The sequence below is a fragment of the Hemitrygon akajei genome, chromosome 14, assembly GCF_048418815.1.
Source record: "Hemitrygon akajei chromosome 14, sHemAka1.3, whole genome shotgun sequence".
Lineage (NCBI taxonomy): Eukaryota > Metazoa > Chordata > Chondrichthyes > Myliobatiformes > Dasyatidae > Hemitrygon > Hemitrygon akajei.
In genome coordinates this window covers 37081944-37224443 of record NC_133137.1, presented here as the reverse complement: position 1 = coordinate 37224443, position 142500 = coordinate 37081944, and the positions used below count along the sequence as shown (strand labels likewise).

At 42.2% G+C, this 142500-nt stretch overlaps 2 protein-coding genes across 6 annotated transcripts; one reads left to right on the top strand and one right to left on the bottom strand.

Moving 5' to 3' along the window:
* Positions 1–30873: 30873 nt before the first annotated feature.
* On the bottom strand, positions 30874–70914 carry gltpa (glycolipid transfer protein a). Its single transcript, XM_073065859.1, has 5 exons — positions 70689–70914; positions 45157–45215; positions 42293–42426; positions 37032–37182; positions 30874–35220 (listed from the first exon to the last, which is right to left on the bottom strand). Exons 1-5 carry the CDS (start codon positions 70789–70791, stop codon positions 35038–35040), a joined length of 630 nt encoding a protein of 209 aa, XP_072921960.1. The 5' UTR covers positions 70792–70914; the 3' UTR covers positions 30874–35037.
* Positions 70915–70960: 46 nt separating this feature from the next.
* Positions 70961–118296, top strand: tchp (trichoplein, keratin filament binding). Of its 5 annotated transcripts, none has more exons than XM_073065858.1 (13): positions 70961–71079; positions 79771–79970; positions 82023–82233; positions 84048–84104; positions 86257–86325; positions 88112–88285; positions 104241–104353; positions 108742–108808; positions 110309–110481; positions 111693–111774; positions 113220–113405; positions 115056–115199; positions 115557–118296. In XM_073065858.1, the coding sequence occupies exons 2-13, from the start codon at positions 79780–79782 to the stop codon at positions 115587–115589; spliced, it is 1500 nt and encodes a 499-aa protein (XP_072921959.1). In that variant the 5' UTR covers positions 70961–71079; positions 79771–79779; the 3' UTR covers positions 115590–118296. The 5 variants fall into 5 exon arrangements, with proteins under 5 accessions (XP_072921959.1, XP_072921955.1, XP_072921956.1 ...); XM_073065854.1 differs by lacking the exon at positions 70961–71079 and adding an exon at positions 78332–78458 and having other exon boundaries at positions 79796–79970; XM_073065855.1 differs by lacking the exon at positions 70961–71079 and adding an exon at positions 78335–78458.
* The last annotated feature ends 24204 nt before the right edge of the window (positions 118297–142500 follow it).

Sequence of the window (142500 nt, the reverse complement as noted above, 5' to 3'; positions counted from 1 at the left end):
GTGCACCAGTGCTAATAGAAATCATGAAGCAGATGTTGTAGACAATCCAAACTGACTGGGTTCTGCAAGTGAAGAAATCGCAGATCCAGTTGGAAAAGGAAGTATTGAGGCCAAGGTCTTGAAGCTTGCTGATTAGTTTTAAGGGGATTATGGTATTGAATGCTGAGCTGTAGTCGATGAAGAACACCGTGATGTATGAATCTTCACTGTCCAGATGTTCCAGTGTTGAGTGAAGAGCCAATGAAATAGAATCTGCTGTTGACCTGCTGTGATGGTAGGCAAATTGGAGCTTCTCAGGCAGGAGATGATATGTTTCATCATCAATCTTTCAAAAAACTTCATCATAGTGGGTTTATCTGGAAATGGTCATCGAGGCAGGTTACCACGTTTTTCTAAGGCATCAGTAAAATTGAAGCCTGTTTGAAGCAGGTCGGTAACTCAGACTACTGAAATGAGAGGTTAAAGACATCAGTGAACACTCCGTCCAGTTGATCAGCACAGGTCTTCAGTACCTGGCCGGATACCCATCTGGGCCAGATGCTTTCTGTACATTCACCCTCGTGAAGGACGCTCTCATGTCAGCATCAGAGACTGAAAGCACAGGGTCATTGGGGGAGTTTGTGAAGGTGCTCCATGTTTTGTCAGTCAACGTGAGCATGAAAGGCATTGAGTGTTACAAGGGGCGATGGAGGAGAACCCCAGTGCAGGACACTGGCCCGTTGACTCCGTTGGAGAGGCTGTCGTAGACTTGAACATAGAGCAGAAAACCAGGAGGATTTTGACAAGGAGACGGGATTCACAGGGATTCTCTAGAACTAGGACGGAACTTAGAATTGCAGATTCCAATCGGAATAGAGAACGAAGTATCACACAAGGATTGACCATAGCCTCGACCCAAGCCTCCAGACCCCGTCCCTAGCCAAGCCTCGTCACGTCCTCGCCTGGGTTTGGTGGTCCGAGCCCGAGGCAAGACCCAGGTTCTGGGTGCTTGTCCAGTCTCGGGCTCGGAGTCCACCCCAGGCTCCTTGTTCCCAGTCCCTCGTCCTGGTCCTGCTCCCCTTGCCTTGACTGCATCCCATCCCGTCCTTGGGTTCCGTCTCATCCTGTTTCTGGGACTCCAGTGTCTGTGTCCTGCAGTTGGGTCCTGATTCAACACCCGACTTATGACAGAATGACCCCCCCCCCCATTCAGGGACCCAGCAACACAGACAGTGGTGTCTAACTCTCGTCACCCTGGAGTCCCCCTCCTGATTGAACACCCGACTTATGACAGAATGACCCCCCCCCCATTCAGGGACCCAGCAACACAGACAGTGGTGTCTATCTCTCGTCACCCTGGAGTCCCCCTCCTGATTGAACACCCGCCCGAGTCTCCCGTAGTCCTGGAGAGCCTCTATGGTCACCTGGAGGCTCCCATAGAGGAGGGGGGTACAGACCAAAGTCCGTGGTCTGGTCCGCGGACTCTGGGTTTTCCGGCGGTCCCTTGCTGCGGTTGGACTTAACCAGAAACAGCTGAGGCTCATATTGGAACTGGGGATATAAGTGGCCCTGGCATTGAGTGGAGGTTGTCTTGTCAGGAGACTCATGGCACAGGTGGCTGGTGGAAGGTTAGAATGGACTCTTGTCATCCTTGGGGCCGCGTTGGAGGACCATGGCTTCTGGGAGCCTTGCTGTCAGTAGTCGGAGTGGTCATTGCGGTATGGATTCAGCTGTTTCCTGGGCCAGCTGGGTGGCCGTCAGCCACTCCGAGCTAGGTAGGGATCCGGTTACTTCCGTAGCCAGCCAAGACTGCCGGCCGTAACGGCTACTCGGAGCTACCCCAATGCAGAGGCGGAACTGTCTGTCGTTCCTTGGTGTTTGTCTCTTCCTGTCCTCGCCTCCATGGGGTAAGTCAGGTTGTTCTGCTGTTGCCCTGTGGGGGGATATGTCTTGTCTTATCCTTGCCTCTGTGGGGTAAGTCAGGCTGTTCTGCTGTTGCCCTGCAGGGGGAATCTGTCTTGTCTTTGCCCCTGTTGGGTAGGTCAGGCTGTTCTGCTGTTACCCAATGGATGGCCCTGCCCCACCTTGGTGTGGAGTTATAGATGAGTCCCGGCTTGTCGGAGGATAAGTCCCAGCTCTATGTCTGTGTACTGTCCTGTCTCATGTCAGTGTCCTGTTAAAGATGAGTCCCGGCTTGTCGGAGGATAAGTCCCAGCTCTATGTCTGTGTACTGTCCTGTCTCATGTCAGTGTCCTGTTAAAGATGAGTCCCGGCTTGTCGGAGGATAAGTCCCAGCTCTATGTCTGTGTACTGTCCTGTCTCATGTCAGTGTCCTGTTAAAGATGAGTCCCGGCTTGTCGGAGGATAAGTCCCAGCTCTATGTTTGTGTACTGTCCTGTCTCATGTCAGTGTCCTGTTAAAGATGAGTCCCGGCTTGTTGGAGGATAAGTCCCAGCTCTATGTCTGTGTACTGTCCTGTCTCATGTCAGTGTCCTGTTAAAGATGAGTCCCGGCTTGTTGGAGGATAAGTCCCAGCTCTATGTCTGTGTACTGTCCTGTCTCATGTCAGTGTCCTGTTAAAGATGAGTCCCGGCTTGTCGGAGGATAAGTCCCAGCTCTATGTCTGTGTACTGTCCTGTCTCATGTCAGTGTCCTGTTAAAGATGAGTCCCGGATTGTCGGAGGATAAGTCCCAGCTCTATGTTTGTGTACTGTCCTGTCTCATGTCAGTGTCCTGTTAAAGATGAGTCCCGGCTTGTCGGAGGATAAGTCCCAGCTCTATGTCTGTGTACTGTCCTGTCTCATGTCAGTGTCCTGTTAAAGATGAGTCCCGGCTTGTCGGAGGATAAGTCCTGGCTCCATGTTGATGTAAAGTTCCTAGACTGCCCCTAGCTCCAGCCTCTGAGTTCCCCAAGCTCCAGGACTGCAGCCTCCAGCCAAGCCCCAAGACCCAAGCCTGCAGCCTCGTGCCTCGACCCAAGCCTACAGCCTCCAGCCTCGTCACATCCTCGCCTGGGTTTGGGGGTCTGAGCCTGAGGCAAGACCCAGGTTCTGAGTGCTTGTCCAGTCTTGGGCTCGGAGTCCACCCCAGGCTCCTTGTTCCCAGTCCCTCGTCCTGGTCCTGCTTCCCTTGGCTCGTTTGCATCCCATCCCGTCCTTGGGTTCTGTCTAGTCCTATTTCTGGGACTCCAGTGTCTGTGTCCTGCAGTTGGGTCCTGATTCAACACCCGACTTATGACATTGAGCTCATCTGAGAGCAAAACCTTGTCACGCAAGTCGCTTGGTCTTGCTTTGTGGGAGCTGATGGCATTCAAGCCCACCACATCTGTTGAGCATCCTTTTCTAATTCCAATTTGGTCCAAAATGACCACTTTGCATGTGAGATGGCTTTCTAGAAGTCATATCTGGACCTCTTGAATTTTACTTACTTGCCAGACCTGAATGCCCCTGATCTGGCCTTCAGCACATTGCCGATCTCTTGGTTCATCCTTGGATGGGTGAAGACTCAAAATACTTTGAGGACACAGTCATCCAAGTCTGTGACAACCGTGACATGATAGAGGTGTACACGATGGTAAGAGGCCCGAGACTTGTTCCTCAGCGCAGAAAAGGTCATCTTAAGGTAATTGGAGAGGGATGTCAGACAAGTTTTTTACACAAAGAGTGGTGGGTGTGTGGAGTGCCCTGCCAGGGGTGGTGGTAGAGGAAGATATATTAGGGGCATTAAGAAACCTTGAGATTGGCACACGAATGATGAAAAAATGGAGGGATACGTAGGAGGGAAGGGTTAGAAATATTGAGACGAATGCGGAAGGTGAGCACTGACTGCCTGCCTTTTGATCACTGGTGGGATTGTTCTGCTACAGAGAGGGGAGATTGCCTTTTGATTGCTAGTAAGATCGCTCTGTTGCTGGAGAGGGGAGACTGACTTTTTATTACTGGGGTATTGTTCTGTGCCAGAGAGGGGAGACTGCCTTTTGATCACCAGTGGGATCACTCTGCTATCGGAGAGGGGAGACTGCCTTTTGATCGCTGGTGGGATCACTCTGCTATTGGAGAGGGGAGACTGCCTTTTGATCGCTGGTGGGATCACTCCGCTATTGGAGAGGGGAGACTGCCTTTTGATTGCTAGTAGGGTTGCTGAGCTGTTGGGGAGGGGAGACTGCCTTTTGGTCACTGGTGATACTGCTCTGCTACAGAGAGGGGAGACTGACTTCTGATTGCTGGTGGGGTCACTCAGCTACTGGAGAGGAGAGACATCTTTTCAACGCTGGTGAGATCGCGTCGCTACAGAGAGGGGAGACTGCCTTTTGATCGTTGGTGGGATCACTCTGCTATCGGAGAGGGGAGACTGCATTTTGATTACCGGTGGGATCACTCTGCTATCGGAGAGGGGTGACTCCCTTTGATTACAGGTGGGATCACTCTGCTATCGGAGAGGGGAGACTGCCTTTTGATCGTTGGTGGGATCACTCTGCCTTTTAATCACAGATGGGATCACTCTGCTATCGGAGAGGGGAGACTGCCTTTTGATCACCGGTGGGATCACTCTGCTATCGGAGAGGGGAGACTGCCATTTGAACACTTGTGGGATCACTCTGCTATTGGAGAGGGGAGACTGCCTTTTGATCACCGGTGGGATCACTCTGCTATCGGAGAGGGGAGACTGCCATTTGAACACTTGTGGGATCACTCTGCTATCGGAGAGGGGAACTGCCTTTTGATCACCGGTGGGATCACTCTGCTATCGGAGAGGGGAGCTGGCCGCACCCCCCCACTCTCGTTGACCCCCTCCTGCTGCCAAAACCTCTCACCGCCCCCTCTTGCCTCCCCCCGCCGCACTCCTCCTTTCTCTTCCCACCTCGCCACACCCCCTCTGCCCTCCCCTCACCCTATTTTGCTTTCTCACCTCCACCCCCTCTCCCTTCTACTACACCCTCTACCCCTCCCTTCCCTCTCAAATCTTTCTTCCTCCCTCCCCTTCTCTCCATCTACCCTCTCCACCTCTCTTTCTCTACCCACACACTCAGTCTGTGTTCCTTCCTCTCCCTTTGACATTGCATTTCTCTCTCTCACTCACACACTCACTCTTTCTCTCTCACACTCACTCCCCCTCCCCCTCTCTGCCCAATTTCACTTCCCCTCTTTTACCTCTTCCTCTGTCCCTCCTCCCGCCCTCCCCCTCACCTACGGCTCTGTGTTGCTGTCTGCAGACTGACAGCTTTGACTTCACTGGCCTTCCTCTGGGCAGCCCGCTCTCCCGTGTTCCCGTCGGAGCTTCCTTGCGATCCTGAGCTGGTTGTGGAATTTGATCACTGAGGGGAGTCTGCCTTTTGATCACCGGTGGGATCACTCTGCTATTGGAGAGGGGAGACTGCCTTTTGATCGTTGGTGGGATCTCTCTGCTATCGGAGAGAGGTGACTCCTTTTGATCACCGGTGGGATCACTCTGCTATCGGTGAGGGGAGACTGCCATTTGAACACTTGTGGGATCACTCTGCTATCGAAGAGGGGAGACTGCCTTTTGATCACCGGTGGGTTCTATGTTATTCACCCAATCTTTCTCATTTTTGTGTGTGGGGGTGGGGGGTTTGGAGGTTGATGAGCCTGTTCCATTTTTGTTTGTTATTTTGGGCAGAGAGGAGGGATTTGCGGGTTGATAATCATGCTGATGTTCTTTTCTTGGTTTCATGGCTATCTGGAGAAGTAGAATTTCAGATCTATTCATTGATAATAAATGAACCTTTGAAATTCCATTTCATTCTCTTCTCCCATCACCTCTCCCCAGATTCTACCACTTAGCCACACACTGGTGACAATTACGGTGCCCAATTAATTTCACAACCCCCTGCACAGTACAGAGGTATGGGAAGGAATGGGGGCACATGGAGAAAAACATGTGGTCAAAGGTCATCAGCATTATCATAATGTGCACTGTATAGTTATGACATAGGCAATCATTGTCTTTGTGACCACAATTATGCTTAGCAAATTTTTCTATGGAAGTGGCTTGCCATTCCCTTCTTTACAAGACAAGTGACCCCATATGCACCAGCTGCTCATACAGCCATCCACCACCTGATCCTGATCGGGGGGACTAAGCGGGTGCTACACCTTGCCCAAGGGTGACTACAGCACTAGCTGAGTGAAGGAATGCCTTTACACCTAATTTGTGAGATGAGGCTCCACCCCGCCACCTAGTGGTGAAAGGTAGAATGTGCAAACTCCACACAGTACAATAGGTCAAGGATGCTGGAGCTGTGAGACAACTCCTCTTGTTGTTCGCTGTGCCAAATGCAGTAGCAGCCTGAGGAAGTGCAAGAACACTAACAATAGGTGCATGGAGAGAAAAGCTCGAAAGCAATATGGCCAAATGCTTAGATGGCCGGCTTGGTCAGCATGGGCAAATTGGCCTGAGCTCTGCTTTTTTATTTATTAAGATACAGCGCGGAATATGTCCTTCCGGCCCTTTGAGCCAAGCCGCCCAGAAATCCCTAATTTCACCCTAGCCTAATCATGGGATGACTTACAATTTACAATTAACCTACCACCGGTATATCTTTGGACTGTGGGAGGAAACTGGAGGACCCAGAGGAATCCCACACAGTCATGGGGAGAACGTACAAACTCCTTACAGGCAGTGGCAGGAATTGAACCTGCTATAATGATAAGCCTGTACCGTAAAGCATTATGTCAACCACTACAATACTGTGCCACCCTCATGCCTGTATTACTGCATGGCCCTACTCAACAATCAATCTGCAGGAGGAACTGAGCTGGTACAGCAGCATCTGTCGGAGAGGGAAGTAATTGTCATTGCAGCATTTATCTATCTGTCTATCTATTTATCCATCTGTCTATTTATCTGTTTGTTTGCTTGTTTGTTTAGTTATTTATTGAGATACAGCACAGAATAGGCCCTCTGGCACTGCCCAGCAATCCCCCAATTTAATCTGAGCCTAATCATAGGACAATTTACAATGACCAATTAACCTACCAATTGCTATGGATGTGGGAGGAACCAGAGCACCCAGAGGAAACACACACCGTCATGGGAGAATGTACAAACTCCTGACAGGCAGTGGGGGGAATTGAACCCATCTCACTGGTAGTGCAATGTGTTGTGCTAACCCCTGCGCTACTGTGCAGCCCTAAAGCAGAAACCTTTCCCTCCACAGATACTGTTTGATCTGCTGAGCTCCTCCAGCAGTTTGTTAGTTGCTCTGATTGTCTGGATGAGAGTGGTGTTGCAGAGTGAACACGGGGATAAAATTACGATGCTGATTCAATATTTCTCAGATTTAGTGTTGCATCACTGGTTTAGGATTTACAAACTCTGCTAAAGTCTTTGGCACATACAGTATATATAGCTAGGGACAGCACTGTAGTAATTTTATGTATTGCATTGTACTGCTGCCACAAAAAAAAACAAATTTCATGGTATATGTGAGTGATGATAAACCTGATCCTGATATGGGTCTTTATTGTGGACTGAGAGTGGGAAGGGGACAGGGAGAGGGGAATCATGGTGGGGAAAAGGGGAAGGGAGAGGAGAGGAGGGAGCGGGAAAGATCAGAGGGAAGTTCTGTAATGATCAATAAACCAGTTGTTTGGAATCAAATGACCTTTGCTGGTGTCTCAGGGCTGGGTGTGTCTGCATCCATGCCACCTCCCACCCCTGGCACTCATTTTCTGCCACCTGTCCCACAGCTGCTCCCCCCCCACCCCCCATGGCACACCACCCTCACCATTCCCAACATCCTTTGTTCCCACCAGATTTCTACAGATGTACCATGCAGAGCATTCTACCTGGCTGCATCACCGTCCGGTATGGGAGGGCGGGCGGGGTCTGTCGCTACTGCACAGGATCGAAGTAAGCTGCAGAGAGTTGTAAACTTACTCCTTCCATCATGAGCACTCGCCTTCAATGTATCCAGGACAACAACAAGGAGCATTGCCTCAGAAAAGTAGTGTCCATCACTATCAGCCAGATCGTGCCCTGTTCTCACTGCTATCATCAGGGAGGAGGTACAGGCATAAACTCAACGCTTCTTTCCCTCTGCCACCTGATTTCTGAATGGACATTGAACCCATGAACACTACTTTTTTATTTGTATATTTGCACTATTTATTTAATTGAACTATTTAATATGTATATTATACTGTAATTCACAGATTTTTTCCTATATTACATATTGCAATGTACTGCTGCTGCATGACAACAAATTTCATGATATACACTGAAGATTCTGATTTACAAACTCTCTCTCCACTCCCCGTTGACAAACACAGTACTGTGCAATAGTCTCAGGCACCCTAGCTATATATATATATATATATGTGCCTAAGACATGGCATAGTAACGTATTTCCTCTTTTTTTCAAAAAATTAACCTGGGTCAGGTAAAAGTAGAGACATGGAGGTTCTGTTGAAGGCTCCTGCGATGTACTAAAAATAAACCTCATGATTGGAAATCACAAGGGATAAATTTTCTGCCACACTCTTTGGTTTAAAGCTTTCATTAATCTGATTTTGTAGATGTCTTAAATTACAGGCAAGCCATTATCATTCTACAATCTCTAATTGTCATGCATAATAAATGGTCTAAGAGTAATGATTTAAATCAATGATAATGATAGATCATAAAGAGGATACGGCACACAAGTCCTCTCTTTGGCCCCCAATGCACATACTGGCTCTTTGTCTCTCTTGATCCTGTCATCCCTATTGGGGCATAGGCCAGTGAATGCAGCTCGCCGGAGTACTCTGTCCTAGGCCTGCCTTTCATATTGTCTCCCATTTTCTTGGTAGCCTTCCTCTCCCAGGGGTGAGGTCTTTTCAACTTCTGTTGGTGTTCCTGTAGCCCAGGATGGGGTTACTAGTCCCATTTTTACACACACCCCACTTCTGCAGCCATGCTTGGGACCATCCATGGTGGAGTTCTGTCTTTGTGTGCTGGTATCCAATTACTTCCGGTGTATTCCAAAGAGCATCACACCATGGAAAGATAGTTCAAACCACAAGGCAAAGTGCTGGAAATCTGAAATTAAATATAAAATACACAGTAAATCAGGCAGCATCTGTGGAGACAAATCATTAACCTTTAGGCTTAATGAGTTCACATCAGAAATTTTATCAAAGTACTTCTTAAAAATTATTTAGTTATTTTCGTAATGTCAAAACAATACAGAAAATTACACATCATGTTTTTTTTTGTGGAATCGGTATTGACCAGACTGCTTTTCCTCTTCAAAGAAGTGCCACAAACCCTTGTATGTTAACTTGAAATGGGATCATGAACTTACGTTTTACAAATTACAGCAGGAGATAGAAAAGGTGAATCAGAGGGGCAATGTCATTATGATCGCTGGGGATTTTAGCATGAAAGTGGACTGGGATAGCCAGACCAGTACTGGACCTCAGGAGAGAGAATTTGTAGAACGTCTAAGGGATGGACCTTTAGAATAGCTTGCTGTTGAGCCCATTAGGGGATCGGTTGTGCTGGATTGGGTGTTGTGCAATGATTTGGAGGTGATAAAAGAGCTTAAAATTAATTAAGATTAATCTTAAGAACCCTTAGGGAACACTGATCACATTATGATCGAGTTCATTTTGAAATTTGAAAAGGTGAAACTAAATTCCAATGTGTTGGTATTTCAGTGGAATAAAGGAAATTACAATGGCATGAGAGGGGATCTGGCCAAGATTGACTGGAATGGGACACTGGCAGGAAGGACAGCAGAGCAGCAATGGCTGGAGTTTCTGTGAAAAATGAGGGAAGTGCAAAGCAGATATATTCCAAATGAGAAGAAATTTTTGAATGGAAGAAGGATACCACCATGGCTGACAAGTGAAGTCAGAGCCAAAGTAAAATCAAAAGAGAGGACATACAAGGAAGCCAAAGCCAGAGTGAAGACAGAGTATTTGGAAGCTTTAAAAACTTGCAGAAGGGAAAAAAGGTCATCAGGAAGGAAAAGATGAATTATGAAAGGAAGCCGGTGACTAATATCAAAGAAGATACTAAAAGCTTTTCTAAGTATATAAAGGGTAAAAGACAAAGGAGATGTAGTAGATGTGATGTACTTGGATTTTGAGACGTGAGAGAATAGGACCAATCAAGTGTGATAGTGGAAAAGTGTGTATGGAACTGGAGAAGATAGCAGAGGTACTTAATGAATACTTTGCTTCAATATTCACTATGGAAAAGGATCTTGGCAATTGTAGGGATGACTTGCAGCAGACTGAAAAGCTTCAGCATGTAGATATTAAGGAAGAGGATGTCCTGGAGCATTTGGAAATCATCAAGTTGGATAAGTCACCAGGATCGGATGGGGTGCACTCAGGCTACTATGGGAAGCAAGCAAGGAGATTGTGGAGGCTCTGACAATGATCTTTGCATCATCAATGGGGATGGGAGAGGTTCCGGAGGATTGGATGGTTGCAGATGTTGTTCCCTTATTCAAGAAAGGGAGTAGGGATAGTCCAGTAAATTATAGACCAGTGAGTCTTACTTCAGTGTTTGGTAAGTTGATGGAGAAGATCCTGAGAAGCAGGATTTATGAACATTTGGAGAGGTATAATATGATTAGGAGTAGTCAGCATGGCTTTGTCAAAGGTAGGTCGTGTCTTACGAGCCTGATTGAATTTTTTGAGGATGTGACTTGTTACGTATTCAGGCAACAATAAATATATATGAGTTAGGCAAGGGTTTTTATAACAAATAACACGTTTATTAAACACTGAAAACAAACCCCCCAAAAGTAAACAAACACTAGCTTAGCCGGAATTCAGCTGCTGTGCGGCAGATTCACAGTTCTTAATAGCGTTGCAGCATAACAGTTCTTAAAGCAGTATTGAAAAAAAAGTTCTTTAAAGCGGTATGCCGAAAGTTCAAAAGCTCACAGTCCATTTAAAAGGAGAGACTTTTTTAAAGCGATTTAAATTCTCTTCCACGTCGTTGTCCTTCGATTCCCCGGCGTCGAACTTTCCCACGAAGAATTTTATGGAATATAACAGCTTAAAGGCACTGACCTTTCTTCCACACTATTCTCAATCTCCTGCTATCCCAGCGGAGATTAACACGAGAACAGTCAACGAAATCCTTCCGAATGAGGATCAAATAAGGTCGAAAACAATCCACCTCGAAAATCGATTCTCCTCGATCTTTATCTTCCAAATTCTTATCTTCACCCTCCACCAGCAAAGAAACCGCTGGCAATGACCTTTTAAACTTTAGGCATTATATAAAACTTCATTTTTCAACTAAACTGCGTCATCACATTAAATCACGCAGTGACATGAAGTCATCTTGGCAAATCTAGCCACGAACTGCCCCACCTGACAGGATGGGTCTTCCTTTTATACCCTGTAAAAAAAAAACTGTCACATGACCTCTACTGGTGGGAAAATGACATCACTCCACCATCACAAGACCATTACCTCAAGTCCAGTATAACTTCAACCCCAGTCACGTGACAAGGGTACCACTGTCACGTGTCACGGGTACGTAACAGACTAAACACATTGATGAAGGTAGAGCGGTAGATGTAGTGTATATGGATTTTAGCAAAGCATTTGATAAGGTACCCTATGCAAGGCTTATTGAGAAAGTAAGGAGACATGGGATCCAAGGGGATATTGCTTTGTGGATCCAGAACTGGTTTGCCCACAGAAGGCAAAGAGTGACTGCAGATGGGTCATAATCTGCATGGAGGCCGGTGACCAGTGGTGTGCCTCAGGGATCTGTTCTGGGAACCTTACTCTTTGTGATTTTTTTAAATGACCTGGATGAGCAAGTGGAGGGATGGGTTAGTAAATTTGCTGATGACACAAAGGTTGGGGGTGTTGTGGATAGTGTGGCGGGCTGTCAGAGATTACAAAGGGACATTGATAGGCTGCAAAACTGGGCTGAGAAGTGGCAGATGGAGTTCAACCCAAATAAGTGTGAAGTGGTTCATTTTGGTAGGTCAAATATGATGACAGAATATAGTATTAATGGTAAGACTCTTAGCAGTGTGGAGGATCAGAGGGATCTTGGGGTCCAAGTCCATAGGACACTCAAAGCTGCTACACAGGTTGACTCTGTGGTTAAGAAGGCATATGAAGGCCAATGCACCATAAATCGTGGGATTGAGTTTAAGAGCCTGGTCAGACCCCACCTGGAGCACTGTGCTCAATTCTGGTCACCTCACTACAGGAAGGACGTTGAAACTATAGAAAGGGTGCAGAGGAGATTTATAAAGATGTTGCTTGGGTTGGGGAGCATTCCTTTTGAGAATAGGTTGAGTGAACTTGGCCTTTTCTCCTTGGAGCAACAGAGGATGAGAGGTGACCTGATAGAGGTGTACAAGATGATGAGAGGCATTGATCATGTGGATAGTCAGAGGCTTTTTCCCAGGCCTGAAATGGCTAGCACGAGAGGGCATAGTTTTAAGGTGTTTGGAAGTAGGTACAAAGGGGATGTCAGGGGTAAGTTTTTTATGCAGAGAGTGGTGAGTGTGTGGAATGGGCTGCCGGCAGTAGTGGTGGACATGGAAACAATAGAGTCTTTTAAGGGACTCCTTGATGGCTACATGGAGCTTAGAAAAATAGAGGCCTATGGGTAAAGCCTAGGGTGTTCTAAGGCAAGGACATGTTCAGCACAGCTTTGTGGGCGGAAGTGCCTGTGTTGTGCTGTAGGTTTTTTATGTTCCTATGTTTTAGGGGAATGTGCAAAGAAGTAGCAAATGAAATACAATGTTGAAAAGTGTATGGTCATACACTTCGTTGGAAGAAATAAATGGGAAAACTATTACTTAGATGGGGAGAGAATTCAAAATGCAGAGATGCAAAGGGACTTGCGAGTCCTTGTGCAGGATTCCTTAAAGGTTAACCTCCAGGTTGAGTTGATGGTGAAGAAGGCGAATACAATATTGTCATTCATTTCTAGAGGGATATAAGAACAGGGATGGTTTCCGGTGATGTCATCGTCAAGAATGGCAGTTTAAGTCACTAGCTCCTCCGGAAAAACGCATATTAAGCCCCATTAACTCATCAAATATAATATTTTTTGAAAAATATTTGAACTGAAAAGAGGGGGAAGAATGTGGAGAAGAAATGGAAATTAAAAAAGCAACACTGCAGCTCTACTCACAAGAGAGCAGCGAGCAGCTCTCCGACCCGACCACGTGCGAGCGAGGCGGTTGCCGGGCCTCGTTCAGTCAAAGCGGTGAATATCTTTGAAATCCTGAAAGAAATAATGGAGTTCCAGAAAGATATAAAGCAGCAGCTCCGTGATATTAAGGCAGAGCTCGCCAGCGTTAATCAAAAAATAGCGGTGGCAAAGACTCGAATTGAGAAGGTGGAAGATCGCATTCAAAACATGGAACGGATACTGAGCAAGACAATAAAAATAATACATCACCAAGAAGATAAACTGCTTGACCTGGAGGGAAGATCACGGCGGAAAAATATCAGAATCTACAACATTCCTGAAGGAGTGGAGGGCTCGTCTATGACGGAGTTTGTCGGAAAGTTACTGCGGGACGCGCTGGAGCTTCCCCCAGCTATGAAGCTGGAAGTCGAAAGAGCGCACCACGCGTTAGTCCCAAAACCTACCCAGGATAGAAAGCCACACTCAATAATAATTAAATTCCTTCAGTACAGCACCAAGGCGGAGATTCTACGAAGGGCCCGGGGTAAGAAGAGAGTGTTTTTAGAGGATAAATTAATATATTTCGACCAAGATTACCCCCCCCCCGCGGTCCTCCAGAAACGCAAAGAATACTCAAAAGTAAAGCGAGTATTAAAGCAAAATAAGATTAGATTTCAAACTTCGTACCCTGCTAAACTTCAAGTGTTATATGACAACGGGACGCGGTTGAACCAGACAGTGGAAGAGGTGACTACAGACATGAAGGCCAGAGGGTTGCCCGTCAGCGTGACCAAAACGAAGGAAAGCCTGGCTGAGGAATTGTCCCGCTCAGCTTGGGAAATAGTGCGAGAAACGAGAAGGCAGGAGACGGGAGGAGGCCGAGAGAAATATATCAGGAAGAGACTGGGAGTTTCCCAAAGACAGTCCTCACCCCCTTCAGAAGAGCCATAAGGTTTGGCTAACTTTAAAAATGTTGAGAAGCTAAACAGAAGCAAAAGTACACGGTGATATACCTATCTCGAGAAATACTTATTATAATGTGGATTTTATATTACTTAGTTGTTATTCTTTATTCGCTCACTTACTCCTTTTCCCCCACCAAAATGAGAATGTATATATATGTGTGCGTACGTGTGTAATGTGTGTGTGTGTGTGTGTGTATGTATATATGTATGTGTATGTGTATATATATGTATATATAGGAGTACACAGGGAAATCTTTTCTGTGTAATGGATTTGTTCACTGACTTTTATGAATACTGCAATGGGGGCCTTCAACTCACAAGTAGGAGGGGTTATCCCCCACAGCTAGACATTTCCTCTAGCTCAGCGCAGGGTCATTTACTAGAGACCTCAGCCTTGGAATCACACGTTCGTTGCCATTTTTGTTATTATTTGTGTTTCTTGGTTCTTATTTGTTCAGGGAGTAGATCGATTAAGTTTTATTCTAATTTCAATGATACATTGACAAATAAATACAGATGGCTAAGGACAAGGTAAAATTCATTTCTTTTAATGTAAATGGGCTATTAAATCCAATCAAACATAAGAGAATTTTATCCAAAATGAAAAAAGAACAAGCCCATGTAGTATATTTACAGGAAACTCATTTAAGTGATGAGCATAAAAAAACTAAAAAAAATGGGCTTCACTAATCTGTTTTTCTCCTCATATAAATCAGGACATAGAAGAGGAGTTGCTATTCTTATCTCAAGTAAGCTAAATTTTGAAAAAGTATTCGAAATGGGAGATAAAGAAGGCAGATATATTCTGGTAAGGGGGAATATAGATGGCAATTCAGTTACTCTATTGAATATATACGCACCCCCGGGAAGTGATATTGGTTTCTTTCAGAAAATTACTGATATTATGGTAACAGAAACAGAAGGTCTCCTGACATGTGGGGGAGACTTAAATTTACAATTACAGCCAAACTTAGACTCTTCCAATAGAAAAACCTATGAAACAAAATCTTTACATAAGAAAGTTAATACACTTTTTGAGGATGTTGGTTTAATTGATATATGGAGGGACCTTTTCCTTGACAGAAGGGATTACACTCATTATTCTGCTCCCCATTCTGTATATACAAGAATAGACTACTTCATAACATTTGAAAAGACAAAGACAAAGTAAACACCTGTGGAATTGGGACAATAGATGTAAGTGACCATGCACCTATATATTTATCTGTTGATTTTGACCTACAACCAAAGAATACTATTTGGAAACTAAATTCAAGTCTATTCAATGATCCGTACTTTAAGGAACAAATTAAAAAAGAAATTGGTCTCTACTTAGAATTTAATGATAATGGAGAGGTTTCACCTCCCATTTTATGGGATACTCTGAAGGCGAACTTAAGAGGGAAAATTATAGCGATATCTTCATATAAGAAAAAAATAAGGAATAAAACATTAGAGGAATTGCAAAATAGGCTGAAGGAACTAGAGAAAAAACACAAATTGAATTTGGCACAGGATACATTAGGGGAAATTAAAAGAATTAGGAATGAAATAAATAATTTGGCTATGCAAGAAATCAGGAAAAACTTAATGTTTCTGAAACAGAGACATTATGAAAGTGGATTGAAATCTATGAAAATACTGGAGTGGAAACTGAAAAAAAAGATAGCAGAAAACACAATTCATAGAATTAGGGCCCAAGAATGAAAATAATAAAAAATAAGCTAAGTGAAATTCAAGAAACTTTGGAAGTGTTTTACAAAACTCTATATTCCAATAAGTTCCAGGGGGAAGCATAACCCAGATTGACACCTTCTTGAATTCTCTAGAGTTACCACTTTAAGCGAAGAACAAAATAGAACGATGACTGCTGAATTAACTGAAGTTGAATTAAAAGCTGCAATTAGTAGGCTTAAATTAAGCAAGTCACCAGGATCAGATGGGTATACGGCAGAGTGGTACAAAGAATTTTTAAATGAGATATTGAGGCTCCCTAGCCCTTGTGAGACCACACTTGGAGTATTGTCTTCAGTTTTGGGCTCCTTATTTTAGAAAGGACAGATTGACATTGGAGAGGGTTCAGAGAGGATTCACGGGAATAATTCCAGGAATGAAAGGGTTACCGTATGAGGAACATCTGGCAGCTCTTGGGCTGTATTCCCTGAAGTTCAGGAGAATGAGGGACTATCTCATAGAAACATTCCAAATGTTAAAAGGCCTGAACAGATTAGATATGGCAATGTTATTTCCCATGGTAGGGGAGTCTAGGACAAGAGGGCATGACTTCAGGATTGAAGGACGTCCATTTAGAACATAGATGCGGAGAAATTACTTTAGTCAGAGGATGGTAAATCTGTGGAATTTGTTGCTGTGGAGGCCAAGTCATTGGGTGCATTTTAGGTAGCGATAAATGGGTTCTTGATTAGACAGGGCATCAAAGGGTTTGAGGAGAAGGCAGGGGAATGGGGATGACTGGAAGAATTGGATCAGCCCATGGTTGAATGGTGCAGCAGACTCGATGGGCTGAATGGCCTACTTCTGCTATTGTATCCTATGGTCTTACATTTCATCCCAAAGGACACCACCACAACAGTGTAGCAATGATACTCCAGTGCAGATTTTATCCACAGATTTGTAGAACAGAAGTTTAATCTATAACCTCCGACTCACAGAACGGGTGCTTTGGGATCAAATTGTTAAGTACATTAATTGAACCACAAGTGTAGAGTTCATAATGGGCTGGATTCTGGTTTCAGAATCAGAATCAGATGTATCATATAAATGATAGAAAATCTGTTGATTTGCAGTGACAATCAACGTATAGCCAAAACAATAACATAATTTATGAAGGTAAACCAGAAAAAGCAAAAAGGAGGAATAATGGGGGTGTTTTTTCCCTCCAAGAAAACTACAACCTTGTTGTAGGATTTGGAGGCTTGCGTGACTCAATGACCTGGAGAGCTATGCTGGCTAGGGTCAGGAATTTATGCTGTGGCTCTTGGTAAACTGGTCAAGGGGTAGAGGCCAGACTAAGAGTGGTCCACCAATCCTCCAGGTTCGGGCGTTCAGCTCAGGGCAAACAACCTTGACTGGTCAAACAAAACTGTTACAGAAACAGCAATAAAGAATCCTCTACATTGGTATTCTTGAGTCTCCACCCAGGACCTGCCTGACTGACAGAAGTGAAAACCGAGCCATTGACACGTTGAAGGAAGCCCTGAAAACTGCCAGAGATGGAGGACCTTCATCGCTGCCCCAAACACCAGCAGCTTAACGTCATGGGTTTATGGACCATTCACCTCAATCCTGTCCACAAATCATAATTTTATCTCCAAAGGATAATTCACAGTTCCGGCCAGCTGTATGATAAAAATGAAATTTGATAAATATCTGACAGATTACTTGCCATTCACCATCATTATGTGCTACATTGTATGATGTGGGCGATCATGGTCTTAGCTAATGTTTCTACAGAATTGGTTTGCCACTGCCCTCTTCTAGGCAGTGTCTTTGCAAGACGGGTGACCCCGGACATTATCAATACTCTTCAGAGACTGTCTGCCTGATGTCAGTGGTTGCATAACCAGAACTTGTGATATGCACCAGCTGCTCATACAACCATACACCACCTGCTCCCATGACTTCACGTGACCCTGATCCAGGTGGGGTGGGCGCTAAGCAGATGCTACACCTTGCCCAAGGGGTGACCCAAGGAAGGAGAGCCTTCCTCCTTTGATAGACATGTATCTCCACCACATCACCCATTCTTGCACTTTAGCTTTGAAATTGCAGTTAAAATTACTTTCTCCATTCACTGAAAGAGACAAGAGACTGTAGGTGCTGGAATCTGGAGTTAAAAACAGACTAACTGCTGGAGGAACTCAGAGAGTCATGCAGTATTTGAGGAGGGAAGAACATAGCATCAGAATATAAGACATAAGAGCAGGAGGAGGCCATCTGGCCCATCGAGCCTGCTCCGCCATTCAATAAGATCATGGCTGATCTGACCATGGACTCATCTCCACCTACCTGCCTTTTCCCAAAACCCTTAATTCCCCTACCTTGCAAAAATCTATCCGACCTTGTCTTAAATATATTTACTGAGATAGCTTCCACTGCTTTATTGGGCAGAGAATTCCACAGATACTCCACTCTTTGGGAAAAGCAGGTTCTTCTTATTTCCATCCTAAGTTTACTCTCTCCAAATCTAGAGACTATGTCCTCTGGTTCTAGTCTCACCTACCAGTGGAAACAATTTTTCTTCCTCTATCTTATCTATCCCTTTCATAATTTTATATGCTTGTATACTATTTCCTCTCATTCTTCAGATTTCCATTGAGTACAGTTCCAGGTTACCCAATCTCTCTTTATAGTCTAACCCCTCATCTCTGGAATCAACCTGGTGAACCTCATCTGCACCACCTCCAAAGCCAGTATATCCTTCCTCAATAAGGAGACCAGAACTGCAAGCAGTACTCCAGGTGCAGCCTCACCAGTTCCCTGTACAGTTGCAGCATAACCTCCCTGCTCTTAAATTCAATCCCTCTAGCAATGAAGGCCAACATTCCATTTGCCTTCTCGATAGCCTGCTGCACCTGCAAACCAACCCTTTGTGACTCATACACAAGCACTCCCAAGTCCCTCTGCACAGCAGCCTGCTGCAGTCTCTTACCATTTAAATAATAATCTGATCTTCCATTTTTCCTTCCAAAGTGGATGACCTCACATTTACTAACACTGTACTCCATCTGCCAGATCCTTGCCCACTCACCTAACCTATCTATATCTCTCTGCAGACTCTCCATATCCTCCGCACAATTTGCTTTTCCACACAATTTGTTATCATCGGCAAACTTAGATACACTACACTGAGTCCCCTCTTCCAGATCATTAATGTATATTGTGAACAGTTGTGGGCCCAGCACCAACCCCTGCGGCACACCACTCACCACTGATTGCCAACCAGAGTAACACCCAATGTATCCCAACTCTCTGCTTTCTATTGGTTAACCAATCCTTTATCCCTGCTCATGTATCACCCCCAACTCTATGCATCCTTATCCTATGAATAAGTCTTTTCTGTGGCACCTTATCAAATGCCTTCTGGAAATCCAAGTAAATAACGCCCATCTATTCCCCTCTATCCACTGCACTTGTTATATCCTCAAAGAACTCCAGTAAGTTTGTCAAACAGGACCTGCCTTTGCTGAATCCATGCAAAGGATCAACCTGATGGATCCATTTCTTACCAGATGCCTCACTATTTCTTCTTTTATGATAGCTCCAAGCATTTTCCCAACTACAGATGTTAAACTAACTGACCTATAGTTACCTGCCTTTTGCCTATATCCTTTATTGAACAGTGGCATGACATTGACCTTCTTCCAGTCTGCCAGAACCTGCCCAGAGTCCAGAGAATTTTGGTAAATTACCACCAAAGCCTCTACTATAACTTCTGCCATTTCTTTCAGTACCCTGGGATGCATTCCATCTGGACCAGGGGACTTATCTATCTTCAGGCCCACAAGTTTGCTCAGCACTACCTCTTTAGTGATCACTATTGTATCAAGGTCCTCACCTCCCATCACATCCATAACATCTCTCTTTGGCATGCTAGATGTGTCCTCCACTGTGAAGACCAACACAAAATAGTCAGTCAAAGCCTCGGCCATTTCATCATTTCCCCTTCTCGTCCTCCAAGGGACCTACATTCACTTTAGCCACACTTTTTCGCTTTATATAATTATAAAAACTTTTACTATCAGTTGTTATATTTTGTGCTAGTTTATTTTAGTCTTCCCTTTCTTCATTGCTCTTTGTTGCCTTTTCCCAAGCTTCCAGTTTCCCACTACTCTTGGCGACTTTGTACAAGAGATTTTAGTTTCATGCCTTACTTTATTTCCTTGGTTATCAGTGGCTGACTCCCCCACCCTTACTGTCCTTGCTTTTAACTGGAATATACTTTTGTTGAGCACTGTGAAAAATCTCTTTGAAAGTCTTTCACTGTTCCTCAACCATCTCACCAGACTGCCTGTGATCGCAGTCTACCCTATCCAAATCCTCCCGCATCGATTTGTAGTCTCCATTGTTTATGCATAATACACTAGTTTTAGATTGAACTATTACACCTTCCATTTGTATGAGAAACTCAGTCATACTGTGATCACTCTTTCCAAGAAGATCCCTAACAACAAGATCACTAATTTTACATGTCTCATTGCACAGGACCAGATCTAAGATAGCATCTTCCCTTGTTCGTTCAGTAACAAGCTGTTTAAGAAAGCCATCACTGATGCATTCCATGAAGTCCTCCTCAAGACCTCCTTGATCAACTTGATTCACCCAATCTACGTGCAAGCTAATGCCCCCACGTTCCATTCTTACATGCCTCAGATATTTCTCAGTTTATTGCCTGTGCCACTGTAATATTATTATTAGGTGGCTGATAGACAACTCCCACCAGTGAGTTTCCCCCTTACTATTTCTAATCTTTACCCAGATTGATTCCACATTCTGCTCCTCAGATCTTATATCATCTCTCACTATTGTCCTGATCTCATCTTTAATTAAGAGTGCTACTCCACCTCCCTTACCTTCCTCGCTATCCTTCTGTGTTATCCAATATCCTTGGATATTTAATTCCCAATCCTCTCCACCCTGCAACCATGTTTCTATAATGGCCACTAAATCATACCCCTTTATACTGATTTGTGCCACAAGTTCACTGACTTTGTTTCGAATACTACGGGCATTCATATAAAGTGCCCTTACACTCATTGTACTTTTAAAATCTAGTAATCTTTGTCTCTTTTGCACTTGACTTCTCTGCATTCCACCCTTACTTTTCTCTATTTTAACTTTTGCTTTTTCTTTAACCACACTTTTCTCTTTTACTTTGTCCATACTTGTCCATCCAATCTGTTGAAGCCTCCCCCCTGCTATTTAGTTTAAAGCCCAATCCACAGCCCTACTGATGTGATTTGTCAGTGGACAATTGAAGCAGGTTTCCTCACATCCAAAAGACGTGTGAGTCAGGAGGTTAAGAGGTCACTGTAAGTCAATTTATTTATTGAGATACAATGCGAAACAGGCCCTTCTGGCCCTTCACCCACACCCACCCAGCAATCCCCCGAATTTAACCCCAGCCAAATCACGGGACAATTTACAACACCCAATTTACCTACCAACTCTGGACTGTGGGAGGAAACTGGAGCACCCAGAGGAAACTCACATGGTCACAGGGAGAACGTATGAAAAGTGGCAGGAATTGAACCCAGGTTGCTGGTACTGTACAGTGTTGTGCTAACCATGACATTACCATGCCGATCCATAAGGACTGTACTCGTTCTCATTCTTCTTGTGTGAAGGTGAGTAGCTGAATTTGGTGGAAAACGATGAAGAGAATAAAAAGGAAATTGAATTAGTGCTGGATAGTCAATGGGTATTTACTCGGCCCGGTTTTTAGAATCTACATCAATTCAAAATGTAGTCAAGCGTCTCATAAAAAATGGACACTGCACTTAAACATGAAAACAATGAGTCTTATTTATTATCACTCTTACATGATGTGAAATTTGTTTTTGTTTGCAGCTGCAGTGCAGTACAAAGACATTAAATTATATTGTTTGTTTATTATGTGTCGTGTCATATGACGTGGGTGATCATAGTCTTTCCATGGCCATCATTGTTCTTGGCAAATTTTTCTACAGAAGTCATTTGCCATTGCCTTCTTCTGGACAGTGTCTTTACAAGATGGGTGACCCTGGCCATTATCAATACCCTTCAGAGATTGTCAGGTGTCAGTGGTCGCATAACCAGGACTTGTGATATGCACCAGCAGCTCATACAACCGTCCACCACCTGCTCCCATGGTTTCACATGACCCTGATTCTGGGGTGGAGGGGGTGGGGGATGTTAAGCAGGTTCTACACCCTGCCCAAGGGGTGACCTGCAGGCTAGTGGAGGAAAAGAGCACCTTACACCTCCTTTGGTAGAGATTAACTGTATCTCCCTACTGCCCAAAAGAATTACTACAACTTCCAAAATAAATGAATAGAACAAAAAAGGATCTTTGAGGCAGTGTTCATGTACCATTCAGGAATCTGATAGCAGAGGGGAAGCTGTTCCTGAATTGCTGAATGTGGAGTCTCAAGCTCCTTATCTCCTCCCAATGTTAGGAATATCCTGGATGATGAGACTCCTTAAAGGCAGATGCTGCATTCTTGAGGCAGCACCTTCTGAAGATGCCTGCCCGTGATGGAGCTGGCCATGTCTGCAACACCCCCATAGTAGGGTTCCCAACCTTTTTTTATGCCCGGACCCCTGAAATTAACCGAGGGGTTTGTGTCCCCAAGGTAGGAACTCCGGCTCTGAAGCCTCTTGCAATCTTGTGCATTGAAGCCTCCATATCAGGCCATCACATTTATAGAAATTTGCAAGGGTTTTTGGTGACATACGAAATCTCCTCCAACTTCTAACAAAGTAGAGGCACTGGTGTGCACTCTTCACGATTGCATCAATGTGTTGGGTTCCGAACAGATCCTCCAAGATGCCGAAACCTAGGAATTTAAAGCTGCTGACGTTTTCCACCACCTCCCCTCACTGAGGACTGGTGGATGTTCTCCTGACTTCCTCTTTCTTAAATTCCCCCATCATTGCCTTGGAACACACACAAAATGCTGGAGGAATTCAGCAGGCCAGGCAGCATCTATGGAAATAGTACAGTTGACATTTCAGCCAAGACCATTCGGCAGGACTGGAGAAAAAAGCTGAAGAGTAGATTTGAAAGGTGGGGGGAGGGGAGCAGCTCTGATCAACCTCTTCTCCCCCCACCTTTAAGTCTACACCTCAGCCTTTTCTCTCCTGTCCTGCCGAAAGGTCTTGGCCCAAAATATCGACCGTACTCTTTTCCGACAGATGCTGCCTGGACTGCTGAGTTCCTCCAGCATTTTGTGTGTGTTACTTGGATTTCCAACATCTGCAGACTTTCCTGTGTTTCTGATCATTCCTTGGTGTGGCTGATGTTGAGTGAGAGGCTATCACATCAGAACTCAATGAGCCGATCTATCTTACCTCCTCGTTACTATCTGAGTTGTGTAGAGAGAGTAAAGGAGTGGGCTAAGCACACATCCCCAATTGTTGGTTGTGAGTGAGGAATTATCACCAATCTGTTCTGACTATATCACAGCTCTTTGTGATACAAAAGGGAATTGAAAGTAAACACTTGCAGCAGTCTGACTTTGGCAATGCAACTCCTTCTCCAGCATTTGCCTGGAATATTAATCCAAAAATAAAATAATCTCAGACACCAGAAATATGAAAACAAAACAGGAAGTGCTGGAAATAGTCAGGTCAGGGTTAACACTTAGGGTTAATGATGTGAAAATCAGCACCTCTTTCTCTCCACCTCCCTTAAGATAACCATTTAAAGCCTTTCTCTGACTCTCTAACCATCACCACACAGCCTGGCGTCAGTTTTGTTTGTTAATGGTCTTGACCTTAACTGCCAGTATCAATCGGCTGAATTACTAACTTGAATATAGTTGAAATAAACCAGAATATACGTTAGTCTATAATTATTTCATGTTTTCAAAGGAGGGTTATGGAGAATAGCACGGTTTAGCACAGAGGGTAAGTAGAGGTACTGAAAACAGGAAATTAAATGAAATTAAATGAGCTGTGAGTGAGAAATTCCACATGCCAATCCTGTTCCTGCCAATTAAGTGGCTGAAATGAAGAGTTTAAATATTTACTCAATAAATGAACACGCTGATGAAATTTTAAGTGACTGATACAGTTGATCCATTATGGTGCACGTTAAGCTGCTTTGCTGAGGTTTTAGACCAATAGCGTGCATTGTGCAATTCATATAGAGGTTTCTCAGAATGAGAGCAAGTGTTCCCTTTGGAGCCTGTAGTGTTTTAAGCCATAAGACATAGGAGCAGAATTAGGCCACTTGGCCCATTGAGTCTGCTCCGCCATTTCATCGTGTCTGATCCATTTCCCCCTCAGCCCCCATCTCCTGCCTTCTCCCCATATCCCTTCATGCCCTGACTAATCAAGAATCTACCAGCTTCAGCCTTAAATATACCCAACGACTTGGACACCTCAGTCACCTGTGGCAACTGATTGCACAGATTCACCACTCTCTCTGGCTAAAGAAACTCCTCATCTGTTCTGAATGGACATCCCTCTTTTCTGAGGCTCTGTCCTCTGGTCTTAGACACCCCACCATAGGAAACATCCTCTCTACATTCACTCTATCGAGGTTTTGGCTAGGATATCCAACACACTTGCCCTTTCTTTAACAGCAGAAAACTGGCCACTAAACCAGCACAGTGTAGAATGTTGTAGCACCAAAATATCAAATGGGTGCAGCTAGATACGGCAGTGAATACCCCTAGTGAGCTTCAAATCTCTCAACAGGACATAGGACCTGTGTAGTGAAATAATAGAATATAAAACAAAACTGTAGGTACCAGAAGTGTTTCTCCTCTTCCAGATGCTATTTGACCTGCTGAGTACTTCCAACATTTCTATTTTTATTCCTATACAAAGTTCAAAGTAAATTTTATTATCAAAGTACATATATGTCACCCTATACAACTCTGAGGTTCGTTTTCTTGTGGGCAAACTCAGCAAATCTATAGGATAACAGAATCGATGAAAAACCAGCCAACTAGGTTGTTTAACCAGAGTGCAATAGACACCATACTATTCAAATACAAAAAAGAAGAAATAATAATAGTAAATAAATAAGCAATGAATATCAAGAACATGAGATGAAGAGTCTTTGGAAGTTGAGTCCATTGGTTGTGGGAACATTTCACTGATGGGCAAGTGAGGTTGAAACAATTTTTTTGTAATTGCACTTGTGTGCTGAGCCCAGCACAGGTCCTCTGAAATATTAACACCTAGGAATTTAAAGTTGCTGACCCTCTCCATGTCTGACCTTCCAATGCAGATTGGCTCATCTCCTGAAGTCTATGATCAAGCTCCTTGGTCAATACAGGTCAATCAATTAAAAAATAAAGGTTAGCTTTATTGTTACATGCACATTGAAACATATTGTTTGCATTAAAGACTATCATAGTCCCAGGGTATGCTGGGAGCAGCCAACAAATGTCCCCATGCTTCTGGCGCCAACATGTTATGCCCACAACCTATTAACCTGAACCTGTAGGCCTTTGGAAAGTCGTAGGAAATTGAAGCACCACGAAGAAAGCTGCACAGTCATGGGGGGGAACATACAAACTCCTTTCAGACAACAGCGGGAATTTAACCCCTATCATGATCATTTGCACTGCAAACCGTTACACTAACCACTACACTACAGTGCCAGTCATTCTACACAAGAATTAAATATTGGTAGCCCAAATTAAATTCATGAACTTAAATGACACCAAATCATAAATGAAGAAATCAGGTCCCAATCCAGAACAGTAGAAGGTACAAGAGCTTCAGGACTCGCACCACCAGGTTTAGGAACAGTTACTAGCCCTCAACCATCAGGCTCTTGAACAAAGGGGGTAATTTCACTTGCTTCATTAAAATGTTCCCACAACCAATGGACTCACTTTCAAGGACTCTTTGTCTCATGTTCTCAATATTTATTGTTTATTTAATTAATTATTATTTCTTCTTTTTGCATTTGCACAATTTGTTGCCTTCTGCATTCTGGTTGAATGACCTAGTTTGATGGTGTTTCATTGATTCTGTTATAGTTAATATTCAAAAGATTTAAGTACATCCACGGGAAAATTAATCTCAGGGTTGTATATGGTGACACGTATACTTTAATAATAAGATTTACTTTGAACTTCAGAAGGTTTCACATTAACTGTTAAAGATGACAAGCATGGCCTTATAGCAAAGCATCCCTCAGTTATCTGCAAATCAGATTTTCTCTACCCAAGAGGACTGTAGATGCTGGGTCACTGGAGATACAGTATTTAAAGAGGATGTAGGCAAAATGTTGAATTGTCTGGCAGAGTATTTATTCAAGTTATTTGTTTAGTGATGAGCCGATTAAGTCTGGATCACATTTTACAATGGGGCACATTTGAGGAGCCAGGTAGACTATTGTGTTCTCTCCCCTCCCACTTGCAGTATGATAGTTATGTTGCCATTCCTTAAACCAAGTGGTGGAGGGGAGGGGGAGGAATAAGGGTTTGGTTCTTGGGTTGGAAAAGTCACTATTTAATTGGTTATAAATTTGGAACATTTATTAAATGATTTCAAGACAGAATCTAGCCTTAATATTGACATGTGCTCAATAATGTAGCACGGTGGATAGCAGGATAGAGTTACATCTCCACCAAAGGAGGTGTAAGGTGCTTCTTCCCTCCACTAGCCTGCAGGTCACCCTTGGGCAAGGTGTAGTACCTGCTTAGCCTCCCTCTGCCCCCCGCCCCCCCCCACCGCTCCCCAACTGATCAGTGTCATGTGAAGCCATCTGAGCAGGAGGTGGATGCACATCATAAGTGGTTATGTGACCACTGAGGCCAGGCAGACAACATCTGAAGAATAATGATAATGGCTGGGATCACCTGTCTTGTAAAGACACTGCCCAGAAGGCAGCAATGGCAAAGCACTTCTGTAGAAAAACTTGCCAAGAACAAGCATGGGATCATGGGAAAGATCATGATCGCATACGTCATACAACACGGCACGTAATGAACGAACAAGTGGTTAGCACAATACTTTACAGTGCCAACAGCCTGGAGTCAGTTCTGCCACAGTCTGTAAGGAGTTTGCATGTTATCCGCATGACATTGTGGGTTTCCTCCTGCATTCCAAAGACACTTGGGTTTGGGTTAGTAAGTTGTGTGCATGCTATATTGGCGCTGGAAGCATGGTAGCACTTATGGGCTGTCCCAGCTCATCCTCAGACTGTGTTGAATCACTGATGCAGAACAATGCATTTCACTGTGTTTCGATGCACATGTGAGAAATAAAACTAATCTCTTTAAATGAAGCTGAGAATAGAACTTCTCCTTCTCCCTCCCATATTGACCTCATCTAATTATCTAGTATAGCACAGATGTATAGAGAAATGTTGAGCTTCTCGGATGCTCTTTGTACCTGATCAATGTCCTCAACATCCAGTTACATTTTCATTCACCATATCACACTGAAATTTTCAAAACCTTTGTTTTAACCTTACCTAGTACATGGAATCAGTAATACGGCACAAACAGGCCATTCAGCCCAACTGGCCCATGCTGTGCACAGCATTCTCCCTGCTAGCCCCAATTACCATATACCTCCAACCCCCTATCCAAATGGATGTTAAATGTTGCATTTAAACCCAATACGACCAGATCTGTGGCAGTGTATTACAGGTGCTCACCTCCCTCCATGTGCAGTTACCGCAGTTCCCTTTTAAATCTTTCCCAATTTAATTTGTATCTGTGCCCTTTAGCTTTGGACTCCCCAACCCAGCGGAAAGAACAATGACCATCTTATCTATTCCCCTCATGAACTTGTAAACTTCTTTGAGGCCGCCTCTCATTCTCCTACACTCCAAGAAATAAAGATCCATAGAACCAACTTTTCCCTACAACCAAGGCCTTCTGGTTCGGGCAACTTCCTCTAACTCTCACCGAATGAGGTCTTTCCTGTAGCCGAGTGTCCAAAACTACACAAGTCCAAGTGCAGTCTCAGCAGTGAGATCCTGTAAATAACTGCAAATATAATATAATAACCTAAGCTCAGTGCCCTGGCTGAAGGCCAGCATGCTAAACACCTTCACAACCAGCTACTTGAGCAGCCACTTTCAGCAAATTTTGCAATTGTACTCCCTCTCAGGTCCTCCACTTGTCAATGCCCTGCCGTTCACTGGATAGGTCCTACCCCAGCTTGAATGTCTCTTTGCAATTCATTACAACCTTGTTCACCATCAACAAGAATCCCTAACTTTAGTAATGGCAAACTTGCTAATTATTCCATGCACGTTCACATCTAAGACTTTTATATAAATGATTCATTTAACGTGGGACGCCATGGTAGCCTAGCAGTTGGCGAAATGCTACCACAGCTTGGTGTGTTGGAGTTAGGAGTTCAAGCCTGGCATCGTCTGTAAGGAGTTTGTACATTCTCCCCATGGACTGTGTGGCTTTTCTCCAGGTACTTCGGTTTCTTCCCCCAGTCCAAAGATGTACTGTTAGTAGGTTATTTGGTCATTGTAAATTGCCCTGTGATTGAGCTGGGGTTAAATTGGGGTCGCTGGACGGTGTGGTTCGAAGGGCTGATTCCACACTCTATCTCAATAAATAAAATGATGAGCAACAGTCCCAACACTGACCCGAAGTACCCCACTAGTTGCAGGCCACAAGTCCGAGAATTGACCTTCAAACATTACCCTCTGCGTAATCGAGCCAGTTCTGAATACATTTTTGAATACAATGTTTGAACCCCTCAGTTTTAATTTCAGGCTGTTCAATGAGTAACGAAAGCAAATGCTTTTTTGGTATCTGGTGCCCTCTACTGCCCAAATATGGTTAAAAAAAATACACCCCACCACAAAAATAAGTGGTGTTTTGATCTCTTTCCACTGTTGGTCTGAAATTTTAATTTTGCATTTTAAAAATTACTAGTGTAAAAAATGTGCAATGGATAATATAAACAATTAGTTTGATAGCATCTCCTGGTCTTAAGTTTTAATCTGGGATAAACCTGCTTGTTGCATTCAATACACTTCCCTGTAGCAAAAGGGAAGATGATTGTGATGGTTGGAGGCCAATTATCTCAGTCATAGGTTGCAGGATTTCCCTAGGGTTATGGCCTAGGCCCAACCATCACACATTTAAATGGGGTTGCTTCCTCAATAACTTTTCTTCAATCACAAGATCAGGCCAGATGTTCACTGATGCGTGCACAGATAATTAAGCAGTCAGCTTCGAAATGCAGCCAGACCTGGACTATGGCAAGTAGCAATGTCAAGGTGGAAGGTAATGACAATATCCAAAAGAGAAAAGCCACCTGTCCTCCCTTGACATTCAATGGCACTGCCATTACTGAATACCCCACTATCAAAGTCATGGCAGTTGATGACTACTGAGAAATTGAAATAGCCATAGACACCATGTTGCTATTCACCATAAAGTTATAGAGCATGCAAGCTGGCAAATGGACTTAGATGGGATTCTTGTTTAGTATGGACCAGCTAAAGTCTAGACCGGGGGTTCCTAACCTGGGCCCACAGACCTCTGGGTTAATAGCAGGGATCCATGGCATAAAAAAGGTTTGGAACCCCTGGTCCAGACCAACGAATCTGCTTCCATGACTATGATCATTGAACCATTCATCATGGTTGAGGAAACTAATTACAAGTAGCAATTGCCTCCTCGCATGGAACATTCAAGTTACATTCCCGTCCCTGGTGGAAAAGTATCTGAAACTTGGATTCCAGCTAAATACCAGACTGGAATCTGAAGGTGCTTGTGGAGGAAGAACTTTCTTCAGATCATATAGCTGGGAAACATACCAGGGTAAAATAGTTCCACATGACTTGAGGACAGGCCATATTGAATCTGTCCTAGGCAATGAACAGGGTCAGATAATGCACCTCCAGATGAGTGAGCAGTGCAAGAACTCTCTAACCTTTACCATAGCTTTGAACAGAAATAGGAGCAGACAGTATGGAAAGTATTTAATTGGGGGAGGGGGATAATTATGATGCTTTTAGACAGGAACTGGAGAGCAAAAATTGGGAACAGATGTTGTCAGGGAAACATGGAGTTCGTTAAGGGAGCACTTGCATGGAGTTCTGGATGGGTTTGTCCCATTAAGGCAGGGGAAGAATGTGAGGATGGAGGAATAAGATGTGGACTATCTAGTCAAGAGGAAAAAAGAAGCATATTTAAGGTTTTGGAAGCAAGGCTCATATAGGTCTCTCTCTAGAGAGTTATGAGGTTGTCAGGAAGGAGCTTAAGAATGGGATTGAGAGAGCTAGAAGGCTATGAAAAGGTCTTGGTGAGTAGGGTTTCTACACATAGGTGAAGAATAGGATAACAAGAGAAGGCAGGACTGACTAGAAATAGAAGAGGAAACATGTACCTGAAGTTGAAGCAAGTACGGGAGATTCTTAATGAATACTTTTACTTCAGTATTCACCACTGGTGGGACTATGACAGTTCTTCGGGGCTTACTCCCAAAGCATTCCGCATGAGTGGGTACAACCACAAAGCAGCAGAGGTTTGAGATCAGAGTTTTCCTTCTTCTAGATGAGCTGCAACCACAGCTGACAAGCCCCAACTGCCTGGAATTGGCCTCCTCACCAGCCCCCCCCCCCCCCCCCCAAATGTAATTTCTTGACAGAATGGTTTTATTTTGAAAATCAAAACAGAAGGGGAGATAGGGTCACAGGAAGACAAATGTGAAAGGAAGATAAAAGCACCTTGGCAAGCAAGCTTTCCCACTCAAGTCGAGCATGATGTTGTCTATTGGTGACTGCAAAGGGTGTTCCAGGATCCACATATTCTTGTACAGTGTGGGCAAGAGTTAATGGTGGTTCTGTCTATGAACTAAAACTTACTTCAGACATCCTCTTGTACTTTCCTCCAAATCACCTGAAAATTGTGGCCTCTTGTATTAGCCATTACCATCCTGGGGAAGAGTCTCTGGCTGTCAACTTGACCCATGCCTCAACATCTTGTACATCTGTTAACAACAGGCTGAGTGCTTGCACATATTGTACCCACTCCACACCGCATTTCTGCACAAAACAAACTTGGACTTGAAAAGTCTATAGTGTTAAAAATTATAAAACAATTAAATCATGACACAATACACAACATTATGACAAAATAGTTTCAAAGTTTTATTATAGTTAAAATACTTGTACCAATCTGACTGGAGATAATTTTTAAAACAGAAATTTTACATTTAAAGATTCAGCTGAGGAAGTCACCTCATTAGCATTCCTTCAAAAAGATTAATTACAATCCAGGTTAAAACAAAGGCAACTCAAACCGTAAACGTACAGTAAACACAGATCTGGTTCTCAAACCTGTCTGCACATAGAACAGTAATAAATAAAATGGAATGAATGAGTTACTTGCAACATTAGCAGGACTTTCCTTCCCAGGCTGCTGGGAAAGAAGAGAGTTGCAAGCCCTGACAAGCTGGTTCTGCTGGCAAAGATCTGACAAGTGACTAGTGAGAAAAGGATTAGATTAGACTGTACTTCCCTTCATTGACTGGCAGTTATTACAGACAAAACGTTAGTCCCCTTGGGCATGCTACTGAAGGTAAAAATTTGGATAAAATTAGGAAATATTAGAAAACACCTGGCCAGGAATGGAGAAAGTGAAAAGTACATAATTCAACAGCTGGATCCTGATGTGGAGACTGACAACTTTGCTGTAAACTCTCCAAAACAAGAAGGATTCTGCATTCAAGAAGACCAATTTATAAATGTCTACAAGAGATAACAAAAATTTACTCAATCTTGTTCATAAAGGCAACTTATTTAAATGAGTTCAAAGAAATTAATTTAAAGAAAAACTTTAAAATAAAGGGGTTCCCAACCTGGGGTCCACAAATCCCTTGCTTAATGGTATTGATCCATGGCATAAAAAAGGTTGGGAACCTCTGCATAATGGAAGTCAAATAATGTGAGAGTCACAAGCAAAGATGTATTTCAAATACAGCAGTCATCTTATTGCTACAGTATTCTAGCTTCTCAATAGCAGTTACTTTAGTAAAACAACAGGTATAGTACATATAGTAAATGGAATCTATGGGAATTTTACAAAAAATAGAGGAAGAAGGGTTGATAACTTATCTGGGTGGCATGAAGAATTCCAAGTTCAAGCAGTTTATAATAATGATCCGAATCCTTCAAGTGACATGAGAGGCTCTGAAATCATTTGCTGTCTTTGTTCGTAAAAGAGAGATGTGGATCTCCAGAAAAAGAATTTCTGTCTGGAACTGCTCAGTGCTAACACCAAACATCCATGCCCCAATGATCAATAGGTCTGCATTTTTCATGCACAATAATATTTCAATATGACTGCTGCACATTTACCTGGATATAAAATAAGATCATTTACAGAACCTGGAGAATATCTGGTTTAAAGACATTCCAAATATAACATTACAATGCAGTCATTCAAAAAGCATTTCAGAAGTCCCATGAATTTTGGGAAAGCTCCCTTCAACCAAAAAATTCTATGGAATTTTTTCTTGGACAAGACTTTGCATAGGACAAGATTGTATCGGAAGGCACAAGCGGGTTGACAGAACATCAGAGAAAAAGGTTTCTAGATTGAAAGGAAAGCTAAAGATCTTTTAAAAGATCTGAAGAAAATGTTGTACAAGTACAGCGGCTTCATCAATTTCCAAAATGAGAGAATGGAGTCAAAGTCCAAATGCTCTCTTCCTTCTAGGACAGGGGTTCCCAACCCGAGCTGACCCCTCAGTTAAAGGTAAGGCTCTATGGCATTAAAGAGGTTAAGAATCCCTGTTCGAGGACAAAAACACCCAGAACTTCAAGTTTTCATCATCCCAAATTGCAATGAAGGATTAATCAAAGTTTGATCCAAGAGACTATCTGTAGCATGACAAAGTTCTAAAGAATGAACCATCTAAAATAGCAACTCTCCCATCAGACGTTTTTCTACCTGTCATGCTCCAAAGAAGTATTGCCAGCCTGTCATACCTTATAGGTGTTACTCCATAGAATCTAACATCATTTATGATCATTAGATTTCCACGGGCTGCTGAAAAGTCATGGCAGATGACCATAGTGGAGTGGCCATTCTAAAAATCCCAATGACATGACATCCCCAGCTTAATGGCATCCTGGTCAGTTTAGGCCTCTTTATTTTATGTAAGAAAAATGGTCAAAATATTGCACATTTCAGGTTAATGGTATTAGCCAATATTTACTTACAGTGTAACTACCAATGCTGCCTCACTGTTTAACTTCATCAGTCCACAGGACTTGTTTCCAAAATGCAGCAGGCTTGTTTAGATTTTAACTGATGAACTTAAAATAGAACTTCCTGGCCGCAATGAGCAAAGGCATGTTTGGAGAAAAAAGGGTGCAGAATTTCATGAAAAGAACACCTCTCCAACTGTTAAGCACAGGAGTGGATTGATCATGCATTGGGCTTGTGTTGCAGCCAGTGGCATGGGAACATGGCATGGGTAGAGGGATGAATGAATTCAATTAAATACCAGCAAATTCTGGAAGCAAACATCACACCGTCTGTAAAAAAGCTGAAAATGAAAAGAGGATGGGTTCTACAACAGGATAATGATCCTAAACACACCTCAAAATCCACAATGGACTACCTCAAGAGGCACAAGCTGAAGGTTTTGCCATAGCCCTCACAGTCCCGTCCTAAATATCATCGAGAATCTGTGGATGGATCTCAAAAGAGCAGTGCATGCAAGATGGCACAAGAATCTCATAGAACTAGAAGCCTTTTGCAAGAAAAAATGGGCAAAAATCCTCCAAACAAGAATTGAAAGACTCTTAGCTGGCTACAGAAAGCGTTTACAAGCTCTGATACTTGCCAAAGGGGGTATTACTAAGTACTGACCATGCAGGGTGCCCAAACTTTTGTTTCCGGTCCTTTTCCTTTGTTATTTTGAAACTATAAAAGATGAAAATAAATAAGTACTCTTGCTTAAAATATTGAAGAAATGTGTCATCTTTAACCTTATGCCTTTTGGAAATCAGGTCATCTTTTACTCACTTAACTAGTCACAGTAACAGACATTTTGACCAGGGGTGCCCAAACTTTTGCATGCCACTGTATATTCTGTATTTTTCTGATACTGTACAGCAATGAGATCTCTTCCAATTTTGTGTTCAATCTTTCTTGTCATCTTCAAGAACCATTTAACATTTACAATCAGCGGCAGCTTTTAGGTGAGTGTACTGATCGGAATTGTGCTTTGTGAAACTGCTTCGACATATGACAGTAAACTTAGGCAGGAACTTCTCAAAGTAGGATTAGAAAAAGACTGCAAAGAAATCCCTCAAACTCAAATTCCTACCAGATCCATTTCAACAAGGCAAAGAAATGCTTTGCATTTTGATACTTAGCAAGCTTTAAACTGCCTCTTTTTAAACAGCCCTAATCTGTCCCAAATTAGTTAACATTTGTTGGACAATTTGATAAGACTACAGCAGGCATGAACCCCCATGACTCTAATGAGGAAAAGCAAGTGAGAATTACTGAGCTATGCCATCCTTTCAGCAACCTGTGTATAGTGCATGGGCTCATGTGAAAGGCCTCAGAGGCAGTCAAAATTGGGCGCTTTCAACCCAAACATCAGCATGATTACAGGCTTATTGAAATGGGATTGGGGGAGGGGTGGATGGAGGGGGGGAAAAGAGAAAAATCAATGATTCACATTAATTCAGTGCAAAATTTAACCTCAAAATTGTCAGTTTATCTAGAATCAACTTTAGCATACACAGATCATCCATTATGCTTCAAAATAGATCAAGGATGTAGATTCAATTACTTTATACAGCAGAAATTATTTACCTAAAACCTTACAAAGACTGCATTACCTACTTAATGAAAAGATTAACACGCCTGCACATTTACTTCAATGTTTTATAAATGATCAAAGGATGTGCTGTGGTAAAGTGTCGTAAAGGGGTAACCATTGAAAACCCCCACTTTGCTTGCATTAACTAGTAAAATAAATTTAGAAAATATACACAGCATTATTCTGTCAAATAGGTCAAAAGGACAAATGGGATAAAACTGTTTTGTCGATTTAATTCACCGCTATTGTAGCACTAGTGAAAAGGTGGACGTAGCAACTTGCACATGGATCAACGCCACGTGATCAGTGTCATCAACACACTGATTACTGCAGGTTAACGATCACCACCCTGCAAACAGCAACTTAAATCACACTGATTACAGGGTATACCCTTGAGAGAAAGAGTAAAATTGGGAAAAAGGAGTAAAGATTGTCAGTGCAAGTCTTAAACTTGGTAATCCAGCTCTGCATTCATCTTTGTGTACATCTCATAGATAGCATCAACAGTCACTGTAAAGTTGACCAAAAACTGTCTTATTTTTTCTATGCATTCTTCTTCTTTAACCTCTCTGCCCTTTGACAGCGCTTTTAGAAAGTCTGATTTATACGGAGCAGCATAAACTGCGACCTGGAAAACAAAGGTGAAGGTTAAGTTATTGCAGTCATGGATCACTTTACCCCATCACATACATATCACAGTACCAACCTAGATGACAGGTAGTCCTCAGAGTGCTGAGGGTTAAAGGTGAAGGAGGAATCATCTATAGTGTTAGATTAACAGTCAAAGTTTCAAGCAGAGACCCTTTCCTTTATAAAGGGTCTAAGCCTGAAACGACAAATGCTTCTTCTCCTCCACAGACCTTGCCTGACTTGAGTTCCACAAGAGTTGCTCAAGATTTTCAGCATCTGCAGAATCTCACGTTTCTAATGTTAGATTACGCTTTAAAAATACACACAGTGGTCACTTTATTAGGTTAATGCAATACCTAGTCAGCCAAACATGTGGCAGCAACTCAGTGCATAAAAGCATCCAAACATGATCAAGAGGTTCAGTTATTGTTTGGACCAAATATCAGAATGGGGAAAAAATGTGATCCAAGTGACTTTGACTGTGGAATGATTGTTGGTGCCACACAGGGTGGTTTGAGTATCTCAGAAACTGCTGATTTCTTGTGATTTTCATGCACAACATTCTCGGGAGTCTAGAGAGTGGTGCAAAAACAAAAACCATACAATGACAAAAATGAGAAACTCTGCAGATACTGTAAATCCAGGACAATACATACAAAATGTTGGAGGAACTCAGCAGGTCAGGCAGCATCTATGGAAATGAATAAACAGTCAATGTTTTGGGCCAAGACCCTTCTTCATTCTAAATGGGAATTCAAAAATCCAAGGTGCAAAGGGACCTGGAGGTCCTCCTGCATGCTGAGTAAGTGGTGAGGAATGCAAATGCAATGTTAACATGCATTTTAAGAGGACTAGAAATCAAGATGTAATGCTGAGATTATAAGCCAGTGATCAGACTGCACTTGCAGTAATGTGAGCAGTTTGGGCTCCTTATCTAAGATGTGTTAGCATTGGAGAGAATCCAGGGTGGGTTACGTACGAGGAGTTCTGGGCCTGTACTCATTGGAGTTTAGAAGAATGAAGGGAAAAAAAAACCCACTGAAACCTACTGAATATTGAAAGGCCGAGACAGAGTGGATGTGGAGAGGATGCTTCCTATAGTGGGTGAGTCTAGGATCAGAAATCACAACCTCAGAATAGAGGAATGTCAGTATGAATGGAGATGAGGAGGAATTTCTTTAGCTAGAGAGTGGAAAATCTGTGGAATTCATTGCCACAGCTGGCTGTGGAAGCCAAGCCATTGAGTATATTTAAAGTGGAGGTTGATAGGTTCTTGGTTAGTCAGGGCGTCAAAGGTTATGGAGAGAAAGCAGGAGAATGGTTGTTCGCTGACCCTGGACAAGGTGACATCATCAGTGCACAATTGGCTGTCGTTTCTGCTGAGTGCTCACATTTATATTGTTTCAACCTGCTCTGATTGGTTGGCTGTTGCGTTGGCCACTAGCCTCAGCTGGGTCCCAGCCAACGGATGGCTGTGACCTCCTCTGGCCCGTATTCCTGGTTATCGGTTGTTGTGAGCTTTGGTTTATCGGGTGTCCCTCAGCCCCAATCCTGCAGAACCAGGGATATGGGCCAACAGAGACCAGAAGGCAAACAACCTTGCAGACAAGCTGAGCTACTAGTCTTCTCGTTTCATTTCATTTCATTTCCATTTATTTTAATTACAACAGGACACAAAGGTAGTCAAGACTGACACTGAAACCAAACAGGAGTCATTTCCACAGGAAAATCTGCCCAAATATAACCAGGACAATGGAGCCAAACACATCAAGATTGAGGGAATGTAATATACTATAAATAAATACTCACAGAAAAAATCTTCTGTACAATCCAGCCATGGTACTTCTTTAAAGCCAGCTCATACGCCTTTGTTGCATTGACTCGAATGAGATTTGGATGTGCATCATCACGCTCCCCATCTGCAATACTCTGCAGCATTACCTGTATGAATTTCAATCCCCTGCAAACATAAGAACAAAGCTCTCAAATACAAAGGCTGAAAATTTTAATATGGCAAATCTAGAAGTCACTGATTCTGTCTATTTAAACATCACACCAACACCAATTAGTTTTAATCAATTCATTCTCAAAACACTGTCAGAGTTATCAGCACTAACTGCTCTTCCCAATTCAGCAGTAGCAGTGCAAAGTAAATTTATTATCAAAGTTTATACAGTGCCTATAAAACGTGTTCACCCCCCCCCCTAGAAGTTTTCATGTTTTATTGTTTTACAACATTGAATCACAGTGGATTTAATTTGGCTGTTTTTGACTCTGATCAATTGAAAAAAATTCTTTTGTGTCAAAGTGACAACAGATCTCTACAAAGAAATCTAAATTAATTACAAATATAAAACACAAAATAACTGATTGCATAAGTATTCAACCCCTTCAAGCCAGAATTTAGTAGATGCAACTTTGGCAGCAATTACAGCCTTGAGTCTGTGTGGATAGATCTCCATCAGCTGAATTTGTCTTGCTGGAAAAAAAATCTTCTCCCAAATTGCAGTTCTTTTGCAGGCTGCATCAGTTTTATCTCCCACCTTCACAAGTCTTCCAGGGCCTGCTGCAGTGAAGCATCCCCACAGCATGATGGTAAGGATGATGTGCAGTGTTTGGCTCATGCCAAACACAGCTTTTAGTTTGATGGCCAAAAAGCTAAATTTTTGTTTCATCAGACTACAGTACCTTCTTCCAGCTGACTTCAGAGACTCCCACATGCCTTCTGGTAAACTCTAGCCGAGATTTCATGCGAGTTCCCCAACAGTGGCTAACTTTTTGCCTCTCTGGTGAAGCACCCGGCCAACAGCTGTTGTATGCACAGTCTCTCACTCTCAGCAGCTGAAGCTTGTAACTCCTCCACAGCTGCCATAGGAAGAATGGGGAAAAAAAGTGGCAGATGGAATAGTGTTGGGAAATGTATGATAATGCATTTTGGTAAAAGGAACAATAGTGCAGACTATTATATAAATGGGGAGAAGGTTCAAATATCAGAAGTGCATTTGTGAGTCCCTCTGCAAGACTCCCAGAAGGTTAATTTACATGTCGAGTCTGTGGTAAAGAAGGCAAATGCAATGTTGGCATTTATTTCAAGGGGAATAGAATTTAAAAGCAAGGAGATAATGCTGAGACTTTAAAAGACACTAGTCAGGCCTTACTTACAACAGTTTTGGGCCCCATGTCTCAGAAAGGATGTGTTTTTATTGGAAAGAGGAAGTTCATGAGGATGATTCTGGAAATGAAGGGGATGGTTAACATATGAGGAATGTCTGGCAGCTTTGGGCCTGTACACTGGAATTTAGAAGAATGCGGTGGGGGGGGGGGGGGGGGGGGGATCTCATTGAAACCTACCAAAAGTTGAAAGGACTGGATAGGGTGGATGTGGAGAGGATGTTTCCTATGGTGGGGTTATCCAGAACTAGAGGGCACAGCCTCAAATTTGAGAGGCAACCCTTTAGCACAGAGGTAAGGAGTAATTTTTTTAGCCTGAAAGCAGTGAAGCTGTGGAATGTTCTGCCACAGACTGTGATGGAGGCCAAGTCTGTGGGTACATTTAAGGTGGAAGTTGATAGATTCCTGATTGGTCAAGGCATCAAAGTATATGGTGAGAGGGCAGGTGTATGGGATTCAGTGGGATCTGGAATGGTCTCGATGAGCTAATTCTACTCCTATGTCTTATGGTCTCTTGTTGACCTCCCTCACCAATCCCCTTCTTGCACGGTCACTCAGTGTTTGAGGATGGCCTGCTCTAGGCAGATTTACAGCCATGCCATATTCTTTCCATTTCTTGATGATTGACTTCACTGTACTCCAATGATATTCAGTGATTTGGAAATTTTCTTGTATCCATCTCCTGACTTGTGCTTTTCAATTACCTTTATGCAGAGCTACTTGGAGTGTTCTTTTGTCTTCATGGTGTAGTTTTTCCAGGATACATCACCAGCCCTTGGACCTTCCAGATCCAGGTGTATTTTACTCCATCAATTGAAACACCTCGACTGCACACAGGTGATCTCCATTAACTAATTACATGACTTCTAAAACCAATTGGCTGCACCAGTGATGATTTGGTGTGTCATATTAAAGGGGTGAATACTTCTGCGATCAATTATTTTGTGTTTTATATTTGTAATTAATTTAGATCAATTTGTAGAGATCTGTTTTCACTTTGACACAAGAGTCTTTTTCTGTTGATCAGTGTCAAAAAAGCTAAATTAAATCCACCGTGATTCAATGTTGTAAAAAAAAACATGAAAACTTTTGGGGGGGGGTGGTGAATGCTTTTTATAGGCACTGTAAATGTCACCATATACTGCCCTGAGACTCATTCTCTTGCAGGCATTCACAGTTAAACAAAAAAAAAACAATAAAATCAATTACGCACAAAGACTGACAAACAACCAATGTGCAAATATAATAATTCTGAGAACGAGCTACCCAAAATCCACAATCCCGACTGTCAGGGTAAGACCACTGTCTCTGCCTGCTCCTGCCCCACTGAACTCATGTCCTCGTACTTCAACTCCATTCTATCCCCCTTGATTCAGTCCCTTCCCACCTACATCTGTAACCAATTTCTGCCCTGCCCTTAAATTCACAGCCAATTTCTGAAACCTCTCTCGATCAGTTTCCATCTCTGGAGACAAACTGTCAACAAACATCTTTTATAAACCTACCAATTGCCACAGCTATCTTGGCCATTCTCTTCCCACTCTGTCCCCTGTAAATATGGTAATCCTTTTCCTCAGTGCCTTCAGCTCCACTCTACCCATTCCCAGGATGCAGCTTTTCTTTCATTCCTTCAAAGAATGGGATTTCCTTCCTCCACCATTGAAACTGCCCGGACCCACCTCTCCTCCATTTTCTGGACATCTTAACAGGGATCGAGTTTCTCCTGTCCTCATCTACCACCACAAGCCTCCGCATCCAATGCATCATCCTCTGCAAAGTCTGCCATCTTTAACTGGACCCTACCACCAAACACATTGTTATCTCCCTACCACTCTCTGCTTTCCACAAGGATTACTCCCTCCGCAATCCCCTTTTCCATTTGTCCTTCTCCACTAATCTCCTTCCTGGCACATGCCCCAGCAAATGACCAAAATGCTACTCCTGCCCTTTTGCCCCCTTCCTCACCTCAATTCAGGGCTACAAACAGTCCTTCCTGGTGAGGCAACACTTCACCTGCAAGTCTGTTGGGACTGTCTACTGAATTGGGTGCTCCTCATGCAGCCTCCCCTACATTTGTGAAATCAATCCAAAGTAAATCGCTTTGTCAAGCATCTCAGCCCCATCCACCAAGAGTGGAATTTCCCTGTAGCCAAATATTTTAATTCCTATCCCCATTCCCTTATGTCGATCTATTGTCTCCGCTTTTGCCACAAAAAGGTCACTAAGAATAGAGGAGCAACACCTCATAGTCCAAACACAGGAAAATCTGTAGATGCAGGAAATTCAGAGCAACACACACAAAATGCTGGAGGAACTCTGCAGGCCAGGCAGCATCTATGGAAAAGAGTAAACAGTCGATGTTTCGGGCTGAGACCTTTCATCAGAATTGGAAAGAAGGATGAAAAGTAAGAGTAAGAAGGTGACTTACTCTAACTTCTCATCTTTCTTTCCAGTTGTGAAGGGTCTCTCTCTGCCTGAAATGCTGATTATCTATTTCATTTCCATGGATGCTGACTGACCTGCTAAGTTCCTCCAGCAGTTTGTGTGTGTTGCTCTGAATTTCCAGCAGAATCTCTTGTCTATAATGTGCACAAACGGAATTTGGTACCCACTGACAAAGTGAAAACCAGTTCCACTAATTCCAATTTCTGCAGTTACCATCAGGAAAACTAGATATTGCTAGAGGCAAGAGATAGCTTGTAATAAGGTATCCAGGTTATAATGGGGCTTCTTTTAAGTGTTAAGAGGTATAACTGAAATGTTAAATTTGTGGTTGCATTTTGAATGGCTGCCCAATAGTTCAATGTCAAACAAGATTTCCATTCCCAAGGGTTGTCAATGCCTGGCAGAAGAGTGGGTGCTTTCCAGAATACACTCAGTCCCCGCATAACACTTACCCCACACAGCACTGATTCCTTACAATGCCATTATCTAATTCTTTAGTGAAATTTCTTTAAATGACAAAAATTCATTCTAATCAACACTTAAAACTTCTCAAGAATGGCCGCCTTTACAGTAAACATTCAATCAGCCAATGAGAGAGCCTTACATATGCTCTGAGCCGCTCACATCATTAGTTCACATTCTGCCTCCCCTGCGTGTGTAAATGTTCTTCCTCCCTCTGAAATTTATTCAATTTTTATTTACCCAAACAGCCTGCTACTTCCAGTGAGAGTAGTACATCTCAGATGTTTTGGAAAAACATCAACATGGATGTGAAGCTGCAAATGACACGGCGTGGGAAAGCTGGTGAGCGTCAGGATGATGTTTATGCCTCTTTGAAATTGGTGACATTGATGATCAGAATGACCCTGACTGGTGGTGAAGCAATAAAGCAAAGAGAGGTGTTCTCCACACAATTTCCTGACACAGAGAACTGCTTCATGATAGGAAACTTAAAAGGCAGTCAGTCAAATCTCGATGCCGACTTGAAGCCAAAGTTAGAGGACCCGCAGCCTGGTCCTTCCTCTAAAATGTAACCAACACCCACTTCCTTCCACCGCTGCTGCTGTGATATGTTGCTGCTCCACTGATGTGCAGATTAGGCCCATTTGTGTGTTTGTTACTCCAGGAATTACTGTGCATACATAAAATATGATATCTCGGGTTTGATTTTTTTAAATCAGGCACACATTTCCACTTAGGCAATGTTATAATGACCCTGCATAGCGCTGATTTACATAGCACTCCACCTCCGAGGAACACATCTGCAGCGATACGTTGAGTGCAGAGTGTAATGCTTTCCACAGTCAGACACCAATTAATGGCACCTCAGATGATGCTGCCAAAGTCTTTGTACTCCAAATCACCCCGGTTGAGAATTTTTAAAAAGGGGAGTATAGTACAGATTACAGTAGGAACACGAGGTTACAGTTTAGAACGTAAAAGAGAAACTGTACCTTTTTAGCCACATTAGTGCCAGCGTAGCTCCAACCTTTGGCCAGCTTGAGCCATGCAACTCCTTCTCGCCTTCAAGAATCATTTGTAATGTCTTGAATTTTATGGGATTTGACTCAAACACAGTCTTAATTTTCTATTTAAAACAAAAAAATGACAAACCATAATGAATCTTCAGCAAGATCAAAGGTCAAATTCTTTAAGCAAACACTGTTGGCCAGGTGACACCATATTGATGTAGTAAACATACACTAAGGGCCACTGTTATTACAATCCAAAAACACATACTCAAATCCATACCCATTTTCATGAGTGCCTGGATGAGAATTTCTAAGACAGGAGTTCCCAACCTGGGGTCCATGGACCCAATGGTTAATGGCAAGGCCCCATGGCATAAAATAGATTGGGAAGTCCAGACCCAAGAGGATATATTGGACATTCCAAACAAATGAAAAATCTACCTCCTTTCCAAGTGTATGGAATCTCCTATATAACTCATAGATACAAGTGTAGTCAGTACATACAGACAAAAGTATCAGCTAGCTTGCACACGGCATAGTTCACAGAGAGCAGTAAGATAGATGAAGTTGATCAATTTCTGATCATGGTTGATCATCAATTGTTTGCCAGAAAAGAACGAAGTTTAAAATAAATTCATGCGATGTGGCCTTGGAAAATCATACATGAAAGATCTGCTAATACTATATCACCCTTGTCACTATACCAAATCACCAGTATAGATGAACCGCTCAATCCCTGAAATGACACATACACCCACAGCCTTTCAGAATCAGGTTTAATATCACCAACATATGTTGTGAAATTTGGTGTTTTGTGGACTGGTGGGTGTGTGCGCCTTTTGAATCAGTAGTGGAAGCAGATTTTGAGTTTGTGTATACAAGATGATCCTTGTGTTCAGAATGGTTCCTTTGCTTTTCTGATGTGTATATTGGTTCACTCCTGAATTTATACATAACTCTTTTAAAAAATCATCTTTCAGATAATGAGGCTGTGTATGTGTGCCTGCATATCATCTGGGTTCTCCAGGCTACAATCGGTTTATGATATGGAACAAGGAAAGAGGAAATAATCAAATTAGTCAGCAATTTACTGAGGAGGAGAGGACTTAACAGAAGGCCAACTATTGTTACAGTTTAAGGTAGCAAACTGTTTGCAGAGTAACAAGCAGGGTGGACAAAGGAGAGGCAGTGGATGTCATTTACTTGGATTTTCAGAGGGCATTTGATAAGGTGCCTCACATGAGGCTGCTTAACAAGATAAAATCCTATGGTGTTACAGGAAAGATACTGACATGGCTGACAGGCAGGAGGCAGCAAGTGGGGCCTTTCCTGGTTGGCTGCCAGTGACGTTCCTCAGGACCACTACCTTTCACACTGCTTGCCAATGATTTAGATAGTAGAATTGATGGCTTTGTGGCAAAGTTTGCAGATGATATGAAGATAGGTAGAGGGGTAGGTGATGCTGAGGAAGCAATGTGATTGCAGCAGGACTTAAACAAATTGGAAGGATGGGCAAAAAAGTGGCAAATGGAATGCAGTGTTGTGAAAGGCATGATAAGGTAAAAGGAACAATAGTGCAGACTATCATCTAAATGGGGAGAAAATTCAAACAGAGGTGCAGAGGGACTTTGGAGTCCTCGTGCAAAGACTTCCAGAAGGTTAATTTCCAGGTTGAGTCTGTGGTAAAGGCAGCAAACATAATGGTGGCATTTACTTCAAGGGGATTAGAATATAAAAACAAGGAGATAATGCTGAAGCTTTATAAGACACTAGTCAGGCTGCACTTGGAGTATTGTCAGCAGTTCTGGTGCCCTTACCTCAGAAAGGATGTGTTGTCATTGGAGAGAGCCCAGAGAGATTCACAAGGATGATTCTGGGAATGAAGGGGGTAATAGACGAAGAGCACCAGCAGATTTGGGCCTGTACCCACTGGAGTTTAGAAGAATGCATGAGGATCTTATTGGAACCTACCAAATGTTGAAAGGACTAGATAAGGTGGATGTGGAAAGGATGTTTCCTGTGGTGGGGGTATCCAGAACTAGAGGATACAGCCTCAACAATAAGGAGTGACCTTTAGAACAGAAGTAAGGAGGAGTTTTTTTTTGTTTTTTTTTAGGCAAAGAGTGGTGTATCTCTGGAATGCTCTGCCACAGACTATGGTGGAGGCCAAGACCGTGGGTATTCCTGATAGGTCAGGGCATCCATCAAAGGACATGGTGAAGGGCAGGTGTATGGGGTTGAGTGGGATCTGGGATCAGCCATGATGGAATGGCGGAGTGGACTGAATGGCCTTTACCTGTACAAAACAAAATGATCTCCCTCATTTGATGACTGCAACATTTCAAAGCACAAACTGAGCTTGTCCTCGAAGCAAATTTCTTTCACAACTAGAATCTCCCACTCCATGGGGTTAAATGTAGCCAAGATACTGTTCTAATCCTATTATTAACTTACTCCCAATAAATGCAGTTTTTCTTGAAAGCGCCAATCTTGACAGGCCAGACTTCAATGATAAAAGCCATCATTTCACTGACATGAAGATGATATCGACTCAGGCCTGCGAGGCCAGCGTCCGGCAGTTTCATGCCTTACAAGGTGCGGAATGAAAGAATGCGTGGCGCGCCACTCCTCAAGTTTACTGACAAGTCATTTCTTACACATGAAGTTCGGCAAATATGAAGATCACATCAGAACGGTATGTGAACCAACAGCAATGATTACTGAATAATGATTGGTAAATTCCCATGGGTGGCAGCCATTATGTGCAACAACCTCAGCAAATATCACAATCCACCAGAAGAATAAAACAAAAAGCATTACATAATCAGAAGATTGCCACAACTTACATTGATGTTGCCCATTATATCTGCTTTGATCGGTGAAAACACTGTGGCGCCAAGGCAATCTAAAAACAAATTTTAAACAGGAAACTGATTATCAAACACTAAATTCTAAATCAGGCAATTCTGCTTCTCGATCAAATCTGACAAAGATTATGAATTGCAAACCCCTGACTACAAATGCTAGCAGTCTAAATGCTAATATTTAGAACAGAAGAGAAAATAAAGATTTGAGAATAACTACTTATTGGTTCCTTGGACACTCTGTGTCCGCTTTTTAAGTACACCTGCACTTTTGCTTGGCAATGCAAATATCCAATCAGCCAATCATGCGGCAGCAACTCAGTGCATAGAAGCATAGATTTAGCATTATTACGGATCAGAACACTTGGGAGCACAGCTTACAAAAGCACAGGTTTACGAGAGTGAAGTTGAGGATGCAAGTTGGAAAATGCATGGCCATGCACTTTGGTAGTAGAAATAATTGTGCGGACTATTTTCTCAACGGGAAGAAAATCCAAAAATCTGCAATGCAAAAAGTGACTTGGGAGTCCTTGTGCAGAACACCCTGAGATTAACTTGCAGGTAGAGTCAGTGGTGAGGAAGGCAAATGCCATGTTAGCATTCATTTCAAGAGGTCCAGAATACAAGAGCAAGGATATGATGCTGAGGCTTTATAAGGCACTGGTGAGAACTCACCTTGAGTATTGTGAACAGATTTGTGCCCCTCATCTTAAAAAAGATGTGCTGGCATTGGACAGGGTCCAGAGGAGGTTCACAAGGATGACTTCAGGAATGAAAGGGTTATCATATGAGGAACGTTTGAAGGCTCTGGGTCTGTACTCGCTAGAATTCAAAAAAGAATGAGGGGGGATCTCATTGAAACCTTTCAAATGTTGAAAGGCCTAGACAGAATAGTTGTGGAAAGGACGTTTCCCATGGTGGGAGAGTCTAAGACAAGAGGGAACAGCCTCAGGATAGAGGGGCACCTTTTCAAAACAGAGATGCAGAGAAATTTCTTTAGCCAAAGGGTGGTGAATTTGTGGAATCTGTTGCCACATGCAACTGTGGAGGCCAGGTCGTTGGGTGCATTTAAGGCAGAGATTGATATTTTCTTGATTGGATGTGGCATCAAAGGTCATGGGGAGCAGGTCAGTAATGGGGGTTGAGGTGGAGGAAATAAAAAGGATCAGCCATGATTGAATAGCGGAGCAGACTTGATGGGCCAGATGGCCTAATTCTGCTCCTATGTCTTATGGTTATTGAAACAATTTATTGCAGATCAATTTTTGCAGAAATTTACCTAGTTCTTAGATCAAAATATATTGAGAGATCAAGTGGTTAGTTACTAATTGCATCAATAAAAATTAAACACCAAAAATGGAATAGAAATTTCAGCACACATAGAAATCATCAATAATAGAAACTAATTATATCTAACTCAAGTTGCTATGCTTGAATTACTGGAACTGAATAATTCATTTTCTGGAGATTGTACAAAGTTTTAATGAACTGTACATGAGGCAACATTAATAAAGTGTACAGAGCTTGATTTGGATATTCATGTCCATATAGTTTTCCAAGACCAAAATTAGGAAGCTCAAACAAAAGCAAAAAGTGCAGGAAACAGCAGCTCAAGCAGAATCTACGGATTGAAAAAATAAAATTAGCAGATTGTACAGCATTGGAATTGGTAAAAAAAAAAGATAGGGTGGAAGAGGGGAAAGAAGCTATCCATAAACAGACTAAGCCACGGTTGTCATGGGGATAGGTTATAGTGGTCACCAGGTCAAACAGAGAAATGGGGCAATTAGCCCTGGAATACAGACCACAGATGCTGGAACCTGGATCAAACTAAACTTCCGAAGGAACTCAGCGGTGAAGCAGCTTCTGCGGGGGAGAGGAATTGTCACCGGACTGACGCATCAGATCCAGATGCAGGTTCTTGACCTGACACCCCAACAATTCCTCTCCCAGTGCCCAAAAGACAAAGCATAATGTGCTGCAAGATGGGGAGGTGTTGGACAATCAGATCAGACGATGCTAACAGAGAGAAGATCTGAGCTGATATTTTAAATGAATGGTCTACAGCACAAACGGCCAATTCCAATGTAGACAAATAAAACAGTTAAACCGAAAATAAAAAGTGCAAATGTTGGAAATCCAATGTTACATAAAGTTGGAAAGTTTGACATAGTCTGAAATGTTTTAATGTTCTCAGACTAGGTGCTACTATGAAGAATGATGACACTTCAGACTTCCACATCAGCATATAAAGTTAAACAAGGACATGTTTATTTTTTCCTATTCATTTAATCATTTCACGAATCTTCAATGAAACATTTCCCTGCCACAATTGGTGAGCTCTAATGCACAAGGTGTTCACAGACTCCAGCAGCATTTATCATCTGCAAACACGCAGCTGCCTTGACAATCATCATTATGTACATGTCGTACGATACAGGTGATCATGGTCCTTCCATGACCATAATTGGTCTTGGCAAATTTTTCAACATAAGTGGTCTGCCATTGCCTTCTTCTGGGCAGTATCTTTACAAGGTGGCTGACCCCAGCTATTATCAATACTCTTCAGAGACTGTCTGCCTGGTGTCAGTGGTTACATAACCAGGATTTGTGATCTGCACCAGCTGCTCATACGACCATCCACCACCTGCTCCCATGGCTTCACATGACCCTGATCAGGGGGTTAAGCAGGTGCTACACCTTGCCCAAGGAACACCTGCAGGCTAGCGCAGGGAAGGAATACTTTACAACCCCTTTGGTAGGGACGCATCTCCACCTTGTCACCCGAAACCTTGACAATACATTGAAGATACTGCCTTCATCTACCCAACTCCACTATAGAAATTGCTCCTCAATGTCTATCCTTGCATGAAGTGCAAAGTTCATCCAGATAAACAGAAAGCTGGAGATAATGACAGTTTCCAATCACCAATTCCCTAACGCCATCAACACTTGCAACCAACTTCCTGGCAAGCATTTCAGACTGAACTTGCACTCTCTTCCTACTTGTATTCTAACCAATCAGATATTCACTCAAACTACAACAGTTGCTAAACTTACATCTACACAAGTTTCAATCTTGGCATCATACTCAACTCAGAAACTGACAAGGATATTTCCGTAAACACAAGGTTCAGCAGACACTGGAAATCCAGTGGGGAAAAAAAATAACAAAATGTTGGAGGAACTTCCCATTACAAGATATTGGAAAAGGATGTTTATGTTAAAACCACAATTACCCACCTCCATCATACAGTCCAGCTCTAATACTAGCATGATTTATCTCTAAAAGGAACAGAAGGCTAAAAGGCCTCTGTAGCCTAGATTTGATATTCTCCTTCTCTGACTTGAATATATTTGAAGTTCCAAAGACTCTAGAGTGTACCAGGTTCTCAAACAGTTGCCCTTTCATTTTAAGAACATAACCTCTAGCCCTAGACTCTCCCTTCAGAAGTATTTATTTTGCCCAACCCTTTGAAGAACCTCAATTTCATTTTCCTAAAGCGCCACATATTCAATCTTCCCTAAAGGCAATCCCTCCACACTAGAGAGCGACCTTGGGAAACCTCCCTGATTTGTTTATAGTATACCATTTTACATGCCAACCACTTAGAAATAAAAACATACTATTCCATTAGCCATCCAACTACCTGATGCAGTTCTACATGAAATGCAGATAGCTAAAGATTAGCTTTATTTGTCACCTGTCCCTGCACCATTTGTTTCAAATCAGCAAGGATTGTGCTGGCAGCCTGCAGATGTCGCCACGTAGCATGCCGACAACTCACTAACCCTAACCGTACGTCTTTGGAACTTGGAAGGAAACTGGAGGAAATCCATGCATCATGGTGGAGAACATACAATCTCCTTACGGAAGCTGTGGGAATGAAATCCCAATCTTATAGTTGGTGCTGTAGTGTTGTGCTAAACACTGTGCTACTGTGCCGCTCCAAACAACATCCATTGCACTCGTTTTCTGAAATCTGTTATTAAAAATTTCTTAGCCTTAACCCCCACCCTGCGCACAACATCCTTTACGCATATTATAGCCTATTTGCCAACTTTTCATTCATTGACTCAACCAGTCAAAATTTTAACTCTGCCTTCCTCATATTGTTGCATCATTCACAGATCTGGCTGTAATCTATAAATCTATCTTTGTTATAATAAGCAGCAAACAAGAAACAGCCTACCCAACACCTTTCAGATCATTGTCAGGGATTGCAGTCAGGTTTGTCTGCCCAATTATCATCAACATATCAGCTGCAGCACCGGGGAACAACCACGGGACCATCACCAACCCCCCCCCCCGCCCCCCCATTCCATGCCAAGACCGCATTTCGGGAAGTCTGATCACCTGGCTGTCCTCCTCCTACCTTCACGAGTTTTATCACCAACCTCCCAAAGTAATTCATCACAGTACTATTGGTTGATAGTCATTGAGGCACATTACCACATTCTTCTTAGGCACCTGTATAATTGAAGCCTGCTTGAAGCAGGTAGGCACCTTGTTCTGCTGAAGTGAGAGGTTAAAGATATCAGTGAATACTCCAGCCAGTTGTTCAGCACAGGCTAGATACCCCACCTGGGCCAGATGCTTTCTGTGGGTTCACCCTACTGAAGAAGGCTCTTGTGTCGGCCTCAGAGTCATTGGTGGCAGTGGGAGTTCATGAAGATGCCTTTACAGTTTGATGGTCAAAGCGAGCATAAAAGGCATTGAGGTCATCTGGGAGCATAGCCTTGCTGTCTCATGCTTTGCTTGGTTTCACTTTGTAGGAGGTGAAAGCATTCAAGCCAGGCCACAGCTGTCGAGCATCCTTCAGCAATTCAAGTTTAGTCTAGAATTGCCACTTCGCATGCGAGATATCTTTCTAGAGATCGTACCTGGACATCCTGTATTTTACATGGTCGCCAGAATGTCTCTTATCTGGCCCTCAACAGACTGTGGGTCTCATGGTTCATCCAGGGCTTTTGGCTGGGGAAGACTGAATGATTTTGTGGAGACACACTTATCTACGACTGTTTTTATAAAGTCCGTGGCAACTCTGGTAGATTAGTTCAGATCCTCTGATGAGTCCTTGAACATGACCCAGTCCATTGACTCCAAGCAATCCCGTACCAGATCCTCTGAACATGTTTTTGTTGCCCTCATCTCTGGAGCCTTGCTCTTTAGCCTCAGCCTGTATGCAGGTAGGAGATGATCAGATTTCCCAAAATACAGTCCAGGCACGGAACAGTTGGCATTCCTAATCGTAGTATAGCAGTAGTTGAGTGTGTTGGTATGCTGATAATAAGCCTGATTGAAATCCCCAACAATGATTTGAAAGATGTCAGTGTAGGCTGCTTCTTGTTTGCTGATGGAGGCACTCAGTACCTCCAGTGCCTGCTTAACTTCAGCCTTTAGCGATATGTAAACTGCCGTCAGGATCACGAGAGAGAACTTGCTTGGCAAGTGGAATGGTCAGCACTTAATCATTAGGCGTTCCAGGTTAGGGGAGCAAGGTATTATCAGCCCGCTGTGTCCAAGCACCATGAGGAGCTTATAATGAAACAGAGAGTCCCAACTTCTGCCTTCTCCAAATCAGTAGTCTGGTCCATTTGGTGTATCAAGAAGCTTCGGATCTTACCGACGTATCTGGCATGTACAGAATGAGCTGTGTCTCTATAAACACAGACCTCATTTCCCTCCAATACAGCAATCTTGCCCCAAGGTCCCCAGTCTTGTTCTCCAGCGTCTGTACATTTACTAACAAGGTGCTGGGTAGAGGAACTTTCACGCTGCGGTGTTTTAGCCTGGCTTGGAATTGTCCCTCCTCCCTCTTTCGATGTGGCGATATACCTTCGCCCACTACATGCATGAGAGTTAAGCCCATCCAGTCCTTCAGAAGATCGTGAAAACACTATTCATTAAGACAGTTCAAAAGTATGTTACTTAAAAGGAAATTACAGGCTGCAGGTCGCAGTGAGAGTAGATCAGAAGTATATTTATTAAGCTGCCCACAATACGTCGCTGTTTTACCAGCGCCATCTTAAATCTTTCTACAAAGACCACAGAAATTCACTACCATGCAACATTCACATCAAAGCAGTAGCTCAAGTGCACACTTTTGTAACTTCTGCTTTAACGGGCACCATGGTAGTATTTCACAATTACAGCATAGGGTAGGGTGTAGAGTTCAATTCTGACACTCTATAAGGAGTTTGTACATCCAGCCTGTGAACGCGTGGGTTTTCCCCTGGGGCTCTGGTTTCCTCCCACAGTCCAAACACATACCGGTTATTAAGTTAATTGGTCATTGTAAATTTTCCTGTGACTAGGCTGGCATTCAATAGGTGGTTACTGGACCGTGGTTATCATTTTGCTCCATGAGCCTGTTCTGTGTCGCTAATTTAAATAAATAAATATCCAGGCAGCTTAAAGGGCAGAAGTTAAGGAGTGATATAACAGAGCTATAAATCAGCAATTTACAGATATTAAATTAATGTATCATTTAATAATCACAGTAGGGGGAGAATGATTCTTTGCCAGGTATTATTAGTACTATAACTTGTTTGTTGTTTTAAATTTAAGAGCTACAATGGCATCAATTTCAAAAATCTGGCAACTGCATTCGTCCTCAGGTCAAGTAATCCCAATACAGGTCATGGCTGAAGTATGTCAAATGGCTTTAAAGCAGGGATTCCCAAACTTTGTGCCATGGACCACCTACCATTATCCAAGGGGTCTGTAGACCCAGGTTGGGAACTCCTTCTTTAAAGCAATTTTTAAAGAGCTGGGCATGAGATTTATAAAAAAATTTTCTTGTTGGGAAGCAAAAATAATAAAAGCTTAGGCAGGCAAAAACAAACAGCTGAAGAGGACAGCGAACACATTACTGACAGCAGCACAGTGACTAACAGAACACCACAATTAAAACTGCAATTTTGGATTATATAATGAGTTTTTGCAGTTATCAATAGAGATCTCTTACTCCATTTTGCTGGGGAGAACAGAAAATTGGGAATTATTAGCATAATCACAGGCAGGAAACCAGAAAAAAAATGAGAATGATAGAAAAAGCTAGCCTTACATTGCAGAGAAGATGAGAGGAATGGGTAAGACATGGGAAACACGTGCCAAAGCAAGCCAGGGCTGATAAGAGGATGAACTGTAGATGTCTTCCAGTCGAACTAGAAATTTTAAAAATGCAAAGGAGAATAAAACTACAAAATGCAGGGCTACAGGGCATATCTTGCAGATCAAGCTATGCAAATGGAGAAAGAAAAACTGACAATATCTCAAATAAGTGGCATGCTACATAAATACAAAGAAAGCAAGCTACTCGAAGTTGCAAAATAACTATCCCCAAGACCTGCAACATAGCCAGATAGAAGACCAGTGTCATACCACATACTCTTGCTGAGCAAAAAGTCAAAACCAAATTGGTAAAAATAGAAGATGGATGGAGTATTAAAGTGGTAGGCAACAGGAATATCATCTCCCATCCCAGTTATTACCTCTCAACCATCAGACTCTTGAACCTAAGGGAATAACTTCACTTGCCCCATCACTGAACTGTTCCCACAACCTATGGCCTCACTTTCAAGGACTCTATCTCATGTAGTTAATATTTATTGCTTCTTTTCAGTTGTATTTGCAGTTTGTCTTTGCATATTGGTTGTTTGTTTGTCCTGTTGGGTGTGGTCTTTCATTGATTCTATCGTTTTTCTTGGATTCACAGTGCATGTCCACAAGAAAATGAATCTCAGGGTTTTATATGTTGACATACATGTCCTTTGATAATAAATACTTTGAATCTTTTCCCTACCCACCATCCTGATACCCAAGCAGCAATTTGTTTGCATTTCTTGCAATCCCACATACAGTACTCGACTAACTGATCATAGCAAAGGGGTTTCCATGGGTATTTCCCCCACCCCACCCCCACACAGCTGAGGAAGAGGAGACAAAAAATAAGACAGGGACTCCCAAAACTCATTACCATATCAAAACTGTTGGAGAGATTCGGTCATTGAGAACAGGATAAAGCTCTGGCACCAAATCCTCACAGATGACAAAATGCTTGACCCATGACTAGCACATTGAATGGCTTCCTGGATGCCAGTTCAGGATCTTAAGAATTCCCCATTGCACCAGAGCATCATTTCCTGAAGAGGTCCAAATGGATTGAAAAAAAAGTCAAGCCAAGTTTATTGTCATTTAACTATATACAGGTATACCATCAAACCAAACGATGTTTCTCTGCACCAGGGTTTAAAGCAAAGTAGCACACGTAACATATACAAACACATAATAACCAAGAAAAATAATTAAATCTACAAATGAATTACACATAGATAAACAAAGTGCATAAATTAAATATTGTAAGGTACAGCACAGATTAACCGGTGACAGTTCAAATGTGATGTGGCAGGGAGTTCAGAAGCCTAATGGCCTGGGGAAAGAAACTGTTTCCTTTCCTAACCATTCTTGTCTTGTCTTTATGCATCAAAGACTCCTCTCTAATGGTAGAAAGTCAAAGATTATGCTGGATGAATGGGTAATCAACCACCCAGCTGCTGATAAAAAGACTCATTTCTCACATGCAAGATGTTCAAACATGGGGCTAACCTGAAAAATCGCAATAAAAAGCATCCTTCCAATACAGGCAGTCCCTGGGCTACATACGAGTTCCGTTCCTGAGTCAGTCAGTAAGTCGGATTTGTATGTAAGTCGGAACAAGTACATCTGGTATTATTTAGCGTCAGTAAGTCAACATTTGTTTTAGTATATAGTAAAAATTTTACCTTCCTACGCATATAAAACACTTAAGAAACGTATGTATTCCAATAATTAAACCACTGCATTGTTTAGTAATAACTGCAGCTTTCATCGGGGCAGGGCCTTTCACATGCTCCATTATTCTCACTTTATCCGTTTTCCTTTAAAATTGTTCTGATCGTTGACCGACTGTAACCTAACTCTTTTCCAATGACCGATGGCGTTTCACCTCTTTCCAAACGCTTTATTATTTCCACTTTATTTTCAATCGCGATCACTTCCCATCAATGGAACAGAAGCACTGCGGGCGGTGGGACTCAAGGTCCGCTGGGTCCTAAGGACCACCGCACTGAATTCCCCAGGTCCTAAAGCACTGAGACAGGTTAAATGGGACAAGTGGGGGCTGTGCTGGGTTTGGGTATTTGATCCTCCACAATATTCCGCATGGGAATTTAAACTGGAGGTGGCAGTGGTTTTTTTTAAACGAGGTCGAGTTGTGAGCTCGAAATCAACCTGGCATGGATGGTACAGGCGTCACTGGATCGACATCAACCCGGCACGGGAGCAGTCTGTCACTAAATCGAACTCGGGAACCTCCTTTCTCCAGCCCGGTGCTGATCTCACTGTGCCACCAGCCGACCGGAACGGGGGAGGGCGGGGTGGTGCGGGGTCAGGGTGAATCTAAGAAAAATTTAAGCCAAATACAAAGTTAAACACTCAACAATGTCAATGGCAACAACTTAAAATGGCGGACGGCATTCTCCTTCCTCGGTTCGTAAGTACGAGTTGTCCGCAAGTCAAACGTTTGTAACTTGGGGATTACCTGTACAACACAAAATAGTCCGGGCGCGGCCCTGCGACCCCGCACAGAAGAGTCCAGATTCAGTCTCACCCTTGCTCCAAATAACAGAGCATATAACCTCTCTCCTTTTGCACTCAATTTTCCTAATACAGTAAAACTGACAATGTGCTCTTCTGACCATTTGGAAATCGCAATAAATCAAAAACTGCTGCAAGTACACAAATCACTCAGCATCTTTGGAGAGAAAAGGAAAAAAAAGATTTTAACAATGCTAAGTTACAATTAGGAAAAGTTAGAGAACAAGCATGTTTTAAGTTGGAGGGGGAGTTCAGTAGAGTGAATGTAATCTTTTATCTTTTATCTCCACAAATGGCAGTATTTCTGTCCTAGAAATTGTGAAGGAAAAGGTGGAAATAGAAGTGGATGAGAACAGAAAAAACAGTATATATGTTTGGATGCTGCATTCGCAAGCAATCTGAAAAAAAAAGCAAAGATAAAGATTAGATTTAACATTGAAATATACAGTGAAATGCATCGTTTGCGTCAAAGCAAATCAGATCAGCGAGTATTTTGCTGGCCTGCAAGTGTCACCATGCTCCCAGAGTCAACATAGCACACCCACAAGTCACAAACCCTTACCCATACATACAACTTCAGAATGTGGGGGGAACTGGAGCACCCAGAGGAAACCCATGTAGACACAAATCAGAATCAGGTGTAATATCACAGGGATATGCTGTGAAATTTGTTGTTTTGCAGCAGCAGAACAGCTAAAAACTATGAATTACAATAAGAAATAAATATCAGAACATTTAAATATAGTGCAAAAAAAGAGAGGTAGTGTACATGGATTGATTGTCCAATCAGGAATCTGATGGCGGGGGAAGAAGCTAAAACATTGTGTGTGTCTTAAGGCTCCTGTACTTCCTCCTTGATGGTAGCAAGGAGAAGACAGCATGTCTTGGCTGATTTGGTGGGGGGAGTCCCTAATGATGGAAGCCAGCTTTTTGAGGCATCGCCTTGTGAAGCTGTCCTCAATGCTGGGGAGGCTAGTGCCCATGTTGGAGCTGTCTGAGTTTACTACTTCATGCAGCTTTTTCCAGTCCTGAACCACTCCATATAGACAGTGATGCAACCAGTTACAATGCTCTCCATACTAATCTATAGAAACTTGCTAGTCTTTGGTGACATACAATTCTCCTCAAACTTCTAGTGAAATATAGCTGCTGTCGTGTCTGCTTTGTAATTGCTTTAATATGTTAGACCCAGACAGATACGTTGACACGTAGGAACCTGAAACTGCTCACCCTTCCCACTGCTGATCCGTCGATGAGCTCTGGTGTGTGTTTGCTCAACTTCCCCTCCCCGAAGTCTACAATCAATTCCTTGGTCTCACTGGTGTTAAGTGCAAGGTTGTTGCTGAAACACCACCCAACCAGCTGATCTATCTTTCTCCTGTATGCCTTGTCATCACCAGCTGTAATTCTGCCAACAATTAGTCACGTCATTGGCAAATTTACAGATGGCATTTGAGCTGTGCCTAGCCACGCAGTCGTGAAGTGTAGAGACAGTAGAGCAGTGGGCTAAGCACGCATCCTTGAGGTATGTTTGAGGGGATTTTTTCCTATCCACACTGTGTGGTCTCTGCATGAGGAAGTCAAGGATCCAGTTGCACAGGACCAGATTCTGGTGCTTGTTGGTTTTACTGCGTGTATGATGGTGTTGAAAGCTGAGCAGTAACCAAGCGGACTGACAGTAAGTATTGACATTGTCCAGGTGACCCCAGACCAAGTGGAGACCCAGTGAGTTTGCATCCACCATAGATCTATTACGGCGAAAGGCAAATTGCAGCGGTATAGGTCCTTACAAAGGCAGGAGTTGATTCTGGCCATGACCAACCTCTTAAAGCACTTCATCACAGCAGATGTGAGAGCAACTGGGAGATGCTCATTCAGGCAGCCCACGCTGCTCTTCTTGGGCATGGAAGTTGATTGCCGTCCTTTTGAAGCAGGTGGGAAGTACCAACTGCAGCAGTGAGAGATTGGAGATGTCCTTGAACACTCCCGCCAACCGGTTGGCACTGGTTTTCAATGCCCTACCAGGTACACTATTAGAGCTGGATGCCATGTGAGGGTTCACCCCTTTGAAAAATGTTCTGATATCAGCCTCCAAGACCGAGATCGGTGGATCACGAGATGCTGCAGGGATCTGGACAGGTGTAGTTTTATTCTCCCTTTCAAAGTGTGCATAAAAGGCATTGAGCTCATCTGGGAGTGAATCATCACAGCCATTCGTGATGTTAGGTTTCACCTTGAAGTAACGAACGGCCTGAAAATCCTGCCCAAGCTGACATACAAATTCATTGTTTGACAGCAATCACTGGCACCGTAAAGCAATTGCACAACTAACCACAACACTACCACAAATGCTGGAAATAACCGGATAACTGGCAGCATTGATGGAAAGAGAACAAAAATAAGCTCATGTTGCAGGGCGACGATCTGTGTTCAGCCAGACAAACTAGAAAGACTAGCAATCAGAAACTGGTGAAATCAAAGTTAAAACCCTGAGGGCATTAAGAAACTACCAAATATTGTTCTGAAAACTTACAATCACTTTGTTCAGACAATACAAGAAACGAGGCAGGACAGAATGGGATTGGGTCACCTTGATGCATTGAACAAAGTGATTGCATAATCTGTGTTTGGCTTCTACAATGTGGACTACACTCAGCATAGAATGCAATGCACAACCTATCTATAATCTCTCCGCCGACTTGACAACCAAGTGGGCAAGGCTCTGGCAGATGAGAAACAATGCTGGCCATTGCACATTCATCCACTTTGGAAAGCAAAACCAAAGAAATCAGGTTATTTAAATGGAAGATTGCAGCATGCTGTTGGGCAGATGGATTTGGGGCTTGCGTAGAAATTGCAAAAGAAGGGTTGCAGAGGTTGTCAAGGTGACAAATAGAATGTTGGCCTTCATTGCTAGAAGGATTGAATTTAAGAGCAGGGAGGTTATGCTGCAACTGTACAAGGTATTAATGGGGATGCACGTGCAGTACTGTCTCCTTATTTGAGAGGAGATACTGGCTTTGGAGGCAGAGCAGAGGAGGTTCACTCACCAGGTTTATTCCAGAGATGAGAGAGTTAGCCTATGAGGAGAGATCGTGAACTATATTCACTGGAATTCGGAAGGATCTTATAGAAACCAAATCATGTAAGGGGTAAATAAGATGGAGGCAGAAAGTGATAAGTGATAAGTGAGACTAGAACTAGGGAGACATAGCCTCAAGATTTGGGAGTAGATTTAGAACAGATGAGGAGAAATTGCTTTTCCCAGAACACAGCAAACTTATGGAATTCTCTGCCCATGGAGGTACCTCATTGAATATATTTCAGACAAAAGATTTTTGCATTGTAAAGGAATTAAAGGTTGAGGAAAGGAGGAGCTGAGTCTACAGACCGATCAGCCATTGCATTATTGAATGATAGTCCATCATTCAATAATGCAATGGCTGATCTGTGTTCTTTACTAAGCTTAACAGGCCAAATGGCCTACTTATGGTCATATTCCTTATGTACATAATTTAGCACCAGGAAAACAATCAACTGTCTCACCATCCAAGAATAACAAGTCTGCCAAATGTGAACAATTACCGGTAGCTCAATTGTCTAACTTGTGATACTACAGTTTCTGAAAAAATGATCGCTGTGCTGATCAGACTTTCATTTGGCACCTAATCTACAGCCAAACCAACTAGAATATTACCTTAATGTGCTAGTGTGACAAACCACAGGCTGCAGCACCAATACTTCCAAAGTTACCTTTCTGGCACCTTAAAGATTTGCGACTCAATGCACACCAAGTAACAGTTCCCCATTTCCTCCACCCCAATTTTGTTTCTTTAAATATATTTCTAAGCCTCAAGAATATTTATCATTTGATAGGACCATTTAAAAATTGCATCGACTCAATGAGACTGATTAATAAATAAAACATCAATTTTTATTTGTTGGTATGGCTCAACATGAAGGACACACATAAAGGCTTTCAACCAGCTCCTGTTTCACCCTCCCAACTACTCTTAAAATTAAAAAAAAGGTGGTCAGTGCAATTTTAAATGTTCTGCCAGCATAATTATGGAAAATTACACTCCTTCCTCTACATGCTGACAAAGACAAATTCCTGAAGAATGGAGTTTAAAACAAAATGCACACTAACCAGTGTAGTTAATAATGTAGCCCTTATTTATATCAACAAAAGGGCTATTCTCCTTTTTAAAGTATAGTGCTGCTGCTGACAGATATACAACAATAGTGCATTGTACGAAACGAGGTCTCGCGTTTCTAGAAAGTCAATAGCATGTAACCCCAGCTGCTGAGCGGGATGGAAAGGTCCACCTGAATACTCTCTGGCATCTCTTACTGATACACGGGACAGAATAATTGATTGATGTGGAAAGTTTTATCCTTCATGCCATGATCAGCTAGCCAGCAGCTTCTGTTGGCTGACTCAACATTTTACTTGGGTGAATTCAAACCCTACTGCAATCGGCATGGATAAGGGGAAAATCAATTTAGACAGCCCCGAATATCCAAACAGAACATGATTCCTATTCCAGCAAGGCGGTAGAATCTTAAATGATACTGATGTAAAATTTGTATTTCATGTTCTGGCCATCTTCCCTCTTTGAGCTGAGGCAGGGTCTCCCAAAGTATAATCAATTCTTCCAATACCCGAACAGGTCATGCCCACTTCTCAATGCTACCATCTGGAAGGAGGTACCGGAGCCTGAAGACACACACACACATACTCAGCGATTCAGGAACAGCTCCTTCCCCTCTGCCGTCCAAATTCTGAATGGACAATCAGCCCATGAACACTACTTTTTCATTTCCAGTTTTCTTCTCTTGTTGCACCACTTACTTAATTTAACTTAAATATACACACACACATATTATATATACACACATACATATATTTACAGGTTTTATTATTCTGTTTTGCAATGTACTGTTAGCAAATTTCACGACATATGCAGGTGACGTTAAGTCCGATTCAGATTCTGATGATGCTTGGCCTGAATTTGAGTAGTTTGTTATTTCTTGCTCCAGATTGCAGCATCTGCACTCTCTCGTGTCTCCTGTTTGCAATCTATGTGATGGACTTCCATGGAGAACCTGCCCTCCCAACAAGTCTGGAAGGACTAGCTAGTTAAAGTTGGAGACTAGTTTAGTACATAAAAAGCACTCGTATATAGCATCTAACATCATCACCATATACCAGAATGGAGAATACTCTACATTTAAATCAGACTGTGATTAGCAGATATTGAAGTTTCTCTTCTCCAAGTGCTGGGTTTCCACTTCACCACACCCTCCCAATTTGTCCACTTGTTCTTGTGCCTGACCCAATATCTGAGACTCGATTTACTTGGAGTCTTTTATCACATACTAACTTCTACAGAAGTGATAAGCCCAATCCTGACCCCAGTGTTGTTCATATTACACATGGTCCTTACAAATTGGGAGAGGCATCTTTCTTCAGAGTCAAATAGTATTGAGACCAGGAACCCAGGCAGGATCAGGTATCTAAGGCAAAAACTATGAAAACTGCCCCATGTGGCTCAAAACATTCACTAATGAACTCATCGTGGCTGGAGATGGAACCCACACACATTACAATAACACCTATCAGAGATACCTCCTGCCTCATCCCTTGCAGAGGGAAAGATGTTATTCACCAGTAAGTCATGTTCTCCTAATGTATGAATAGAAAACAGGCCTCAAAGTAGCAGTTTTATTTATTAATATAGCTCAGAGTAGCCCCTCAACAAAACTGAATAACCCTAACCTAATCACAGGATAACTTACAATGACCAATTCAGTCCTGAAGGAGGGTCAAGGCTTGGAACATTGACTGTTTATTCATCTCCACAGATGCTGCCTGATCAGCTGAGTTCCTCCAGCATCTTGTGTGCTGCTTGGGATTTTCAGATTCTATAGACTCTCGTGCCAACTCTGGTTAGTCTAGCCAACTAACCTAGCCAGTACGTCTTCGGACTGTGGGAGGAAACTGGAGCACCCAAGGGAAACCTACACATTCCACGGGGAGTATGTATAGCCAGTCCTTACAGAATGGTGCCAGAATTAGATTCCGAACTGCAGAACACCCGGAATTGTAAAATGCCATGTTAGCCACTACATTATGGTGGCATTTATTGGGTAGTAACATGTTACAAATTATTAAACAATATTACTGTAAAATTCTCTTCAATCAGATCATTCTTCCAGTCTAATTTACCTTGTTTAATTTCAGCTAGTGCATGATCTGCTAATGTACTGTGTTAATAAGGACATGTCAATAGGTGTACTAAAAAAGTACAGCTCTACATTTTAAACAAACTGCAATTAAAGCTTCTGATCTAGTCATTATTAAGCATCTCCTACACCTGACTACTCAAAGTAAATTTATTACCAAAGTACATACATAAATGTTACCATATATTACATAAATACTCGTTTTCCTACAGGCATTTACAGGAGAAAAGCTTAACAGAATTTTACAAAGAAACTATACACAGAGACTGAAACAACCAAAGACAAACTGCAAATAAAAACAAAACTGAGAATACAGCTGTGAAGAGCCCTTGAAAGTGAGTCTGAAGGTCATAGAATCAGTTCAGAGTTGTGGTGAGTGAAGTTATCTGCATGGATTCAGGAGCCTGATAGTTGTAGGATAAAAACTACTGAACCTGGTGGTGTGGGACCCAAGCTTCTGAACCTCATGTCTGATGGTAGCAGTGAGCAGAGGGCATAGCTGGATGGTGAGGATCTTTGACATTGTCACAGACAACATTCAGGGGACACCAGGAGCTATCCATTAGATAATGCCCAAGCACATTACTCCTCCAGGAGGACCACAACCTTGATGTGGTTTGGAGACTTGCATACCTCAATGGGGATTGTAAATGGGATGGTGTGAAAGCAAGTTTAAAAACTGACAAAACTGTACAGCAGCTTCATTGTTTTTGACTTTTTCATTTATCACTTGCTAACCAAATGTTGATGTCTGTAGCTTGGTGGCATCTCTACAGTAAGTAAACTGAGCTATGCACATTTGGAATTGAGCTGTTAATGGTTGATTTAATAACATATGGAAATACCAGAAGCAGGAGTGCAAACCTCCAAGAGGACCACAACCTTGTCGTGGTTTGGAGATTTGCCTGTCTCAATGACCTGGAGAGCTACGCTGGCTAGTTTTTGCTCTTGGTTTGGTCACCCATATTGAACAGGTCAAAGTGTGGAGGCCAGACTAAGAGTGGTCCTCCAGTCCTCCAAGCTCAGGGGTTCAGCTTAGGGCCAACAACCATGACTGGTAAAACAAAATTGTTATGGAAACAGCATACATAACAGCATTCCTGAGTCTCCACCCAGGACTTGCATGACTGACAGTAGTGAAACAAAGGAAGCTACTGACATGAAGGAAGCCTTGAACACCAGAGATGGAGGGCCTTCATTGCTGCCCTAAACACCAGCAGTTTAACATGCAGTACGTACACTACTGTTTACAATTACTGCTAGTAGGCAAACACACAGAAGTAAAGCTGGACCTGAGCTTAAATTCTTAGTTTGTTTTTGCAAGCCAGAGCCAAGCACACCTTTACATGTATTGGTCTAAAAATACATGAATGTTAGAAGATTTTTTTAAAAAAATCAATATGAAGTGCAAAATACATGTCAGTAGCAGCTGCATACAATCTTCCCAACACTGATTGTCCTCTGGAGCAGGATTTGAGCTCACCACTACCTAAATCAGAAGTGAACCTGTTACCAACTGAACCACAGTCAGATGAAGAGATAAATCAGGAAACAATAAAGTCATACTAAGCTCAATCTTCGAAACCTCACGGAGTGGGGGAAGAAACATGACAATGCAAAATATTCAATTGACAGAGGCATATATTTAGACTGTGAGCACAATTATGAATACCACGTGAGCATAAGAAAAACCAAAAGTTCAAAGGACACATTATGTATGGTTAACTGAACATGCAAGATTGCACTGAAATCATTCATCATTACTGATTATGCAAACAGTTTGATATTGTATACAAAGATCTTTTCATTTCTCTGCAATCCTGCCATTTACTAATTTTCCCTTGTACTACCCTGATAAACACATTTTGAAATTATCTGTACGGACAGCATGCAAAACTAAGTTTTCCCACTGTAGCGCTGCGTATACAATCATAAAATCAGAAATGAAATCTTTTGAGGAGATACCGATTATCATATGATACGCAATCCAACAACTACAATCTCTTTCTTTAAAGCAGTGTTTTGCAGCCTTTTTTATGCCATGGACCAATAATACCATTAAGCAAGGGGATCACAGACCCTAGGTTGGGACCCCCTGGATTAAGGAGACGAGGAATTTCTGAGCCGAAGGCCTGTTCCTGTGCTGTACTGTGTTCCATTACAGGCATCAAAGGTGCAAAATTCAGTCCATGCCAGGGCAGTGAAAACACCTCCCTGACCAAGTAACTCTCGTAAAATGCACATGTGAATATCAACTGGAAAAGGCTTTTTTACATGCATTACAGCAGCAACAAACGGCTTCACAACTAATGCACGCAATGCAGAGGAGCTGACATTGGTGAAATCAGATCAAAACGAATTGCCTTCTCAGTGCTCTGGCAGCTCAGACCCAAACAACTAGCAGCCCAATTCATCAAGACCACCCACACAGAGCTTAGTCCAAGACTTAACTAGCTTTTCCCAAATGGCTTGTGGGGCACAATAACAATAACCCTACAAGATACTGCACCAATTTGCGAAGTCCACCCAAACATGACCAAAGGAGAATTCAAGGCCGTTGTCATCTCAGTGGCACCATTCCACATGACATTTGTAGCTATTTTGTCTTAATCTCAAGATATTACTTACAGTATTGCCAAAATCTACAGCATATCTAGGCTATTACCAATGCTGCAATTCCATTTAGCAAAAATAAAAGACTTCTCCAGTAAATTCCAATATTGACCCAGGTTCAACACTAACATTAATACCAATCTGTCAATGTCGACAGACAGAACCCAGGTTCAAGTCCAACTTTCCCTGCTGGATACTGAAATTCTCTCAGGTATACATTTAGCTAATCTATGAAACATACAAGATAAATTTATAGGCCTTCCCCAGGCTACAAGCACCCAACTTACAGACAACCTGTGGATGTGAATGTGTTTGAGAAACAGGCAGGATGATTCATCACTGCTGTAGGGCAGACATCTTCTACTAAGTGGGAAGAGGATAATTTCATGCATCTTCTCCACACCCATCCCTCCCCAATAAGACAATGGGGGGCTGTGCTGAGCTGAGCATGGTCGGGAACATGAAGCAGACTGAGTCAGCTGACTGCCACTCCCCCCGCGCCCCGCTCTGCGCAGCCCTCCACTCCCCCCGCGCCCGCTCTCCGCAGCCCTCCACTCCCCCCGCGCCCGCTCTCCGCAGCCCTCCACTCCCCCCGCGCCCGCTCTCCGCAGCCCTCCACTCCCCCCGCGCCCGCTCTCCGCAGCCCTCCACTCCCCCCGCGCCCGCTCTCCGCAGCCCTCCACTCCCCCCGCGCCCGCTCTCCGCAGCCCTCCACTCCCCCCGCGCCCGCTCTCCGCAGCCCTCCACTCCCCCCCGCGCTCGCTCTCCGCAGCCCTCCACTCCCCCCGCGCTCGCTCTCCGCAGCCCTCCACTCCCCCCCGCGCCCACTCTCCGCAGCCCTCCACTCCCCCCGCGCCCACTCTCCGCAGCCCCTCCACTCCCCCCGCGCTCGCTCTCCGCAGCCCTCCACTCCCCCCGCGCCCACTCTCCGCAGCCCTCCACTCCCCCCGCGCTCGCTCTCCACAGCCCTCCACTCCCCCCGCGCTCACTCTCCACAGCCCTCCACTCCCCCCACGCCTGTTTCTGTTCATCTCTGACTTACAGTTCTGCTTATGAAGAGTTATCAGGAACTGTTTCCTTTCGTAATCTGTGTTGCAGAACTAAAATGTGGCATGAAATAAACAAAAGTTACCATTTAGTTCAGCATCTGCCTTTTCAAACTAGTTAGAAATATCTGCAGAGATGCTGGACAAATTTCATGATTTAAGATTGTTTAATGTCATTTCTAGTTTACAAATGTAAAGGAGAACAAAATAATTCTTACTCCAGATCTGATGCAGTATATTTTTAAAAAGCTGTAAGATAAAAAGCAAATTTAAAAACTCAATAAATATAAACACGTAAGATAGCTTATATACATAGATTGATTGTATATCTATAAAGTGATAATAAGCCCAGGAGTGTCTGTACATAAGGTAACTGACAGGAAACAATAAAGCAGTGTAGTTGGCGTGTGAAGGGGTAAGGGCTGGGTTAGTGGGTGGAAGTGTTGCTCCAGCCTTACTCCTTGGGGAAAGTAACTGTTTTTGAGTCTGGCGGCCCTGGCATGGATGCTATGTAGCCTCCTCCCTGATGGGAGTGGGGCAAAGTCCATGAGCAGGGTGGGTGGGATCCTTCATGATGTTACTGGCCCTTTCCCAGCACCTTTCTGCATATACTGTACACCCATGATGGCGGGTAGTCTGGTGCCAGCCTGGACTGGACTGTCTTGACTACCATTGGACTTCTGGCCATTGGATCCGGAGGATTTTTCTCAGACAGATATTAATAATGGTCTGGACCTTCCTGATGACAGTTTTTGTTGTCCTCCAAGCCTCTATCCCATACAGAAGAAATTACCTCTATCATCCAGGACCACCATTGGCACAGGAAATATAAAGACCATGTGTGAAAGTGGAAAGGGCAGTGCAAGTGGTGGCTGAAATGAAGGACAACGCTGAGCCTGCTGAGCGTCAGGATTGGAACAGGGATCAGTTTATTATTGTCGCATAAACTGAGACACAGTGAGAAGCTTGTCTTGCACACTTTTCATAATGATCAAATCATTATGCAGCACAACACAAAACATAATAATGCAGAATACTGTAAACAGTAAGGGCTACCTAGAAAGTGCAGTCCAGGCAAACAATAAGATGCAAATCATAAACACAAGATATTCTGTAAAAGCTGGAAATCCAGAGTAACACACACTAAATGCTGGAGCAACTCAGCAGGTCAGGCAGCATCTACAAAAAGGAATAAACAGTTGACATTTTGGGCCAAGAGCAAAAAAGACTGGAAAGAAAGGGGGGAGAAGCCAGAATAAGGTGGTGGGGGGGGGGGGGGGAAGAGAAGGGAAAGGAGTACAAGCTAGCAAGTGACAGGTTAAACCAGAAAAGGGGGAAGATAGGTGGAGGGGAGAATGAGGCAAGAAGCCAGGACCCACCTTCCTATTCTGGCTTCTCCCCCCTTTCTTTCCAGTCTTTTTTGCTCTTGGCCCAAAATGTCAACTGTTTATTCCTTTTCGTAGATGCTGCCTGACCTGCTGAGTTCCTACACCGTTTTGTGTGTGTTACCAAACAATAACCTCGTCATACCAGCAAACCATTTACTGGTTTTATCAAAGCAGGGTAAAAACTGTACTTCAGCCTGGTGGTACGTGCTTTCAGGCTTTTGTATCTTCTGCCCAATGGAAGAGGAGAGAAGAGAGAATGTCCGGAACGGGTAGGTTCTTTGATTATGCTGGCTGCTTAACTAAGACAGTGAGAAGGACAGACAGATATTACAAGCGATGTACTTTATTTCACTTTTCCCAATAGTTACAGTGCTCTACACTTGTCACTTCTAGCACTTTGCCCCATCTCTCCTGTTTTGATTCACCTTCTTTTGTTTACACCTCATAACAACAACTGCGATTAACAATCCCTGAAAATCCGAGAGAGAAAAAGCTCCTAAATGAACAGCTTTCTCTCGCAGGTCTCATTAGGCAGTTGTCTGACTCCTTCCCTAACCGTCCATTGGGAATAAATGCTTTGTGCTTTGTGAACCAGCTGACATGCAATCTTTACTCAACGTACACAACTTCCCAGTGGGGAATCACTCAAAATTAGCACGATCAGCAACCCTAAAATAGTGCTGGAGGCACCACCACTGTTTGCGAGCCCTCTGGTCTATATGGCTCCCGTTAACAAATTCACTAACGAGAATCACTGGGCTTTAACAGGCTTCTGAAAACTGAAGACTTCTGGAAACAGACAGCATTTTGACCGTTTCTCACACTTCTTGCTGTTAACTAAAATATAACCAACACAGAAAGGGAGTTGGCAATGCAACAATGCAGACTTGTCAACTCCGCAGTCACTGGCTTGCAACGTACATTGAATAATTGATAGACAATAATTGTTGGGTTTGAGTGATGCCTGGTAGCAATTCAAATCAAATAACTCCAATGGGCAGGAAAGCCAAGAATGTTAAGCTCAAGCAGTTTACAGATCAGCAGGGTTACTGATCAACTTACTTTCCAGACACCCATTTCATGTTAAATATAAAACTGCAAGAGAACCTCTCCTCTCCAAGTTCCACCTTAAAATCATGAGGTTGTTTTTTTATTTTAAAATCACAAAGTGTTAGCTAAAATCACCAAACCAGTGGGCAGAATTCACTAACAGTGAACAGCTGCAGACTGAAGGACATAGAAAGACACCACAAACACAAGAAAGTCTGCAGATGCTGAGAAACCAATGTCAACACACACAAAATGCTGGAGGAACTCAGCAGGCCAGGCACCATCTCTGGAAAAGAGTAAACAGTCGACGCTTCAAGATGAGACCCTTCTTTTGGACTGATTTTCTTCAACTGGTTTCAATAAGTACATTTAATGTCAGAGAAATCTATACATTAAACATCCTGAAATTCTTTCTTCGCAAACATCCACGAAAACAAAGCAGTGCACCAAGGAATGAATGAGCTAAATGTTAGAACCCAAAAGTCCCCCTGAACTCACCCCCCCACACACACAAGGAGCAGCAAAAGCAACAATCCCGTCCTCCCCCATCAGCAAAAAAGCAACGGCACCTCCCACCAAGTACTCAAGCGAACAGCAAAGCATCAATAAAGACAGGCTTGCAGTCCCCCAAAGACTACTTGTTCACCTGGTATTCTACATACTGCAAGCTCTCTCCCTCCCAAATAAGGGAAAAAGAGGTGCCCGTTTCACAGCGAGAGGGGAGACATAACAAACGACTCGCTGACTCAAGCACCATTTTTGGTGGAGCTAGAAGTCAAACTTTTTCTTCTTTCTCACAAAATCAATTCTCGTTGCAGCACAGACAGCAATTGTACGTGGACTATTCTTGTGCACTCTACGCAGTTGCTTTTGTTTACTGTGGCAGCCCATTGTGTCCAACGATGACAAGAAACCTGTGCGCAAGGTTGAAAAGCTATTGCACTACCAGAATCCTTTTAACTGCAGGAGGCCAACATGGGCAGCACAGCACCTCCACCACAATACAGCAACACCAACTCTTGATGGATAGGTCACATCATCTGGATACCTAACTCACATCTCCCCAAGTACACCCTTTACTCCCAGTTGAAGGAAGATCAGTGAGCCCCTGGTGGGCAAAGGAAACACTTCAAAGATAACATCAAAAATCAGCCTGAAAAAAAATTCAACATTACATCTAAAAACTGGGAAGCAACTGTACTTGATAGATGCAACTGGAGGAAATTTGTTCAAGGGGGAGCTGTGCTACATGAGATTGACCTCCGCTGGGTCGCAGAGAAGCAATAGCCTCAAAAGGAGTGAAAAGACAACCAAATGACCTAACAACCTTCACTTCCACTTGCCCACACCGCACCAGAATATGTGGATCCAAGATCAGCTTCTATAGTCACCTGAGGACCCACCTTAAGAGAATATCTTACCAAACTCGAATGATTGCACTACAACTACTCTTTTAGAGATAAAGTACAGTCGTGGAACATCGTAAGACAGAAATGATAGAATTTTCTTATTTAACAGAACCCATTGTTCCATTGAAGCCTGAATTGTTGAGGATACCAGTTGTCATCTGAAAACAAATGTTAACTTTAACTCTTGAACCAATGGGGATAACTTCATTCAACATGTAAACACTAAATGCTGACAGACTGAAGGAAAAAACACTAAAAGCAAGAAGGCATTTCAGAAGTGTTTAATGCAAAAGAAAATACTGGAAATTAGAATTAAAAACAGAAAATACTAGATGTGCACGTTGATTGTTTTTCCATGCAAGTACTGATGATAACCAGTCTCTGGTAACAACTGCTGTGCAACATTACTGTCCTGATAATAAACACACACTCAGCGGCCACTTTGTTACGTGCACTTGCTCATTGAAGCAAAAATCTCAGAGACTAGTCTCTAGGGTTTACAGAGAAAGGTGCCAGAAAAGAAATTCTGCTGAGCTACGGCTGTGTGGATGAAAACACCTTGATAATGAGAGGTCAGAGGTGAACAGCCAGACTGGTTGCAGCTGACAAAAGGTGACAGTAACTGAAGTAACCACACGTTACAACAGTGGTGAGCAAAAGACCATGAACGTACACCCAATTCCCACTATATTAGGTGCAGGAGAGACCTAATAAAGTGGCCACTGAGTGTACATTATGTGACCACGGAAATTAGGATACTACTCAAGCATTTCGTCATTCCATGCCTGTCTTGCAAATCCATGTATTTTCACGTGTTAAGTGCTCATTATTTATCATAACTGAGTACTCCTATTCCCAAGCCCCACCAATTTTCCCCATGGCCTAATTGCCCCACATCCCCATAACTCCATCTTGATTTGGCCACTCACCTGTATTTTTCTCATACATTTATTTATTTATTCAGATACAGCGCGGAATAGGCCCTCCTGGCTCTGTGAGCTTCACCACCCAGCAATCCTAGTGGTCAGGTCTTTGGGAGGAAACCAGAGCACGTTGTGCAAACACACGTGGTCAACAGGGAGAACGTGCAAACTCCATACAGGCAGTGGTGGGAATTGAACCCGAGTTCCCTGTACTGTAAAGGGTTGTGCTAACCACTACCCTACCGTGCGTCGTTGCCCACTTCAAAAAAAAACGTCAGTGAGTTGCAATAAAGGCTTTCATCAACTTGGCTCATAAGCAAAAGTAAACTGTTAACTTGGACACTTCACTTCCCATCTACTCCTGATGAAGGGTCTCGGCCCAAAATGTCAACTCTTCATAGATGGTATGCCTGACCTGCTGAGTTCCTCCAGTATTGTGTGTGTGGTGTCACTTTCCATCTGTCTACCATTCTGCACTACTGAAGACGCGTTGGATTACAATTTATGTTATTTAGGGTCTGAACAAAGTGATCCTAACAATTTATTCACAATGTATTCACAAACAATTTAATCATTGGCCACACTGCAGCCAATGTCACCTGTAGCAGCTTTCCAACAGAGATCACTGCCTAGCAACGGAATGCAGGACACATGCGGCTGACTTTCACTCCGTTCTGAACTGTTGACTTCGCTCCTCAAAGTGGAAGTGAAACCGGGACATCTTTACATGAAAGGTCCTTGAAAGTAGTCACAACTGAGAATGCGTTGACAAAAATCCAAGACCTGAAGCAGCTACTCTGGTTTTAATTGCAAAGTAGGTGAAAGGATGTAGAAAGTGCCGCAATAAACAATACATTAAAAAGATACTGTAACATGAACACGAGGAAGTTTACCGACGCTGGAAATCCAAAACAACACACACAAAATTTTGGAGGAATTCAGCAGGTCAGGCAGCGTCCATGGAAATGAAAAAACAGTCAACGCTTCGGGCTGGCACAAGAATTTTAACATTACCCTGGTTGTGAGTTTACTTCCACGTTCGGACCTGCCACACTGCAGTCAAACACCCCCCACTACCATTAACCCACCGTCTCACCCCAACAGCGCACGACTGAGGCTCCCCAGGCGGGGTAAGTCTATGTTAGAGTACCCCCTTCGCCCGCAGCGACGGCCCGGCCCACGACTCCACAACTCACCAAAGAAGGTCGGCAGGTAGGAGACACTGTCCAGGAAAGCTCGGGTGTCGATCTGCTTGTCCGCCGGCAGCTGTTTGAACTGGTGCTCCATTAACAGCGCCATGACGGCGGACCTGAACCAAGACGCCGTCCGGCTAAGTACAAGGGCGACAGGCGCTTCCGGAGCTCAGCACTCCACAACACAATTCACTCGACTGGCAAGCCGGATCTAACAGGGAACATCCATCCGCGACATGACAACAGACACTGTCCAATCGCAGCGAAGACTCATGACAAACCAACCAATCCACCTGTAATGATAATTCGTTGACAGTGAAATATATCCAATCAGAAACTACTCTGCAGAAGGATTAGCCAATCACCAACAGGGAAAATACCGCCCTTTTACCAGGTATTACCAATAGGATGTAGCTTAACAAATACGTTCAGATTTCAATTTTACTTAGTTTGAGAGCTTAAATAATGTTTTATGTACATAAAGAAATAAAATGAAATTTATATTAGATTAAAAGACATGCTTAGTCATCTCAGTGAAAGAATTCTAAGATTGTAGGATACCAAGTGCTAACTCCAAACAACACACACAAAATGCTGGTGGAACGCAGCAGGCCAGACAGCATCTATAGGGAGAAGTACTGTCGACGTTTCGGGCCGAGACCCTTCGTCAGGACTAACTGAAAGGAAAGATAGCAAGAGATTTGAAAGTAGTGAGGGAGGGGGAAATGTGAAATGATAGGAGAAGACCGGAGGGGGTGGGATGAAGCTAAGAGCTGGAAAGGTGATTGGCGAAAGTGATACCGAGCTGGAGAAGGGAAAGGATCATGGGACGGGAGGCCTCGGGAGAAAGAAAAGGGGAGGGAGCACCAAAGGGAGATGGAGTACAGGCAGAGTGATGGGCAGAGAGAGAAAAAAAACCGAATAACTAAATATGTCAGGGATGGGGTAAGAAGGGGAGGAGGGGCATTAACGGAAGTTAGAGAAGTCAATGTTCATGCCATCAGGTTGGAGGCTACCCAGCCGGTATATAAGGTGTTGTTCCTCCAACCTGAGTTTGGATTCATTTTGACAGTAGAGGAGGCTGGTGTGGTATACTGCATCCGGTGCTCCCAGTGTGGCCTTTTATATATTGGTGAGACCTGACGCAGACTGGGAGACGCTCGGTCCGCCAGAGAAAGCAGGATCTCCCAGTGGCCACACATTTTAATTCCACGTCCAATTCCCATTCTGATATGTCTATCCATGGCCTAACCACTACCCTACCGTGCGTCATTGCCCACTTCAAAAAAACGTCAGTGAGTTGCAATAAAGGCTTTCATCAACTTGGTTCATAAGCAAAAGTAAACTGTTAACTTGGACACTTCACTTCCCATCTAGTCCTGATGAAGGGTCTCGGCCCAAAATGTCAACTCTTTATTCCTCTCCATAGATGGTGTGCCTGACCTGCTGAGTTCCTCCAGTATTGTGTGTGTGGTGTCACTTTCCAGTAAGCAACTATGCAGAATCAGATTTATTATCACTGGTTTTTGATGTGATATTTGTTGTTTTGTGGCAGCGTAGAATTCTAATTATTTATTGAGATATATCACAGAACAGGCCCTTCCTGCCCTTTGAGCCGAGCCACCCAACAACCCTCTGATTTACAGTGTCTATGAAAAGATTCACCCCCACCGAAGATTTAGTATCTTATTGTTTTATAACATTGAATCACAGAGGAGTTAATTTTGATTTTTTGACACTGATCAAGAGAAAAAGAATATTTCATGTCAAAGTGAAATGAGATCTCTACAAAGTGATCTAAATTAATCACAAATATAAAACACAAAGTAATTGATTACATAAGTATTCATTCCCTTCAAGTCAGTACAGTATTTAGTAGATGCACCTTTGGCAGTAATTACAGCTTTGAGTCTGTGGGGGTTGGCCTTTATCAGCTTTGCACATCTGGACACTGCAATTTTTCCCCGTTCTTCTTTACTAGACTGCACAATCTCTATCAGATTTCATGGGGATGGTGAGTGAACAGCCCTCTTCAAGTCCAGCCACAAATTCTCAATTGGAGTGAGGACTGAAGCTTGACTTGGCCACTCCAGGACATTACTTTTGTTGTTTTTAAGCCATTCCTGTGTAGCTTTAGCTTTATGCTTGGGGTCACTGTCTTGCTGGGAAACAAATCTTCTCCCAAGTCGCAGTTCTCTTGCAGACAGCATCAGGTTTTCCTCCAAGATTTCCATGATATTTTTTGCATTCATTTCACCCTCTACCTTCACAAGCCTTCCAGGACCTGCTGCAGTGAAGCATCCCCACAGCATGATGCAGTCACCACCATGCTTCATGGTAGGGATGGTGAGTTTTCGATGATGTGCAGTTAACACTTAGTCTGATGGCCTAAAAATTTAATTTTACTTTCATTAGACTATAGAACCTTCCAGCTGACTTCAGAATCTCCCACATGCCTTCTAGTAAATGCTAGCTGAGATTTCATGTGAGTTTTTTTTCAACAGTGGCTTTCTGTCCGTCACTCTCCCATAAAGCTGCAACTGGTGAAGCACCTGGACAACAGTGTTATGCACATCTTCCTATCCCAACCACTGAAGCTTTTAACTCCTCCAGAGTTGTCATGGGTCTCTTGGTTACCTCCCTCACTAATCCCCTTCTTGCACAGTCACTCAGTTTTTGAGGATGGCCTGCTCTAGACAGATTTACAGCTGTGCCATATTCTTTCCATTTCTTGATGATCGATTTAACTACTCCAAAGGATATTCAGTGATTTGGAAATGTTCTTGTACCCATCTCCTGACTTGTGCTTTTCAGTAACCTTTTTTGCGGAGTTGCTTGGAGTGTTCTTTTATCTTCATGGTGTAGTTTTTGCCAGGATACTGACTCACCAGCAGTTAGATACAGGTGTATTTTTACTACAATCACTTGAAGCACCTTGACTGCACGTGGATCTCTAAAACTAAATCTCCATTTAACTAATTATGTGACTTCTAAAACAAATTTACTGCACCAATGATGATCTGGTGTGTCATATAAAAGGGGTGAACACTTATCAATTGTATTGCGCTTTATATTTGTAATTAATTTAGATCACTTTGTGGAGATCTATTTTTACTTTGACATGAAAGAGTCTTTTTCTGCTGATCAGTGTAAAAAAAAAAGCCAAATTAAATCCACTGTGATTTAATGTTTTAAAACAATAAAACATGAAAACTTCCAGGCGGCTGAATACTTTTTTTAGGCACTGTAACCCTAGCCTAATGACAGGACAATTTACAATGAGCAATTAACCTACGAACCAGTAAATCTTCGGACAATCAGAGTGATGCACCATCAATAACTTTCGGAGACGGGAGGTGAACAATAGGCTTTTATTAGCTACAAGACACCACGATTAGCATCAAGAGACCACCACACAACATCCTGGAGACTGAGGGAGGAGCAGTGCCTCCAATCGCCTTTATACAGGGGTCTGTGGGAGGAGCCACAGGAGCAGTCAGCAGAGGGGCGTGTCCAGACAGGTATATGTAGTTCACCACACGGAAGAAACCTGAGCACCCGGAGGAAACCCACGCAGTCATGGGGCGAACGTACAAGCTCCTAACAGGCAGTGGCGGGAATTGAACCCAGTTGCTGGTACTATAAACCATTGTGCTAATCACATTGCTACCATGCTGCCATCCATAAACTATGTAAAAAATAAGTAGTGTCAAAACAAAAGAATAACGAACTAGTGTTCATGGGTTTATGGAACATTCAGAGATCTGATAGCAGAGGGAAGCAGCGATTCCTAAAGCATTGATATAGATCTTCAGGCTCCTGTACCTCATCCTCGATGGTAGCAATGAGAAGAGGGCTTGTCCCAGATTGCACTGACCCTTGAAGATTTGCTCAATGTAGGAAGATTTGTGTCTGTTTTGGAACTGACTTAGTTTTTGTTAATGCAAATTAGGTCTTTGGAATCTGACTGAGACGTTCATTTGAGACGATGATGAAGGTAGTTCAGCTGGCATTGTGTGCACATGTTTTCAAAAGAATGAAATTCTCTCTACACATCAAGGATCAACTTTATTTGCCATGTACATCTACATGCATTAGGAATTTGCTTTGCGCTTCAGAGTTGCAAGCTTAGTCAGCTCCAGAGTAGCCTCCAGGACTTCAAGCAGCGATGCCTCAAAAAGGCAGCATCCCCGTCACCCAGGACATGCCTTGTTCCCATTGCCAGCATCAGTGGGGAGGCACAGAAGCCTGAAGGAATAAACTCAACGATTCAGGAACAGCTTCTTCCCCTCTGCCATCCGATTCCTAAATGGACATTGAACCCATGAACACTACTTTTTTTATTTCTATTTTTGCACTACTTATTTAATTTAACTAAAATATACACTTACTGTACTTCACAGTTTTTCTGTTATTGTATATTGCATTGTAGTGCAGCTGCAAAGACAAGAAATTTCACGGTATTTGCCGGTGATATTAAACCCAATTCTGATTCTGATTTTGGCACGACCTGCAGCAAGAAAACAACAACAGTCAATAATTATAAACATATGACTCGCACAGAATCTCTGGATAAGATCACAAATAAACATTTTTGTTCCAGCAAACTCAAATACAATAGTTAACTATTCCAAATTTCTTAATGGAGACATTAATTTATAATTTAAAAGCTAATTTTGCAAGGTGTCCAGTTTATTCACTCTAATTTCCATCACAGATCTGCCAATGTCCACAGCTCTCTTCTACTTTTATTAAATGAAAACTCTGTTATATCAATGTCCTCATCGTGAATATTTTATTTAATGTCAGCACAAACAATATCAAGTGAAGCAGGAAACAAAAAGAGTAACAAAAATGTATTATTTGATATGATTTTTAGTATTCTTCAGTATGCTTATTATTATTTTTCATTGTTTGTCCCTATCACTGGGTAGATGAAGAAAAAGTCCTAAATTATCACCAATGAAGCATCCACTTAATGCGTGATGATGCTGAATCCTAGTTTAACAGAATCATCAAATATTAAAGGACACAAATACTATATAATTGAAATCAGGACAAGCAATTATGTTTACTTACCCAGGAAGACCATCATTTGCTCAGTAGAGTGAATATAAGTATGACTTAGCAAAGATCTTCTTTACATATGCTGTAATTAGCACATATTATTTACTTGCATTAAATATTTACATGCGTTCAATAATTTAAATGGGGCAAACACTGACAATGAATACGGACAGAAAGGTACACTTTATCTCTGCGTAATACTGATCTGGAAAAATCTCATCAAGTTTGCAAAGTTCTGATGAACATTATGAAAGAATATATTTAGTAACAATTGGAAGAAAAATGACGCTACACACAATGCAGACGTTTTAGAGTGCTTTAAAGAGAATAAGGAGAAAAACAGATGAAGCAAATGCAACAGAGGATTTTGTAAAAGACTAAATAAAAGATTTATTAATATTCCAATAATATTAAGAATAATATATAGCTTTGACAAGACCCCTGCTGGTAGTAATCATTTTATCAAAGTGACAGTTAACAAAATCATTCACATTTTTCAGAACAAACATCATGGTAGTTACTCCAGGTGGAACATAAAATCACTGCAATTTTTTATCTGTCTCATTCCCTTATTTATTTACTCATTTGTAGAAGAAACTAATTTGCAGTTTTTATTTTTAATTTTACAGAGTCAGAAAACTTTTCATTTTTTAATTGGCTCAATATTAGCATATTATACATGGATTATAATTGCTTTAATTGTGTAGCATCCGAATTGATTTATCTTTAAGGAATTTCTATTAACTCAAGTATAAAAGCGATAGATTTTTCAAAAGCACCGTATTGAATCTCTTTAATCTCTGCTTTGCTTCTCAGCTCCTCACTTACTTTCAAACTCTCTGTATCTTTATTAAACATTAAAATAAATGTTCATGAAGAATCAAAGTCTTTTGCTCCTTCCTGAACTCCTAAAAGAACAAAGGGATGGAAAATTACAGAGATCTGACAATTTTTGAAACATTCAATAAACATTATATAAAATCAGAGTCAATTTTTGTTTATTTTTTTCATAGGACATTGATTAGCATTTAAGTGTTAACTGGTACATCACGCACCTGGAGTCACATAGAGGCCAAACCAACTACAGACTGCAAATTTCCTTCCTCGACAATTCTCAAACCATTCTCACGATCAGAGTTATTGATGATAGCCTCCGTGTTGTAAATATATTAAATTAGTTAAATTTAATTGCACCAATGGCTATAGTAGGATTTGAACTTTGATCACAACGCTGTAGGAAGAGTACTGCAATAGAAAAAGCAGAAGAGATCATCATCAGGCTGTTGCCTGGGAAGGAGGGTTTCATATGTAAGGAAAGGTTGGACATACTAGGTATATTCTCACTGAAACATAGGAGGCTGAGTGTGGGGTGGCAGTGGAGAAACCCTGTAAAATTTTGAAGAGTTTGGACTGGATAGGCAGAATTTTTTTTTCCAGGTCGGAGGACCCTTAAACTAGAGGGAACAGCTTTATGGTGGTTGGTGGGGGAGCAGAGAAAGAAGGCCGGAGGTGAATGCTTTTCACACAGAAGTTGGTGAATACCAGGAATGAGCTGCTAGAGTACCTGGTGGGTGCAGATACCATTACAATGTTTAAAAAGCATTTGGACAGGTACTTGGGTAGAAAAGGCACAGAGGGAGACAGGCCTAATGTGGCAATTGGGATTTGCTGAGAGAAGCATTGTGGTCAGCATGGACGATGTGGGTGAAAAGGCCTGTTCTTGTGCTGTACAAGTTCTATACGTCTATATCCATACCCAGACATATACTGGTGCCCCCCACTTTACAAAAGTAGAGCGTTCCTATGAAACCTGTCTTAAGCCAAAATGGTGTAAAGCGAAGAACCATTAACTTATATGGGAAAATTTTTCACAAAAGTGATGCAAAAACAGGTTACTAATGTAGGTCTTTTGTAAAAGCGAAGTGACGTAAAGCAAACATTCATAAAGCGGGGGACACCTGTAATGTGCCTAACAAAAAGGGATCTCAACACCTAATCAACACAGGTCACAAGCTTCTGGTCACAAAAGCAGCCATTGATTATCCCCTTCAGTCTGCTATCACCAAGCCAGTTTCAGAGTAAGTTTGCCAAATTATCCTGTATCCATGTGTTCCTTCTCACCTTTTGGGCCAGTTTCCCATGTGGCAACATGACAAATGCCTAGCTGCAGTTCATGTGGAGCACCTCAGCTACACCAGCCTTGCCACCACACTTAGCTGTTTGTAAAATTCAATCATGTCAGTCAGGTAGAACATGGTTACAGAATCAGGAAGTGGTCACTTAAAACCAACATAGGCATACTTTCCTTGCTTAATCTCTGGAATTCTCAGCAGGTTGTTGGAGGCAGAATCACTATTCACTGATGGTATTGAACGAGGGAGTAGATTAATTTTTGAAATATCGGGGACTGTGGGCTATGTGGAGCTGGGATAGGAGAAGAACCGAGACCTAGGGCAGATTAGTCATAGTGGTACAGAGGAGCTGGGTGGCCAACTCCTGGTGTTCTTGTGTTTCGAAAGCGCGTTTCCCGAACGGGGAGGACTGACTATGGTCGCGGGCAGGCTCCGTACATCTTGCGGAAGTGGCTCTTGGTTGCTATGAGCTACGCGGCCAGCGCGGAGCAAACGGTTGCATTTAATGGAGTTAGACGGCAACAAGTTAAACTAAAGGTCGTTTGTGTTTTGGAGGCCGTGTTCAGGACCCTGGGTATAGCATTTTACTTCTCCATTGAATCGGGATCCTGTAGGGTCCGCAGGCATTGACGGGGCCTGAAGTACTGCCTGCCAGCCTGGGGTATTTATTGGTTATACAGGGGAATTAAATCAAAAGCCGTGCAGATAAAGTGTACAATGTAGGTATGATCATCGCGGTAATTCGGCGAGGGGATTGTGCGAGTTTTTCTGTCCTGTTGTCACGGTTCCAGTAGTCTAACTGCCGGGACGTGCCAACGTCTGCTCATTGTGATCATCCAAACTAACGGTCCAATTTGCTCTTCTATGGGTTGAAGCCTGTAACTATGTTTCAACGGGTTTGGGGAAAATAATGCCATTGCAAATTCACACAACAATTGCCCGGGAATGGTGGGGAGAAATACAGCAGTTGTTAACCATTTCAACAGTTACCTTTAGATGCAGCCAATACTAAAATAACGTCAGTAACACACACAAAACGCTGGAGGAACCTAGCAGGCCGGGCTGCATCTATGGAAATGAATAAACAGTCGACATTCCGGGCCGAGACCCTTCATCAGGTCTTGAAACGGGCCTCGGCCCAAAGCGTCGACTGTTTATTAATTTCCATGGACGCTGCCTGGCCTGCTGAGTTCCTCCAGCGTTTTGTGTGTGTTGCTTTTGATCTGCAGATTTTCTTGTGTTTCAAACATACTGTGAGTCTGTCAAGGTTAGTGGATTGATAGATATTTTGGTCAGAATCTTTACCCAGTGTAGTTAGGTTGTGTAAAATGAGGTGTGAAATTACGACAAAGCTTTTCAGCTGTCGGATTGCATTGAAGATTTTGGAGGCCTGTATTTGTACACTGCCACTAATGCTAATAACGGGTTCTCAGACACTCATTTCATTTAGCATTTCAAGTAATTCTTACACAAAAACCAGAAATACAAGTGATTTTACAGATGCTGGAAGTCCAAAGCAACACACATAAAATGCTGGAGGAACTCGGGCAGCATCTAGGGAGAGGAGTAACAGTCAACGTTTCAGGTCTAGTCCCTTCATCAGAAAAAGCCAGAGTTATCCTGCATGTTGACTGTTCTGTCAGTACTGCTCGAAATGAGCTTTTGCAACCATAAGTATGGTTTTATGATCAATAACTCCCTGAGAATGTGTCTCAATGAAAACACATCAAATGATTTGGGCGTGGGTCTTGTTGCATGTGAAATCAAGAGACAACGTTTGCAGGACAGATTAAAGGAACCAACTGGAGGAAATAGCTTTATGGATAACTTGGCAGTTAAGATATGCAGCATGTATATGTCACGTGAACTTTGGTGTGATCACATAGGTTACACGGATGGCTTTACCTACAGTCCCATCCAGATGGAGCACCAGGAGTCGAGGGCTGGAACAGCAAATTGTTCGCCAGCGGGAGCAGGAAGAGCGCCTTCGCACACAGTGGGAGCTGCATCATCGATACTTCAAAATGCACGATGTCCGGAGTAGTAAACAGGCGCAGTGGAGCTCAAGACAATCTTACCAGCAAAGGTAGAAACTACAAGTCAAGTGATTTACATTAAGGAGCTACCAATGAGACCCTAGAACTGTGCATCTCTTTGAATTGGGTGTACCAAAGGTGCTTATTTCAATTAGCCAGTATTGTTCTGAGCCTCCCCTGTGAAAGCGCTGATTTTCAGTGGGGTATGATTCTCGTGGAGGTAGATGACTGCATACCCAGAAATGAGAGGGCAATACTAACCTGGAGGTCTCACAATCAAACTCAATCTTTTTCACACTTGGTGATGATAAATCTGGCTTCTTTAAATAAAGAATTTAATTGATTAGCTATCCTGGAAAGAAATTGAAGACAAGTGCATCCTTCTATGAGATAGTAACACAACTCCCTGACCGAAAGTCGGTGTGACTAGCGGTGTTCTGGGACCCCTGTTCTTTGTGATTTTTATAAAGGACTTGGATGAAGAAGTAGAAGGGTGGGTTAGAAAGTTTACAGATGACAGAAAGGTTGGTGGTGTTGTGGATAGTGTAGAAGGTTGTGTAGGTTGACAGGATACAGAGCTGGGCTGAGATGAAGTTCAATCCGGAAAAGTGTGAAGTGATGCACTTTGGAAGATCAAAAATGAAGGGGAAGGTGAAATACAAGGTTAATGGCAGGATTCTTAGCAGTGTGGAGGAACAGGGGGATCTCATGGTCTAAGTGCTTCAAAGTTGCCAGGCAAGTTGATAGGGTGGTTAAGAGGCTGTATGGAGTGTTGGCCTTCATTAATTGGGGACGAGTTCAAGAGTCACAAGGTAATGTATCTGCTCTATAAAGCTCTGCATTAGGGAATATTTCATATGAGGGAAGGTTAGGTGAGCTAGGGCTTTTCTCTTTGCAGCGAAGAAGGATGGGAAGTGTATAAGATGATAAGAGGCATGGATAGAGTGGATAGCAGTGTCCTTTCCCCAGGGAGGGCAGCAATGGCTAATACAAGATTAAAGGCGATTGGAGGATAGTCTAGGGGAGATGGTACGAGAGTTGGGTGTTTTTTTTTACACGGAAAGCGGTGGGAGCCTGGACTGCACTGCCAGGGGTGGTGATAGAGGCTGATACAATAGAGACATTTAAAAGATTGGCACATAAATGTAAGAAAATTGGAGTGTTATAGGTTGATTAAGATGCAAGGGTTAGATTGATCATGGAGTGGGTTTATACTGTAGAGGTTAGCACAACATCATGGGCTAAAGGGCCTGTATTGTGCTGTGCTGTTCCATATTTAATATTCCCCTTCCTTGATCAAGGATTCTTCCACAATTTTAAAATCTTTTTGATCTTTCTAAAATAGTATTGGAGCAGAGATCAAATCCATCATATTTCTGATTGTGTGTCAAACTAGATCAGGGGTTAGAACTCAAACATAGAATGTAGAACAGTGCAGCACAGGAACAGGGTCTTTGGCCCACAACGTTGTGTTAAAAAGTAAATCAAACCCCCCCCCAAAAAAAACTAATCCCTCCTACCTATGCAGTGTCCATATTCTTCCATCTTCCTCACATTCATGTGCCTATCTAAACATCTGTTAAAAGCTTCTAATGTATTTGTCTCTACCACCATACCAGGCAGCAAATTCCAGGCATCCACCACTCTCTGAATAAAAAAAAACTTCCCCTTCACATCCCCTTGTATATACCATTAAGCAAGGAGTCTGTGGACCCCAGGCTAGGAACTGCTGGACTAGATGGTGTATTTACTCAATCTTAGTGATGAGATTGTGCTGGAGAATATGATTGTCATGGGTTTGATGCATTTTTGTAGTTTAAACTGACATTAAGTTGTCATGGGCTAAACAGTTTTTTATGTGACCTACAAATATGACCACGTCTAATTCATAAATGTGAAAACAATGTAATTCACCAGCTTGCCTTGATTAGCTCAAAACAAGACAATTGTGATGCCTTTAAGATAACACATCTTTACCATGCATGTGTATAATGTTTAGAAAATCTGTGAAATAACATTTTGGGATTATATTTATTTCAAACAAATAACATGTCTGACTGTAACAAAGATACATCTAGGCACGTCATTTCTTTCCTTGGCAGTATGACAGCATACCACAGAAATCGTCAGCAGGAGGAAAAACTACGTAACCTAGAGCAAAGGCGGAGAAAACTCCAGAGCTTACTGCAAGAAGAGCAGGATCTGCTTGAAGCAGAGCTCCGTGAGCTGAAGATGGATTCAGGTCGTCTCATACAGGAGGCAAAAAAGAAGACTGAGGAATTGAAATCAGCTCGTGAAGAACATCGAAGAAAGGTAGAAACTGGACTTTGCAATAAAAACTGGGGTGATGGGTCCCAAGTAGCCTTGGGTGGACTCAAGTCTACGGATGAGAAGTGGTTAATGTTTCAGGTTAAGGACCCTTTATTACTGTTTTTCCTTCCACACATCCTGCCTGGCCTATTGTTGTTTCAGTATTTTCTACTTTTGTTTCAGACTTCTGGCTTCTGATTTTTTTTTACTTCGAGGCTTTGGTCCATTAGGAACCATAGTACTGCTATCTGCAAGTAAGGCAAGGGTAGAATCACCATTTTGGGGATTCCTCCAGCGGTGCGCTGTGCTGGAAAGTCTCTGTGTGTATATGTGTCATACACATACTTTGGGGCTTGCTGACATTCTCTGTCAAGATCCACATATCAGTGATTACACGTAAGGTAGTCCCTCACTGCATCATGATTTGAGATGAGTTACAGGCTGCAATCTAATCAGTGCATTAAAGCAGAATAATGGATACTTGGGAGTGGGTTACAGTTTGTAATGTAATCAGTGCTTTTTAAGTCCACCCTATTGTATAGAATGCTGGATGTTGTGGGTGAGTTACAGGCTGAAATCTGATATAAAAGCTTAGACCTATGACAATCTAAGAACCCCAACAGAACACTAGTACTTCACATAGCAAGTTGAAAAAAGTAGAACTACTCCAATGAGTTCTATAAGAGTAGTAGTAAATAAAATTTGTTCTTATGCAATGTAGCATGTGATAAATTCAATAAGGGGAAAGACCACACACGTGAGACAAAGTTGGTGGAATAATTAACAGGCCTCTTTTCAATGAATTTCTTCCCAAATGAACGCAGTGATATGCTGGGGTACAGTTCTGTGAGTACCAAAAGAGTAAGAAACAACATCTCCCTTTTAACAAAAAATTGTCTGTTTTTGATCATATTTGCAAAATCATAAACTCCTAAGTTGAGTAAATGTATATTTTTAAAGCTTGAATTTTCTTTTATGAATGCTTAAAAATGGAGAAAATTGACAGTGAGTTTTTAAAGGGTCAGTGTGCCAGCATGATATTCATTCTTAAAGGCTTGATGTTAAAGTGTAGCCAGAATTGTACACAGCTGATAGATAGATAGATACTTTATTCATCCCCATGGGGAAATTCAACTTTTTTTCCAATGTCCCATACACTTGTTGTAGCAAAACTAGTTACATACAAATCCACAGATGTGATATGGTAGCAACTGAGCTGGGGAAGAAGCTGAACTTTCTCACTACACATGGTAGCGAGTAGTTAGCACAATGCTTTACTTTCTCCCTGTGACCACCGAGGTTTCCTCCAGGTGCCCCTGTTTCCTCCCACGGTTCAAAGATGTACCAGTTAGTTGGTTAATTGGTCATTGTAAAGTGTCCTGTGATTAGGCTAGGATTAAATCAGGGGATTGCTGGGCAGCACGGCTCAAAAGGCTAGAAGGGCCTGTTCCACGCTGTATCTCATAAGATCCAGGCAAGGCCAGAGTGGTAAACTGGAGCTGCCCTACTTGTTAACTTGATTGAGATTATTTAAATGGTGCAGCTTGGGTTTAGAACTTAATGTCTTCTTGGTATGATAGCATTGGGTGGTGGGTTCACTTTTTAAACCTCCTTACACTTTCTTAAGGTAAGTCTTTTGTGTATGTTTTGGACCTACTAACTAGTTGAACCATTATTTAATTATGTGACTGTGCTGCTTCTGACAATGAGAATGGAACATCTTGTGAAGCAGCATTCTTGTTGCTAATTGTTGAGATGTTAACGCTTCAGATCTTGTTATTAGCTAGGCCAAACTATTCCTGCACCTCTCTTCTCAGGTTGCTGAAGAGTTGTTATATGAGCACTGGAAGAAGAACAATATCGAACTCCAACAAGTGAGTAAAGAAACAATCTCAAATAAGGGGGAAACTGGATCTGAAAGGTCAATTTTTCATCATATGCATAAGTATGTGTGCACAGGTGCAATTAAAAACATCACAGGCACATAGCACTGTTTAAGCAGCATTCATAAGAAAGTAAACAGAAACAATTTGTGAGGCATTTGACCCTGATGTCACTTCATATCAGTCCCTGTTAGCCAGAAATCCCACCTCTCCCAGAAGTTCCGGGAGTCTCCCGCATATTGATAGCATCTCTCTGATGCCCACAAATTGTATACAATATCCTGGAAATCTATTTTTTTGAGAGGGAGAGGAAGAGCGAGAGGGAACATCCTGATTGGTCTCTCTTCAAGCTAAGTAGACCTGTCAGTTTTCTCTGTGGGCGGACTTTACAGTCGACCTCAAAAATAATGACAGTGTTGCTCGCTACACTGTTAGCAACAGTGACTTTTCTATTGCCCATGGTGGGTTAAAATGTGAAAGACATGTTGAGGTGAGTTTAACAGGTGTCATTTGTTCATTCATATAGCTAACGTTATTTAAACTAGCTGGCTAGCTGCTAAGGAGCTACTCTATTGATGTCCTACGTGATGAGGCCAAACTCCCTGTAGACTTGCTTAAAGTTGTAATAGAATAAAAAAAATGACTCCATGATAATATAAGTACGTATTTTAATGTCACATTTTCTGCGCATACCCAACTTGGTTTACAGATTAGACAAACTCACTAAACAAAGTATTACATACACTCTTGGAGGTAGACCGGGAGTATGGGGTTGTGGGGGCGGGGGTGCTACCTCCCTGAAATGAGTTTTTGCAGGGTGGGATGTCTGCTAGTAGCCTTGGTGGACAGCAGTTTCAGCGTAAACAAAGTTCATTGTGTCTGTGCTGGGAAAGATAGAATAGTTTTTTAATATAAATGGAAATTCCTTCTGTTGCATAAACCTGCTACACATGGCATACCCAGATGGTCCTCTTTCGTACTGACAGGAGAAAGGGCAAAAGCAGTTTACTGATGCCTTAAAACCAGTTGCTTCAGGCAGATGGGCCTTGTCAGCCATGGTTGGCAGCTCATCTAGGAAAAGGAAAACTCTGATCTCAAACCCCTGCTGTCTTGAGGCCGTACCCACTCATAGGAAAGGCTTCAGGAGTCAAGCCTGAGGAAAAATCCAAAACTGGAGTTGAGTCCCTGAGGCAGTTCTGCTGACTGGCAACTCATGCGACAGTGCTGGTGCCAAACTATATCGGTGTCTGCCATTCCTTTGGATCCATCATCTGCATGGAAAGGAGGAGCCTGCTGCATGGGAAACAGCTTGCTCTCCGAATTGTACTGCCTGGCTTGCTTATGACAGCTAGGGTGGTTGATGCTGATCAATGGAGGGCCTCCCTCACTGTTGTCTGATCTATGATACTTTCAGATCTATTTCTACAATTAAAATTGGGTACTTCCATTACCATCTAGTTTGCTCCTGTTGCTTATACTGAAGGATCTGACATTTACTTTGGTTCCACATTTTATGAAATGCAAGTTAAGAACCCCACTGACACGGTCACCTACCATTTCTGCTTCCACACAGTTTAGAATAGGTGTGTCAGTTCTTTTTTGCAATGAATGGATGCTGGTTCGAGCAGCTTGCAATAACTGAATCTTCATAGTTGAGAGAGATGGTATTTGATCACTTAAGTATGTGTAAAGCTAAATACAAGAGATTCTGCAGATGCTGGAACTCCAAAAGTAACACACACACAATGATAGAGGAACTCTGCAGGTCAGGCAGCATCTATGGAGAGGTGTGGATAGTTGACATTTAGGGCTGAGACCATTCATCAGAACCCTTCCTGATGACAGGTCTCGGCCTGAAACATCGATTCTTTATTCCTCTCCATTGATGCTGCCTGACCTGTTGAGTTGTTCCAGCATGTAGTATGAGTAATGAGATGTTTTGGTGGAATGAAAGCCATCATTCGTGATCTGTGTGGAATGCCATACTGTTAGAATAAGGTCCACAATTGCTAATCTTAAATTGCTTTTAAATTGCAACATGATTCTGATAGTAAGATTTCCCTTGGTTTGTACCCTCTTGGTCATAGGATAGGATAATAGAAATATTAACAATTAATTAATTTTACATTATTTTTGAATACAGCTCCAGTCAGATTTGCACAAGGCACATGTTACAGACAGCTGGCATTCACAGGTCACAGAAAAACGACAGGTAAACAATATTTTCATGTTTGATATTATCCAATTCTGAACGAAACATAACATTTAGGGTTTTGTGTTTGGTTTGTGGTGCAGTGGTGATAAATCATTCCCATTAGCGGTTTAAACATGCGTGTTTTAGCGGCAAGTGCCAATGCTGCCCAAGATTGAACATTGTGTTAGCAATAATATTACCTCATAATATGAAGTAGATATTTGTATCTTCTTTGCACAGTTCTTTAAACACACAAGAAAAGTCATGCCAATACTCGCTGAGAGCAGGCTAGATGTTAATGATTATATTAGTTTATTTAACCTGCAAGCAAATGTTGCAATGGTTATAATTACGTTTACTATGCTGTTCTTTGAATTAGCATCAACATTTATATAATACAAATGAATTAAGTTGCTTCTATACCTTACTTTGTTTGACAGATAATAATTTAAAATAACCTGCTGCATGCAAAATCATATCCAGTTTTATTAGATCTGACATGTGAATCTTTCAAATGTTTTAAAATAAATTGTGCTGGTATTTGTTTCCCTCCTGTCCCTTTGGAAGATGTGGCTTATTCCAGTGTTAACTGGAAGAGGTACTAATCATTCCTCCTTTTTTAAAAACTTAACAGAAAAGCAAAAGCTTGTTCAGCCTTAGTAAAATCTGATAATTACTGGATTTGAGTGGGATTTTTGATATAATTGCCTTTTTCACACTTAACCCCACCCGCAATTGCTTGCATCTGTTTAAATTTTTTTCTCTCTGTCTTACTCATCTCTGGAAGTCCCTGGGAACAGGCAGGCAAGAGGTTAACGGTCCTTTAGGCCAGGGGATTTTAACCAGAGGCCCATTGACCTCTCGGGGACTTTGGGGGGGGGGGGGGGGGTTGGTAGGGGCAGAGTCTGTAGATAGATTCCAGAGGGTCAGTGAACTTGGATGGGAAAAAATTTACATTTTTATTTTTACTAACCTCCAAATGAAATTTAGTATTTCTTTCAATTATGAATGTAGGCAACAAACCACAGTAGTATTATCCGTACCTGTGACTTTGACACCAACAGATATTTTCATATCACATTACAGTTGTTCCGAGTATCTCAAAATATTGTTTATGGCACACTCATTAGTACTTCAAACTTACAGAAGTAGATGTGTCGGTATATCAAATGTGATCACAGTCTTCCTTTCTTTAGGTGCTCGTACAATGTAGTTAGCCAAATAAAAATGGCACCATTAACTTCACCAGGGTACCAAAGGGGTCCATAGCATTAAAAAAAGGTTAAGGATCCTGCTTTAAGCAGTGACGTTCATTTATTGAGTGAATGATTTTGTTGTTAAGGTAGAAGGCTGATACTGAGGGATCTGCATTTTAAGCAAGCTACTATTGATATGATATTAATCCCAAAATCCAATGCCTGTAGATATCCCATCTGAAATTGGTTTGAACCTGCAAAACTATGCAAGGACATCCAGTGTAAACTGGCTTATTATTTTATGATATTAACTTGGAACTAATAGTTAATTAAAACTGGTGTACCTTTTCAGGCAGGAAGACACCCCAACAATAATTAGGGACAAATGTGCTTCAAGCTTTTGGGAGAGCCAGTGATGTGTAGAAAATTGGTCATAAAGGTGGATTTTAATTTGGACCTTGAACGAGGTTTATGTGTTGACAAATTTGTTTATCTGAATTTTGCAGAGGTGCTGGATCTTGTAAGGATAAGCAAGATTTTTTTGTGACTGGTGCCAAAACATAAATGCTGGGTGTAATAGTGTGTCTTGGTTTTGCATTCTTCTTTAGCAAGAAGAGGCAGAGTTAGAGGAGAAGAAAAGACTGGAGAACGAATATGAAATTGCTCGAAAGCAGGCCCTAGAGCGAATAAAGCAGCAAGAGGAGAGAAGAAGACAGGAAGACCTGAAGCAAGCAGAGATTCTGCAACAGCAGATGGAAGAGCTGCGTTTACGGGAGGTTGAGGTAAGAATTTATTTGCTTTGGTCTTTTTTTTAAATTCATTTTTCAGGATTTATTGTGTTTGACAAGGCCACCATTTGCTAAATGGCTTTGAGAATGTGCTGATGAGACACCTGCTTGAACTGCCATGTACTTCTGGTGAGGATACTCTAAAAGGTGTGGGTGGCGGGGTGGAGATATGTCTCTTACCAAGGGAGGCACAGGTTGCTGTTGTGCAAGGTGTAGTGCCTGTTCCCCCCCCCCCCCACCCCGATCAGGGTCACATGAAGTGACAGGAGCTGGTGGTGGATGGTCGTATGAGCAGCTGGTGCATGTCACAACCACTGCGACCACTGAAGCCAGACAGACAATCTTGATAACAGCCGAGGTCACCCGTCTTATCAGAATTAGGTTTATTATCACTGGCATGTGACGTGAAATTTGTTAACTTATAGGCATCCGAGAGACCATAGATTTGCGCCTTGGAAAGTTTCCAGGGCACAGGCCTGGGCAGGGTTGTATGGGAGACCGGCAGTTGCCCATGCTGCAAGTCTCCCGTCTCCACACCACCGATGTTGTCCAAGGGAAGGGCAAGGGCCGATGCGGCTTGGCACCAGTGTCGTTGCAGACCAATGTGTGGTTAAGTGCCTTGCTCAAAGACACAACACGCTGCCTTAGCTGAGGCTTGAACTAGTGACCTTCAGATCACTAGACCAACACCTTAACTACTTGGCTACGTGCCAAGTGTTAACTTAGCAGCAGCAATTCAATGTAATACATAATATAGAAGAGGAAAATAAATAAAATTTTAAAAAAGATAATAAAAAATAAATAAATCAATCAATTGTAGTATACGTAATTGTAATATGAAATACTGTATGTTTAAAAAAAGTGAGGTAGTGTACAAGGGTTCAATGTCCATTTAGGAAACAGGTGGCAGAGGGGAAGAAGCTGTCCCTGAATTGCTGAGTGTGTGCCTCCTACCTGATGGTAACAGTGAGAAAAGGGCATGCCCAGGGTGCTGGAGGTCCTTAATAATGGACGCTGCCTTTCTGAGACACCACTCCCTGAAGATGTACTAGGTACTTTGTAGGCTAGTACCCAAGATGGAGCTGACTAGATTTACAACCCTCTGCATCTTCTTTTGGTCCTGTGTAGTAGCCTCTCCATACCAGACAGTGGTGCAGCCTGTCAGAATGCTCTCCACGGTACATCTACAGAAGTTTTTGGGTGTATTTGTTGGCATGCCAAATCTCTTCATACTTCTAATGAAGTATAGCTGCTGTCTTCCCTTCTTTATAACTACATTGATATGTTGGGACCAGGTTAGATCCTCAGAGATCTTGACACCCAGGAACTTGAACCTGCTCCCTCTCTCCACTTCTGATCCCTCTATGAGGATTGGTATGTGTTCCTTCATCTTACCCTTCCTGAAGTCCACAATCAGCTCTTTTGTCTTACTGACATTGAGTGCCAGGTTGTTGCTGCAATACCACTCCACTAGTTGGCATATCTTGCTCCTGTACACCCTCTCTTCACCACCTGAGATTCTACCAACAATGGTTGTATCGTCAGCAGTTTTATAGATGGTATTTGAGCTATGCCGAGCCACACAGTCATGTGTATATAGAGAGCAGAGCAATGGGCTAAGCACACACCCTGAGGTGCGCCATTGTTGATCGTCAGTGAGGAGGAGATGTTATCACTAATCCGCACAGATTGTGGTCTTCTGGTTAGGAAGAAGAGGATTCAATTGCAGAGGGAGGTACAGAGGCCCAGGTTCTGCAACTCCTCAATCAGGATTGTGGGAATGATGGGATTAAATGCTGAGCTATAGTCAATGAACAACATCCTGACATGGGTGTTTGTGTTGTCCAGGTGGTCTAAAGCCATGTGAAGAGCCATTGAGATTGCATCTGCCATTGACCTATTGTGGCAACAGGCAAACTGCAATGGGTCCAGGTCCTTGCTGAGGCAGAAGTTCAGTCTAGTCATGACCAACCTCTCAAAGTATTTCATCACTCGATGTGAGTGCTATCGGGCGATAGTCATTAAGGCAGCTCACATTATTCTTCTTGGGCACTGGTTTAATTGTTGCCTTTTTGAAGCAAATGGGAACTTGCGCCTGCAGCAGTGAGAGGTTGAAAATGTCCTTGAATACTCCCGCTAGTTGGTTGGCACAGGTTTTCAGAGCCTTACCAACTCTATCAGGACCTTCTGCCTTACGAGGGTTCACTCTCTTTAAAGACAGCCTAATATCGGCCTCTGAGACAGAGATTACAGGGTTATCAGGTGCAGCAGGGATCTTCACAGCTGTAGTTGTGTTCTCCCTTTCAAAGCAGGCATGGAAGCTATTGAGTTCATTTGGTAGTGAAGCATCGCTGCCATTCATGCTGTTGGCTTTCGCTTTGTAGGAAGTAATGTCTTGCAGACCCTGTGTAAAGACACTGCCCAGGAGAAGGCAATAGCAAACCACTTCGGTAGAAAAATTTGCCAAGAACAATCATAATCGTGGAAAGACCATGATCGCCCATGTCATATGACACGGCATGTTACGAACGAACAAGCTCTACAATACTTTTGCCTAGGGAGTTTCAGGATTGTGAAGAAGCAGCGATATATTTCTAAGTCAAGGTGGCATGTGCTTCGGAGAGCAACTTGCTGATGGTGGTCCTCCCTTTGCACCTACTGTCCTTGTTTTTAGTAGTTGTGGTTTTGGTAAGAGCAGTATTTTATGCATCGTGGGCACATTGTGATGGTTATGGTATGTTGGCAATCAAGCTGATTACTTTCATCTGAATGGCATTGAGTTTCTTGAGTATCATTGGAGTTGTGAGTGGAGTGGATTACATCACACTCTTGCAGACGACAGAAAGGCTTTTGGGTCTCAGGAGGCTCTGAACTGGTCTTGTAGCCAGTTCAGTTGAGTTTCTAGCAATTGTGACCCCACATGTTGATGGTGTAGTTGACGGTAACGCCACTGAGTATCACAAATGGATGTACACTGTAACTCACACAAAATGCTGGTGGAACACAGCAGGCCAGGCAGTATTTATAAGGAGAAGCACTGTCGACGTTTCGGGCTGAGACCCTTCGTCAGGACTAACTGAAAGCAAAGATAGTAAGAGATTTGAAAGTAGTGGGGGGGAGGGGGAAATGCAAAATGATAGGAGAAGACCAGAGGGGGGTGGGGTGAAGCTAAGAGCTGGAAAGGTGATTGGCGAAAGTGATACAGAGCTGGAGAAGGGAAAGGATCATGGGAAGGCAGGCCTCGGGAGAAAGGGGGGGGGGGCAGCACCAGAGGGAGATGGAGAACAGGCAAACAACTAAATATGTCAGGGATGGGGTAAGAAAGGGAGGAGGGGTAAGAAAGGGAGGAGGGGCATTAACGGAAGTTAGAGAAGTCAATGTTCATGCTATCAGGTTGGAGGCTACCCAGCCGGTATATAAGGTGTTGTTCCTCCAACCTGAGTTTGGATTCATTTTGACAGTAGAAGAGGCCATGGATAGACATATCAGAATGGGAATGGGACGTGGAATTAAAATGTGTGGCCACTGGGAGATCCTGCTTTCTCTGGCGGACCGAGCGTAGCTGTTCAGCGAAACGGTCTCCCAGTCTGTGTCGGGTCTCACCAATATATAAAAGGCCACACCGGGAGCACCGGACGCAGTATACCATACCAGCCGACTCACAGGTGAAGTGTCGCCTCACCTGGAAGGACTGTCTGGGGCCCTGAATGGTGGCAAGGGAGGAAGTGTAAGGGCAGGTGTAGCACTTGTTCCACTTACAAGGATAAGTGCCAGGAGGGAGATCAGTGGGAAGGGATGAGGGGGATGAGTGGACAAGGGAGTCGCGTAGGGAGCGATCCCTGCGCAAAGCAGAAAGGGGCGGGGGAGGAAAAGATGTGCTTGGTAGTGGGATCCCGTTGGAGGTGGCAGATGTTACGGAGAATTATACGTTGGACCTGGAGGCTGGTGGGTTGGTAGGTGAGGACAAGGGGAACCCTATCCCGAGTGGGGTGGCGGGTGGATGGGGTGAGGGCAGATGTGCAGGAAATGGGAGGGATGCTTTTGAGAGCAGAGTAGATGGTGGAAGAAGGGAAGCCCCTTTGTTTAAAAAAAGGAAGATATCTCCTTCGTCCTGGAATGAAAAGCCTCATCCTGAGAGCAGATGCGGCAGAGACGGAGGAATTGTGAGAAGGGGATAGCATTTTTGCAACAAAGAAGTAAGCTCGGAGACGGAGCCGGCGGAAGAAGAGTTCAGCGTCATGGCGTACGCGAAACTCGCTGAGGTGTGGGCAAAGGGGGACAAAGCTGAGGCCCTTACTGAGGATAGAGCGCTCTGCCTCAGAGAGTTGAAGGTCGGAGTGGATGGTAAAGACCCGGCACGGATGAGAGATGGGATCAGAGGGGGGAGGGAGGCTGGTAGTGTCAGGTCAGTGGAGAGGGAAGGGTTGGGGTGAGAGGAAGATGGAGCCTCTGAGGGCCCAGGAGCTGACGATGGGATCTGAGGGAGAGGGGATTGCAGAGTGGTGGTGGGGGAAGGGGAGACGGGAGTCACAATCGCAGCATGTGAAGACCCGGCCTGGAGTTCAAGGCTGGAGTCGCAGTCGGTGGTTGCGCAATCGCTTTGAAGCTGTCCATGGTCGTTGGAACCCGCAAAGAGAGTGAGCAATTTCAGGTTCCTGGGTGTCAATATCTCTGAGGATCTATTCCGGGTCCAACTAATTGATGCATCTACGAAGAAGGCAAGGCAGCAGCTATATTTCATTTGGAGTTTGGAAGGATTTGGTGTGTCACCAAAGGCATTCACAAATTTCCACAGATGTACCGTGAAGAGCATTCTAACTGGTTGCATCACCATTTGGTATGGGGGCAGCGGGGTGCTACTGCACAGGATTAAAGAAAGCTGTAGAGAGTTGTAAACTTAGTCAGCTGGAACATGGGTACTAGCCTCCATAGTATCCAGGGCATCTTCAAGGAGCGACGCCCCAAAAAGCCGATGTCCGTCATTAAGGACGTGCCTTGTTTTCATTGCTACCATCAGGAAGGAAGTACAAAATCCTGAAAGCACACTCTCAATGATTCAGGAGCAGCTTCTTCCCCTTTGCTATCTGACTTCTCAATGGACAGTGAACCCATGAACACTACCTCGTTGTTCAGTCAACTCTTCATGACCTCATGGACTCCTGCACACCATGCCTTTTTGTTGAAAACTGCCTCTCTAAGATCCCCCAAGGTTATAAACAAGGTCTGAATAATATTATCTATCCATCATAGCCTCTGCCTTCCTCTCCTCCTTTTACTTCTGTTTTACCTAACATGATAGTCTTCTCCAAGGAATCCTGTCTTCTCATGATGTGGCCAAAACATTTGAACTTTTGTCTCATAATCAACCTTCCTAGTAAGCAGTCTGGCTATATTCCTTTAAGTATTGACCTGTTGGATCTTCTTGCTGTCCAATGAACTGTTAACACTTTCCTCCAGCGTCCAAGTTCAAAGACATTGATACTTTAGTATTCAGCCTTACTAATAGTCCAGCTCTCACAAGCCATATATCACAACTGGAAATACCATAGACTTGACTATGCAGATCTTTGTAGACAGAATGTTATGTCTCTGCTCTTCAGCATTTTATCTAAATTTGCCCTCCACAGAAGTAAGCGCTGTTTAATTTTGTGGCTGCAGTTACCATCTTTAGAAATCTTTGAACCGAGAAAGATAAAATCTTAAATATTCCTACACTTTCTGTGGATAACTGAAAACAGTTGGATCAACCTATTTCTCATGAAGAAATTGCCGAGGCTGTACATTCATTGCAGTCAGGGAAGGCTCCAGGTTCTGATGGATTTTCTGGAGAATTTTATAAGGCTTTTTCTTCACTGCTTATACTTCATTTATGTTCAGTTTTTTTGGATTCTTTAAGTTGGGTAGGTTGCCGCAATCTTTTTATGAAGCTGCTATTTTGCTTATCGTTAAAAAGAAAAAGGACCCAACTGAATGTTCTTCATACAGACCAGTTTCCTTACTTAATGTTGATACTAAAATCCTATCTAAAGTTCTGGCTCATAGGATTGAAAATATCTTACCATCTATCATTTCTGACGATCAGACTGGATTTATTAAAAATCAATATTCCCATTTTAATATTCACTGGTTATTAAATGTTATCTATCCTCCTTCTAAGGAGATATCGGAATGTGTGATATCCTTAGACGTTGAGAAGGCTTTTGATTGGGTTGAATGGCACTACTTATTTAAAATTTTAGAAAAATTTAATTTTGGGCCCAATTTTACTCAGTGGATTAAATTACTTCATTTATCTCCTTCTGCTCGGGTTCTTACTAATTCTCAGAATTCTAAACCATTTAAACTTCAACGTGGAACCAGACAAGGTTGTCCTTTGAGCCCTTTGCTCTTTGACCTGGCTTTAGAACCCTTAGCTATTGCCTTTCGCGAATCTAGTGATATCACTGGTATTTTGCAGAAGGGTACTACCCCCAAAGTTTCACTTTATGCGGATGACTTATTGCTTTTTATTTCCAATGTTGAGACTTCGTTACCTTCTGCACTTTCTCTACTCTCTTGTTTTAGCCAGTTTTCTGGATATAAATTGAACCTACATAAGAGTGATCTTTTGCCTTTGAATAATTTGGTATCAACTAATACTAATCTTCCTTTTAAAATTGTAAGAAACCAGTTTACTTATTTGAGTGTAACAATTACTAAGAATTATAAATACCTATTTAAAGAAAGTTTTCTTTCTTTATTAAGTTTTGTAAAAAGAACATTATCAAATTGGTTGCCTCTTTTGTTATCATTGATTGGCCGAATTAATTCTATTAAAATGAATATCTTAACTAAATTCATATACCTCTTCCGGGCCTTATCCGTCTTTATTCCTAAATCCTTTTTTGATTCTCTTGACTCTATTTTATCCTCACATATGGAAAAATAAACATCATTGACTGAATAAAGTTCATCTCCAGAAAGTTAAAAAGAATGGAGGTTTAGCTTTACCAAATTTTAGTGTTTATTATTGGGCAGTTAATATACAGAATCTTACATTTTGGTTATATTAAACATGAGGACTGTCCGGGGTGGGTTTCTTTAGGAGCTAACTCTTAATAAATTTTCTATCATCTCTCTTTTGGGATCTTCACTTCCTTTATCTTTAAGTAAAATAACTGAAAATGTGGTAGTTAAACATACCTTGAGGATCTGGATACAATTTAGAAAACACTTTGGTTTATTGAGATTTTCCCTTTCTAGTCTCATTTTTCTCAATTATTTTTTAAGCCCTCGATGACTGGTGTAGTTTTTAAACAATGGGATAGATTGGGTATTAAATGTTTCCAGTATTTGTTGGAGGAAGTCTTTCTTCATTCGAACAACTGTCAACTAAATATAGTTCACCAAAAACCCACTTTTTTAATATATTTACAAATTAGAGACTTTCTGCTATCTCAATTATATACATTTCCTAAAAGCCCTGATAAGAACTTATTAGATGAAATTCTTAATTTGAAACCTTTTTATAATGGTTCAATATCCAATATTTATGATATGTTGATGGGAATGAGAAATGATTCTTCAGACAAAATCAAAAATCTTTGGGGAAAAAGATTTACAGACTTCAATTTCTGAAGAAACTTGGAATGAAATTTTTAAACTGGTTAATACTTCATCGCTATGTGCCCATCATTTAAAGTGTCCATAGGGCTTATATGACCAAGGATAAGCTATCTCATTTTTAAATGGATATATCTCCCTACTGTGATACGTGTAACAATGGAGAAGCTTCATTCATTCATATGTTTTGGACATGTCCAAGTCTTGAAAAATATTGGAAGGAAGTATTCCAAACTTTTTCTGTACTTTTTAAAGTAAATTTTAAGCCTGATCCTTTGACCACCTTATTTGGTATTGTTGGAGGGAAAGATACGTTTTGAAGACATCTGACTTCCACATTCTGGCTTTTATCTCTCTTACGGTTAGGAGTGCGCTCTTGCTTAAATGGAAGGATGTTGCTCCGCCTAATCACGCTCTGTGGTTACGGGATATTATGGCGTGCTTAAATTTAGAAAAGATTTGTTGTTCAATTTCTGAATCTAACCAAGATTTTCAAAATTTGTGGGGACCGTTTTTGAATTATTTTCAAAACCTTTGATTTCTTGTTGAAGTACAGATGCTGGTTAATGGCAGATTTCACTATCTGATAAGGTTTTTTTTTCCTTTTTTTTCCTTTACCAAACAACTTAGGCTTTGGTAGTGGGTTTAGATTTTTTTTCTATATAAAAAAATTATTCATATCTCAACATACAAATTAATCTAATCTACATGAATATAGGGTAAGGAGTTCATTAATGTGATTCAAATATAATGTATTTGGTATTATTATATCTTTCTTTTGTTTTATAATGTGTATTTTTTTGAACTCTGTATTCTTCTATGTAGAAATTAATAAAAATATTGAAAAAGAAAGACAGACAAAATCCATCACTGCCTCTACTTCCTTTCCATTGATTACCACAGAGTTAACAGGGCTGGTCAACATAATTTTGGTTTTCTTAACTATTTTATTTCTATTTTTGCATTACTTATTTAATTTAACTATTTAATATATGTGTACTTAACTATAATTCAGTTTTTTTTCTATTACCTATTGCATTGTACGGCTGCCACAAGGACAACAAATTCACAAAATATGCCGGTGATATTAAACCTGATTCTGATTTCAATAGTTGGGAGTATTTTTCCCTTTTGTCTATTAACTTCAGTACTAGTGAGGCTACTTGATGGCACAATCTAAATGCTACCTTAATGTCTAAGGCAGTCATTCTGATCTCACCATTTGAACTCAACTGTTCAGTCCATACACAAATGAGAAAATTTGCAGATGCTGGAAATCCAAGCAACACCCACAAAATGCTGGAGGAACTCAGCAGGCCAGGCAGCATCTATGGAAAAAGAATACAGGTGACATTTTGGACCAGAATCCTTCATTAGGCCCAGTTCCGATGAAGGGTCTCAGCCTGAAGCATGGACGGTACTCTTTTCCATAGATGCTGCCTGGTCTGATGAGTTCCTCCAGCATTTTGTGGGTGTTGCTGTTCAGCCCATATTTGCACCTGAGTTTTGATGAGATTCAGAGATAAGTGTATATTGGGCACCACTGAGCGGGTTAACGGCGACTGTGATAGCTCTGATGTAGAGGAGTATAGGGGTTTCCACCTTGGTTGGTGATGTGGCAAGAACTGTTGGTTAAAATAGTGAGATATTGAGAGGTGTTAGTGCTCGGGGGGTACCTGAAGGTCCTTGAGCATAATTCCTGGAAGATAGTTTGCAGGTTTAGCAAGCAATTAAGGCAAATGAAATGTCGACCTTTATTCCCAGAAGATTTGTGTACAGAAGAAGAGACTTCTTGTTCTTTTATCGAGCCCTGATGAGTCTGCAACAGGAATGCTGTGTTCCACTTGTCACGAATCCCGTGACAAGTTGAAAAGGAACAGCAGAAATGGAACACTCCTGGAGTCTGGTTTACTATAAATTAAGACTATATTTATTACTACTACGAATTAATATCATTAAACATAGAAACATAGATAATAGGTGCAGGAGTAGGCCATTTGGCCCTTCGAGCCTGCACCGCCATTCAGTATGATCATGGCTGATCATCCAACTCAGAACCCTCTACCTGCTTTCTCTCCATACCCCCTGATCCTTTTAGCCACAAGGGCCATATCTAAATTCCTCTTAAATATAGCCAATGAACCGGCCTCAACTGTTTCCTGTGGCAGAGAATTCCACAGATTCACCACTCTCTGTGTGAAGAAGTTTTTCCTCATCTCAGTCCTAAAAGGCTTCCCCTTTATCCTTAAACTGTGACCCCTCATTCTGGACTTCCCCAACATCGGAAACAATCTTCCTGCATCTAGCCTTTAGAATTTTATATGTTTCAATAAGATCCCCCCTCAATCTTCTAAATTCCAGTGAGTATAAGCCTAGTCGATCCAGTCTTTCTTCATATGAAAGTCCTGCCATCCCAGGAATCAATCTGGTGAACCTTCTTTGTAGTCCCTCTATGGCAAGAATGTCTTTCCTCAGATTAGGGGACCAAAACTGCACACAGTACTCACCAAGGCCTTACACAACTGCAGTAGAACCTCCCTGCTCCTGTACTCATATCCTTTTGTATTATCCTTTTAAAACCAGATAATACGATACAGGTTATAAACTATTTTATATATCTCCATAAATGAGTGTGTGTGTGGATACAAAGATAATAGTCCCGGAGGTAGATATCAGTCTTATGCTGTCAGGTAAGTTTAAGCAGTTCAGTTCTCTTGGTGTTGCGTCGAGTTGAATTGATGGAGAGAGAGAGAGAGAGAGTTAATTGAGTTGATGTTTACGTTGACAGATTTAGTTGTTCTTGCTTCCAAAGTCTTTAGAGTCACTTCGTGTGAACCCCACACAGACACAGATAGACAGAGCCCCTTCTAGGGAATGGTCTACTAACCCACAGCACGGGTTCACCACCAGCAGACCCCCACAGGCAAGCTCTTACCCGCACTGGTAATCATGGGTCGAATTTAATCGGTCTGTGGCCTCCACCCTCATGGTGGTCTTGAACACCACCAGTGGTTTCTCGGGTAGCTTCTGCAATTCTCCCCTGCCGTGTCTCCTCTGCCGTTATCAGACCAACAGCTTCAACTTTTTATAATCCATTCGAAATTCCAGCCGTCCGTTAACTCAACTGCTCTGAGCTGTTACCATGGTGAATTCCCAGCTTGTATCTCAGCTGGTGCTGTACTCTCTCTCTCAAGGTCACAATTAAAAGTGTTATCAAAACCAAGACAGAGTCCTCTCTGTCTTTTAATTGCCTCCTTGTTCATTAGACTGCTGAATTTTCTAGCAGTTTCTCACCTGTGTGACACCTTCCCCCTTTTGGGAAAATTTTGATCTTTGAGCAAAATTTTTCTCACTCACAGATTCTACACACCAAGCACTACATTCTACTTCACAAAGTGTACATTTAGCATTTACACATTTTTTTTTAACAGCGGGATAGGCAATCCACAATGACATTGTCCGTACCCCTTAAGTATCTTATCACAATATCAAACTGCTGTAAACACAGGCTCCAGTTGAATAAACGCCGATTTCGATCTTTAATTTTATCTAAAAACACCAAAGGGTTGTGGTCAATGTACACCACTAGCGGCTTTTGTGCGGCACTGACGTAAATCTCAAAATGTTGTAATGCAAAAATGATGGACAGCAATTCTTTTTCTATTGTTGAGTAATCTTTCTGGTGCACATTAAACTTTTTGGAAAAGTATGCCACCGGATGTTCAATACCATCATCTCCCCCCTGTAATAGCACTGCCCCTGCAGCTTCATCGCTAACGTCCGTCGCTAGCGAGAACAGCTTAGTGAAGTCCAGTGCCTTTAGCACTGGATGGTGACACAAGATACCCTTTAACCGTTCAAACGCCTTTTGGCAATGCTCATCCCACACAAACTGTTCACTCTTTCTCAACAGTTTTGTTAGTGGAAGGGCAATATCCACAAAGTTCTTGCAAAATTTTCGATAATACCCCACCATATCTAAAAACCTTCTCCAGGCTTTCTTACCCGTTGGAATGGATACATCAGCGATAGCTTGAACTTTCCCTTTCACAGGAGTCAGTTGACCCTGGCTCACCACGTAACCAAGATATGTGACCCTGGCGTGACCAAACTCACTCTTGGCAAGGTTCACTGTCAGGTTAGCTTTAGAGAGCCGGTCAAATAGTTTCTCTACTGTTACAATGTGTTCCTCCCACATGTCGTTCCATACTACTAAATCGTCAATATATGCCCCAGTATTCTTCAAGCCTTGAATCACAGAGTTTATCATACGTTGGAATGTCCCAGGGGCATTTTTCATCCCAAAAGGCATCACATTATACTTGTACAACCCCGAGGGGGTGACGAATGCCGATATCTCTCAAGCCCTATCGGTTAAGGGAACGCACCAGTACCCTTTTAGCAGGTCAATTTTTGTTAGGTACTTAGCCTTCCCCACCCAATCAATGCAGTCATCTATTCTGGGAATAGGGTGTGCATCTGTTTTGGTTATTGCATTGACCCTTCTATAATCTGTACAAAATCTCATTGTCCCATCGGGCTTGGGAACTATCACGCACGGAGAAGCCCACGCAGAGGTGGATGGCCTGAGAATACCATTGGCCAACATATATTCGATTTCCTGTTCCCCTACTTTACTACGTTCTAAATTCATGCTGTAGGGGTGCTGTTTCACTGGATCAGCCTGTCCCACAATGACATGATGTGTAGCTATAGTACACTGTATCTGGGAATAGATCGGAATGTTCGCCAATTAGCTCCTTTGTTGTTGTTGCTTTGGTTCCAAGTGGTTAATTTTACTGTCTATGTTCTCCAAAACACCAGCATTCTGGAGTCGAGCTGAAACCAGACACTGCTCATTACACTCCCCCGTTATCTCTGAGCTAGTCTTTGCAGCTGGGTCTTGTTTGGTCATGACCCCAACTGATACGGATTTAGAGTCAAAATAAGGTTTGATTCGATTCACGTGCACTAATTGAGTGGCCTTCCTTCTACCAGGTGTCCTGATAACATAGTTCAGCTCATCAATTTTCCTCATTATTTCGTAAGGTCCACTAAATTGAGCCTGGAGAGGATTATTCTCCAAGGGAAACAAAACCAAAACCTTATCTCCAACCTCATAGCTTCGCTCCCTCGCCTGTCTGTCATACCAGCGCTTCATATCAGCCTGGGAGTCGTGGAGATTTTGTTTCGCAAGGTCACAAGCCCTGCTCAGCCTGTCTTGAAACTCTAAGACATAATCCAATAACCCAATTCACCCAATTCACACTTCCTCTGAGACCATTGCTCTCTCAGTAAGGTCAAGGGTCCTTGAGGCCTATGACCGAACACGAGCTCAAACAAACTGAACCCCAATGATTCCTGGATCGAATCACTTATTGCAAATAGGAGTAAAGGTATACTCTCATCCCAATGTTTTTCATTTTCCATACAGCACGTTTTAATCTTGGTTTTGAGAGTAGAGTGAAACCTCTCTATTGCTCCCTGGGATTGGGGATGGTATGCCGTGGACAAAACTTGTTTCGCTCCCAGTTCCATAACTATCTATTGAAATACACCTGATGTAAAATTACTGCCCTGATCTGATTGTATCTCCTTGGGCAGACCCACTAACATGAGGAACTTAATAAGTGCCTTCACCACTGCTTTAGCCTTTAGATTCCTGAGGGGTATTGCTTCTGGGAACCTAGAGGCAGCGCACATAATGGTTAACAAGTATTGGTGGCCACCTGCAGTCTTTGGCAGTGGGCCAACACAATCCACAATGACCCTGGAGAAAGGTTCGCCAAAAGCTGGTATGGAGCGAAGTAGCGCCTTTGGGATAGTCTGATTCGGTTTCCCTACCACTTAACATGTGCGACAGGTTTTACAAAAAACCGCCACATCCTTTCTTATACCCGGCCAATGAAATTCTTTCATAATCTTGTGCCCTGTCTTTTTAACTCCAAGATGTCCCCCTAAAGGCATTGTATGAGCCATCTTTAAAATTTCTGTACGGTAACCCTTCGGAACCACCACTTGGTGCACCACAGCCCAATCCTCATCCGCAGGTACTGTCGATGGTCTCCACTTCCTCATTAATACCCCGTCCTTCAGATAGTAACCCATTGACTCCCTCTGAATTTCATCCTCAGAAAGAGCTGTCTCTTTTAAAACTGCTGTCTCAGGATCCCTATCCTGCTCTTCCATAAGCTTCTGCCTGGACAATGACAAACCCCTCTTATCCACCTCACTACCTGAGTCCTGGTCGAACACGGACGGTAGAAAAGTTTCATATAAGTCAGTAGGATCCGTACCCCTGTCTTTGCTATCATGGGCACCTGACCCCTCCCGTCCAGATCGCTTCACTTCTGCAGCCTTCATTGTCATGTTTCTTGTGACCGCGCATGCGGGATAAAGTTCACTGTCTGCGCTTGTCTCACTAACAGCAGGCCGTCTTGTTAGCTGTAACCCTGAGTATACATCTTTTCCTGCCAGGTCATTTCCCAACAAGACGTCCACATTAGCTAACAGTAATTTAGGTTGTATCCCTATCTCAACTGGTCCAGACACTAAGTCACATTTCAAAATTATTTTGTGCAAAGGCGCGACCTCTGTTTCCTTGCCAATACCTTCCAGAATATTCACTTGGTCCGTTTTTGTCTCGTCACCAAATTCTAAGACGTCACTTAATATCAGTGACTGAAAGGCTCTAGTATCGCGCCAGATTCTCACTGGAACTAGGGGTGAGCCCTCCTTCACAGACACAAAACCCTTGATAATAAACCACTCAATCCCTTCCTGAACTCGGCTGGACCCCACCTTCTTTCATGTGGTCTCAGCCGCCGGCGCACACGTGTTGGGGGTTTTCCCCTTCTCCTTTCCCATTTCTTTCTTCCGAATAAGACAGTTAGACGCCACATGGCCAGGCTTCCTGCAGTAGTAACAGGTAAAACTGGAAAACTTATCTTTGGTCAGTTTCTTTGGTGTGTGTGTGTGTGTGGATACAAAGATAGTAGTCCCGGAGGTAGATATCAGTCTTACGGTGTCAGGTAAGTTTAAGCAGTTCAGTTCACTTTGTGTTGCGTCAAGTTGAATTGATGGAGAGAGACAGAGTTAATTGAGTTGATGTTTAAGTTGGCAGCTTTAGTTGTTCTTGCTTCCAAAGTCTTTAGAGTCACTTCGTATGAACCCCACACAGACACAGATGGACAGAGCCCCTTCTAGGGAACGGTCTACTAACCCACGGCATGGGTTCACCACCACCAGACCCCCAAAGGCAAGCTCTTACCCGCACTGGTAATCACGGGTCGAAATTAATCGGTCTGTGGCCTTCACCCTCGTTCGTGCTGGTTTTAAACTCCACCAGTGATTTCTTGGGTAGCTTCCGCAATTCTCCCGTGTCATGTCTCCTCTGTCCTTATCAGACCAACAGCCTCAACTTTTTATAATCCATTCTAAATTCCAGCCGTCCGTTAACTCAACCACTCAGCTGTAACCATGGTGACTTCCCAGCTCGTGTCTCAGCTTGCGCCATACTCTCTCTTTTAATTGCCTCCTTGTTCATTAGACTGCTGAATTTTCTAGGAGTTTCTCACCTGCATGACACACTCTATTCTAAGTTCAGTCATTATGTGCTGCCTCATATGATGTGGGCGATCATGGTCTTTTCATGACCATGGTTGTTCTTGGCAAATTTTTCTACAGAAGTTGTTTGCCATTGCCACCTTCTAGACAATGTCCTTATAAGACAGGTGACCCCCCCCCCCCACCAACCCATTATCAATATTCTTCAGAGATTGTCCGCCTGACGTCAGTGGTTGCATAACTAGGACTTGTGATATGCACCAGCTTCTCATGTGACCATCCACCAATTGCTCCCATGGCTTCTCATGACCCTGATCAGGGGGCTAAGCAGGCGCTACACCTTGCCCAAGCATGACCTGCAGACTAATGGAGTAAAGGAGTGCCTTACAACTCCTTTGGTAGAGATGTATCTCCAACCCAACATCAATATAATTGCATAGAGGGACTGCAGTAAAGGTTTACCAGATTAATTCTGAGGATGACCATTTTGTCATTTGAGGAGAAATCAAGTAAACAAGAAGAGAAGTGATCTTATTGAAATGTACAGGGTAACTGAATTGATGTTCATCCCTAGTCGGATTATCTGGGTCATGTTTAAGGAATTAACTCCAACTTCATGAGTTAACCTCAGCATCTCAAGAGTAGTAGAGCTTTCAGTGAGTTGAAACCTTTGTTTGAAAAGGTCATTGTTTCAATATACAGTATTTACCTTTTCTGCGGGTGTCCTCACTGGGTATTTGCACAGTTCTGCTTTAATATAGGGTTCTTTTATTATCTATAGGCAAAGAAACTCAAGCTGGAACAGGAGAGATTATTGAAACAGCAATGGGAGTTGGAGGAGCTGGAGGAGCAAAGGAAACAATTAGAACAACGGCGAAAGAAATCTGAGTTGGGGTAAGTAGTAAACAAAGCTTGTGGTCCTCTTTAATTTAATTTGCTGCAAAGAGAAAAGCCCTAGCTCGCTCAACCTTTCCTCATAAGATGATTTGAGTTGCACTGTCTCATAAGTTTCAATATGGATTATAGAAGTTTATAAAACTGAGAGGCATAGATAGAATCGACAGCCAGATCCTTTTCCCCAGGGGAGAAATGTTGAATATTTGAGTGCAGAGCTTAAAGGTAAAAGGAGGAAAGTTAAGGGGATGTGCGAGGCAAGTTTTTTTAATATAGAGTTGAGATGCTAGTGCTGCAGGTGATAATGGAAGCAGATATGATAGTGGCTTTCAAGAGGCTTTTAGATAGGCACATGATAGATTGGAGGGATATGCATCATGTGCAAAGGATTAGCTAAATTTTGCATCGTGCTCAGCACTGACCTTTAGACTGAAGAGCCTTTTCCAATTTTATGTTATGTAGGTTCACACAAAAGAATATAATGAAGCCTAAATGGCCAAGAAATAATGTATGAGGATGGTAGGGAGAATTTATTTGGAAAATATTGTCTAGTCTTCAGTAAGCAGTTAAATTGAAATGAGGCAATTCCAATGCTGCAACTATTACTTTACACATAGTGACTTCCCTGCTCTCCTCACCCCCATCCAATAATATTTAGTTAATCATCAACACAGGTAAGTCTGCGGATGCTGGAAATCCAAAGCAACACACACAAAATGCTGGAGGACCTCAGCAGGTCAGGCAGCATCTATGGAAATGAATAAACAGTTGATGTTTCAGACTGAGACCCTTCATTGGAACTGGAAAGGAAGAAGGAAGATGCCAGAATAAAAAGGTGAGGTGAGGGGAAGGTGGATAGGTAGAATATGATAGGTGAAGGCAATATGTACAACATGCTGGAGGAACTCAGCAAGTCAGGCAGCATCTGCGGAAACAAGCCCGAAACGTTGACTGCTGATTCCCACGGATGCTGCCCAACCTGCTGAGTTCCTCCAGCTTGTTGTACATGTTGCTTTGACCATAACATCTGCAGTGTACTTTTTGTTTACTATATGATAGGTGAAACCAGGTGAGTGGGAAAGATAAAGGGCTGGAGAGGAAGGAATCTGACAGGAGAGTAGAGTGGATCAGGGGAGAAAGGGAAGGAGGAGAGGTCCGAGGGGGAGGTGGTGGGCAGGTGAGAAGAGCTAAGAGGCGAGAGTGGGGAATAAAGGAAGAGGGAAGGGGGAGGGAAAATGTTTTTTATCAGAAGGAGAAATTGATGTTCATGCCATCAGATTGGAGGCTACCCAGACAGAATATAAGGTGTTGCTCCTCCACCCTGAGGGTTATCTCTTCTTGGCACAAGAAAAGGCCATGGACCGGCTTGTCGGAACGGGAATGGAAAGCGGAAGTAAAATGTTTGGCCTCTGAGAAATTCAGCCTTCTCCCATTGTCTATTAGCAATCTCAAATCAGCAATTAATGTTCTAATTTTATACAATGTTTACTTTTTAAATCTTTCATCATATTTAAAAGTTTCTTCAGTGTTCCGATGCACCATTATGATATTATTGTGTATTTTTCTATATTATGCTGTTGCAGTGTGATCGTTCGAATTTTAACAGATGTTTCATGAAATAACAAAATGGCCATTGTAAAATAAAAATAACCATGCTTGAATGGTAACAGATAGCTATTCTCGTAACAGTAACTATTTACATAAAGAAGATGCTGTAATGTTACTATGCTTTTGAAACTAAAAGCATCCAGTCCCACTTATATATTTTAATTCAAGGCTTTTGCCACCATATGGTTTCTTGTCATATTCCTGCATTCATGCCCCTCTTTACACCCCCCCCCCCGCACACATCTTTTCCCAAGTGTAACTTTCTGCGAAATTTTCAGTATATTTTCAAGTTGGGTTGATGTGTAACTTCAAGTTGTGGTGCTACTATGTGCTTGCTATCCCTGGCCTCCTTTGTGTTGGGGATTGTTATTGTAGCAGGCTACTTTTGATAAACACTGCCCAAGTGTTGGAGGGAGTGAATGCTTAGTTTATCAATGAGTTGCTGGTTAAGTGGATGCTTTGTTTTGGATGGTCTTCCAATGGAGTTGCACTCATTTAACCAAGTGGAGAATTTTGTATCACATTTGTGATGAGCTTTGTAAAGCAGTAAGGATTTAGAAGTTGGGAATTGACACCTAACTTTTGATCTCCTCTCGTACTTCAGAATTGACCTGGCTGAACAGGTTGCGTTTTTCTCAGTGGTGGCCTTGGGGTGTTAATGACCTGAGATAATAACACTGTATAGAGATGTTTCGACCCTCACTAGTTGGGTATTGTCATTGCCTGTTATTTGTGCGACACTTGATTACCTGCAGATTATTGAATTGCCTGAATGTTTTCTGTATCTCACCGAATGTGTTTGTGGGCTGCTTCATTAACTTTGATGCTGTGGCATCATGTAATGGAAAAAATGTTGAAGTTGTTTGGGCCTAGTACATTGTCCTGAGGAATTGCTGTAGTGAGTTCCATTCGATCTCCAGTAATCACAAAGGTATGACTTTAGTCAGTGGAGGTCAGTTTCGGTATCTAAGTGTGAAATTGCATCGACTTCACTTGTATTATATTGCACATGAAGAGTCCTGCTTGCATACAGAATTAAAATCCTACCTGACCTGATGTGACACATGATCAGCCCCTGCTGGGCTTGGGTCAGCTAGCCAGACAATGGAGAGAAGGACTTTTTCTCTGTCTCAGGACTCCATCTCTTCTGTAGCTTTGTGTGGGTTGCTCTAAGAGTTCTGCCCTTGGCTTCCTATTTTGCTGTCTGCCTATTTCAAGGCTTTCTCCCAGCCTCAGTACCTTTTAACGTTGTCTTCCAGTGCACAAGGTCCCTGCCTGCACATGACATAGAGAATGCCATCTGGCATTTAAACTATGGCCATGATGATTTTACAAATTAAAACAACATGTTATATATATTTGGAAAGAACTGGATCAATCTGACCTGACCCCAAGGACTTTTAATTTCTTTCATATTTGACTTGACATGAATCTGATGCCTATTGTGGTCCAACCACACTCACTTTGACGTGAAGGCCTTCTGAGTGAAAATATTTCTCCTCATCTTTGTCCTAAACCGCCTACTCTTATTCCAAACTGTACACCCAGTTTCTGACTTGTATATTACAGAAAATATTCTCTCCTCATCTAAACTGTCAAGCATTTTAAGAATTGTGTCTGATTTGATGAGATCTCCAATTGATTTTCAAGGCTGTTGAGAATACTCATTGAATCTCTCCTCAGATGGGAAACCCTCAATCCCTGGATTCATTCTAATGAACGTTCACTGTGCTCCCTCTATGTCCCTGGGTATAGAGACCTGTTACGAGCTGTAACGTTTTAGAAACAAATCAGCAGCAAGAGATTTCACACCGAGTCTGGTTTTAATGTTAAAGCCACTATCTTTATTAGTATCTACTTATAATATAGTAACTTAATCAAAATAAACGAAAGTTAACAGTGTTAGTGTATATATGTGTGTAAATATAGCTCCCAAACTATCGTGCATGGGGGAACAAAGCTTAGAGTCTTGAGATGGTAAAGTGGGAAAGTTCAGTCATCCGTGTAATAAATGACGGGAGAGAGATATTTGTAATCCACGTTGTAATGGAGAGAGAAGATAAGTACTAAGTATTCCACAGGTTCCACGTCCGGTAAACAAAGTAACAGTCGTCGAAGATCTTGTTGGTCGGGTCGTTCCAAATCCCATGTATGAATTATCACCAAAAACAACCTGTCACAGGAATATAGTCTTTGAGTGGTTACCACACAACATACCCAGGCAAGGGTTGCACAAGTAGTCCCACAGGATATTCCAAAATCCACTCCTATGGATTATACAAAGCGACAGTCATTTGTCCCTTATGCACTGTGTACCGATGATTAACCCACCCTTGTGGGCATTGGAGAGTTCCAAGCCTCAGCTGCGACAAACTGAAGCTCCCGACTTCCCCGTCTCTCCCCCTCTCTCCCCCCCACCCCATCCCCCCTCTCTCTCCGCCCCCTCTCTTTCTGTGATTAAGTCCACAGTCAGCAGTGTCAGCCTGTGATAGTCCCACCTCACTCAGGCACTTTTAAAGAAACAGCCTCAGTAAACGATCACAGGCTCAAACACACCATTCCAGGTGTGGTCTCACCAGGGCTTGCACAATCCTGATTAGACTTCCTTATTCCTGTAGTCAACCCCACTGTGACACACCTCTGACTGTCTATCTTGCCAGTGGGAGAGGGCATATCCAGGGATTGAGTTGAAGCAGTTTTTCCTTTTTGTTTAGATTTAGTCAATAAACTATCCACAGAAACTACTTCCACATGCTAACTGGCTGTGTTCATCTTTGCAGCCGGATACTGAATCGACAATACAAGACCCAGATGAGGAGGCGGGCTCAGCAAATTCAGGAAGAATTGGTAATGCCTCTGGTGTTGAGTTGTTTGAAGAGTTTGAAGGTTTAATTTAAGAATCTTGTATGAATAGTGGGAATAGTCTTGAATGGTGTCTTCTATTGCTAATTAGTAAGCATGTCACTTGTTCAAAAGTTTGAGCGAAATTATTATTAATAGTTGAAAGTTGCAAAGCAAAGACCAAACTAAACCTTAGTTTACTTTTACAGTTTCAGGAAATGTAACTGCAAATTCAGGAAGAGCTTTTGAGTTATATGGAACTGTCTAGCTTAAAAATAGATTGTATTAAGGAGGAACAATTGTTCATTTAGTAATCCAGCTGCAAAATACTTTGGTTAAACACTGAGAGTACTTAGCAACTGTTTTATTTTACTTCTTGAAATTCTAGTTATCATTTCTTTTTCCAGTGTCTTTGAATGTATCTTGAATGAGAGGGGCCAAGAGGCAAATGCATCATCTCTGTAACTAGTCATACTGAGACAGTTAGGGTACTGTTCTTATCAGTGACAGTACATTGCCTTTATCCAAGGCAACTCAGTGATATGGCTAATATGGAGACTTTATGTAAGAATTTATAGGTGCAAAACTTCACTCCAGATGTGGAAGCATTGGAAAGGGTACAGAGGAGATTTGCCAGGATACTGCCTGGTTTAGAGAGTATGGATTATGATCAGAGATTAAGGGAGCTAAGGCTTTACTCTTTGGAGAGAAGGAGGATGAGAGGAGACATGATAGAGGTGTACAAGATATTAAGAGGAATAGACAGAGTGGACAGCCAGCACCTCTTCCCCAGGGCACCACTGCTCAGTACAAGAGGACATGGCTTTAAGGTAAGGGGAGGGAAGTTCAATGGGGATATTAGAGGAAAGTTTTTTTACTCAGAGTGATTGGTGTGTGGAATGCACTGCCTGAGTCAGTGGTGGAGGCAGGTACACTAGTGAAGTTTAAGAGACGACTAGACAGGTATATGGAGAAATTTAAGGTGGGGGGTTATATGGGAGGCAGGGTTTGAGGGTCGGCACAATATTGTGAGCCGAAGGGCCTGTAATGCGCTGTACTATTCTATGTTCTATGTAAACTAATAGAGTTCATGTGCATTCCATCAATTATTGTCCATTTTTTTGTTCAGCAGAGCTAATTTTCATGCTTGTGGGTTACCTTTAGATCAACTGAAACAATGATTATTCAAGAATCAATTGTCATCCATACCTGTTTTACAGACAGACAGAAAAAATAGTTCAAACACTCGATAGTCTAGCAAGGAAATACTACCTATCAAAATAATTTCAAAATGCTGTCTGTTGTTAATTTGATTGTTGGTCTATAGGTGATAATGTATCATTGTATTGTTGGGTGTTTCTGTTATCATTGACAGAATATTACAAGTACTCTTGATGCAATCAAACTCGGTACCCTTTATGGATTTTTGTAACATTATTTGGATCCTTTGCTTGCATTTCTTGTTGTTGAATTGACTTTTTATTGTGTACCACTTTTAATTCATAGGAGATGGATCGCCAACTTCTTGCATCCCTCATTGAAAAAGAAGAGGTAGACCAAAAACTGCAGTCAGCGAGGAAAGAACGAGCTATAGCTGATGCAGCCTGGATGAAAAAAGTCATTGAGGAGCAGCTCCAGTTGGAAAGGGAGCGGGAGGCAGAATTGGACACCATCTTTAGGTCAGTCCCTGATTACTTATTATGCTCCTGTTATTTGGTCAGCAAAGAATTCTACTGCAGAGAGACAGAAGCATCCATTACGTTGTGCTTCCCTAAATCTAGGAGCACAGATGTTATTTGTGACCATATCATTGGAACAACCTGAGCAGGTATGGCAGACCTTCTGCAAGTCTGCTTAAGATTAGTGTTCTTCAATTTTTTGCTTGCAAGTTGATCACTGGTGCTCAATTACAAATTGGCATTTTTATTTAATTAATCATTTTATGGTTGATGTACCAATTGCCATTGTTTCTGTGGGATTTTATAGAAAGTAATGAGAAAATGTTGAGTCTTTCTTGACATTGCAGAGTCTTATTGCATAGTATTCCTCCAGATCAAACTCTTCAATTTTGTGAAATGAGTATTTTCCCATGGAAGAAATAAAGGCCTTGTTTTGATGACTGAATGAGCTGATCATGTTTCTGCTTGTTGTCCATCATGTCTTTGACTTCTGCATCTATATATTGAAGAAGGGAGATTACTTGCAAAGTCCATGTGAGCTGAGGGACTAAATGTTCCCCTGTTTTATTCTGTTACTATTTGTTTGTTAAAAATGTAAGTAATGGTTTACTTACTTGACTTTATTTCTTATTAGTTAATTTCCAATTAAGTATTTTAACAAAATGTATTAGATATTTTTTTATTTAATCAGCCCATTGAACTGTTTTTTTCTAGTTTCGCTAATCAGACTTAAATGGTTGAAAGGCCTTTGACACAGTGAGCTTTCAAGAGAAGCTACTAGGGTATTTGGGGTCAAAATCGGGATACACTACACAAGGTGTAGTCATTGCTTTGTTTTGCAGGAGGACTTATGGATGTCAGGGCATGATTAATGTGGTGGGCTTTCTGGATAGTGAGTTTGGGCAATGGCTTTAATTCAGTGTGATCTGACCCAATAGTATTGAGAAAAGAACTTTTACCAGCTTTCATGGACTACAATTTATTTAATTCTGTCTTGATTTGAGAGTACTAAACAAGTCAAATGGAATGCACAACAGCTATATTTGTATTGATGAATTAGAGTTAGGGTTAAATGTTCAAATTTATTCTTTTGAATGCAACTATTCATGGCCATCCATGTATTGTAGTCTATGAATGTAACAGCAAACTAAAATATAGGATGCACCGTGAGCTTTTTAATCTAAGGGTAAAAAACAATCCTTTCATTACAGGGAGGAGGCCCAACGTATGTGGGAAAAACGAGAGGAGGAGTGGGAGAGGGAAAGACAAGCAAGAATGCGTTTAATGCAAGAGGTAAGAAAGTAATTTTCTACCGTTATTTTTCTAGAGGTTAATTATTTTAAAATTGTTAAGTATGTAGATATTGTATCTTAAAATGTATTTAGTCAGCTTCCCAATGTTCCATCTACAAAGAATGTTCTAAGACTTGCCCACTTTTTCATAAACATTGACCTCTACAAAATTAATATTTTATGCTGAGTGGCTTTTCGTTGATACTTTGAGACAGAGCAATGTAGGTCAATGTGCACCCTTAATTTACCATTACTATTCTCAGTAATACCATCTCTAGCAGGTGAAGTGAGAAGGCAGGTATTGTCCAAAAGACATCCCTCCCGGAACTATGCTTGAAATGGGCTGGAAGGATGTCTCTCATGCTTATGAACTAGAATCATACATGACATGCTAGCAATACAGAAAACTGGTAATATTCTGATTTCAAAAAATGGTGATCATCACCTAAGATTACTGTTGGGGCAGGGATTCTTCACTGAGTTTCTTATCAAAGTACAGTTTTGTGGTAGCATATTGCTCTTTTTTTTAAAAAAAATGTGGGGGTCACACTGTTAGTCACTAATTCTGTTGAGTTATTTTGTCCCTTAAAAGCTGATTGATAAACATTCATGAACTGGTGTAAGTGGCTGGTAATAGTGTAAAGCCACTCCATCAGCAATCTGTAGAGTTTATTTCAAAGATCTTCTAATGAGATAAATTTTCTTTAAAGAATAAAAGACTGAGTTTTTACTCAGCTTACTTAAAGCTACACAGGATGCAAAAATAAGATCTTCACCACAATAAATAAACTGAATTCTCTATCAATCACAGTCCTAATACAACATTTTCCTGCTCTTGTGACTTTCATACAAAAGGAGGACGTCAAAAATTGCTTTGGACTTCGTAGGGAACAAAAGACTTGAAAGTAATTCAGAGCTGCATTCTGAAATACAAAAATATTACTGTTAAGCAATTCTGCTGCTCATGTGAATTTATGGTCAAATAAATGGCAGGGTGGAGATACTGTATGTCTTTACCAAAGGAGGTGTAAGACACTCCTTGCCTCCACTAGCCTGCAGGTCACCTTTGGGCAATGTGTACTACCTGCATGGTGCCCCCCCCCCACCAAAATCAGGGTCATTTGAAGCCATGGGAGCAGGTGGTGAATGGTGGTATGAGCAGCTGGTGGTTATGTGACAACTGACACCAGACAGACAATCTCTGAAGGGTATTGATAAAGGCCGGGGTCACCCATCTTGTAAAGACATTGCCCCAAAGAAGGCAATGGCAAGCCACTTCAGTAGTAAAATTTACCAAGTTGTGGAAAGATCATGATTGTCATTTGACAACGCACATAATGAATGAATGAAACAAAAATGAATCCTCTGATTGTTCAGCACAGTTTACATTAAATTGCTTTTGGCAGTGGTACAAGCAGTATTTAAAGTGACCTCCTCCTTTGTCAGGTACTTGTAGGTCGTCAGCAGCAAGTCCTGGAGAGAATCGAGCTGAATCGACGCGCTCAGGAAGAATCTGTGCAGCTTCGGGAGAGACTTATTCAAGAACTCGAGGAAGTAAAAGAAATGACAAAGCGTAAGAAAGAGGAAGAGGAGGAAGTAAAAACAGCCCGCAAACAGGAGCTAGAAGCTCAGGTTTGTTCCAAAGAACAAGTGATTGACATAGAGGCCTGAATCACTTCATTTCTTGTCCTTCTTTACACTGTAGCAATGTACATTCATTAATGTACCATTCCCAAACATCAGATAACCAAGACTTCTCCAGACAGCTTGTTCATGTGGTCACTGATGTTAACTGATTTCCTTTCAGGATCAACAATGCAATGTTGGCTTCTGTGAGTTAAATGGAGAAAAGCACTGCTCCAGTTGTGGTAAGGTTTTAGAGAAAAGCACTGCTCCAGTTGTGGCAAGGTTTTAGAGAAAAGCACTGCTCCAGTTGTGGCAAGGTTTTAGAGAAAAGCACTGCTCCAGTTGTGGCAAGGTTTTAGAGAAAAGCACTGCTCCAGTTGTGGCAAGGTTTTAGAGAAAAGCACTGCTCCAGTTGTGGCAAGGTTTTAGAGAAAAACACTGCTCCAGTTGTGACAAGGTTTAGGTTCATTCTAATTCTTTCCCAATACTGGCTTGTGAAAAAAGCATTCTCCTTGGCAGGAGAAAGAAGAAAAGATGGAATGGAAAGTATTGCAAGTAATACAGTAAGTATGGGAAAATTTGCACTTCATGTAGGAATTGTAGGATGCTGCAGACAATGTGTGAAGGAACTGGAACTGGAGTTGAGTATACTTGGGCTCACCTGGGATGCTGAGATCTTCGTAGACAAGAGTTTTAGACAAGAACAATTAGGGAATAGTGAACACAACTCCTACGACTGTTAATAATTAGGATAAGTATGGACCTTGGAAGAGAATATTAATTGGACCAGGGCAAATTATGAGCGTATAAGGCAGGAACTAAGGAAGAGTTATTAGAAGAAGGTGTGTTTAGACCAGTCCATAGCTGACGTGGAGAGAGTTTAAAATCCAGCTGCACAGAGTATAGGACAGGTATGTTCCAGTAAGGATGGCAAGGGAAGGGAACTTTGGTTGTTGAGAGAGGTGGTGAAATTAGTGAAGAAGAAAAATGAAGCGTATGCTAAAATTAACAGGCCACTTGATTATAAAAAAGCCAGAAAGAAATTTAAGAAGGGAACTAGGAAAGCCAAGAGACGCCATGAAAAATCCTTAGCAAGTGGGATTAAAGAGAATTCCAAAGCATTCCACACATGCACTCATTGCCACTTTATTAGGTACAGCTGTGCACCTGCTTGTTAAAGCAAATATCTGATCAGTCAATCATGAGACAGCAACTCAAAAGTATGTAGACATGATCAAGAGGTGCAGTGGTTCAGACCAAACATCGTAATGGAGAAGAAGTTTGATCTGAGTGACCATGAAGTGATTGTTGGTGCCAGGTAGGCTGGTTTTGAGTATCTCAGAAACTGCTGATCCCCTGGGATTTTCACACACAACAGTCTCTAGAGTTTACAGAGAATGGTGTGAAAAGCAAAAACATCCAGTGGGTGGCATAACCATGTTGGCATTGAGTTGCTGCCACATGATTGGCTGATTCGATATTTGTATTAATGAACAGGTGTACCTAATAAAGTGGCCACTGAGTGTACAGTTAGAATTATACCATGTAGTGTGGTGGCAAATATAAAACAAGTATCAACTTACTGATAAATAAAAGCAGTATACTAGTTAATACTCTGATGAATGCAGATATTCCTGACTTTTCTCCCGAATGCAGGTTGAAGAACGAAGGAGGAAGGAGTTGAAAGAGTTGCAACGACAACAGGAAGAGGAGAATGAGGAAAGGCTCGCAGAGAGGGAGAATGAAGAGTTGCTTCAACGTGAAGCTGAGCTGATGAGACGGCAAGGATATGAGCCCAAGGTAAATGATAGGTGGCATGAGTAGCATGGGGGAGGGAAAGATCGAAACCTTGCATCCCAAACCTGAGACCTTGACTACTTACACCCCCTGCCTCCAGGTATGCTGCTCAGCTCGCTGAGTTCCTTTAGCAGACTGCAGGTGCTGTCGCCTGAAGCAACAATTCCTTGTGTCTGAATTGAAAGTGGATGTCTGGAATGTCTGGTATACAATGTAGTATTTCCTCTATAGTACAGAAAGTAATATGTAGTATATTTGCTGTACTATACAATATAGCTTGGTTTTGGATCTCTCAAATATTTTGTCTTCAGTATAGACACTCTAATACGTATTTTTTTGTTTCTGATTCTTATTTACTAGACTTGGCACCGGCCACGAATAGCCTGGACGTAATTTAAAAACTGGGAGGTGCAAATTTGGCTGTAAAGTGCGACTCTTCCCTTGGAATGGATTCACTGCATGGAGCAAATGCTCTCACTGACAGAGTCTTCAACTCCCTTTCAGTCCTGCACTTACTGAAGAAGAAACATCAACCCGTGAAACAAGAAATTTAGGCTGAATTTCATATGAAGCCAACAAACTGATATAAATCTGTAAGGAAGACACCTTCTCTATAAATTGGTCACCTGTGATTAGTACATAGTCCTCCACAGGTCCCAACCAGTTTTCATTGCTTGAAAGATTATACTGTCACTCAGATGAGTGTTCGTGAATGGCTGGTGCACAGAATCCATATTGCACATATATGGATCAAAAAGTAATCCTGAAGCCACATCTACATTTAGTGGAGCTTCACAGCCATGGATTCTGTTCCCGTAATCATCCTTTTTAGGATTAGGGGCTACTTGCATTTACTCACATTCTTTGGTAATTGGGTTAACTAATGTGGCCAATAATGAAACTACAGAATCTACCAGAGAAAGAGCAGAAGGTTTCTGATGGGTTGGGTAGTCTGTGAGTGTTGGATCTCCTTCACCATTTATGCAGGGGCTTTTTACTCTTCCCAACTATTGCTTCTCCACTTTAAACAGACTGGGTCAGTGATTCCCAAGGACTGTCGGGGGCAGTTTCTCAAGGAGGCTTTGAGCATATCCTCCTCCTGCCTTGTGATCTCTTTCTGTGACAGAGTTTGGAATAGTGTTTGTTTCAGGAATTCTGTGTCAGGCATGTTAGTGACCTGTTCAACACTATGGCATATAATACAAATGTTAAAGAAACATCTATTCATCTACAAGCCTTTAATAATAGATGAGCAATAAATTTAGTTTAATGTATTCTAAAGCAGGGAGATGTACCAGTTCCTGATTTTAGTGCTTTGATGAAGTAGGAGAAAGAGAAAGTTTTAATATGTCAGGCCCCACTCAAGAGTTGGGGAAAAAAGAACATAAAATTCTCACTCCTCCCCCCCCCCCCCCGAGGGTGGAGGAGCAAAACCTTATTCCATCCAGGTGGCATGAATATCAATTTCTCCTTCAATTAAAAAAACAATTTCCCTTCCCCTCTCCTATTCCCCATTGGTGCCCCTCCTCCTTTCCTTTCTCCTATGGTCCATTCTCCTCTCCTATCAGATTCCATCCTCTCCAGCCCTTTACCTTTCCCACCCGTCTGGTTTCACCTTATAGCTATCCTCCTTCCCCTCCCCAGACTTTTTTATTTTGGCTACTGTCCAGTCCTGAAAAATGGTTTCAGCCCAAAATGTCGACTGTTCATTCATCTCCATGGATGCTGCCTGACATGTTGAGTTCTTCCAGCATTTTGTGTGTGTTGCTTTGGATTTCCAGCATCTACTGAATTTGTTGTATTTTAAGTTCTCACTTGTAAGTTTTAAGGCATACTTCAGGAATGGACTGAAAAGCACCATATATGGAACTATGTGTGAGTGGAAGTGAGATAACGGAAAATTACTGTGCAAGAGAATCTAATAATTGGTATGTAGCCAGCTTAGTATAGACAAATGTGATATTCTCTCGATTTATAATGGACTCAGACTTTTCTGTTGGTATTACTGTATGTATTTCCTGTATTTGTAAGACCAGTTAATTTCTTCGCAGTAGTGGAGCATTTAACAGAAGATTCAGCCCCACCACATTCAGATTTATTTTCACTGGAGTTCAATGTACGTGGAGACTGGTAGGAATGATATTCATGTGAAGTGCATTCTGATCCAACTTCTTCAATATGTTGAAGATGTGCTGGCTGATGGTAAGAAACTGGGAAATCAGCCCTTCACACCATATTCGCGCTTTCCCTTACAATGTTTGCAGGCCAAGTACAGGAAAGTGAAATATACAACCGGGTAAGTGCAGTAGCAGTTACCCCCTTGCACTCTGGCAGTGAGCTACAGAGACCAGGAGAGGATCAGAAATAGAAGCGATGTTTACCATTCAGTTTTTAAATTTTAATTTTGTACAGCAGCAAATTAGCTCAAATTACTCAACTTGTCTTAGTTATTTTTGTAGATCGTGTCAATAAGGCATGTCTGCTTGGACCATGTGATTAAAATCAATGCTAAACTATAGATGGAGTCCAATGCAGACTGGGAAGGGATTAAGGTGAGAAAAAATAAAAATCTTTATAAAATACTGAGTGATTTGGGCTTTGAAATCTTAGTTCTTTGTACATAACAATGCAGTCTTGCATTATCTGGGCTGTCCTAAATTTCTAGCTGTCCAGGTGGAACTGATTGAGCTAATGTTAAGTGTGAAAGCTGTCACTATCTAATTAGCAGCAACTTCTATTCACAGATGCTCACTTACACCAAACTGTGTTTATTTAACTTTCAGGCCATTAAAGCTTCTAATGATACTTCTAGCATAACTGTCCAACTGGTTAATTGCCAGTTCCCTTGATTTCCTAGTGACTCTCATACTTAGCCCAGGTATTCAGTAAATGTCTGTACTTATTTCACACTGAAATTGATGTCTGCAACATAACATTTGCTATGTTAATAAACAAAATCTAGGCTTTTTACTAATCCTGTGTACAGTTTATGACACTATTTCAGAAGCAGTAATCGTGAAACAACTATCATCTGGGGCATAATGTTTTTATTCAATTGTTTATTATATAAATAAAGTGCCTCGTGCATCAGATAATGAAATGATGCTTGTTGTCTACTTACTTACCTGCTAAATATTTCACATCCCCTCTCTATCCCTCCCCACTTCATGCTGGCTGTGAAGTTTATTCTTGATTGTGTTCCTGGGCACCTTGGCATGCTGTTTGTCACCAGCTGATGTACCTGATTGGTGTAGCATCTGCTTAGCACCCTCCCCCCACCCCACCAACCAAAGTCACGTGAGCCCATGGGGAGCAGGTGGTGGATATCACAAGTCCTGGTTATGCAACCACTGACAATCTCTGAAAAGTATTGATAATGACTGGGGTCACCTGTCTTGTAAAGACACTGCCCAGAAGAAGACAATGGCAAACCACTTCTGCAGAAAAACTTGCCAAGAACAATCATGGTCATGGAGACCACATCATACAACACAGCTCATAATGATGATGTTGATGACTTTTGGCCGGTCAGGATCTCTGATAATGCAACACATAAACACCTATGGCAGTGAATATTGGACTGTATTTCAGAAGATGTTGCAAGTTTACTTTCCCATTCATTTAGATCACAGCAGAGCTAAATGTTTATTCTGTTTACCAATTTTAAAATATTTCCCCGAATGAATAATGAAAAAATCTCCTGTCGGCGTTCTGGTGACATCATCGTCGAGAATGGCAGCTTAAGTCACTAGCTCCTGTGGAAAAATGCGTATTAAGCCCCGTTAACTCATCAAATATAATATTTTTTGAAAAATATTTGAACTGAAGAGAGGGGCAAGAATGGGGAGAAGAAATGGAAATTAAAAAAAGCGACACTGCGGAGCCTGCGTCCGAGAGGAGTGCAGCAAGCAGCTCTCCGACCCGACTGCGTGCGAGCGAGGCGGCTGCCGGGCCTCGTTCAGATGAAGCGGCGAATATCTCCGAAATCCTGAAAGAAATAATGGAGGTCCAGAAAGATATAAAACAGCAGCTCCGTGATATTAAGGCAGAGCTCGCCAGCGTTAATCAAAAAATAGCAGCGGCAGAGACTCGAATTGAGAAGGTGGAAGATTGCGTTCAAAACGTGGAACGGATAATGAGCAAGACAATAAAAATATTACATCACCAAGAAGATAAACTGCTTGACCTGGAGGGAAGATCACGGCGGAAAAATATCAGAATCTACAACATTCCCGAAGGAGCGGAGAGCTCGCCTATGACGGAGTTTCTCAGAAAGTTACTGCGGGACGCGCTGGATCTTCCCCCGGCTATGAAGCTGGAAGTCGAAAGAGTCCACCGCGCGTTAGTCCCAAAACCTACCCAGGATAGAAAGCCACACTCAATAATAATTCCTTCGGTACAGCACCAAGGTGGAGATTCTACGAAGGGCCTGGGGTAAGAAGAGAGTGTTTTTAGAGGATAAATTAATATATTTCGACCAAGATTACCCCCCCGCGATCCTCCAGAAACGGAAAGAATACTCCGAAGTAAAGCAAGTACTAAAGCAAAATAAGATTAGATTTCAAACTCCGTACCCTGCTAAACTTCGAGTTTTTTTATGACAACGGGACGCGGTTGTACCAGACGGTGGAAGAGGCGACTACAGACATGAAGGCCAGAGGGTTGCCCGTTAGCGTCACCAAAACGAGGGAAAGCCTGGCTGAGGAATTATCCCACTCCGCTTGGGAAATAGTGCGAGAATCAAGAAGGCAGGAGACGGGAGGAGGCCGAGAGAAATATATCAGGAACAGACGGGAGTTTCCCAAAGACAGTCCTCACCCCCTTCAGAAGAGCCATAAGGTTTGGCTAACTTTAAAAATGTTGAGAAGCTAAATGGAAGCAAAAGTACACGGTGATATACCTATCTCGAGAAATACTTATTATAATGTGGATTTTATATTACTTAGTTATTCTTTATTCGCTCACTTACTCCTTTTCCCCCATCAAAATGAGAATATATATATGTGTGCATATATGTGTATGTGTGTAATGTGTGTGTGTATGTATATATATATACACATATATGTATATATAGGAGTACACAGGGAAATTTTTTCTGTGTAATGGATTTGTTCACTGACTTTTATGAATACTGCAATGGGGGCCCTCAACTCACAAGTAGGAGGGGTTATCCCCCACAGCTAGACATTTCCTCTAGCTCAATGCAGGGTCATCTACTAGAGACCTCAGCCTTGGAATCACACGTTCATTGCCATTTTTGTTATTATTTGCGTTTCTTGGTTCTTATTTGTTCAGGGAGTAGATCAATTAAGTTTTATTCTAATTTCATTGATACATTGACAGATAAATACAGATGACTAAGGACAAGGTAAAATTAATTTCTTTTAATGTAAATGGGCTATTAAATCCAATTAAATGTAAGAGAATTTTGTCCAAAATGAAAAAAGAACAAGCCCATGTAGTATATTTACAGGAAACTCATTTAAGTGATGAGCATAAAAAACTAAAGAGAATGGGCTTCACTAATCTGTTTTTCTCCTCATATAAATCAGGACATAGGAGAGGAGTTGCTATTCTTATCTCAAGTAGGCTAAATTTTGAAAAAGTGTTTGAAATGGGAGATAAAGAAGGCAGATATATTCTGGTAAGGGGGAATATAGATGGCAATTCAGTTACTCTATTGAATATATACGCACTCCCGGGAAGTGATATTGGTTTCTTTCAGAAAATTACTGATATTATGGTAACAGAAACAGAAGGTCTCCTGACATGTGGGGGAGACTTAAATTTACAATTACAGCCAAACTTAGACTCTTCCAATAGAAAAACCTATGAAACAAAATCTTTACATAAGAAAGTTAATCCACTTTTTGAGGATGTTGCTTTAATTGATATATGGAGGGACCTTTTCCCTGACAAGGGATTACACACATTATTCTGCTCCCCATTCTGTATATACAAGAATAGACTATTTCATAACATTTGGAAAAGACAAAGACAAAATAAACACCTGTGGAATTGGGACAATAGATGTAAGTGACCATGCACCTATATATTTATCTGTTGATTTTGACCTACAACCAAAGAATACTATTTGGAAACTAAATTCAAGTCTACTCAATGATCTGTACTCTAAGGAACAAATTTAAAAAGAAATTGGTCTCTACTTAGAATTTAATGATAATGGAGAGGTTTCACCTCCCATTTTATGGGATACTCTGAAGGCGGTCTTAAGAGGGAAAATTATAGCGATATCTTCATATAAGAAAAAAATAAGGAATAAAACATTAGCGGAATTACAAAATAGGCTGAAGGAATTAGAGAAAAAGCACAAATTGAATTTGGCACAGGATACATTAGGGGAAATTAAAAGAATTAGGAATGAAATAAATAATTTGGCTATGCAAGAAATCAGGAAAAACTTAATGTTTCTGAAACAAAGGCATTATGAAAGTGGATCAAAATCTATGAAAATACTGGTGTGGAAACTGAAAAAAAAATAGCAGAAAATATAATTCATAGAATTAGGGACCCAAGAACGAAAATAATAAAAAATAAGCTAAGTGAAATTCAAGAAGCTTTTGAAGTGTTTTACAAAACTCTATATTCCAAAGTTCCAGGGGGAAGCATAACCCAAATTGACATCTTCTTGAATTCTCTAGAGTTACCACTTTAAGCGAAGAACAAAATAGAACGATGACTGCTGACATAACTGAAGTTGAATTAAAAGCTGCAATTAGTAGGCTTAAATTAAGCAAATCACCAGGATCAGATGGGTATACGGCAGAGTGGTACAAAGAATTTAAAAATGAGTTAATTCCTGTTTTACTCCCCACACTGAACTGGGCTCTTAAAAAAAAAAGGCACAAATGCCACCCAGTTGGAAGGAAGTGATAATCTCAGCCATACCAAAAGAAGGCAAGGATAAAATAGAATGCGGGCCATTTAGACCAATACCTGTTCTTAATGTAGATTATAGGTTATTTACCTCCATCATGGCCAAACGATTAGAGGAGTTTCTACCCATACTGATAAGTAACGATCAGACAGGTTTTATACAACAATGCCAGACTCAAGACAATATACGAAGGACATTTCACAGTATGGATCATATACAAAAAAATAAAATCGAAGCAATAGTGATAAGCGTGGACGCTGAAAAAGCATTTGATTCGGTTAATTGGAATTTTCTTTACAGAGTTTTACATAGATTTGGTTTCCAAGACACAATTATTAAAACTTGTTACGAACCCCGTAACTGGGTCACTTACCAGCAAAGATAGAGAGGTCAGTTGAAGTCTGATGGTACTATTTTTAAACGTTTTTATTTATAAAGGGGCACAAAAGTAAGGTTAATACAAACATTCAGATAATCTACGTCGTCAATATTCAATCTAAGCGCGCGGGTATAGTAGTAATCATCAATAAGAAGTGGCTCTATCGTTTTGTCTAGGGGTCAAAATATTGTCCAATGGAAATATAAAAGTCTCTCGAGTTCATGCAGGCTTGTAGCCTTTTGGGGACCGCTGGGTTTCACGTGTTGGAGAGAGAGAGAGAGATTTTTGGTGAGAAAAGAAACTTGCCAGTCTTTTTGGACGCAAACCGTTGAATCGGGAATGTGGGTTCCCCGTTGTCAGTTCGAAGTCCTTTTCGGTGTTATCAGCCACTCGTTCCCCACGCCAGGGGAAACGGACCACACGTGGCTTCCGAATAGCTTCCCGTTATCACATGAGCGATGGTGTCTCCTTCTGGTGCGTCACTAGGGGACTGCCTCCTGCAGCCCCTCCTTTATCTTGACTTGCAGAGTTGTAGCTGTCAATCAGGGTGGGGTGATACAATCCCCACCCCACATTGCCCGAGGGTGTACACGTAGCCCTGATAGTGGGCACGTAGCATAGGGTCGCAATCCACAAAGGTGTCTCCAAGAAACAATGGTCAAATCCGTTGCGTTGTCTTTCTGAGGATTCTCTCTCATTTCCTGGGTCCAAGACCCGAATTAATAGTGATCTTGCGATTCTTAGGAAGGAGGGGGCTGGGATCATAACAAACTATACAGACACAATATGACAATCTTACTGCTAGGATTAAAATCATTGGATATTTATCAAATAGTTTTACCCTAGAAAGGGGCACGAGACAGGGTTGTGCATGGTCACCACTACTCTTCGCGTTATATCTGGAACCATTAGCTCAATACATCAGACAAAATGAAGATATCAGGGGAATTACTATTAAAAGGACAGAGCATAAATTGGCTTGTTATGCGGATGACATTTTGATCTATCTAGGGCAACCAACATACTCTTTACCTAAATTGATGCAATCCTTTGAACAATATGGTCAATTATCAGGATACAAGATCAACATAGATAAAACCCAATCACTTTCATATTACTATAGCCCACCAAGAGAAATTGAAAGTCGATACCCCTGGGCATGGCACACAGAGTCTTTCAAATATTTGGGCATCATTATGCCAAAAGATTTGGCAAAATTATCAGAATGTAATTATCAGCCTTTATATAAAAAAATTAAGGAAGATGTGGCAAGATGGAACCTGATTCCTTTTATCGGTCTCAGTTCAAGGATTGAGTCTATTAAAATGAATATACTGCCCAGACTGTTATATCCCTTTCAGACCCTACCAATAGAGATTAATCAAAATCAATTCAATGAATGGAACAAGATGCTATCAAGGTATATTTGGCAGGGTAAAAGGCCTAGAATTCATCTCAAAACTTAGCAATTAGCAAAGGAAAAGGGGGGGATGGGGCCTACCTTCTCTTAGAGATTATTATTTTGCAGCACAGTTGAGAGCTGTGATATGTTGGTGTACCCATCATATGACACTCAATGGAAAAACATTGAGGAGCGGGTACTTCCCATCCCCATACAAGCAATTTTGGCTGATAACAACCTGCAAAGGTACATAAATAATATTGATAACCCATAGGTGAAATTGACTCTTAAAATATGGAAAATTACTGTAACCCCTGGGTCGCCTCAGGCATCGCTCAAACTCGTTCTAGTCTAGGGGAAGCAGCCTTCGGCCCCGCCAAACTGGGTAATCAGCTGGTGTGGATGCTGTGTGATGTCCCCGCCTCGCCCAAAAAACAGACAGTACACCTTATGCGATTAAATGAGTACAATTTATAAAGTTTACTATAACTAAGCGATTACTAACGATACAGTATATATGAATAAGAGAAAAAAAAGAAAAGGCGCCAAACTTATCAAAGTCCAAACCACTTCGTGCACAATCGTTGGAGCTCAATTACTGAAGTATTTTGGCATTCGATCCCCTCGACTTCCTCAACCCGCCTCCTGGGACCCCCACGGTGGTCGACCAGACGCTCCACACTCCTCTGTCTCCGTCTCCTCTCATCACCGAAAACCTTGGGCCGGGGACCGTCGCCCAGCTTCCAGCATCCCGTCCTCTCTCTCTCACTCCATTGCCCCGACTCCCCAAAATCCCGCCAACAATCAGTTTACAGTCCCAAACAAGCTTCCAGCACTTATCATAACAAAGACGCTAGCATTCCTACTATTAACACAGGCGCCAGCATTCCTACTTTTAACAAAACAAAGACGCCATTTTGATTACATACACAGTAACAAAGAAAAAGAAAAAACCCCCGTTACATTACTATAAAAGAATATAATCTAGAGGGAGCTATTGCAATTCTTAAATGGTATGCATATGACTTGGATTTTACACCAAATAAATTGGATGCTAGATTTAAGGACTGGACAGCTAAAGGAATAACAGTTCTTTGCAACATAATGAAAGAAAGAACACTGTTCAGTTTTGAAATGCTTAAAGAGAAACACTTATTAGAAAAACAAGATTTTTATCGGTATTTACAGATGCAACAATATGTTAATAAGACGTTTAAAAACGTAACCAAGGCAAATACATGCTTGATAGAGCTCTTTAGAAAAGCATATAATTCAGATAATGGTAGTAGAATCATTTCAAGCATGTATAAGGGGTTGTCAAATCTTAAAACACATTCGACTTCATACATTAAAACAAAATGGGAGAAAGAAGGAGGGATAATTATATCTGAGGAAGAATGGACAACAATATGGAGATATCAATGGAAGTGTACCAGTTCACAGAAATGGAGGGAGTTTGGATGGAAAATCTTGATAAGATCTTTTATTACACCCTCTCAGAAATCCCATTATGATAGTAACCTCCCTGTTTGCTGGAGAAATTGTGGAAATCAAAATGCAAATTATTATCATATTTTTTGGGACTGCCCTGTTATCAAAAACTATTGGAGGGGGACACACAGTGCCCTACAAGACATCTTTAAATGTGAAATACCCTTAGAGAGTAAGACCATATATTTTGGATATATACCTCAAGAATGGTTGAAAAGAGATAAATATTTAATGAATATACTGTTGGTGGCTGATAAAAAGACTCTTACTAGGAAATGGTTATCACAGGAGAGCCCAACTTTAAATACATGGATAGAAATTATAATGGACATTTACAAAATGGAGAAGTTAACAGCATCTGTTAACCATAAGCTGGAGCAATTTGATTCATACTGGGAAAAATGGTTTAACTACATAATGCCTCATAGGCCTGATTTTATTGTCACAAATCAATGAATCTGTTGTAAAAAAAATCACTCCCTACTTGTATATAGTTTTTTCCTTTTGCTTGTTTTTTCTTTCCACTCTTTTCTATAAGTGTATACCTCAGATAAATACTTTGTGGAGATTTGTGATATATATGATTATATGATATATATGTACAATGTCTGAAATACATCTTATGGAAATGTTTGTTTGATGATGAACTTCAATAAAAAAGTAAATTACAAAAAAAAGAAAAGTCTCCTGTCTCAATTTTAAAATTAATTAACCTTATTTTTACTTTCTCCAAGAAGAGAGTTCCGGGCTCCCACTATTCTTTAGAATATAAATGCATTTGATCACAAGTATCCCAATTCTAACTATGTGACCATACTGCTTTGTTCCAGGTTACTTTATTAGAGGAGATTATTTATTTGTATCAGAGGCTGTTTGAGACGCACGCCATGAAGAGCATTTGTTTAGCAGTGGGAGCTCGTCCCCACTACCACCCTTCAGCTATGACTACCTTTGGACCAGCTCTTGGCCATCACATGTGGCATAGTTCATATGCCCGGCGGAGCTGTTTTCACTGACAGGAGAAGGGGCAACGGTGGGCCACTGGTGACTTAAAACCAGTTGCTCTGGGCAGATGGGGCTCGTTAACCATGGTAGCTTATCTAGGAGAGGGAAAACTCCAATTTCAAACCTCTCCTGCCTTGTGGCCATACCCGCTCACGGGAAAGGCTTTGGGAGTAAACCCCGAGGAAAAATCCGGAGTCGGAGTTCCGAAGGCACCAGCACCGGCACGGCAACTCCTGTGATGCTGCTGGCACCAAACTCTTATCGACTTTCGTCATTCCTTGCTGACCTGTCATCAGCATGGAGAGGGGGGTTCCCACTGCATGGGCAACAGACGGATCTCCATATCAACTCGGCCCTGGATTGCACCCTGAAGAAGCCACTCCCAGTGACTACCAGAGGTGCAGTACCCTTGGTCAACCACGACTGACAGAGGCCACACATTTATTTGCATCTGAAGCATTAAGCTTCAGTCTACACCTACCACACTGGTCAAGTTGCAGCGTTGCAGTTCCAATGACCAGGGTTCATTCCTGACATCCGGTGCTCCCTGTGTGGAGTTTTTCCACATTCTCCCTGGGTTTGCTTCTGTTTCTTGCTATCTTCCCACATGTGTGGATTGGTGGTTAATTAGCCACTGTAAATTGGGTCTTTGATGAGAATAAGCAACACACACAAAATGCTGGAGGAACTCAGCAGGCCAGGCAGAATCTATGGGAAAATGTACAGTCGATGTTTTGGGCCGAGACCCTGGGATTAGTGTACAATGGTATAATGCCTGTTTGAAGACTGCCATACTCATTGGGCTTAAGGGCCTGTTCTTGACCTACAAAAATGGCAATTTAGTATATTACTTCTCTAATCCTACTCTCTATAGCCTTTTCAGTCCCCTTCCTCACCAAGTCCTTCTCTCCAAGCCAAACTGTGATAAATTTCTTTCAATTCCAAAAAACAAAGAACTGAATAACAAAGAATAATTCTAACTCTATTTTTGGATCTTGATTTTTTTTTATAACTTGTGTATCAATTCTTGACTCCATTCAGCACCCATTATATCTTTCAGGTGGTCACCAGGTGTTGTCTGCTCAGCAGTGCTAAACTTGGTTTAGCCTGGTTGTGACTGTGAACTCTACCTTCCAAAATGGGGAGATCAGTTGGTAGATAAAGTTCATAAATAAGTTATAAATATGAGAAGCTCTGGAAATCCGAATCAACACACCAAATGCTGGAGGAACTCAGCAGGTCAGGCAGCATCTATGGAAAGGAACAAGCAGTCGACATTTTGGGCGGAGACCCTTCTTCAGGACTAGATTGTAATTCAATGGTCCTCTGTTCCAATAACAAGAAAACCTGATAATTCTCCTCCCCTAAATCTAGATTTCTGCTCAGGTTCTCAAACTGCCATCAATTGTCACATTTCCATTTTCTGTCTTCCAGGTATCTCCTTCCATTAATCTAGGTTATGTTGTGAAATTCTGCCCAAGAGAGCAGTTGAGCTCAGTTACCAACAGAGACAAAGTTTCCAACATTATATGTTAGAAGTAGAAGAGTTTAAATAGCTTTTACCTCATTATAAATTTATACCAAACAATGTGATGTGACCCCTGATCATTTCAAATGTTAAACCTAAGTTCAGGATATCCAGAGAGTAATAACAGACGACTGCACAGCGATTAAGAATTAGTAAAGTATGCGTCTCAAAGATAGGACAGCAGAGTGCATGGTATAGTAAAGCTCATATAATCTGACACCTTTACAACTTCTATAGTGTCAAATGAGCAGGTTTTCCAGACTGTTGAATGTTAATTGTATCATTGCTCAGATACACTTTTATTTCACGTTTACTTGTTACACAGTGGTGTAATAATAAATGTCCTGGTGAATCTAGCATATTTAAGAGAAGCAGGAATTATACCAACACGCAGAACACCTGCACTCTGAACCCCAGCACCTGTTTCAAGCCACAAGTCTAACCATACACCCTGCCTGCATTGTCATTCCTTTTGAACTGACAAATAAGGCAAATACCATATCAGATGCTTAATTACTGACATTTTATTGCACTTCAGTTTCTTGTATAGTGATATTATTTGTACCAATAGTCAGGATTTTACCCCAAGGTGACATACAGGCTGTGGTTCTAACCAATAGATACACCACAGTCCCAATCCTTGTTATGACTATGCCATCACTCTAACCCTCTTCTCAATTTTTCTTACTTCAATATATTATGTCACCTTTAACAGGAGCATATGCAGAATTAATGGGAAGCTGGTCAAACGTTATTGCCTTAATTCAGGAACCAAAGTCATCTTCAGCCTTTGTCATTCTGCTGCATTATACGTTCAACACTAACATACATATGCACTTGAAGGGTAGACTCCTACCACGGGGAGGCACTGTAGCTTAGTTGCTAGCGCATTGCTTAATAGTGTTAGTGATAACTGATCACGGTTCAATTCCTGCCACTGCCTGCAAGGAGTTTGTAACTGCGTGAAGTTCCGTGGGGTGCTCCTGTTCCTCCCACATTCCAAAGACATACGGTTAGGGTTAGTGTGGGCATTCTGCAAACGTCCATAGACACAAGAGGTACAGCAGATGCTGCAAATCTAGAGCAATACACACAAAGTGCTGGAGGAGCTCAACCGGTCAGGCAGCATCTGTGGATGGGAATAAACAGTTGATGATTTGGACCGAACATCTTTAGACCTCCAGATTTCCTGATAAGTAATGATCTTTAATGATCACTAAATTCTGGAATGGTTCTAGAAGATTGGAAAATTGGAAATGCCACTCCACTCTTCAAGAACAGAGAGAAGCAGAAGAAAGGAAATTACAGGCCAGTTCGTCTAACCTCAGTGGTTAGGAAGATGTTGGATTCAATTGTTAAGTATGTGGCTTCGGGGTACTTGGAGGCACGTGATGAAGTAGACTGTAGTCAGCATGGTTTCCTCAAGGGGAAATCTTTCTTGACACATCTGTTGGAATTCTTTGAAGTAGTAACAAGCAGGATAGACAAAGGAGAGTCAGTTGATGCTGTGTACTTGGATTTTCAGAAGGACTTTGACAAGCTGCCACACATGAGGCTACTTAAGCTACAAGCCCATGGTATTACAGGAAAGATTTTAGCATGGATAAGGCTGATTGGTAGGAGGCAAAGAGTGGGAATAAAAGAACCTTTTCAGGTTGGCTGCCTGTGTTCCACATGGGTCTGTGTTGGGACTGATACTTTTTATGTCATATGTCAGTGATTTGGATGATGGAATTGATATCTTAGTTGCAAACTTTAGAGACAATACGCAGATAGGTGGAGGGGTAAGTAGCTTTGAGGAAATATAGAGGCTGCAGAAAGACAAATTAGAAAAATCAGTAAAGAAGCAGCAGATGGAATTCAGTAAGTGTATGGTCATGCACTTTGATAGAAGAAATAAGAGTTGACTATTTTCTAAATACAGAAAACAGAGGTGCAAAGGGACTTGGGAGTCCTTGTGCAGGATTCTCTAAAGGTTCATTTGTAGGTTGAGTTTGTGGTGAGGAAGGCAAATGAAATGTTAACATTCATTTCAAGAGGACCAGAATATAAAAACAAGGATGTAATATTGAGAGTTTATAAAGCACTGGTGAGGCCTCACTTGGAGTATTGTGAGCTGTTTTGGGCCTCATGTCTTAGAAAGGATGTTCTGAAATTGGAGAGGGTTCAAAGGAGGTTCACGAAAATTATTCCAGGATTGAATGTCTTGTCATATGAAGAGAGTTTGATGGCTTTGGGCCAGTATTCACTGGAATTCAGAAGAATGTGGGGTGACCTAATCATGGTGAAAGGCCTTGATAGACTGGATGTGGAGAGGATGCTTCCTATGGTGTGAGTGTCTAAAATCAGAAGATACAGCCTCAGAATACAGGGGCATCCTTTTAAACTGGAAATGAGAAAGAATTTCTTTAGCCAGAGAGTAGTGAATCTGTAGAATTCTTTGCCACAGGCAGCAGTGGAGGCCAAGTCTTTAGGTACCTTTAAGGCAGAGGTTAATAGATTCTTGATTAGTCAGGGCATGAAGGGATATGGTGGTGGTGGGGGGGGGGGCGGGAGGGTGGTGGCAGGATATTAGAGTTGAGAGGAAAAATGGATCAGCTGTGATTAAATGGTGGAGCAGGTTCAATGGGCCAAATGGTCTAATTCTGCTCCTGTACCTTATGGTCTTATAAGTACAGCTGCACAAAGTGCACCAAGCACTAGCTCCTTAGAAATTGTTAGGGAACTGGAGTTTCAGTTCATTGATCTTTGGCTCAAACTCGAGATTGAGACAGTTTGAAACTTGTGCTATTTTTGAATAATAATAATAATAATAAAAAGCTTTGAAAAGAAAGAAGATTGAGACGGTAATAGATAGGAGCTACAGGAAGGTAGTCACCCCTAAATTGTAGGAGGCAGATACCTGAGTGACTGTCAGGAGAGGGAAAAGGAATAGTCAGCCAGTGCAGAGTGCTCCTGTGGCCATTTCCCTCAATAATAAGCACACCACGTTGGATACCATTAGGGAGACGACCTACCAGGGACCAGGTCTCTGGAACTGAATCTGGCTCTGTGGCTGAGGAGGGAAGAGATGGGGAGAAGGGAAGTACAGTAGTGACAGGGGATTCCATAATTAGAAGAGCAGAAAGCAGACTCTGTGGAACTGAAAGAGACACCTGGTTATTATATTGCCTCCCAGGTGCCAGTGTCAGGAATATCTCTGATCGGGTCCATGGTATTCTATGGGGGAGAGCGGACAGCCATAAGAAAAGAGGGCATATAATATAGAAAGAATTAGTGGGAAGCTAGAGGATTGGGAAGCTTTTAAAAACAAACAGAAGGTAACTAAAAAAGTCATAAAAGAAAAGATGAAATTTGAAGGTCAGCTAGCCAATAATATAAAAGAGGATACCAAAATTTTCTTCATATGTATAAAAAGTAAAAGATAGACAAGAGTGGATATCGGACCACTGGAAAATGATGCTGGAGAGGTAGTAATCTGGGACAAAGAAATGGCAGATGAACTTAATAAGTATTTTGCATCAGTCAAATGCCAACAGAATGCCAGAAATAAGAGTGTGTCAGGAGCAGATGTGAGTGTTGTTGTTGCTGTTACTAAGAAGAAGGTGCCTGAGAAACTGGAAGTAGTTAAGTCACCTGGACCAGATAGACTACGCCCCAGAGTTCTTAAAGAGGTAGCTGAAGAGATTGTGGAAGCATTACTAATGATCTTTCAAGATTCACTAGATTCTGGAATGGTTCCTGAGGATTGGAAAATTGCAAATGTCAATCCACTCTTTAAGAAAGGAGGAAGGCAATAGAAAGGAAATTATAGGCCAGTTAGCCTGACTTCAGTGGTTAGAAAAGTGTTGGAGCCGATTATTAAGGATGAGATCTCAGGGTACTTGGTAGCACATGATAAAATAGGCCAAAGTCAGTATGGTTTCCCAAAGGTGAGATCTTACTTGACAAATCTGTTGCAGTTTTTTAAGGAAACATCAGGCAGGATAGACAAAGGAGAATTAGTGGATGTTGTTTATTTGGAGAGGTGTAAAGGAGCTTGGGATTCCTTGTGCAGGATTCCTTAAAGGTTAACTTATAGGTTGAGTCAGTGGTAAGGATGCAAAGTCAGCATTCATTTTGAGAGGATTAGAATACAATATATAATGTTGAGGCTTTATACGGCATTGTTCAGTAGTACTGTGAGCAGTTTTGGATCCCTTAGCTAAGAGAAGATGGGCTGGCATTGGAAGGGGTCCAGACGACATTCGTGAGAATAATCCCAGGAATGAAGGAAGGAGGGTTTGATGGTTCTGGGCCTGTTCTCACTGGAGTTTAGAAGAATGGGGTGTAGTTCATTGAAACCTATTAAATATTGAAAGGCCTAGACAGAGTGGATACAGAGAGGATATTTTCTATTGTGCGTGAGTCTACAATACACAGAGCCTCAGAAATGAGGGATTTCTATTTAGAACAGAGAGGAGGAAATTTTTCTTTGCCAAAGGTTAGTGAATCTGTGGAATACATTGCCACAGACAGCTGTGCAGGCCAAGTCATTTGGTGTAGTTATGGTGGAGGTTGATGGGTTCTTGATTAGTCAGAGTTACAGGGAGAAGGCAGGAGAATGGGGTTGAGAGGGATAATATATCAGCCTGTAGTTGGAGCAGACTTACTAGGCTGAATGGCTTAATTCTGCTTTTATGTCTTATGTTGACACCAGTAGCATGACTACATTTGCAGGCTGCCCAGTACAATCGTCACTGATTTGATTTGACGCAGACCTCACATTTCACTCAATGTTTTGAAGCACATGTGACAAATAAAGCTGATTTTTCTTTCTCTACTGCATGTGGCAGACTGGGCCTCACATGAAACACTTGTTAAAGCAAAGATTCCTTTGGCCATCGGAGAAAAAAAATGCTTGATGATAGAGAGTTGATAGCTGACGTATGAATAGTCAGTGATGATCTCTACACACCCTACTGTACATTTGGAGTCATAAATAAACTACCTACAACAGACTTTCCAAACAGACATTCTGAGTTCTTGACCTGGGAAGAGAATGTTTCAGGAATGTCTGAAGGCTTCCTTGAAAATATTGTGAATATTGGCCTTCCTTGCTAGAGGGATTAAATTAAAAGCAAGAAGGTTATGCTGCAAATGTACAGGGTAATTGTGAGGCCACAACTGGAGTACCGCATGCAGTTCTTACTTGAGGAAGGAAGGAGGTGGTGCAGAGGAGGTTAACCAGGTTGATTCTGTAGATGAAGGTGTTATCACATGAGGAGAGATTGAGTCATCTGGTTAGTATACTTGCTGGAATTCAGAGTGACAGGGTATCTCACAGAAGTATTAATAAACAGATAAGATAGACACAGGAAAATAGTTTCCACTGGTAAGTGAGACTAGAATTTGTGAACATAGTCTCAAGAAATGGGGGAATTGTTTTAGGATGGAGATGCTCTAGAAAACTGCTAGTAAATCTGTTAAATTCTCTGCCCAGGGAAGTAGAACCCACCTCATTCAATATATTTAAGACACAGTTAGATTCTTGCATAGCAAGGGAGTTAAGCGGTAGTAGGTACAGTAAGTGGAGCTGAGTCCACAGCCATATCATCATGATCTTATTGAATGGTGGAGCAGGCTCGACAGGCCAGATGACCGACTCCTACTTCTCTTTCTTACGTTTCTTATTTTGACTCATGGGAATCCACAGCCCAAATCAAAATGGAGAAGCAAAACCTTTGAAGGCTTTGAAAATATTGACTCACTTTTTCAGAAGCATTAAAAGCCCAGTGGAAAGGACACATTGTACCACCTTTCATACTATTCACATATGGGTCCTATCAAGCTCTTCCTGTACTGTGAATCCCATACAGCTGACTGAATCTTCAACTCTCCGTCACTTCTGTGCTCTGGTACTAGGTTCTGATGAACCTGAAACATTAACACTTACTTCACCATTAACAGGTGCTGCCTGGCCCATGAGGCATTTCCAGCATCTCAGGTTTTGTTTCAGATTTTCAGCACCCACAATGTTTCACGTTGGTAATGTTGTCTCGTAATAGGTATACATTGCAAAGAGGATACCCATTCCCTGAAATCAGATACTTCATGAAAGAATTACGATGTAAGTGGCGAGGTCAGGAGTTAATTTGACCTCCAAAGGCGCAATGGAAGGTTATTTGTTCAAGCGTAAGCATGCCAGAATGCCGCACTGATAACAGTGCTGTGCGATTTGGTGACAGCCTTGGCTTACTCCTTTCACTCTTGTGTTTCGCCACCCAGGCGGGCTGCGATTGCAAGAAAAATCCTTAGATGTAAATATTCTACATCTGGTACCAATGTAACAATAAAACAGAAATAGGCTTTAAATAGAATGATGGGATTCACCCTGCAGTTTAGGAGGGAGAAGCTAAAATCAGGTGGATCAGTATTACAACTGACTGGGAAAGCAGTTTCAGGATCATTGGTGTCACAATCTCTGAGGATCAATCGTGGGCCCAACATATTGATGGAATTACAAAGAAGGCATGACAGTGGCTATATTTCATTCGGAGTTTGAGGAGAATTGGTACGTCACCAAAGATGTTAACAGATTACTACAGATGTACCGTGGAGAGCATTCTAACTGGCTGCATCACCGTCCGGTATGGAGGGGTGGGGGAGGGGCTGGAACTGCACAGGTTCAGAAAAAGCTGCAGAAAGTTGTAAACTCAGCCTGCTCCATCATGGGCACTAGCCTCCCCAACACTGAGGACACCTTCAAAACGCAATGCCTCAAAAAGGCAGTATCCATCATTCAGGACCCCCATCAGCCAAGACATTCCCTCTTCTTATTGCTACTGTAGCATCTGTGCCCCCAATTTACCCCTGTTCCCCTAGGGTGAACTGTTGTCACCCTGCTAACAGAGCAATACTTCAGTGTAAATACAGTGTAATGCCCCCCCCCCAGTACACACTTGCAACACAAATACCAGACAATACACCAAAGGCGAGTAAATAATTGCAACTTTAGTTATTTCTTAGTGATGGGTTAGTAAAAACAGATAATCGAAAGGCGCCAAATTAGTAAGTTCATCAGTTTGTGCACATAATATTTTAATACGTTGGAGCTCACGCCTCTGGTTCCATCCACAATGCGCCGCCCTGGAACCGCGGTCCACTCCTCACACGTCCATCCTTCTCACTTGCCTCCCGAAAAAGACTACGAACTCCTGCTCAGCTCACACATACAAGATAGCATAACAATTCTCCATTGGTTAGTTCCCCCGCTATCTGCAGTTATAACCCAAACATTCCAGCTACAGAAACCCATTACAGCATTAAGTAACATCACAGAGAAGCCATTTCATTAAAACAATACAGAGAAGCCACTTTGTTAGCCTGAACAGTTAACAGCACAGTTACAGGTACTGAGAGCCCTACACTACCATAAAGGAGGAGATATATGAAGACAGACCACTCAATGTTTCAGGAACAGCTTCTTTCCCTCCACCACCAGAATTCTTTCTTTTAGATAAATGGATGTTATTTACTTGGATTTTCAGAAGGCCTTTGACAAGGTGCTGCACAAGAGGCTGTTATCAAGATAAGAGCCCATGGTATTACAGGAAAGATACTAGCATGGTTAGAAGTTTGCTGACCGGCAGGGCGTAAACAGTAAGAATAAGTGGAGCCCTTTCTGGTTAGCTGCCAGTGACTAGTGGTGTTCCACAAGGGTCAGTGTTAGTCCACTACTTTTCACGTTCTATGTCAGTGATTGGATGACAGAATTGAAGACTTTGTGGCTAAGTTTGTTAATGATATGAAGATAGGCAGGTAGTATTGAGGAAGTGAGCAGTCTGCAGAAGGACTTGGATAGATTAGGAGAATGGGCAAAGAGTAGACCATTATCAGGGATAAGGGAAATACTTATTTGAAAGTGTAATCAAGGACATAATGCAATTGATCACCATAGACAGTAAGGATGCAGGTGTTCCAGAGAGACTGCAGAAGTAGACCATTCGGCCCTTCGAGCCTTCACCGCCATTCTGAGATCATGGCTGATCATCTACTATCAATACTCGGTTCCTGCCTTGTCCCCATATCCCTTGATTCCCCTATCCATAAGATACCTATCTAGCTCCTTGAAAGCATCCAGAGAATTGGCCTCCACTGCCTTCTGAGGGCAGTGCATTCCACACCCCCACAACTCTCTGGGAGAAGAAGTTTTTCCTTAACTCTGTCCTAAATGACCTACCCCTTATTCTTAAACCATGTCCTCTGGTACTGGACTCTCCCAGCATCTGGAACATATTTCCTGCCTCTATCTTGTCCAATCCCTTAATAATCTTATATGTTGCAATCAGATCCCCTCTCAATCTCCTTAATTCCAGCGTGTACAAGCCCAGTCTCTCTAACCTCTCTGCGTAAGACAGTCCGGACATCCCAGGAATTAACCTTGTGAATCTATGCTGCACTTCCTCTACAGCCAGGATGTCCTTCCTTAACCCTGGAGACCAAAACTGTACACAATACTCCAGGTGTGGTCTCACCAGGGCCCTGTACAAATGCAAAAGGATTTCCTTGCTCTTGTACTCAATTCCCTTTGTAATAAAGGCCAACATTCCATTAGCCTTCTTCACTGCCTGCTGCACTTGCTCATTCACCTTCAGTGACTGATGAACAATGACTCCTAGATCTCTTTGTATTTCTCCCTTACCTAACTCTACACCGTTCAGATAATAATCTGCCTTCCTGTTCTTACTCCCAAAGTGGATAACCTCACACTTATTCACATTAAACGTCATCTGCCAAGTATCTGCCCACTCACCCAGCCTATCCAAGTCACCCTGAATTCTCATAACATTCTCATCACATGTCACACTGCCACCCAGCTTAGTATCATCAGCAAACTTGCTGATGTTATTCTCAATGCCTTCATCTAAATCGTTGATGTAAATCGTAAACAGCTGTGGTCCCAATACTGAGCCCTGTGGCACCCCACTAGTCACCACCTGCCATTCCGAGAAACACCCATTCACCGCTACCCTTTGCTTTCTATCTGCCAACCAGTTTTCTATCCATGTCAATATCTTCCCCTCAATGCCATGAGCTCTGATTTTACCCACCAATCTCCTATGTGGGACCTTATCAAATGCCTTCTGAAAATCGAGGTACACTACATCCACTGGATCTCCCCCGTCTAACTTCCTGGTTACATCCTCGAAAAACTCCAACAGATTAGTCAAGCATGATTTGCCCTTGGTAAATCCATGCTGGCTTGGCCCAATCCTATCACTGCTATCTAGATATGCCACTATTTCATCTTTAATAATGGACTCTAGCATCTTCCCCACTACTGATGTTAGGCTGACAGGATGATAGTTCTCTGTTTTCTCCCTCCCTCCTTTCTTAAAAAGTGGGATAACATTAGCCATTCTCCAATCCTCAGGAACTGATCCTGAATCTAAGGAACATTGGAAAATGATTACCAATGCATCCGCAATTTCCAGAGCCACCTCCTTTAGTACCCTAGGATGCAGACCATCTGGACTTGGGGATTTGTTAGCCTTCAATCCCATCAGTCTACTCATCACTGTTTCCTTCCTAATGTCAATCTGTTTCATTTCCTCTGTTACCCTATGTCCTTGGCCCATCCATACATCTGGGAGATTGCTTGTGTCTTCCCTAGTGAAGACAGATCTAAAGTACTTATTAAATTCTTCTGCCATTAACAATTTCACCCAATTCATTCTTCAAGGGCCCAACATTGTTCTTAACTATCTTCCTTCTCTTCACATACCTAAAAAAGCTTTTGCTATCCTCCTTTATATTCCTGGCTAGCTTGCATTCGTACCTCATTTTTTCTCCCCGTATTGCCTTTTTAGTTAAGTTCTGTTGTTCCTGAAAAATTTCCCAATCATCTGTCTTCCCACTCACCTTAGCTCTGTCATACTTCTTTTTTTTAATGCTATGCAATCTCTGACTTCCTTTGTCAACCACCATGGCCCTTTTCCCCCCTTTGAATCCTTCCTTCTCCGGGGGATGAACTGATTTTGCACCTTGTGCATTATTCCCAAGAATACCTGCCATTGCTGTTCCACTGTCTTTTCTGCTAGGCTATCCGTCCAGTCAACTTTGCCCAGCTCCTCCCTCATGGCTCCATAGTCTCCTTTGTTCAACTGCAACACTCCGATCTGCCCTTATCCTTCTCAAATTGCAGATAAAAACATCATATTATGGTCACTTCCTCCTAATGGCTCCTTTACTTCAAGATCACTTATCAAATCCTGTTCATTACACAGGATTTGTTAAGCTGATAATACACATAGATTAGATAATCTATGTTTCTTTTCCTTGGAGTGAGAGTCAACTTGATTGGGGCATATATTAAATTAAAAGAGGCAAAAATAGAGAAGGCAGAATCTTTTTCCTGTGCTTGGGGAATCAAAACAGGAGGGCACAGACTTAAGGTGAGAGGAAAGAGTTTTAAAGGGGATTTGAGGAGAAATAATTTTTTTTTACATGGAGAGGGGATGATATGATGAGTGCATTTAAGAGACATTTAGACAGACACTTAAATAGGCAAGGCTTTGAAATATACTGACCAATGTGACCAGTGTAGATGGGCCTAAGGCCTGGTTTCTGTAATATTCAGAAACTCTATGACAGCTGGCATGATTTGTTGCAGATGAGTTTGTAATTAGGCTGATGTGTAGGGAGCAGCTTTTCTAAGCAGTGATTAATGCTGGCAACTTTCTTGGAGCACTCTTCCAGAATTAGAACAAAAACTCCCACAGAGTACTAAGGATAATAGACACACTTGTCAGTGTGTAGAGGGGATTGTACACATCTGCAAACTGAAGTAGTCCAGAGGAGAAATACCAGGGGATCAAGCAGGCAAATTAACAAAATACATTATATATTCTCCCTGAACAGGGAAGTTAGGTGGAGGCAGGGAAAGTACTGAGACACAAATTGATGACTGAGCAAGTGGCAGAATGTGGGAGAGATGGGCAGGAGCAACAGCATGCTTCAAATTGCACCTGTATAACAAATGAATTAAAGGGAAGGTTGGCTCAGGCCAGGCTACTCAGCTGTTGAGGGGAGGTCGGTCAGTAAATTGGTTTCATGTCATGTAATTGCACTGGACATAATCCATCCTGCAATGAAATATCCCAGAATAGCTGGCAATCCTATTTATACAAAATGTGAAAACGTGGCAGGGAGTGATGGGGATAGTCACAGAGTTCAGGATGAAGGAGAAGCAAGAGCAGTTCTATGAGAACTATGGAATGGTATGTGCTGGGATAACAGAAATGACATCAAATAAAGGAGACAATAATGAGAAGTTTGGAAACCTTAGTAACCTTATACAAAAATCATGGAAATGTGGCTAAGAGAAATTTAAACAGTATATCGGTTACATAAATAGAAACATAGAATAGAATAGCATAGAGACTACGTTCCAGGCCTCACCAGTGTTTTATAAAGCCAGAGCATCACATCCCTGCTCTTGTATTCTAGACCACTTGAAATGAATGCTAACATTGCATTTGCCTTCCCCATTACCGACTCAACCTGCAAGTCAACCTTTAGGTTATCCTGCACAAGTCCCTTTGCATCTCAGATTTTTGGATTTTCTCCCCATTTAGAAAATAGTCCACACATTTATTTCTGCTACCAAGGTGCTTCACCATGCATTTTCCTACTTTGTATTTCATTTGCCACTTTCTTGCCCATTCTCCTAATCTGTCTAAGTCCTTCTGCAGCCTACCTGTTTCCTCAACACCACCTGTTCCTCCACCAATTTTTGTATCATCTGCAAACTTGGCAACAAAGCCTTATTCTATCCATCTAAATTGTTGATAGACAGCATAAAAGAAGCCATCCCAACACTGACCCCTGTGGAACACCACTTGACTGCAAGGGTCTATTTACTCCATACTGATATACTATAGACAATATAATAATATCAAGCTTTGTAGATATATTTTAATATATTATTTATTTTATTTAGGCCAGCATTTGCTACTTATCATGTAATTTCTGACTGAACTGTTGCACTGTATGTGAGATGAACATACAATTGTTGCGTATGTTGTTCCAATATTCAGACTCAATAATAAAGCTGGAAAGGCTACATTTTCCGTTTGGGCTGCTTGGCAGAGATGTTATAGATAACAGGATTCTTTTGCGTTGGAAATCTATATCTGGCAGGGTGATCGACAAGTACCAGAGGATATCTATATCTGGCAGGGTGATCGACTAGTACCAGAGGATATCTATCGGCAGGGTGATCGACTAGTACCAGAGGATATCTATATCCGGCAGGGTGATTGACTAGTACCAGAGGATATCTATATTCGGCAGGGTGATCGACTAGTACCAGAGGATATCTATCGGCAGGGTGATCGACTAGTACCAGAGGATATCTATATTCGGCAGGGTGATCGACTAGTACCAGAGGATATCTATCGGCAGGGTGATCGACTAGTACCAGAGGATATCTATATCCGGCAGGGTGATCGACTAGTACCAGAAGATATCTATATCCGGCAGGGTGATGGACTAGTACCAGAGGATATCTATCGGCAGGGTGATCGACTAGTACCAGAGGATATCTATATCCGGCAGGGTGATCGACTAGTATCAGAGGATATCTATCGGCAGGGTGATCGACTAGTACCAGAGGATATCTATCGGCAGGGTGATCGACTAGTACCAGAGGATATCTATATCCGGCAGGGTGATCGACTAGTACCAGAGGATATCTATATCCGGCAGGGTGATCGACTAGTACCAGAGGATATCTATCGGCAGGGTGATCGACTAGTACCAGAGGATATCTATATCCGGCAGGGTGATTGACTAGTACTAGAGGATATCTATATCCGGCAGGGTGATCGACTAGTACCAGAGGATATCTATATCCGGCAGGGTGATCGACTAGTATCAGAGGATATCTATCGGCAGGGTGATCGACTAGTACCAGAGGATATCTATATCCGGCAGGGTGATCGACTAGAACCAGAGGATATCTATATCCGGCAGGGTGATCGACTAGTACCAGAGGATATCTATCAGCAGGGTGATCGACTAGTACCAGAGGATATCTATATCCGGCGGGGTGATCGACTAGTACCAGAGGATATCTATATCCGGCGGGGTGATCGACTAGTACCAGAGGATATCTATATCCGGCGGGGTGATCGACTAGTACCAGAGGATATCTATATCCGGCGGGGTGATCGACTAGTACCAGAGGATATCTATATCCGGCAGAGTGATCGACTAGTACCAGAGGATATCTATATCCGGCGGGGTGATCGACTAGTACCAGAGGATATCTATATCCGGCGGGGTGATCGACTAGTACCAGAGGATATCTATATCCGGCAGGGTGATCGACTAGTACCAGAGGATATCTATATCCGGCAGGGTGATTGACTAGTACCAGAGGATATCTATATCCGGCAGGGTGATCGACTAGTACCAGAGGATATCTATATCTGGCAGGGTGATCGACTAGTACCAGAGGATATCTATCGGCAGGGTGATCGACTAGTACCAGAGGATATCTATATCCGGCAGGGTGATTGACTAGTACCAGAAGATATCTATATCCGGCAGGGTGATGGACTAGTACCAGAGGATATCTATCGGCAGGGTGATCGACTAGTACCAGAGGATATCTATATCCGGCAGGGTGATTGACTAGTACCAGAGGATATCTATCGGCAGGGTAATCGACTAGTACCAGAGGATATCCATATCTGGCAGGGTGAACGACTTGTACCAGAGGATATCTATATCCGGCAGGGTGATCGACTAGTACTAGAGGATATCTATATCCGGCAGGGTGATCGACTAGTACCAGAGGATATCTATATCCGGCAGGGTGATCGACTAGTACTAGAGGATATCTATATCCGGCAGGGTGATGGACTAGTACCAGAGGATATCTATATCCGGCAGGGTGATCGACTAGTACCAGAGGATATCTATATCCGGCAGGGTGATCGACTAGTACCAGAGGATATCTATCGGCAGGGTGATCGACTAGTACCAGAGGATATCTATCGGCAGGGTGATCGACTAGTACCAGAGGATATCTATATTCGGCAGGGTGATCGACTAGTACCAGAGGATATCTATCGGCAGGGTGATCGACTAGTACCAGAGGATATCTATATCCGGCAGGGTGATCGACTAGTACCAGAAGATATCTATATCCGGCAGGGTGATGGACTAGTACCAGAGGATATCTATCGGCAGGGTGATCGACTAGTACCAGAGGATATCTATATCCGGCAGGGTGATCGACTAGTATCAGAGGATATCTATCGGCAGGGTGATCGACTAGTACCAGAGGATATCTATCGGCAGGGTGATCGACTAGTACCAGAGGATATCTATATCCGGCAGGGTGATCGACTAGTACCAGAGGATATCTATATCCGGCAGGGTGATCGACTAGTACCAGAGGATATCTATCGGCAGGGTGATCGACTAGTACCAGAGGATATCTATATCCGGCAGGGTGATTGACTAGTACTAGAGGATATCTATATCCGGCAGGGTGATCGACTAGTACCAGAGGATATCTATATACGGCAGGGTGATCGACTAGTATCA

What these genes read in the sequence shown, in the direction of transcription:
- tchp (XM_073065854.1), top strand. Translation starts at nt 78,350, where the DNA reads ATGAGCTACGCGGCCAGCGCGGAGCAAACGGTTGCATTTAATGGAGTT. An exon ending in AGACAATCTTACCAGCAAAG is followed by an intron (nt 79,971 to 82,022) that starts GTAGAAACTACA and finishes TTTCCTTGGCAG; the next exon opens with TATGACAGCATACCACAGAA. An exon ending in GTGAAGAACATCGAAGAAAG is followed by an intron (nt 82,234 to 84,047) that starts GTAGAAACTGGA and finishes CTCTCTTCTCAG; the next exon opens with GTTGCTGAAGAGTTGTTATA.
- gltpa (XM_073065859.1), bottom strand. Translation starts at nt 70,791, where the DNA reads ATGGCGCTGTTAATGGAGCACCAGTTCAAACAGCTGCCGGCGGACAAG. An exon ending in GCACTAATGTGGCTAAAAAG is followed by an intron (nt 37,183 to 42,292) that starts GTACAGTTTCTC and finishes TTATGTTTGCAG; the next exon opens with GGGATTGAAATTCATACAGG. An exon ending in TTGTACAGAAGATTTTTTCT is followed by an intron (nt 35,221 to 37,031) that starts GTGAGTATTTAT and finishes TTTGTTTTCCAG; the next exon opens with GTCGCAGTTTATGCTGCTCC.